The sequence below is a fragment of the Sphaerodactylus townsendi genome, linkage group LG06, assembly GCF_021028975.2.
Source record: "Sphaerodactylus townsendi isolate TG3544 linkage group LG06, MPM_Stown_v2.3, whole genome shotgun sequence".
Classification (NCBI taxonomy): Eukaryota; Metazoa; Chordata; class Lepidosauria; order Squamata; family Sphaerodactylidae; genus Sphaerodactylus; species Sphaerodactylus townsendi.
Genome location: NC_059430.1, coordinates 64,562,060 through 64,678,522, shown reverse-complemented (window position 1 = coordinate 64,678,522; position 116,463 = coordinate 64,562,060). Strand labels below are relative to the sequence as shown.

The window sequence follows — 116,463 nt, the reverse complement described above, 5'->3', positions numbered from 1 at the left end:
CATATGTCTTGTAGGGATTGATCCATCTCTTTTATCCAAGCACAGGCAACTTTTGAGGACTAAATAATGTATATAGGGATTTGGCAGCGACTCATCCCTTCCCTCTATCCTTATTCATGGTCATAATTTTATATTTGACCCTTGGTTTTTTTCCTCCCCAAATAAATTTGGAGATGTTTGTATTCCATTTTTGAAGAATTTTTATCGATTTAATAAAGGGAATATTTTGGAAAAAATACATAAATTTGGGTAAGATAGCCATCTTAACTAATGCTATTCTGCCCATTAATGAAAGGTGTATTTTACTCCATTTTTGCAGATCTATTTGGGTTTTTTTCCATAACGGAATGTAATTTTTTTCAAAAATGTTCAGATTATTATTTCCTAATTTTATTCCTAAATATTTTATCACCTTTTCTATTTTTAACCCAGATCTCAATTCGAGCATTCTATTTTCTTTGTTCGTCATGTTAAAGGTGAGTAGTTTTGTTTTTTCTTTGTTTATTGTTAATCCCGCAAGATTGCCAAATTCCGTAATTTTATTTCTAGCATAAATTGGAATCTATTTTTTTATGTGGTCTCTTCTAGGAAATATTACTTGAGGGGCTCAGCCTCTGCAAACGCTCCTTTTGAATTCCTGGTAACAGTAGTTTTGGCCCTAGTTTTAGTCCCCTCTATTTTTGAATCTTTCCTGATATTATTCAACAATATTTCCAAAACTATAATAAATAATTGCGGGGATAGAGGACAACCCTGTCGGGTTCCTCTATGTATATTAAATTTGGAAGACAAAGAGCCGTTAATTTTTATAGAAGCTATTTGGTTTTTGTATATTGCCTTGATGGCATTCAGATATAATTTTCCTAAACCTAAATAGTGAAGTGTTGTTAATATAAATTCCCATTTAATCTTATCGAAAGCTTTTTCAGCATCAATGAAAATTAGTGCCATCTTTTCACTTGGTTTATAATTCAGGGCCTCAATTATATCGATTACCATACGTGTGTTACTTTTAGCTTGACGCCCAGGTAGAAAACCCGCTTGATCTTTATGAACCCATTGTCCTGAAAAAATTTTTCTAAGTGGTTCGAGAGTTAGTATGGATGTCAGTGTTGATTTTTGTAGGTCTGTAACATTTAACAGTGCAGTAAATGGGTCTATTGGTATTGACTGAAAATTTTAAATATTTCTGCCTTCTCTTTTTTTTGGTATTAATGAAATATAGTTTTCAGTCCACGATTCTGGTATTTTATTACCTAACATTATTTTATTTAATAATTCTGTTAATGGACCAATAATTTCCTTTTCAAATTTTTTATAGTATAGTGATGTGAATCCATCGGGACCAGGAGTTTTGCATTTATTTTTAGTTTTCTGATAGCTACACTTACTTCTTCTGTGGAGATGGCAGAATCTAATCTTTCTTTTTCCTCTTCTGGGATTGTAACAATGTTTTGTTTTTTTAAATAGTTTTCTATATCCACAATAGAGGTTTCTTCTTTTGCATATAGTTCAGTATAGTATTTGTTGAGTATATTTCTAATTTCATCTGGTTTGGTAGTTGTTTTCTTACCTATTTTAAGCTCGCTTATAAAACGGGAGTTATGCATCTCGTGAATTTTTGCTGAGAGCCACTCGCCCGGTTTGTTTGCGTTAATATAATTGTTTTGTCTGATATATCTTAATTTTAAAGCTAAGTCTCTTCTATTTGTTTCTTCAAGTTTTTCTTTTATCAATCTAATTTTCGTCTGGGTCCTCTGATTTAACGGGGATTTGGCTAATTTATTTTCTAACATCTTTAGTTCAAGAATTAATTGTTTTTCCTCCTCTTTTTTCTCTCTCCTTAACTTTATTTCTTGACTAATGAATATCCCTCGCATAACTGCTTTGCTAGCGTCCCAGGTAATTGCCAAATCCTGTGTTGGAGTTTTGTTGATTTCCCAGAATTCTTTTAGGGCATTTGAACATCGTTCTACCATATCTTTTCTTTTTAATAACCAATCCTTAAGTTTCCACATATATGGTTTAGGGGATATTACCAAAGATAGTTTTAGAGGGCTATGATCTGAGTATATTCTAGGGAGGGTATGCATATCGTCCAAATATTGACAGAGTGAGTTTGAAATCCAGATCATATCAATCCTAGTTCTTAACTTATGACGGTGTGAGAAAAAAGTATAGTCCTGTGCTCTCCTCCTGTATACTTAGGGGTCCCTCCCACTTGAGTCTTCTTTTAGTTTTAGAGTGTTTACCAGATCAAAAAAACTTTTTGGAAGTTTATTAAAGTTTTTCTTATACTTTTTGTTGTTGCTCCACTCACTTCCCTTTCCTATCTCTATCTGGTTGCACTATCCCGTTATAATCTCCCAATAACATTAGGTCTTCGTAATTTAATTCCAACAATTTGTCCAGTAGGTTTGAATAATAGCTTGATTTTCCATTGGTTTCATTTGGAGCATATACTCCCACCACTAGAATTTTTTTTCCTTCCAAGATAATCTCCACTCCTACAGTTCTCCCGTCATCATTTGTAAATACAAGCTTGGGGTTCAGATGATTTTTAACATATATAGCTATTCCACGTTTTTTCTTTGTACATGCTGAAAAAAAAGATATACCCAATTTTTTAACCTTAATAAGATCTAAGTCTGTTTTCTTTACATGGGTCTCTTGCAGACATATTAAATAATATTTGTCTTTGCATAGTTTGTGAAAGAATTCTTTTCTTTTCCTCGGATTATTCAATCCAATTATATTATTTGAATATATTTTACAGGTCATAATGAACTGAAACTTATCAGTAAAAAATTATTATTATACAAAAATTTTATATACACAGAGATAAATATTATTTTTCTCTTACGCTCATTTAGTCAGTTCGTTTTTAAACTTTTCCATTGTTTCTTGTACTGCCGAAGATGAGTTAACAAAGATTCTCTTACCTTTATATGTAAAGGCACCCCCTCTATAGGGGCCCATCTATATATGATATTTTTCCCCTTAAGAATGTCCACTAACGGATAATAATCGTGTCTTCTTCTTCTAATAGATGCTGGTATTTCTTTAAATACTATCAGAGGACGGCCGTCAAATTCTAGCTTGTTCCGTGAGTGGAATCTTAATATTTCGTCGCGTCTGTCTTTGCGTATAAAGTTTATCAACACATCACCTGAAACACACTCTCTGAAAATTACTGCAGTGGTCAGGTAGGTTCATATGGAGTAGACAATCTTTCAAGTATGTTAGTCCCAAACTATATAGGGCTAATAGCAGTAGCACTTTGAATTGTGTCTGGGAACAAACTGGAAGTCAGTATAAATCAGGGGTAGGGAACCAATTGGCCATGCTGGTAGGGGCTGATGGGAATTGTAGTTCCTGAACATCTGGAGAGCCGCAGGTTCCCTACCCCTGGTATAAATGAACCAAGATTGATGTTATATGGTCCCTATGATCCACTCCAGTCAACCTGTCACAGACAGGTTGTTTTGTGAAGGGTAGACAGACCAAGATATAGGAAACCACCAAACTATGCAGGTACCTCAGTTGCCAGCCTTTAGTCCACCAGAAAAGGGAGAGAATTCATTAACAGGATTATTCTCCTACAGAATAAAAGATGATCTGAAGAACTGCAACTTTATTGTAGTTTCTGGCTTATGCAGGAAGAGATGAAAAAAATGGATGCAGAGGGTTAATACTTTTAAGGAAATAAATAAGGATGAAAAGTATATACTGCCTCTCTGGGCACTTCATTCCCAAGCTTCCTCTCCTCTCCAGTTGATTCCCAACCTCCTATTAAAAGATACAAGTTCATGAAACTTTTCACAAAGCTTCTCAGAGCAACATGCTAGGGTACTGTGACTCCACTGGCATAAACAATTTCAACAGGCAAGATAAGCTCCTTCAGATAGATACAGCTTGGCCTCTAGAAACTCCACAATCTATATTTTCTGGAATGCTAAGCCAGGCTGTCCCATTTAATGGAAACTTTTAAGGCCTCAAAAACTATGAATACTCAGTTGTAAGGCACCATGCTATGGTTATCCGTCACAAATATCCTGCTTGCAGCATTCTGCACCACTGAAATTTCTGAACACTTCTCAAGGGCGGCCACACCGATGGTGCACTGCAGTAATCAAAACTAGATATAAGTGGTGCATGTACTACAGTGGTCAGATCTTTCTGCCCTGGAAAGACTGCAGCTGCCTAATAGTCAAATCTCATAAAAGATAGTCCTGGCTACTGCTGCCACCTGCTTATCCAGTAGTAGGCCTAGATCAGGGGTAGGGAACCTGCGGCTCTCCAGATGTTCAGGAACTACAATTCCCATCAGCCTCTGTCAGCATGGCCAATTGGCCATGCTGGTAGGGGCTGATGGGAATTGTAGTTCCTGAACATCTGGAGAGCCACAGGTTCCCTACCCCTGGCCTAGATCCAAGAGCACCCCCAGTGACTACAGACCTATTGCTTCAAGGGGAATATGACCCCATCTAGAACAGGTGGCATCTCAAGTCCTGGGTCAAACCCTCCACTCACTATAGCATTTTGGTCTTGTCAGGATTAAGCTTCATTTTATTAGCCTGTATCCACTCCAAAACTGACTCCAAGCAACAATTCAGGTTTTGCAGCCTCCCTGCGGTCAACTGGAAGTGCAAGATAAAGCTGAATGTGTCATGCACATATTGGTGACAACCCAGATTGAACTCAGTGTTTTCAGGTAGATGTTAAAAGTCATAAGGGACAATGTTATAGCAGGGATTTCAGAACTGATTACATTTTTTTATTTACACACAGCATAATTTACAAGAACATCATTAAATATGAACAGTACAGAGAACAATGACACAGGCCAGAGCAAAAATGTTACTTTCGGCACATTTTAATAATCAATTAGATATTCAAACCTAAACATAGTTTAGGACTTCAGAAAGAAGCTATAATATACACAATCGAAGTTCATTTTTTGTGGAAAAATACTTCCTTTTTTTTCCTAAAGAGATTCTGTTTGGGTATTTGTAGTGCTGAAGGGGAAAAGAGAGCCAGTAATTTGAAATGCAACCACTTAGAAATCTTTCCATTGAAAGGTGTGCTTATGTTTAAAATCATAAGGGCCTGCTCGGATTCAAAATGAGCCTGGGACATGTTCAAGAATTTATTTGAAATCATTAGGATGCCACTAAAATACTGAATAACAACATACTCCACAGGTTTTAAGTATGTTATACAAGATATCTGTAATCACTTCTTTTAAAATGAAGGAGAAATTCAGATTCACATCTGGCTGAGGGCATAGCAAGGCATTTTCTGTACTATTAAACAGCACAATCCAGTTCCATCTAAATTCTAGATTACATTCTAAGAAACAAACCAAGCAACCTGAGCAATAAGCAAAGTGCCCTATAAGGTTTTTTTTAAAAAAAACACGACACAGCATATCCTTGGCCCTATATTCAGAACTATTTTTGGCAGTAACAATAGAATGTTTGTTTGTTGCAGGCTTTGATCCAAAGCTCCACAGGACTCCAGCAGTCTGGACCAGCACAGAATGCCCTTTTTTCTTTGGGATAGCATTCCATACTGACAATTCTTCTGTATAGATGGAGCATTCCCTGGTGTTCAAGAGAATGGAATATTTAATTCTTATTAACTGGTGAGTAATTATGACATTTAACTGACATAAGGGGGCAGGGAGGCAATGATGCTAAAAGCCAACTTTTTTTCCCTACTGATAATTTTAGGCACTTGTTTTGTGCCCCAAATAAGCATACAGAAAATAGGCCCAGAATGGTATTCTGTGGGTGTAAGGACACAAATATACAGGGAACTGAGTGCTGGTGGTGGTTTCATCTTTCCATGCAGCATCTTAGAATCTTGAAACTTTGAAAAGGCATTTAAATATACTACATATCTGATGGCCCTATCATCACCAGTGGCAGCTTCACATAGAAAATGGAGCTGAATTCTGTGTCCAGGCAATATTTACTTCTGTTTCTCCACCACATTCCCAACTTCTTACAGTTACAGGGATGCACCTTCTCAAGTAATAGTGTTATATTTCCCCAATTCAATTCAGTGGCATACAAAAAGGACCCCCTTCAAAATGAACTCTGCGTGGCACTCAAGCATCCTGGTCTGGAGATTTGCTGAGGGTTCAGGTCTACAGAACACGCCCATATATAGGAAGGACAAAAACCTATGGGTGGAGCACAAGGTCCCAGAATCAGTTTCCAGCCCCTCCAATGAAAACAGCCCAACTAATTGGAGAGACTTGAGATTTTGGAGAGCTAATGCTTGGCCCAACGGTCTGATAGTATAATATCAGTTTATTGTTCTGAGAATGTATTTCTGAGCCACTCAAGAAACTTTGGATCACAGCAACAGACTATCAGTGAACATTTCAAAAGTGTTGCTTTTGTTTTAAACACCTAGATCACAGAAATATACTGCAATAAGGAATAAACTGTGGCAGTTCACTGGATTGTGCTCTTAGAAATGTGCAACAGTAAACAACACAATTATACAAGATTTGCTATAGGCAACATAGTTACAAGGTAGAATGTGATAGGATTGATTGGAAGGGGCAAAGTCAACTAAGAGATAAACTAAGGCTTCGATGCTACTATTCAGATTTGGTTACAAATACTTTTATATTCATATGGACAGACTAACTAAACACTTTCATTTTATGGAGTACGACTGCAAAAATAGAAAGCATCCTATTTATTTACAATATATGTACATACACAACAGAAACATTTCCTACAACAGAACACAACTGCATAGATTCTTATTTTTGAAAAAGAAAAGAAAATGAGACTCAGGGATGTGTACGGCATGTCAGAATGCTCAAGGTCCCACCAATCCAGTATTTAACAAAGTAATTTAATATTATCATTTTCACATTTGATAACAGAAGGCCTTACACTGAGAAACAATGGATACATTCAGCTTAAAAAAATAATCAAAGATGAAGTTATTTTCCTGATGCCAACCACTCCAAAAATTGCTAATTTCTAAATGAATATATTGTTGCAATTTTAATTTCAAAATTATAACAAGGACAGGGTTTATGGGAGAAAGGCAAAAATTAGATCCTTCTCTCATTTAATTCAGATTGTATTTGGTTTTCAAGCAATAGTGCAATATAGGCTCAATATGTAGGAATGGGGAGAAGTATAGCTTTTTCTCTCCCTCCCCTTTCCCAGGGACAATGTATTGTGGTCTGAATACTAGGAAAATATGCTTTTCCTGCAACAGACATGATAGATGAAGAAAAGTCTTCAATTTGTGCTATAAGTTTGTAGTTGGAAAAGGCCTTTACAATCAAGCTTCTACAGCACAGGAGCCCTGCTGAATCAGGGCCCAATCTAGTTCAGCATCTTGTTTTCTACAGAGACTAGCTAGATGTTTCTAAGAAATTCATTCCCATCTCCAGGAATTTATCTAATCCCGTTAAAGGCATTTAAGCCTACAGGGACATAGATTACAGCCAATATAGACATAGATTACAGCCAATATACAAATTATATAGATTACAGCCAATATATAGCAAATTATATACAGCAAATTATATAGATTACAGCCAATATCAAAATCTACAATGCAGGGAATGGCAGTGGCAAAGCTCCCATGGGGACATCCGGGAACAAATTACCTAGGTGCTCCCCATGAGAACCATGTGGGGGGCATGTAATCACCCGATTGTGCGCCCCCCCCTCCTCCTCTGATCGCGCCCCTGTCATCGTCCTCCTCCCTCATTGTCGTCCTCCTCCTTACCTGCTCTCTCTCGCTCTCTCTCTCTTCATCTATATAAAAAACTCACTCAGCTTGGTATTTATGTCTCCACTATCAGCAGACCTTTCAAGTTATGGTGAGTCCCAATTTCATTTTACACAGTTTCCTAGCATCCTCAGGGCATCTGAAAATCACTACTTTGTAATTTGCCCTCATCCCTTTCTGCCCCTCCAAAGGGATATTTCCTCCAAACTGTCCCCCAGTACCCTCAGAGCCTGCATGCAAATGAACCTTCTTCTCATTGGCTCCTACTTTCAGTTTTGCCTCATGAAGGGGTGGGGGAGAAAACTGGCAAAAGGGCTGGGATGCAGCCAGCAGGGATAGTAGAGAAGAGATCATACATGCCCTTCTGAAAATTGCCCTGGAAAGTTTTAAAAGAAAATATGACTTTCTACTTTCAGTTTTACAGAGGCTTTACGAGGGGGCTAATCAAAACAAAAGCTAGTTTGTGGCTTTTACCTGTTATCTTCCAGCATAAGCTCAGTATGATATCTGTGACTTACATTTGCATGAGATCTTTAATGCATTGAATGTGAAAATAATCCCTTTATAGGTAACGGTTTAGCACTATAAAACTGCATTATGCAAACAGTACACAGGCAGCATGAACTTTGGAGATTCAGAATCTGAAGAATTTACAAAATAATCTCAAAGATGCTAGAATGCATCCAGCCATGAAACTTGAGCAATTGAACCTGCAAAGTTTTAATTAGTTTTTTATATTATGCATAAACCATATAGTTAGAAAAAAATTATGCACATACATGTATGTGATGTAAGTGTTGCATACCTGATTCCACTTGAAAAAGATCTATCTTTAAACCTTCCAGCCTTACCCCTTGCTAGTTTAGTTGCCTGTGGCTATTTTGTTTTTGGCATAGCTTTTGGCATATAACTTGTCTCTCAAAGTAAGTGCATAATGTGGTTTTTCACTATAGATAGTGGAATGAATTTCAGAAACATAATAGTTAGCTAAGGAGTGCAAGCCATACATTGTTCCAACCTCCAGGTGGTATATGGAGATTTCCTGGAATTACAAATGATTTTCAGGTACAGAGATCAGTTCACCAGGAGAAAATGGCAACTTTGTATGGTAGATTCTGCACTGCACTCCACTGAAGTCTGTCCTCTCTCTGAACCCCCCTTCCTCATGTTCCACCTTGAAAATCTCCAGGTATTTCCCAGTCTGGAGCAGGCAACCCTAGTTCTGCACAATGTAGGATGTTTTAATAATAGCTATATCTTCAGTGTTTGTGATGTCTAAACAAAGGACCCTAGAAGAAATAGCAGGGGACATAAACATATAGTGTTCATAATTTCTCTGCATCTGGGATTTTAGAGAGTGATGTGTTGGAATGCTTGGAGTAAACTCCCCACAGTAAACTCCCTGAGGTTCAACAAAAAGGCATAAAGGCCAAAGTCTGTTGCCTCTTGACACTGGTATTCAGAGGTTTACTGCCTCTGAATGTGGAAGTTCTGCACAGTTTCGGCACTCAAGACAATTTTTTCAAGAGCAAGTCAAGAAAACAAATTCTGAGTTTGTGCCAAAGCAGCCCACAGCAGCTTCTGTCTTTGGCTACCCAGGCTGATGAATGCTCACCAAATGAATTCAAAAGAATACATAAGCTTTCTCTCTCTCTCTGGGAAGAACCCTTGGGACATCCAGGGTTTACTTTGGGCAGCACCCTTAGCAATTACAGGACAAATCTGCAGCGCTTGGAGTTCTTGTAGATACAAGTGTGAAATAGGCATTCTGAAGAAGAGATGGAAATTCAGACTTGCTTGTACTGAGGCTTATTTGGGCAAGTTTTATATTAATCCAAATTGGCTATTATTTCTGGCAATGCTTGAAAGAAATGCAAAGGAATGAGTGGAGGGTAATAAAACATTATTCACAGCAGTAATAAAACATTTTGAGTTGAAATGTTGTCAAAAAAGTTTATCTCTGCTGTGTGCCATGGCCCATTTCTGTGTTCAATTTTGTGAGTTGAGACATGTTCCATAATGCGATGGTGGCTTTGAGATGACCTGGTGCAAAAAATCATTTTTTGGTTGTAGAGGGGGAAGGTGGCCTTTGGTCATGGTGGGGGAGGTTGGCTTCCCATATGGCTTCCCAGATTTTGCCCTGGCCTCCATTTTCCCTAGCTACGCCTCTGGGGGGGGGGGGGGGAAGCAAAGACAGGGGACATTGTCAACTGAGGCTGGTATAAGAAATATAGGAAATGAAGATTCTAACCCACTTTCTTTTAAATCTTCCTGTAGTTGCTCAACAATTTACCTGCAAGCATAATACAGTGATATGTAGTCTATTATTTCACTGAACAAAGTTTAAAGGCTACATACCAATATTATCCCAAGATAGAACCTTCCCTAATTGATCTATACTGTCACACCAGGGCATTTGTTTGTTTGTAGGCAGGAATCTAGTACTAAGCTTTCTAAGGCTGTTTCTGCACGGCCAGAGCAGTGGCTTCCCATCGGCTTAAATAAAGCCGGTGGAGCGTCGGGACTGCTCACACGGTCCTGTGAGGGCAGTCCCGAAGCCAACGATGCTTGCAGGGAGCCACCCAGGGTGTTTGTGAGGCACTTACCTTTCCTTCCTGTGCAGGGTCGGAGGGCAGTGTGGGCGTGTCTTTCCAGCCATCCAGACTGGCACAGGAAGGACAGGTAAGTGCCTCACAAACACTGGAGGGGCCAAAAGCGGTGCCCTCATGCCAGTGCGGTTCGCACCGCACTTGCAGGAAGATACCACTTTTGGAAAAACTTGCTCCCTGAGCGAGTTTTGAAAATGGCATCTTCCCAACTTTTGGGGGGCCTGCACACAGCGCTCAGGGATGGTGTTTTTTTCCGTCCCTAGGGCGCTGGTTTTTGGCCATGCAGAAATGACCTAATTTCAGATCCAGGAATTAATAACTTTTTGTACCACCCTTCAAAATGGTCTGAGAGATAAAAAGTTGGTTTGGAACTAAAGACTTGAGTTCAAATCCTTGTTCAACTTTGAACAACACAATCTCTCTCTTGGTCTCAGCTTCCCTCTTTACAATGTGACTATTATTGGCCTACCTTACAATGTGATTGTGAAGATGAATGAGAATAATACTTGCAAAGCACTTCAAAGAGCTACAGCAGTGATAAATGATAAGAGGCAAAATATTTATAAAATAAGCTTTGAAAACTATACATGTTAACTATGTACAATTTTATCATTTGAGTTTTTGGTTAAAAAATGTCTGAATATCAGTAGGACAGCTTCTCCAGATATTAATCTGGGTAAAACAAACACTGGTTGATCCTTAGGCCAAAGGATTGTGGTTCAAAAATCTTCCTCATAAAATAATGTGAGGAGGATAATTAAAAATAATCAAATATAGGCATCTATACTTGATAGCAGGCACTGAAATAATTCAGTCTACAACCCAAAGAGTACATATAAGTGCTTTCATACATGCATCAGAATCCTGCTTCCATTTTTTAAATGGAAAATACACTCTCCCACTGCATTGGAAGCTGGTGTCTTGTGGGAGCGATGTGACCCATGATTGGGGACTGGTGTCTCAGAATTCCTGTGTGTGCAAACAGATTACCCCATAACCTTTTCCATTGCAACCACAATTCAGCAAGAACTTTCATTTGTTGTATATCCAGTCTCTGTAGCATGGATACTTGGTGTAGAATAACACTCCTCTTATTATCATATTCCATACAATTGCTCTAAATAACATTTGAAGTGTGTTTTGCTGCACAGCACTCAAATGGGAATTAAAAACTGATTGTGGTTGATCTGTTAACTCTTTTCAAAGAAGAAGAGAGTTTGGATTTATACCCCCCCCCTTTCTCTCCTATAAGGAGACTCAAAGGAGTTTACAATCTCCTGGGTAAGTGGGGTGAGAGAATCGCCCAAGGTCACCCAGCTGGTGTGTGTTGGAGTACACAGGCTAATCTAGTTCCCCAGATAAGCCTCCACAGCTCAAGTTACAGAGTGGGGAATCAAACCTGGTTCTCCAGATTAGAGTGTACCTGCTCTTTACCACTATGCCACTGCTGCTCCCTCTGGGTGATTTGCCCATGCTAACTAAGCCTTTTCTTGTTTTGCCATTTCTTTTGTGTTCTTGTGATCATTTTAAAATTCTCATCCCAAGATTTGAGGTACAGATCTTAATCAGATTTCCAATGTACAACACTAGAACAAATTAAAACTTGAATTTACAAATCTCAGCACTGATTTATCTGCCTCACACAACAAGTCTGAGCTTGGGCTTCTTATATCTTGGTGCCTCAGTGTCTTCATTCAAGTATGGGGCACAGGGTGTAATTCCCTGGAAATTAAACTTGAAAATCCATAAAGATTTTCTTTTGTATATAAAATAACATTGAGAACACTGCAATGAAAGCAGACATCAACATGGTACAATTGACTTAAATGAAATATAATGAATAGGAAGTAACACACTACACTGTAAAAAGAATCATAGAGTGAAGCAGATTTCCATATTTCTATTACTCAGGTCTGAGTATTGTGAATACATGGGGTAGTGACTGGATTAGGATCTTGAAGTTCAAAGTTCCTCTCTGGAAGTTTACTGGCTGAGTCTTAGCCTACCCTCTGTCGTAGGGTTGTTATGAAGGAAAGGAGACCATTCCAAGATCCTTGGAGGAAGGTTGGGACAAAACTTTGTAATAAATAATTAAATGAAGGGGAGTCTGAAAAACATTTAACATGTATCACTTTGCTCCTGGCTAAGGTATTGAAAGAATCATATAACCTGCTCTGGGCTCCTGTGCTGGAACTACTAGATTCTTGGCCAATGAAACTGGTCCCACTCTAAACTCTCTCCTCATTTATTTACGGTTTGTATGTATGGTATTACTTTTATCTTTAAACAGTTTCAAAAGTAGCTAGGGCTGTTGCCAGCAATCAAAGATGTAAAAAAATCCCACAAAGCAATCTTCCCATAAAACAAAATTAACCTTAAACAAAAGCAGCACCACAAGGCTCTCCTTTAAAATGCCTATCCCCTGACCCTGCCCTCAGGCCTGGCAAAATGACAATATCTTTACCAGCGTCTGAAAATGTCAGAGGGTACAGATAATGTTGCCAGCATAACCTAGGATCCAGAATAAACAGGCAGGGCTTTACTTATACTTATTTCCAGAGGGAGGTAGTGGAAAATGCTTCCTGAGGCCATTGGGACTCAGGTAATTTAAATATATTGGTAGTATCTGATTATATTGTCCAGTCAATATTTGGATAACAGTATTCTGTACCAGAATTGTCTTCATAGACAATCTCATGTAGTAATAGAGTAAAATGGAGGCCCATAGAGGCAATAATTCACCAAACATTCTAATGCATGCCTGCATTTGATGAACAGTACTTTCTCCTTATGCTTACCATGCAGCCCTAAATCCAGTCTACTAAGTGTAGGTCTTAGTGCACAGCAGTAACCCCTCATTAAATTTAGTTGTTTCCTTTCACTATTGCCTTTCTGCCACCCTGAGAGTTCGCTCTTCACTTATTTTGCAAGGCTCTTTTCACTGTGCACCTGCTCTCAGGCACAAAAGGAGGTATGGACTACTGAGGTTTGCAACTTTGTGAAACTGAGGCCTTGAAGTTCACAACACCAGAGTTACATGTATTATATATATATCGCAATCGCAAATAGACTAAAATTTTCAACATAAAAATGCTTATAAATCGAGAAGATGGCATCAAGGGAATAGTATTTACTATATCTATCTCTATTAATTCTGTGAGGTTGGTTCTTGTTTCTTCTGGGACTGACATAACAATTTTCACCTTCTAGAAAGAACAGGGTCCACTTTCTAGATGGATGGATTGCTTTTGATTTTAATAAATCATTGATCTGAGACTACTTTACAGAAGTTTCTGAACAGCTTTTTTAAATGAAATAAATAGAAAGTTTCTTCAGAATTACTCTGGTCTTTCTTTCCGGCTGAGACAAGTACCACAATTCTTCGGTGCTTGTATAGTTCTATAATCATTTGTGACTGGGATAGGGAAAGTAAACTTTTTAACTGTAGTGGCCACTATCTAGGCAAATCTTCTCTGAAAGCTCCCTATGTAGTCATCAATTCAGAAGCTCCAAGCAGGGGACCAACATTCCATAACTGTCAGGAATCTACCTTTTCAATTACTTCACATCCTCAAGGTACATCTACTTTAACAAGTGTACATATTGAATTGCCAGCAGTTATAGAAAAATAAAATTGTAGAAAGACAATTCTGATGTAGACAGCTACTGAAGCTGAATATTATGGGTTTTGTTTACTGATTCCAAAGAACTGACAGACATTACACCCTTCTAAGTCCATTGAAAGTGGGCTTAGAAAGCTGGGAGACTAGTTTTTCTGAGAATCAGGGCTGGGCAGTATGTTAGCTATACAAATGTACTAGCATAGCTAAGCAAACACAAAATTATCTCCACAAAGACTGGTTAACCCCTCCTACAGTATTTACTCCAATGCAAGGCTAGGTTTTTTTCCCAAGTATGCCACCACAAAAATGTGGGGGTTATCTTACATTCACATCCAAGTCATAGTTATGAATTTTTTTTCATGTGTAACAGTTTAGGGAAATCACTTTCATTCAGTGCTGCCTTTCTTTAGAGTAAATCCTAAAAAAATGGTATATTAATTTGTAAATACATTACCAAAGAGCAGAACACCCTTCAGTTATTTTAGTATCAGTTACCACATACAGATTATCTACAGCCAATGGTCAAATCTGACCGTCATCATAAACTTAACACTGATGTAGTAGCTTGTGAGGATATGGAAAAATAACACTTTTGTAAAAAGTAAAATTACTGTCTTCTTGAATGAAACACGTGAAACTCATGAAGAATGGGACAGTGACCAAATGGTGATTTTCGTGAGTAGCAAAATGGAGATGGATTCTTCTCAATGTCCATCCCACTTCAGTGGCCTTCAACAGTGTCTCCTAATGCACCCAGTCATAGATGACTAGAGGGATGCTCACCAATGAAAACAAGATTCCTAGCACCAAGAACAGGGAGGCCTGCAACCAAAATGGGAAAAGATTTCAGCTGACAGAATCCAGTTTTGCAAACAGATTAACCAATTGACAGTGGGCTTCTACACTCAGCACAAAGTTATAAATGGTAAAGAAAAAGAAACCTCAAGAGAATTTTAAAAAACTGTCTAAGATGAAACCAACACTAGATAAATATTAATGATGTATCAATATAACTCAGCATGGAGCACTTCCTCATCCCCATTCCTATTTTAACAAGACTGGCAATGCAGTCTGTACGGTTACACTAGTTTAAGCCTGTCGATTTCAATGGATGTAGGAGAGTGTAACTGTTTAGTTTACAACCACAAAAGCAGGGCAGGATGGGGCTGTAATTTAAGCTCCTCCAGCCCAGAGGCAAGGAACACAGTGGCTAAGGCCACTCTCCTTTTCTAAGAAAGAAGAGCAGGAGAGTATAGAGACAGTCCTGACAGAAAATTGGGGATTTGGGTGAGGATTCAACCCCCTCCCCTCTCAGTCTGAGGCCTCAGCAGGAGTGGAATGTGAGCCAGATATGCTCTCTAGTGGCCTCATCTTTAATGAGGTGAATGTGCAATACCTTCACTCAGTGATCATTGCTGGATCCTCTCTCATAGGATTCCACCCACACCAGCCAGCCCTTCCCCTAGATTCAGACTAAATTGTACAAGGTTGGCTCATCACCAGAGACAGGCCTAACATTCAAGCACCCTCCCTCCAGAGACAGAGCTAAACTGCTCTGGCGTACTACCAGACAGAGCTATCCTTCACTGAGCTGAACCTAAGCTGCTACTGTTCTCTTCCTGAGGCATAACTGAACTCCTTTTCTCATGTGTTCCCTCCAATATGTGTTCCCTCCACCGCCCGGAGCCCCTCGGGGATAGGGCGGTATAAAAATCAAAATAATAAATAAATAAATAAATAAATAAATAAATAAATAAATAAATATCTTATCCCTCTTCTTGAAGGTGATTGGAGGCTGGATCAGCAATCCTATGGGCTCATTTGAGTGGCTGATTTTCCCTTCACGAACAAGATAGCATCCTGTCTGTCACACCATCCAATTTCTCTTCAAGCACAGAAATTGATTTCAGATTCCAGATTACTAAATGTGGTGATTTAACAGCCCCACCCAGGGGGAATGGGAGCTGAATCCGCTAGTGGAGGCAGTGCAGGCTTCTGTTAGTAGAAATGCCCTCCCCAGGGCACTTACCCCAGTGGAGGGGCGAAACTCCCAGTGTGCCCCGATGCTGGGGATGAGGTGCAGGATGCTGCATTAGAGTCCCAGTGCCCCTGCGGCCGCCACTGGCACCATGGGGGTAATCTGGGGGTGTGGCTGGGGGAGGAACTGACATTAGTCAGCTTTCTCCCGGCCATTCATCAATTTATGGCAGTAGCCGAGAAGCCGGACTTATGTGACCCTTTGTGGTCACAGAAGTCCATTAAGCACCATAGAGGCTTCTCAGCAGGCATGGGGAAGAGAGGCTGTTTTGGTTTGCAAGCCTCCCCGCACCACTGGGAAGCTCCTCTAGGAGTGGCAGGCTGGTGCAGTTACACCGCCGCCGCCTGCCTTGCCAATTGAATGGGGCTGTAAAGCAGACATTGGGAAACCGGTATCACTTCATCATTCCCATCAGTTGCATTAGGAATTTCAATCCCATCCATTTCAATATCATCATTAGTAACTGTGTAGTTACTAAATGATCATCAGACTTTGAAAGGCTGGTATCACTAAATCAAGTTCATCAGTTTTGTTGAAGAAATTAAACTAAAAAGTTTTAATTGATTTTGAAGAAATGTGTATTTAACAATTTTATTGTTTTGAATGTTATTGTTATTATTTTCTATAGTGGGCTCTGCAAACTGCTGCTTTGAACAATACTTTTTATAGGGTAGTAGGGGATACTGGGGATGAGTTTGGAACCAAGGGGATGGTGGCAAAAAAAGTTTGGAAACCACTGGCCTAAAGAAGGTGCTAGTAGTTACAATAACTGTTTCCCAGGTTTCAAGCATATTTAAAAGCTGCTTGGAAGTTGTCATTCCACACATGAGCAAAATATTCTCTGTGTCATTTTTCCATTGTTAATCCTCTATGTGCATTATGCCTGAGCCCTGTCCATCAAAATCAATTCCAGAGCTGAGACAATGCTCAGATTTCCATAAAGATTAAGTAAATTCATCTTTTTCAGTGAAATTATTGAAAAAAGAAAGCAAATGACATTTGTGATAAATGTGTATGGATTGAAGTGAAACCAAATTTACAAGACTATTTAACCAATCCCTCTAATTCAAAAGAGGTTTGCTGGTGTTCGCTGTGATCCCAGCTTGTTTGCCATGCCATGCCATTCTTACAAACACTCCCTCCCATTTCTCTCTCCTCCCCCCACATATGGAGGGGAGGAGAGACCCTAACCCTAAACCCTCTAACCCCAACCTCCACATATGGAGCTTTGTTTTTAAAAATTCCTGATATTATCAAGCTCCACTGTCCAAAGAAGTCTGGATATGGGCACCTCAGAGAATTAGACTTCGTATTCTTCTAGACTTCGTATTCTTCTAGAAAGTGGGATTTCAAAAGTTGGATAAATCTGTATTTTGCTTTTGTTACACTTTCAAAGATCCTCCTTTGGGAGGTCCTTGTTTTTACAAATAGTGCAACCATATGTAGAATTACTTCTTTGCAAGCCCATTGATTATTTAGGATTGCATTACTAGTCTCCACCTAAGAAGGATTATTGAGACAAATAAAGACAAGAAAAGCCTTTGATTTATGAGAAAATTTACCCAAATCCTCTGAGTCAGTTTTGATCCATCTTGGTATGTGATTTTTATATACAGTGATGATGGAAGAATAAAAATCAGCATATTGGCAGATGTTACTCCTGTAGTGACAAAACACAAGTATTAAAGATGACAATTCAAGAGTAATCACAAGAAAGTGTATCAAATGTAGTTAGAATACTGTACCTACAACTCCAAAAATATCCTTCATGGAGGGTATGAAAATAACTAACAGGTTGATGATTACCAAGAGGACCAAAGTGACCACAACGTGACGGCACAAGTGAAATTTGGTTTTCCTAGCCAGCTCAAATAAAGAGGATCGAACCTGTAAAAGAAAGAGAAATTACTGTCAGGTGAAATCTGAATGAGGCAGTCATCTGTGTGTGTGTGCGTGCGTGCGTGCGTGTGTGTGCGTGTTACTCCCGCTAGGCCGAAATTCATCCTTCCCCTCAAAGAACTTAGCAACTTAGACTGCCTTTGAGGAATCAAACAAGAAAGGGAAGACACTTTCCTGAATTCAAACACATAACAGTTCTGCTTGATGACACTTATTCCAGCCCATACTGCAGTATAGTATGAGGGCTTTTATGGGTGCAATTAGCCAGGAATGCATAGAAGCATACTGTGCCATCCTAAGCAGACATATACCCTTCTAATTCCATTAAAATCAGTAGGCTGGAAGGATGTAGTTCTGCTTAGGATGACACTGTAATTCTGCAATATTATCTGAGTAGTTCATGTAGCCTGCCTCTGTTCCCACCCAAAATGCTTAGTACTCATCTATATACCATTGGTGCCATTAATTCTCAATGGGCCCATATGAGGATCTGAATTTGTTTCCCTACAGGAGCAATTAGATTTGAGCGGTGGAGCACCTTAGTGACCAGCAAAATTGTTGGAGTATAAGCTTTCAAGAGTCAATGCTTCCATCATCACAAGTCCTACAGGAAATTCTGATGCTCCTGGTTTAGAATGTTAGCATTAACAAGGAAATGTAAAATGTGGTGGGGGAAATTCAATGAAGCTTACAATGTGAACTGCAGTTGGGTGAAGGAGCAATGGAGCTGCAACAGTCTAAGAGGAAAAGATTCTCTTAGGTGAAAGACAAGGGTATCCAGTCTCTGAACTCTCTCTGGAGAGTAGGTACTAGCAGTAAGTATTCAGTTTATTGTAAAGTCAGCTACATGACTTTGCCTCGAGAGTCTTGAACCATGAGGGCAGGAAGGAGTGTAAGATCTCAAAGACACCCCATGGCTTGTTCATGCAATGACGAGCCATATTTTATTGTGTTCAGATGTCACATATTACCACAATTAAGGAAAACTGTACACAAACTTGTTATGTTAGCAAGTTTACACATGCACCTTGTGCCTACCCTTGATCCCTTCTTGCATGGAAAATTCTCTTTAGAAATTAACTCTGCTTACCTGTTCCACACAAATGCTGGCATGCAGTTTGGCTATAGATCCCCCCTCCCCCCACTAACTAAGATTCTAAATCTGGATGAAACATTAGTTTAAGCTTCTTGCAAGGGCATAGGTAAGGGTTTTTTTCTCAAGTTCAACCCCCCATTACTTGTCTGAAGCTCTTCCCCCATTTGTAGTTTTTGTATTTTTAAGTGTTTTTTCGGTTTTTGGCCTGCAGGGGGCACAGTTTTTAGTCTAGCAGCACCACAATTTCAGGGATTTGTTGGGAAAGTCTCCTGATGATACCACCCGGTTTGGTGAAATTTGTTTCAGAGGGTCCAACGTTATGGACTCCCAAAGGGGGTGCCCCATCCCCCATTGGGAGCTAATAGAAGATGGGGGCTACACTTTGAGGATCCATAACTTTGGACCCCTGGAACCAAACTTCACCAAACCTGGGTGGTATTATCAGAAGAGTCTCCTAAAGATACCCTGAAATATTGGTACTGCTAGCTTAACAATTGCACCCCTGACAGCAGGCACCCCCCCCCCCAAATTTCCCCAGATTCCCCTTTTAAATCCACCCCTTTTGGCATGAAGGGAGAATCTGAGGTCCCCAGTTTAAACATTGAAAGTTTCAGGGTGGGGGATAATCCACCCCAAAACAGCATCACTTTCAATGTTGTTTTAACTGGGGACCCCAGATTCTCCCTTTAAGGTGGATTTAAAAGGAGAATTTGGGCTCTCTGGTTTAAACACCATTGAAAGTGATGCTGTTTAGGGATAGATTCCAGCATCACAGTGGGTGCCCATGGTGGAGGGGGGGGGGGCGGAAAACTCAGATTTTGCACCAGGCTCCATTTTCCCTAGCTATACCTCTGCCTGGAGGGTGGGCAGAAGGAACTGCTGGCTACCGGCTGGGAGCCCCGCCAGTGGGGGGGGGGGCCGGGGCCGGGGAGACTGCCATCCCTGGCCTTGGAGAGCTGCTTTTATAAGCACTGAGGCTAGGGGCGGGCTTGGGGAGGTGTGGCAATGCCCCAGGGGTGAGTGGGTATGTGGCCCTGCCCACCAAACCCCCCATCTATACCTATGTCACTGGCTTCTGGTTAGTAGCGGGTGGGAATTAACTCTGGTTCACCTTCATGCCTACATTCATATGTCATGGATAATCCAGATTCTTGTGGACGGGGAGGGAGGGAGTAGCATACCTGTTAACAGAAGTTATATGTCATGTCTGAATTAAACTTATCTTTGTACCACATAAATTATTTGATGAAGGTGAGCATCACAAGTTACTACTGGATATATTAATATTTTATTTTATAATTTTGTGGACTTGAGTCCTTCCAAATATAAACACTGATGCAATAATAAGCCTGATTTACTAAATTGGACAACTCTGAAATTTTCCACTAGAGAAATCATTGGTTATATATGACTGCTGCTACTCATAAGTAAGTATAACCTATTTTCAAATTGGAATGTATTTTCAAATTGAAAGGAGACTCCAACTCACAGTGAAAAACAATACTGGGACTGTAAGGATGACCGCAACAATGACAGCCACGCGGACTGTCAGGATGAGGATGTCATCTTGGCTCTGATACTTGTGGAGCAAATTTGACTGTACATTTTCTGCAGGGAAGACAAAGAGAGGGCTGTTCCAGCAAATGGGCCAAATTTGCAAATGCTGTCAATTTAGCAAGCAACTTCTCAACCTAGGGATTAACCTGGAACCCACCAGAGCCAGTAATGAAAGAAGCTGGGTCAAAAACAACTTTTTAAATCTGGCTCTAGTGAACCTTCAAATTCAAGGGAAATGGGATACCCTCATATAGTGTTACCCCTAAGTTGACTTATATTATCTAATGCTACTGAATTCAAAGAACTTAGAAGGATGTAACACTGTTAAGGACTGCATTGCTGGTTGGAAGCAAGTCCCATTAAATTTAGCAGTGCATACTTCTGAGAAAATCTGCATAGGAATGAACTGCTGATCTGTTTCGCTCAGAATCAGGAAAGGAAGTCCAAATAAAAGCATTCTTCTCTGTTCCAATTAAATACAATGGGGTCACTATCAAACAGTATACAAATACTGACATTTTAAAAATAAATATATAAAGCTATTATCATTTGGAATTATTTAATATCACATGGCATAACACATGAATTTCTGATAGTCTAAATTATAAGAAGGTAGTTGTTTATTTTAAACAACAAAACCCCATTAGTAAGAAGGAGGGGGAAAATCTATTCTTGAACCATAAAGTTCTGGTTACCCTTTCCTCTTCCGCAAGAGGCCTTTTCAAAAATGGCCAGCCCAACAGCACCTGGATGAGAGTCCCCCTAGTGCATGCTGTTCTGGGTTCCTTGGAGGAAGTGGAGGATACAAATGAATGAATGAATCAATACATAAACATTTTGGCAGAGACACATTGGTATTAGTGTGAAGACTTGGTTGCCCCACAGCTGTGAAGTCTGAATACAACTTTGAAAAATGGTAAACAATGGGACTCTCCTGCTCATATCACATAATCATCTGTGGGCAGTAGTTTCTCCCCTCTGACATCCTGAAGTTAGAAAACCTGTCAATTCTGGGCCTTGAATGGACATGAAACAGGCATTGCTATGGAGATGTCCTTCATGAACAGCTGTCTTTTAGCAGAAGCTGTGGGCCACTGGCTTTTAATGTACTTTGAAGCACTTATCCTCCAGCTTAATGAAGGTGAGTCAGTTTTTAGAGTGGTGTCAGACAGTCTCACAAGCAAACACACAAAAACCTTCCCTAGCTGGAATTCATAGAAATCTTATTAAGGTGTATGCTGTGACTGGGATGATTTTCTAGAGCCGTGGTGACGAACCTATGGCACTCCAGATGTTCATGGACTACAATTCCCATCAGCCCCTGCCAGCATGGCCAATTGGGAATTGTAGTCCATGAACATCTGGAGTGTCATAGGTTCGCCACCACGATTCTAGAGCATACACTCCCTCCCCCTCTTCTGCTCACACATGGAACAAATCAAGTGCAACACCTAGGCAAAGAAAATGCCCATGCTCAGATAACCTCCAGATCACCTAGACTGGAATCCAGCCAGCTTTTCTGTCACTGAAAGAGGAAAGAGATGTCATTTTTGACCATTCAAAAAGACTATGCCAAGAATAATGGGAAGCACATGAACAAAAGCCATGTGGGCTGCATATGTGATATGCAAAAGAGCTAGGCAAGACCTGGCTGAAAAGGTGAAAAACCTGGCTGGAGCCAATTCCTACTTTGGATATTAACTTCTGTTCATTTTGTGCATGTGTATACATGCGTGCGTGCATGCGCACGTGAAAGAGGTGGAAGCACTCTGTCCATTTAACAGAAAGAATAAGGTAGATAATGTGACAATTTTACCCACCCCCCCATCTCTGTTTCATTTTTTTAAAGAAACTTCAATGAAATGCAGAATTTTATACACACTGGTAAAAATTGGCTACATACCATAAAATGTCAAATAGCCAAAAATGGCTGTCAAGAAGTACATAACGAACATGGCAAAAAATGAGATATTTGAAACCATCTGCATTCTTTTCTGCGAACGACTGCAAAAAAAAATCAGCAAAGTTAATGAATAGTTACAGTATATTTCTGCACACAGAATACAGTCTTTGGCACAAGTGTAATTGTGCATAAATCAGAAAATATTGTTGTCATCCCCAGGAGGAGGGATGACAGAGAATGACTCCTAAATTCCTTGCCTGCTTTTCATAGAATCAGAGTTGGAAGAGACCACAAGGGCCATCAAATCCAACCCCCTAAAGGGTGGCATTACTTTAACAAACTTTTTTCTTTCACCAAATATACCCATTATGACTGCCATTTTAAGACACAGAGTGGCCAAGTGGAAGAAGAGCTTCTAGGCCCTTACTGCCATGCAAATTTCCAACCAAAACCCATCAGATCTTAACCATATTTTAACCTCTGCTATGGGAAAGATACAGGCACTGGTAGGTTTTACCCAGTAGTTGGGAGTGTGGTTGCAAATTGTGGCAAACAAATGGCACCAGAGGAAAGGACGTCATTTCTTGTTGGGCTTTTTTGAAACTGTATTTTATGAAAGAAAAATGCTCGTAATGGGATTAATTACACATAATATGCAGAACTGTGCATAACATTCGAATCCCAGGAGGAAAGAAGAAGAGTTGCTGAGAGCAGTCAAGCTGACAGAAGTCTCTTATTCTGGCTGCTCCCAGGCAGTTGCTCTTGCCTCTTCTTTGTGCTCTCCAATTCTCCTCACTGGTTGTAACTGGAGAGGAGCTTGGCTATTTTTGGAGTTCGTCACCCCATCCTTTCTAAAGATAGTGGAATGCCCCTCCAATAACAGCTGGGAGTAGCACAACTGTTCTGGGCCTGGAAAGACAGCCTGCAGAGTGGATTGATAGTTCCTGGAACCAGATAAACTGCTCTGGGAAAGGAATGACAGTCCTCAAGATGGAATGACTGTCTTTCTTAGAACAGTTCTGATACTTCCAGGGGCTGTAATTCCACTCTGGGAGTTGTCTTTCCAAGATCAGAACAGTTTATTTGATTTCAGGGACTGTCACTCTACTCTGGGGACTGTCATGCCAGTTTGCTACTCCCAGGGATTGGGGACTCTCATTCCATTCTCTGAGCAGTTTATCTGGTTGCAGGAGTTGTCATTCCATTTTGTCTTTTCATTCCTAGAACACTACCTCCAAGGGCTATCATTCCACTTTAGGGGGTATAATTCCAATCTAAGAGCACTCATTCCAGTCCTAGCGGCCATCATTCTACTCTGGGGGCTATCATTCCAGTCCCAGAGCAGTTTATCTGGTTCCAAGGATCATCATTTTGGACATTCTATTTTAAAAAACGGGCGTCAGGAGTGGGTGGGTGGGTGGAACTGGCAATTGACATGCAGCTTTTATCCAGGGATGCACCAGGCAGTGAATTAACTTTGAGGTTCCCAGGAGTGGAGAAGCAGGAGACACAGAGGCAAGGCCTCAGAATTAGAAACTAGGGGATCCTGACCCTCCAAAGAAGGCAATTCCTTCAAAGGCCAGGTGGTGGCAGTGATTACCAGAGAGAGAAAGAGAGAGAGAGGCCCCTCCAGGAACAGCTGGGAACTCTTGAGAGAAGGCTGAGTGGAATAGACCCTGCAGATCAAAGCAGGCCTGTTCTGCAGCAGTTCTCAACACTGCAATCTTGTCACTCATTTCAGTCTATCCTTCCTTGTTAAATCAGCTTGGCTTGAATTCTCTCCTTTGACACTGGCTATTTTAAGCTTGCTGCATTGTGCTGTGGTTCTGGTAGGATTTCCTAGTTCTCCATTGGTTTAACTGGTTTGGTTTGCATCAGGAGAGTTTTAGCCAGTGGATGTTTTGCTTGCTCTTGTGTCTTTGGCTGGTCTTTGACTTGGAGAAAGCATGGAACCCCCCCCCCCCCCCCAACAAGAAATGACAGAGGATGGCTTGGGGCACCTTGTTCAGGGACACACATTTGGAACTTGGAGTTTATTGTTGTTCTGCTGCAATTTTGGTGCCATCTGCTTAAAAACAGCCTCTCCATAGGCAGTAATGGAGCTAAATAATAACAGCCCCCCCCCCCCCCCCGCCTTAAGATCTGAATACCAAACTGGTATTTGGAACATGAATAACCAAAAATACTAATTTTTTTAATTCTCTGATATCCAGATCTGAAAAACACCAGTATTTTCATGGTGCACATTCCTTATTCAGAATTTAACTAACTTTCCAATGTTTTTTGTTAGCAATATGTAGCCACTGAGTGCTAAGTGTGCCTTACAGTACAGATATTTTGAAGAAAGCACCTAAGGTAAAACATCTGAATTTGGAAAGCTCACAAATAAAACAACACAGCTTGTAGTTCCATCAGATTTAGCTGCCTTTGAGCCAGACAGTGGTTATTAGCTGCAGTATAAAATCCCTTCTAGCCAAACAGTTGTTAGACACTGTTTGTGCCTCTCTGTTTGTGCACATCTGAAGAAAGCCCCACTGTTGTTATGATACCACCACAAACTGCACCCTGGGTGAGCCAAGCCTTTGTTTGGTGACAGGAGAGTTCTGCTGTTTCCTAAAATTAAAGTTCCCCTCCTCTGAGGATAGGAAGGAAGAGAACTTGGTACAGACCTTCTGTAGGCAGGTTCTCTTTTAATGATGAAACAACAAAGATGCTCTTACTCTTTCAGTTCACAGTAGATTGGAAGCACTGAAGGGTGGCACACAAACGCAAATGCAATGGTGGGCAAAGCATACACAGTCTGTTTTAAAAAAATAAACAAAGTCAAGAAAAATACATATTTCCCTTAATTTTTACAGACCATTTCTGCAAGGGTCACCTGCCTAGGGTTCTATTGTGGCGAATTTGGGCACCTCCCAGGATTTCTCTGGCTTTCCCCAATCTTTCTCAAACTTGTTCCAAAGTTTCATAAAAGAACACAGTAAAGCCTGCAAGGTTGCTGTGTGGGAAGGAAATTTTGTTTTTTTTTCATTGTGGGGTGTGCCTGTTTGCCCACCCAGGTGCCACTGGGTGTGCTGTCTCTTATCCAGGTGATTTATGGTCCGTCCTGGCTCTTGTTGATCTGAGAGGGGGTTGTCCCGCCTTGCTACTTCTCCCGGGCTTCTTGGTCAGTCCCCATTCAGTGGACTGGTGGGGTGGCTGGCCTAGGTGTGCCAGGTTGCCTTGGGTCTGACCTGCCTGACCCAGCCTTCTAGGCTTCTTCCTGGATCTCTCTCCTCTCCTTCCGTCTGCCTTCCTCTTCCACTCTGTATCACTCTTCATTCCTCTAACTCAGTTTCCCTATCTCAGTTCCCTAACTCAGTTTCCCTATCTTGCCTCTCCCCTCTCTTCCAGCCTCCTTTTATTCCCTCCCCCTCCCAGTCCTATCTTCTCCTACCTCCTGAAGACTCTCTCCCACCTCCTGATTGGGCTGTTGGCCATCTGATGGACCCACCCTGGGTGCCCACTGGCTGCCTGGCCTGTGGTCCTTCCTTCCCTTTTAGGCCCAGGAAGGGAGGGGCTGGCTTCCTCTTCTTGTGCTAGAAATGCCTAACCATGGCTAAAGGAATTGGCATGAAGGCCCAAGATGGTTGAGATGCTTGATGCTCTTCCAAGCTGCTGCCACCACCTGCCCCATTTCCTGGCTCTTGGAGGGTGAGCTAATGGTAGAGGTCTCCCTTGGCCAGTCACCCTCCTCTGGGCCCACCGCAGTGCATTGGCGAGTGTGGGAGAGCCAGTGGGGTGTGGGTAGCTGCAGTGGCAGGCCCCAATGTGGCAGAGTAGTTTAGGCCAGAAGCAGCCACTGGCTCCAAATACTCACCTTCTTGGCAGCCATTTTCCCTGACATTGTCCCTGCAGTGGCTATTTTCTTCCCTGCCACCAGGGTGCATTTTTAAAGAATTAGCACTAGAATATGGTTATATCAATATACCATTGTTACCACAGGTGTCAAGGACTCTCTAAATTATCACCTTTCATTCAGAGAAAAAGAGTAAGTCTCTTGTCCATTCCTTTGTGGCCATATCTTCACAGTGACTTATACAATCTTTGCTATTTTTTAAAAAGAGAATACAAAAGCCCAGGTGGTCCAGAAAAGGGGGCTGGCCACTGCTGGCAAATCAGGGTAGGGAAACAAGCTATGTAGACGCCCCACTACCACTGTGCTTTATCAGAAGCTGCACTACTAATGGGGAAACCATACAAGACCTTCCTTGTGTGGAAATCACCATAATCATAAGTACATTCATCTCCCTTCTTCAAGGTTCTTATCTGCCTCATAGTCATAACCCCTAATTCTAGCTTCACTTTCTCTATGTCCCTCTCATCTTAAACTCAGTTAACTGAATACTTGTGAAAAAACCTTCTAATTCTTTAAATAATCTTGAAAACTGGCCAAATGTTATTACTTCTGACTAGAAAGCTATGATTGTCTTGGCACCAAGGAAAAACAACCATTAAATAAGCAACAGAATCTGGGACTGTCTATGAGTATAATGACACATATTATGAAATGAACTGTACCTTGGAATTAATAGTAACATATTTGGGCTGGCACATTTCTTCATAGGGAGAACTAGAGTTTGAAAAGGCAGTTGCATTTGTCCTCTGAGAGGGACATGGAAGTTGAAATTTCTTGTAGATAACCTGGAACAAAGAGCCACAATTGTAAATTTCAAGCAAATGGCAGTAGTTTAGAATTTAATGTAAGCCCCCATTAAACATAACACAAGCAACACCACTTACCACGATGAGAAAAAATACCATGCAAGTCAGGGAAAAGCCACTAGTATAGCCAAGATACCCTAAGAAAATATAATTGTGAAAATTGTTCAGTAATTCATTCAGCCATCACAAAGCTGCTTAACTGAGTAAACTTAACAGCTATGAATAAGTGCAAGGGGTACATTCCAGGAAACTGTACTGAGTTACATATATGTTCCTTTTTCATAACATAAGTCACTGGCCTTCAGAAAAAGCAAAAATGGAACTCTCAGGTTCAAAAGCAATTTAAGTTTGAATCCACTGATATGGACAGGGAAGGCCTTGGTCTCCATATTCTGCTTGTCTTATGAGTTTTGTTCTGGTTGATTTGTGATAACGTAACTAGACCATTCCCTGAACCATTTCAGAGAATGGATATGTGGGGAGATCCATTGACAGAAAGCAAATTATTGTAGATTGTCACTTGGATCTTCTACCTCAGGGAACCAGTTTAGATACACAAAAGGTAACAATATCTGGTGTTCTTTATGCTGAAACATGAATACTACCAGTAGCTATGAGAACTCTATGTATATGTTCAAAACCAAACATGCACACACAAACACGCATATTATGATCCTTGATCAAAATTTGAGGTTTGGGAGGAGATAGCGTAGGTTACCCAAGCTGTGCATGAAAGAATAAGCTCCAAAGATAGTACTTGTAAATGGCAATTTTATTGTTATACTCTTCTGCTGTCTTCAAATGAACAGCAAGAGCTTTCACTGAGCAAAGAAGATCTACCAAAGGACATGTATAGAATGAGATAAGGAAGGTCATTAGACTATTTGGCTTTTTTAAGGAATAGCCAGTGAATGTTTGACAGGAATGGGTAGCTAAATGCTAGAGATGGCTGACAGCTGGTGTGGCGCCTGTCATAGATCTGGAGAGTGGCTAAAGGGTGGGGCAGGCAGATTGGGTGGAAAGAGAATCCTGGGGCTAAAGAATGGTGTTACAGTCAATTTTTAAAATGATCTTAAACATAAATATATCCTCAAGGTGTTTTCCAGTTGGAGGTTTCAACAGTTATGTTCACATTTTTACTGATTTTGAACAAAATATTGTTTTTATTTTTAGAATAAAAGAGACATAGCTTTTTTAAAAAGCAGCCTAGTTTATTTACAGTGGAAGCAGACATCTTGTTGGCCATAATCAAGGTTCCAAAATAGAAAACCAAAAAAAGATTTCACTTTCTTTCAACTTCAGGCAGCCAACTGTATTCAGACTGTACAAAATTGTAAGGTATGTTTCATTATTACATGGTTCATTCTGCAAAGTTTTTTCTGAGGTCAAGGAAAGCATATTAATCGGAATACAGCAGACCACTCCTGGAAAGATGTGTCTATAAACTATAGATTTTTTAAAAGGCAACTGTGTCCTTACCTAAATTCTTAAGAAGACATAAAGGAAGGATTATACAGAATGTCACTGTTACAACAAGAAATCGCCCATCCAGATACCAGGCTCTGTAAAACATTTTTAAAGAAACCGGTACAAAATTATGCATCAATACTGAATTACCACACATATTCTGTAAAATAAATTACTATGTGCTTACCAGTATAATACTAATAACACTTCACTGGGAGTAAGTCCCACTAAGTAGAACTGCTTAGGATGGCATTGTAGGAATGCGATCCTAAGCAGATCTACTCAGAATCCTGTTCAGGTCTACTCTTATTCCAGGGAACAATTCTTTGGACTGCACTGTAGGTTTCCAGAGTCTGAACCTCTAGAAGTGTGAATTAGATGGTATAGTAAAGAGACTGAGGGTTGCATCCTTTTTTACTTCAGGCTGCCCAATTCTCCTCCTCACTGCAGTCCCTGCCTCTCTTGGCTTTCATCCCTGTGGATCCCATAATCCCTAGCATAGCCTTTTCAGTGGTTAAAAGGGGATCCTCCTCTCTCTTGCATTTGTCAGGATCCAACCCATAGCTGACTCTTGAAAGCAGCTCTTTGTTGAGTCTCAGACACAGGAGTCTGCAAACATCATGTTTTTAAAAATTTCCTAGGAAAGTGTTACCCGAGTACGAGGGGTGGAGGGTACACACTTGCCAGTTGGCATTAGTCACAATTCAGGCTGTCAACACAGGAAAGGATTGCTTAACCAAGAAGGTGGTTTTTGCAATACAAAGTATGCTGCAGTCAGTGATTTCCATGACTGGCCAGCAGACAGCAGGATCACATATATTAAGTGTACACATACTAAATGTCAAGTGCTCCTAGAGACCTGAGCTGCACTTTAATTATAAGCCTGTTTAATGTTAAAGTAAATCTACTGAATACAGAACCAGCTCCCAGCCATGCTTTTTTCTGAAGATCGAGCTACTTCTGCCCAGAGAAATGATACTTCATTCCAGAGTATATACAGCCATGGAACAGCAGGCATGCACATCCAGGGCCTAGAGATTTGGGGGTAGAGCCTGGGGAGGACAGGGCTTGGGGAGGGACTGCTGTGGGACATAATGCCATAGAATCCACCCTCTGAGCAATCATTTTATTCAGAGAAACTGATCTTTGTGGTCTGGAGATCAGTTGTAATTCTGGGAGATCTGCAGGGCCCACATGGAGGTTGGCTACTTTAACATCAAGATTGTGAGACCTGTTTCTTGGCCACTGTGGGAAATAAATTACTGGACCCCTGTTCCGATCCAGCAGACCTCCTCATTATGCCAACCTATATTTGTTCTGTACAGAAGGTATATACATCTTGCCTCTGAACATGCAAGGGTTGGGGGCCACAGGCATGACCTCAACAACCTCCCTCTATCCATTTATTTGTACCATAAGAAGCATCAGAAAAATACACTCTACACAGAATACACAGAAAAATACAAGTGTGAGCCTGCAAAACTCATGAGGGGATCCCATCTCCCTTCCCCCCCCCCCCCAAATCACCTTTTGCAGCAGGACTCCGCAGCCACAGACAGGCTCAGAGTGGCTCCCCAGGCACCACTGTCACACCACAGGTGGTTCTGCCAGCAGCTGCCAGGCACTTCCATTACCATGGACAGGCCCTGAGCAACCTCTAGGCTCTGCTGCTCCCATGGATGGGCTCAGAGTGGCTCCTGGGCTCTGTGGAGTTGGAGGCAGGTACTTCAAGCCAAGCTGAGTTGGGGAGGGGGACAGAGGCAGCTATGAAAGGTAGGTGTGTTTTCTGTTTCATGCACAGAGAACACTTCATTTATTTTGGGGAAATGGAAATCCCTTGTTTATTGTTTATTTTTCAGATTTTTCTGCAAACTTGGGACATATCCCAAGTTTGAAGAAACATCTGTTTGGGTTAAGCGTGCCCCCTATCTGCAGATTTCAGTATCCAGAGAAAGGTAACAGAGTTGGGAATTAGATATATAGATATCCTAAAACAACAGCCTACAAAATGTCTAGGGATGAATGATTTTTTAATAAGTCTTGTCCATGCTTTTTCCATAAGAAACACAAATGACACTCACGAAAATGTTTCTTCTTTTCCCATAAGGAACTTTATGGCAGAGGGGAGTTCATTTTTTACTATGAAGAGATAACTCAACATTGCTGTGGGGAAAGAAGAATTTGTTAGAAAGTCAACACAATAAAACATGATTCCAGTGCATTTAAGTTTTCTCCATAATTATCTCTAGGGTTGCTTCAAATAATACATACTGTTAGCAGGTTCCCATTTGTGGACAAAGAAGGCATACAGTGGACAGCAGGCCCCACTGATCCTTCCCCAATGTGCATTCATTGTGAGTAAGACTCTACAAATATGTGCATGTTCAGTACATGTGACTTGGATCCTCCTTTGGCTGTGGCCTCTGATGATATGGGCAAAACCTACACATGTATGAGCATGCACTCTCATTCACCTGTTGTAATAAATGTACCAGGGCTAGCATGCACAATACCATCCATCCTCACATTTGCTAACCTTGAACTGTAACATGGATATCTCATTTTGAATAGTGGAGTTTTTTACCACTAAGATATAAGCAAGCAGGAGCCTGATCCTCTTCTACTCTCTGATTTTGTATATTTTGAAGAGGTAAGAAATAAAGAAATGAGCACTCATTATAAGTTGAGAAACATGTCACCTGTATTTTGAATGTGGGGTTCATTAATAAACACAAAGTATCTGATTTAAAGAGGCCTTCAGATTGCATTTCATGTGGTAAATATGACCTTAAGGTAGACCTACAACAACAACTAAATGAGCTGACGCATCCTCATGAAGTGATCATTAGGAACCATAATAGGAGATAGGAATAACAGGAAAAAGTCCCCCTACACCCACTGCCAGGTCTATCCTGATCTTGGAAGACATTTCAATCACTTCGGCAGGGTGGAAAGAGAAGACGCCAAAGGCTCTATATGAAGTAGGAGATTACCCCAAATACTTAATTGTGAAATCCTATGCTTGCTTGCTGAGTAATAAATCTTATTACATTCAATGAGGTAAGTGGGCAGAGGACTGTTAACAAAAGGGTTTTTTCTCAAAAAGACAAAATTTTAGTACAATTAGGATGAATTTTAACCTGAGGTATAAAAGTAGTAAGGTAGTAAATGGGCCTGGGCATGGATAACCTAGACTAGCCAGATCTTGTCAGATCTCAGAAACTAAGCCGTTTCAGTCCAGGTTAGTACTTGGATGGGAGATCACCAATGAAATCCAGGATTGCTACTCAGCAACGAGCAAATGGCAAACTACTTCCAAATGTCTCTTATCTTTAAAAACCTATGGGTTGCCCATTAGGTTGACTGCAATTTAATGGCGTAAGGAAAAGAGAGAGTCTCTACATATATTGATTGCCTTTTGGGCTTTCTCTGCACTTATAATAGTTATTTACCTCCAGTGTTCTGAAGAGAGGTTGATCCAAAAATAATCACTTTTCCAGGAGTGCCAAATACTTGCTCACCAAGCTTCTCGTAAACCATGCAGCCTGGTAACACCAATGTGACAAAAAGCCAGAAATGAATTGATAGGCAAGGAACAATTAAGTTAAATCATTAGTAGTGTTTGTAACCCTCTCAAAATTCCCCTAGTCATAAATCTTTTTTTCATCTCTTAAGTGACTTATCACATAGCAGGGAACAATCAGTTTTTGAACCAGGATATTTGGACATTTTAAAGCATTTTTAAATAGTCAGCAGTCACTTGCACTTTGAAAGTTATGGTTCAGGACAAAGTTAGGACTGCTTAGCTTAACTATTGCCTTGTCCTTTCACCTCTTGACTAGTATAAGTAGCACCTTTAATAAGAATAATATTTCCACCAAGTAATGGAAGTTCCAAACTGCGTCCCTTACGCAGCCCTGTGTCTAGAACTGGGGCAAAACAACCTGGAACATAAAGCTTGGCTTAGAGCTTTCAGATTTTGGCTCCGCCTTCACTACCTGCCATCCGAACGCTCCCTTGTCTCATTGACACTACAGGACATGCAGGCTAACCCCTGGTTTTCTCTAATCAAGAGAAAGATTATTTCCATCGGCCTGCCTATTGAATCACTCTACCTAATGTCCTATTCAGAAGCGTACAATAGGCTCAGAGATCGGCTTTTAGATCTAGAATTTGCAAATTTACATCTAGCAGCCAAACGAACCTGCTCTCCAACACAACTCCTAATTCCATTTGAGCAGAGACGTATGGCCTATTACCTCCATACTTTAACGAACCCACGCGCAAGGAGAGCCCTTACCATTGCGAGATTTAACGTTATGCCCTCTGCCCTACTAAAGGGTAGGTTCAGCAACTTAGACAAATCTGCAAGGTTATGCAGTTGCAAACTTAATGTGGTTGAAACCCTGACTCACCAACTCTTGCACTGCACCCGATTTGATAACATCAGATCTAAATACACCAATTTACATTTTTTCTTCCAATCTGGGCTGCCTGATCTGACTAGGCTATCTCTATTGTTAAACAACTCGGACCCTGGTCTTTGTGAAGAGATCGCCAATTTCATTGCAGAGATAGTTGAGAGTTCTCAGTAGAATGTACTTGTTGTGCTCCCCGGGGGCCTTTTATTTACTATGAATATATCAATACTGTTGGTCACATTATTTAATGACTACTGGTATTCTGTGTCTACTAATTGAACTTAGGAACTGAAGTTTTATGTTTCAGCTCACTGTGTATTTTTTCCCAACTAGTAGTATTATTTATCCCATGCTAGATTTGGAAATCTATAACACTTTACAATCAGCCCACTTCTCAATATGTCGGGAAACAGTTCTTTTAGAAACCAACCTAAGACCCCTGATAACCAAACCCAAGCAAGTGCGGAGGACTTCTAGAAAGATGTTGCAGTCTCATTATCAGGTGTCACTTTTTATATGAACTGTAAAAAAGTAAGCACTTGTGGATTGTAGCTTTTGGTGATCACGTTTGGGCTTTATACTGATAAGAGCTGGAATTACAAACATAACTCATGGGAACAACTTGTATGTGTATATATTTGATGCATTCTAGTTTTTTAAATTGATAAATGTTTTAATGTAATTTACAATGCCAACAAAGGCTTTACTACTAATAAGAATAATATTTGGCTAACTGTAATTAAAATGGCTGACACTTGGGCACAAACCTATGCATACTAATGGTAAATCAAACCTTGTAGATCCAGACCACAGAACTGAGAAGACTTTTTCCCCTATAGTCATTTAAACAAGCACATGGAGCAGAAGAACCTGAGCTTAACAATAGCCAACAATGAAACATCCATAATTGGGTTTTATAGCCAGTGAATAAGCAACAGATACATTATTTAACAGTACTGTTAAATAATATACATGGACCCCAAATCTCTCTCAAAACTGAAAAGAATGAATGTAACATATGAAGGCCTATAATTCTACAGTCTTACAGATATTTCTGATAACTCACTACAATTAATCTTGAACTATTTCATGACAAACTAAATATATGACCAAAGAGCTGCAGTTTTCATAAATTCAGGTTGCAATTCTACATGTGCCTCAGCCCTACTAAAAACAATAGCCCAATAAAGTTATTCTTAAAATGAGTTACATTTTAAATCAATGGGGCTTAAGTTATTTGTGACTAATTTGTACCATTCATTTGAATTGTCCTGAGGTGTAGATTACCGGTAAGTCAAAACATTCAATGGGTCTCACAACTGCAGTTTGAGATGAAGTCCATGAAGAACTGTTGTTGCTCTCTTTCCAGTAGTTTCACTTTAACATGCATCCAAACTCAAAGCCATAAGATTGATCTTCTATGTAGCTACAAACTATAGCTTCAATTACACTGGTGAAGAAAGAGGATTTAAAGCCATGAACCCCTTGGATTTAGAGTCACTGTCTGCGTTCCTTTCCCCTCCTGCATTAATATACAGTTCGGGGAACATAATGGTCAGAATAAATTGTCCATATCCTTCACCTCTGCCCTCTACATTGCAACTGATTGAATACAAAGTTCTTTTGAATTACCTGTTTCCTTTGCACATATTAACAGAAGATTTATTGAATAAATAGACAGCAGTGTCACTGAAATCAAAAGCAGCCTATAAAAAGGAAAGAAGAAACAAAAATATACCACTGATCATTATAACAAAAAATATGGAATATTAACAGATTGCTGAAACTTGGATATTGACTCGAAAACACTTTGCAAATATGAATATTGTGTTTCTTTCAGATTTGCCTGCTTTGCCACTTGTTAGAAACTGATTGCTATGTGCTCTACCTTTGAGCGTGGCGAAGTACGTGAAGGTTGTAAACTCTAGTGTTCATCGAGAATTACAGGTCATATTACCTTGGAGCTCTGTGAACAGATCTTGCAGAGTGTTTCTTGATACTAAAAAGCAGCTGATTTAGACGAAAGTTGTGGCACATGGAATTGGGAAGATGGGGTCTCCCTTCCTACACCCAATATTTTCACCATCAAATGCACACACCTCTTCTTTCCCTACAAATTACTGATAGGCTAATTTTGAACAGGAGAAAGGAAGAAAAAGAGCTATATCCTTTCTCACCAAGTGATGTAGACCCAGTCTGAATGGTTGCTGAGGTCAAACATATTAGGAAAGTCCACCACCGTTCTCCGACACAATGTGTAATCTGGCTTTCAGAAAGAGCCTTTTTGCAAGGGGAGGGAAGGAAGATCAACAAGGATATCTTTGTGACTTTAATGTAAAGTCAGATAGTTTGGAAAGTACAAATGTTAACGCCGAGGAAACATGTATAAGAAGAATAAATCTTTCAACAAGGTAGAAAATACATACTTTGCTGTTATGGACCCCTGTAACCTTCCTAAGTCCTGACAGACACTTTCACCTTTCTAAGTCACTGAGGCAAGATAACCACTCACCAACCAGGCTTGTCAGACTTCCTGTATGTTTCATGGACTGAGCTGCTTTAGATACGGTAGAGTTATGGTGGAATAAAGCACTTTCACTCAGTCCTGTAATTCCCCAGAAGGTGAAGGGAACCAGTTATTTAAATTTTCGGGAAAAACCCCTTAACAAGGCACTAATAATAATACTGAGGCAGATTTCAAATAAAACAGAATTAAAGTTTATTAACAGAGGGGAGACAAGAATAGGAGCGAAATAACTTGGATGGAAGGGAAAGATAAGACAGGAGAAATATATATTTTAATATATATTTATAAGAGCTCAAATGTCCAGTTTTTTTATTTTAGGCACAGGCCGAGGTTTATTAAGCTTCTTTAGTTTCTGTTTCATGGATGTCACTTGGATATTACCGTACTTAGATGGCGCAGTTGCTTCTGGCTAATGGATTATATCTCACAAGGTTTAATACAAGCTGGAACTTCACACAGTACCCTCACTCAGACTTTCCTCAGTTAGAAACCCTAAATTAACATAAAACTCTCTCTCTCCCACTCTCTGGAGGAAAACAGAGCAACCTTCCCCAATACACCAGACTATACACCTGAACTGAACAAAAACTTTAAATATCTGGCCATTCGGTTTACAGAGTCCTTTCTCCTGCAGCATTTATGCAATTCTAGTCTTTTCAAACAACAAAAGAGCCACTTACTAGTTCTGATAAATCCAAAGCTTTACTGAGAAAGTCAAAATCCATATTTTCTATGGTTATTTTCTACCAACCCAGGTTTTTCAACAATTGCTAAACTAATTATGTTCCAAACAAGACTGGAAGATAAAGGGCCACTACATTGAGCAAGTTAAAAAAAAATTTCACTAATTATATTTCACCCCAAAGATGAGGTCATTTCCTGTTTGATGTGTGGCGAGCAGAAAATGTATTATCCTGTCCAGTAATTTAAACCTCTTACTTTCATTTTTACCACTAGCATTCACCATTTTGTGCTGCTGCAGAGATTCTCCATCCGTACCTCCATTTGCTGAAGGTTTCCCACAGAGGTTTCCTCTACCAGCAGCTCATCTGCATTTGATATCACTATAAAACGTATGTGAATAAAGTTTGTTTTCCCTGGCGATCTGGCACACAGGTTGTTTTGTCTTTTTCCATTTTGAGGAAGGTGTCTGCATAGGTACAATGCCACAATATGAGAATTCCAGCAGCTTGGAGGGCTGGTCTACCTGCAGTTGAACGCAGTGGACAGGTCTACCCATTGCTTCTTAATGGGAGGTAGACCAGTCCTTCAAGCAGCTGTGATTCTCACCTCACCCAAAACTGAAACAAAAAAAGAAAAAACAACAACACATTCACAGTATAGCCAGGCAAAGCAAACTTTATTCGTATATTTTTTTATAGTGAATGGGAAACCTTCCGCAAATGGAGGCAGAGACAGAGAATCTTTGCAGCAGCACAAAATCGTGGGTGCAACAACATGAAATGGAGAAGCTTCAGTCAGCTAGTGAGGGGGGGGGGACACACTTTCCCTGGCAACACTTTTTTTGTCTGCACTGTGCAGACAAAAAAAAAAGCCAAAATGGGTTTCTAAAAAATATCTACACGATGTCTTTCCCTGCTGACTTTGACTTTTCCTAGCATTATAGTCTTTTCCATGAGTCTGGTCTTCTCATAGCATAACCAACTGATGCCTTCTCCTTCTGGATATAGCCAGCCCACCCTAGCAGAGGGAGGGGGGTGGCATACAAGGGAAGGGGAATGAGGGATGGGAGGGAGTAAGGGGTGGCATGCAAGGGAAGGGTGGGAGGGGGAGGGGGCCTGGCATCTGGACATGGCCCACCAACCCTACCAGAGGGAGAGTAGGAAGGGGTGGCATGCATACCACCCCTCCCTTCCCTTCCCTTGCATGGCGCCCCTCCCCTCCTTCTGTTAGGGTGGGCAGGCCATGTCAAAATGCCAAGGCCCCTTCCTCCCCTCCCTTACATGCCACCCCTCCCTCCCCTTCCCTTGCATTCCACCCTCCCCCTCCCTTGCATGCCACCCCTCCCTCCCCTTCCCCTCCCTCCGCTAGGGTGGATGGGCCATGTCCAGATGCCAGGCCCCTCCCTCTCCCTTGCATGCCACCCCTTACTCCCTCCCCTCCTTCACTCCCCTTGCATGCCATCTCTCTCTCCCTCTCCCTCCGCTAGGATGGGTGGGCCATGTCTTTACAGGAAAGACCATGGAGATTGTTTTCAAGTTTGGAGTTTTTGGGGGGCTAAAGGTTTATTAAGGTCAGTCAGGATGATCAAATTATGCATTCAGTATATCACAACATCTCCCTAGTACAGCATCTATGTTCCAAACCAAACCTTTAAGTTACAATTTTTAAAAGTTGCAATAGGCCAATGTTCATGTTTGTCCAAGATGTGCTGAACTGTCTTTTGCCACCCGAGGATGGGAGGAAGCAGTCTGAAGGTGCAGAAGGAGCCACAGAAAACCCCATTGTGTGGGTAAAATTTGGCCACAGTCATTTTATTGGCAAAAGGAAGCAGAGGCGCAGCATAAGGGATGGATCTGGCACTGGGCACCAAGTATGCGGTCCCCCAGTATTAGCTTTCCCCCGGCCTGATTAATGGGGGAAAACACCAATGCCCAGAGCAGCAAGACAGAGGGTGCCATCTGGGTGCTGGCCTCTGGATGAACTCTCTTTGCTGCCAAGGGGCACGAGCCACCAGCAGCCCCCGCCTAGGCATGTGGTTCACAGGCTGGATCCACCCCCAGGCCTCCTATGGAGGCCCCCACCAAATGGGAAGGGCTGGCACGCAGACTCCTCTTCCCTAAACAGATCAATCCCCATGTATCACAACCACCACCACCACCCTTTATTAGGCATATAAAATAGGCTCTAGTATGTTACCAAACATTTGTAATATACAAAGCAAGAGTAAGATCAAAACACAGACAGAGGACCTGTATCTAGAAGTAGACGTTACTTGTAACTTGTAAGAGAAATGTTGCTAATTTTTCCAAGAGCATGATGTCTGTATTATTTAACAGAAGCCCCACAACAAAATTGTCAGAGTTTCTTACAGATTTGTCTAGGGTCAACCAGGGAGAGAAATTCTTGATATCCACATATCTCGGACAGTTGAGTATAATGTGAGCAAGAGTCTCCACTTGATTTTTGCAGTGTGGACAAACCTGATCCTGGAGAGGGATAGATAAATAGCGACCCTTCATAATGGCAGATGGTAAAGTATTGCATCTGGCCCTTGTAATAATCCATCTCTGTTGGGGTTCAGTTAATAGTTCAAGATATTTGGCTGTATGCCCCTGTTCAGGTACCATTCCAAGAGAAAGGGTGAGAATGATTTATTTGCTTGCCCCAATAAGAGACGGTATTCCTGCTCTAAAAGTCTGCTTTTTAAGGTTCGGAATATCTCACTGGGTGACAACATTCAGAAATCTTAAAATAATAAACCTAGAGAGTAAATCTTTGATTTGAGTAGTTGATACCATTCAGATGCGAATAGGTCTGGGAGCGCAGTATGTATTAAACTATTCTCATCAGAGTTGAAACATAATTTGGTCCAATACTTGAATGTATTCAGCCATGCTCTAGTTTCAAGTAGGTTCTGGCCAGTTTCTAAGCATAGTACAGCATATGGTACAGAGTGTGGTAACCCAAGAATTTCTTAGAGGAAGCCAGATTGTATTCTTTCAATGGCGTTGTCCCACACAACTATCCAAAAAGGAACTCCATAGAGAGGTTGCTGAACTACCTTAGAATTGAAAATTTGTAAAGCTGCTGGGACATATTATCTTCCCTTAGTATAAAATATTTTTACCACCGCTGACACAGTGTGATAACTTGCTTTAGTGGCAACAACAATCACCGTAAACAGAATGCCAACAACAAAAAACTCAGACCCACGAGGGGAGGGAGGGTGGGAGAAGCCGTCGGTGCTTGGGTGAGAAGAGATGTGGGATGGTTCTGGTGGGTTTTCCGGGCTGTGTGGCCGTGGTCTGGTGGGTTTTGTTCCTAACGTTTCGCCTGCATCTGTGGCTGGCATCTTCAGAGGTGTATCACAGAGAAAAGTCTGTTTCACTGTGATACACCTCTGTTTCTCTGTGATACACCTCTGAAGATGCCAGCCACAGATGCAGGCAAAACGTTAGGAACACAATCCACCAGACCACGGCCACACAGCCCGGAAAACTCACCAGAACCAGTTGAATCCGGCCGTGAAAGCCTTCGACAATAGATGTGGGATGGCCCGGCCTGCCCATATACGGTCATGGCCCCGCCTCTTCCAGGCATGTCACTCACTCACGCCAGCAGCTGGCATCCCAGCCCTGTGCTGGGCTGAATGCTGGCGCTGAGTCTGCCTCTCTCCCTGCTCCACCCCCGGGCAGCAATGGCAGCCAAGGTAAATCACAGCCGATCTTTATAAAAATTCTTCTAGAAATAGATTTTGGCCAAATAGATTTTTGGTTCTTGGTATTTACCCTGGCATATTCTCTTTTTAAAATGTGTCTGACCAAGAAAAATTGCTGCAGTAGTGTATAAAATTTGAAGTAAATACTTTCAGTAGACCATAGTCCCTTGTTTAGGTCAACAAAATGCTGCTCGACAATTTCTCTCTATTTTGAAACCTCACATAATTAACAAAAAACAAGACATGGTTTCTAATTAATCTGTACTGTATTTTCTAGACTGAAGGCTGAAATACAGCCTGAGATTTCTATGAGATCTGCTATATTATGAGGTAGACTTTAACAGGGAAAACAATGAACCATGCTACTCTGAGTACAGTTTTTGTGTATACTTCTATAGTTAGAGAGTATCTACTAGTAGTATTAATACAGCATGAAAGCCAATTACCAGCACAATGACTTTTTAGTTTGAACAGACAAGAAGTCCTGTTAAGAAACCTTTTTACAGTCTCAATACAGCTAGGAACTCTATACTGCTATAACAATCCTTACTTATTCTATTGTCCTTGGTTTTTGATAAGGAAATTAACAGTGTTCCTGGCACATCCATCAAATGCTGTAAAAGGCCCTTTGGAAAAACATCATTCCTGTGGGACTCCTTGAAGAAAGAACCCATCCTTTGGGCATAACATTTGAATTCAAGAATATATAATTAGTACTAAGTCTCACTTGCATGAGGGAAAAGAACGAGAGTGAGATACTGTATGTCTCGAAATATTTTATATGATACTCCTTAATGGCTGAGCAAAGTCACACAGAAGTTCTTAAAATAATCTAGTTATAATTGTTGCTGAATATGCAGAATTTCAAACTAGCAGTGGCTTTAGTCAGTGTTTGAGTTGGAAGAAAATGCCAGTGGTTGGTAATTTAAACATAGACGCCTCCTAGCCAGCCCCAATTAATAGTTTCTGCAAAAAACAAAATAAACAAACAAAAACGTACCTATAGTTAAACTCTAGATGGCAAATGGTAGACTGTCTTGTAGAAGGAAAAAAAATGAAAAATAAAAAGAACAGTTTTCTAATCTGCTGTGTTCCCCTGCCCTTAAAGCCTTCACAGGTTGCTATGTTTCAACCTGGTTTTTTTCCCACAGCTTCCAATAAAGTGGCATGAAAAGACTGCTTGATGTAGGTTTGTGGCTCACTCAGACAAACTAGTGCCAATACCATCTCATGGAGTGGTATAAAAACATTAACATCACTGGCTTTCTGCAAATACAAAACATATGCAGGGAAGCTCACTGAATTCTCTTTAAAAAAGAAATGTAGTTTCATATATTAATAGCTAACAAACCATGTCTGTCAAAATCCACTATTAAAACAAAAAAAAATCTAAAAAACTAATTTTGTAGCAAATATGCCCAGTTTTAGAATTCTAGTTTACTGATTGTTTTATACATTACAAGTGGGAACCTGCATGGACTTAATAAGAGGCATCTTATCTCCCCTCTCTATTTCTTCTTTCCCTTTCCTGAAATCCCCCATAGCTTCTCCTCTTTCCCTGCTTCCTTCTCTCCTTCCCATCCAACAGCCAACCTTCATTTATCTCCCTCTTTGCCTTCAGGTTTCCTTCCCCCACCAACAGCCTTTACCAAGGAAAACTGTGACTTAGTTGTGTGTTGCTGGCCACGAGACAATGTCACATTGAATGGTATGGAACCCTCAAGGACTTCTGGGGGCATCTCACTTTCCCCTGTATTCTCCTCCCCACACTATTCCTCTTTCCCACCCTCTAGCAATCCTTTATCCTCTCCCCTTTCCCTGCTTCATCCTCTCCTTCTCACCCATTTACCAAACGATCTTATCTACTTCCAATCTTCAGCTATATTTATTATTCACTTAATTTACACTTTACCATTTCCCACAGTGGGGGGCCACAGCAACTTATATTACTCTTCTCTCACTCTTTTTATCAACACATCAACCCTGTGAAGTAAGTTAGGCTGAAAGCAAGTGACTTCCACAGCAGTGAGCTTCCACAGCAAGATGGGGATTTAAACTTGGGACTCTCAGACCCAGCTCTGAGAGTCACACAACACTAGTTTTCATAAAGTGAATGCTGTTGAAGAGTAGCAAGCAGCCAAGCCTAGGTGAGTCATCCATGTCAGGTGACACAAAGTCACCCAGTGGTTGCTGTCATTAGGGTTGACCCTTCAGTAAATCCAAATGACAATCCCCTTGGGGGAAAAAATTATAGCTTTTTCAGAGTTTTTTGCTTTCCTGGCTGCCTATGAGATCTGACTTTACAAGGCAGGGAGAGGGCAAGCAGGGCTACCTGCAAAGTTTAGGAACCCTGATCTCTGTCAAGGAGCATTGCAGGCAGTATTGGTGACTGACCAATAAAATTCCAGCTACCATAAAATTCATCCCAGATGAACCGTTTATGGTAGCTGGGATTTTACTGGACAGCCACTAAAGCCAATGACATTCCCTTACTTTTAAATCTGTATAGAAATATAACTGCTGAATAGCTAAAAAGCTCTAGTTTGTGCTTCACATCTGTCTTAAATGCTAAAATCCTAGTGTTAACACAGGAACCATGTCCATCTCATCAATTATTTGGGTATGATAAAGACATTGGTACTCTTTCTCAAAGGACAAATGGCTACAGTGCTAAACAGAACAAAAACTTTATATATCTGGTCATTCTGTTTATGGAGACACCTCTCCTGCAGCATCCATGCAATTCCAGTCTTTTCACACAACAAAGGAGCCACTTGCTAGTTCTGATAAATTCAAATCTTTATTGGAAAAATCATAATCCATATTTTCTATGAAGCTGAATGGTGGAGCAAAGAAGAACTGGAAATCTTTCAAGCTATATAAAATTAATTTCCCCATCTCACTTGGCTTTGCAAATGGGGAGGGAGTCAGCAGTGCAGCCTGTGAAGACCAGGAACCCCTATCTTAGCAAGCAACCTGCTCTCCCTGCTTGCAAAACCAGTTCCAACTTCACATGCAAAGAGGGTCCCTCACACAGGTGAATACAAGGGTCAGCTTAGCTGATCTTTGCATTCAACTGTGTGAGCCTTTTATTTTTCAGTTTGGCTTTAAAAACCCAAACATTTTTGTGAAAGTTTAAACAGTCAATGCAGGGTATTGGCTTTTTTTCAATTTCCCCAAAACCAATTCAGGTCTTTTAAAGCCAAACATGAAAATTATTTTAAAAAGTAGTCAGGCCTAGCAGTCATCCCTGGCTCCAATGAGTTTTCCCCCAAAGGCCACTCCTTTTATCATGTTGAGGTTTTAAATTTTTCTTTGGATTTTCCAGGTTTCTGCAGACTCAGGGCCCTTTTCAGGCTTGTGGAAAGATCACTCTTGCATATTTACAGATCCAGTCACCTGATTTAAGTATCCTCAGATTTGGCTGATTTCACTAGTAGTACATAGATGATAAATGGAAGAGAGAACAGCACAGCAGTGACAGCGAAATTACTCCATGGCATATAACTTTTCTCCAATGGCATTCTCATCTTCTAGCATTCAGAATCACTTAATGAATTGATGGCAAAAGTTGTTCCACAGAGGATGTGAAATGTTCATGAGACAAATCCCTCTCTCTGTGTGAGAAACAGGAAGCTTTACATAACAAGTTGCTTACAGCCTGTGAAACAGTTCAGCAGCATAACAAGTATTAGTGAGAAAAGATCAGAGCAGGTGACAGGTGCTAGGGCTAGCTAGCGCCTCTGTCATCCTGTGGCTCCAGCGCTGGACCAAGTTAAGACAGTCCCAAGTTAAGATGCCAGGGCTGAGGATGGGACAAAGAACACCCGGGAAGGAATAGGTGGGACAGAACCGGGGTCCCCGCTGGTCCCCGGTGAGGCAGAGCGCCAACAGGATTAGATGACCCACTTTAAGGATTTCTCTCTCTAAAGTGCTCTATTTTTAAATGGAATACTTTAATGTATTATCACATGAATCTCATTTTTCTAAGAGTAGATGGCCATGGAATTAGATAAGAACTGCTTCATAGCATTTCTTCCATTAGTTTGACAGACATATGTGCTAGTCATCCTTCTTATATTGCTGTTCACAATTATAGTAATTCAACATCTGGAAGAGTTGAAAATTTTAGAATTAAAGTGTGTTCATACAGAGGTTTATGATGATACCTCGCTGTGCTTGATACAATCAAAATACAGGAAGATGCTCGAAAGAAGGGAAAATGCCCCATTGCTTGCGATTCTTTGCCATGTATAATGATTCACAGGATCAAACTATAGAACCTACTATGTAAAATATGGAGAAAAAAGGAAGTTTAGATGCTAAACTTTGGGTGTCTGAACAAGTACTGAACATTAACAATCACCTTTTCAGATACACATATATAGCCTACTGAATTTATTAAAAAACAAAACAGCAATAGGGTCTAAATATTTGCCTCAGTTCCAAATGAATCATGCCTACAGCCCTGTTGGCAGATCACAATTAATGCACATACATTCTGCATCTTTTTGTGCAGAATGCACATACATTCTGCACTCTTTCTAGCCAACGTGTGTTCACTTTACAAATTAAACAGGAGATCAGCACCTGGATAAACATGGAATGTAAATCACATGTTCAGCTGTACATACATTGAATATAACTTGGGAATTACTCAATGCTAATACAAAGGAAAATCCAGCATATACTGTAAAAAGATGGTACATGCATTCACCATAACTTGTGAACAGAAATCTGGTTGAAGTGAAAGAGACAATATCTGCATAGACTACTTACAAAAACAGCACAATTCCTGTGTTGGCCAATGCAAAGGCAAGTCCTAATATCCCACTGCCCATGATAGCATTGCTGAGATTGAAGACCGACATTCCCAATGACGTTGTGCCTGGAATCTGTAACAGTTGAATAAAAAACATTATTCTTGTAAGCTTATAACGTATTATTGTCAATGACAGGTTTAATATTTGATGCTCATTTTGAGAAGCATTCCATGATGATTTTCCATTCACTTGCTCAATCCGCAAGATGTATTTGCAGTCTGGTATTTGATTATTTGCCCACAGGAGTTTGGTGAGCAGAAATATGGTCAAGAGCACAACAACAGTTTAGGAGAATAATGCAACTGCATGCTAACAGAAAATATCAACATGAAGAATTTAAGTTTTATTCCCTTATGGACAAACCAGACACTTGTTAATATCCTTTAAAGGACCTTCACAAGGACTACTTGCAGGTGTACTAGTTTGTAGGCATCGGTCAGCTGAGGAAAAAACAACCACAGTGTAAGGAGTGGCACAGACTCTTTGTTGTCCCTCAGGTGAAGTTAAACTTTCTTCTTCAGCTTAATTGGACAGGCTTTCAATTTTTTACAGGATTAATCAGTGCATCCACTTCACAACTCAAAGCTCTGTGCACACATGGAACTGTTCTATGAACAGGAACTTCTTTTTTTACTTTCTTTTTTCACTGTTGCTACTGCCTGCCCCCATGGGATTTTGGCTGTCCTGCTGCTGCTGGCCTGATTTTAGGCTGTTCACACTTTAACAAGTATTTTAAAACTGCACAGATTTTTTAATTTTAAAAAATACAGATCCTCCCACTTTTGAATACCTGACACTGACTTCCTGTCCAAGTTACCATTCCAGGGAGATGTAGGCTTGCCATTGCCAGTAGCAAGGTCTTTTTAGTACTTGCTCTGAAGTTGTGCATCTCATTCTCCCATAAGGTTTTCTGGTTCTGCCTCATTTCCAAGACAGGTAAAAACATATTTTTCTTCTGCAGGACTTTGGAGAATGTAATTTAAATATTGTATGGATATGTTGGAGGATATTTTCCCTCCTGTTTGTTCTCTGATGTCATTTTAAATCTGATGTTGCTTTGTTTTTTGGTGATAAAAACCAGTGGTAGAAATGGTGCAAACAAACTAGTCAACCAAAGAGAAACAAATTCACTTCAGTGAAAATGCTAGTAGTATGCTCAAATTGAAATGAAGGCCACATATCCTGTTGTGAAGAAGACCTTAGAGTACCTTGCAACTCCCACATGAAGGCCAGATTAAGGAGAAGGAAGGGAGGGGAATCTTGAGAATACATTTGTTAGCTATGTAAGATCTGGGTTGAGCTTCTGTTTCCCTTGCAGGAATTAAAGCCAGGGAATGGCCAGAGATGTGAGCCTTTAGCAAGGGTAATCCTGGGACGTTTCATGAATCGAGCCCGCAAATCTATGACTAGGGGTGGGATACTGTACTATTTGTGTCTATTCATTCTGTCCATTTGTATTCTTTAAGTTACTTTACATCTTCAACAGGGAAAAAAGCAGGCCATGAATAAATAAAAGGAGGAAAACCTACATATTCATCACATTTCTTCTTCTCCAAATGGCTGTTGGTTAAGCTTCTTCTGCTTTCACGATCAGAAATGAACTTGCTGAAAAGAAACACCACAACACAACTTTTATTTTAACAAGAAAAAGGATTTTTTATTTTTGACAGGTAATTTTTATTCAGTTTAGATCTATGCTAGTTCTATTTTAATGCACATTGTCTCAATACAGAAGAAGGCACAATACGAATATGTAAATAATGTAGACGTGGCAGGATGTGGGACCCAAGAAAAGTCTACAGAAAATTGGTTAAAACAAACACTTGTTTGAAATAGATATAAGGGAGTCACTCACAAATATACCATTGCAGGAACCCAATTCCCACACTACAGTTATTCAAGAAAAAGCTTCCCTAAGTAATCTTAATGTGACCATCAAAACAATTTGACAAAAAAAATTTCAGGTAACAGTGAGGGAAAATAAACCAAAGCACTTGGCTGCCTTATTTATTTTAATCAGCGTAAACACTTTTTCATTGAAACCAGTGGGACAAATCTTCAAGTATGAGTGGGTCAAACACCATAGTAAGAACAAGCTGTCTATGTGTTGACCCACCACATGGGGAAGAAGAACAAGCATAAGTGAGCTGGCCTCACTCCCATACAGATTTGGCAATCACAGGGAGGCAAAGCTCCCCCACTTGCAGAGTCAATGCATAAATGGGTTGTCTGCTCAGGATCTTTTGAGGAAAGAAGTCACTGGATACAACTTAGCTAAAACTAATCATGTGATCCAATGTTGCCTTTTTAGAATTGTGAATTCTTTAGACTTTTAAGACTATGACATTCCATAGCATGACATACATTTTCATAGCATGAGATATATTTTCATCTCCAAGTGTATAATCCCTGCCCCTGCTAAACAAACAGGCATATTCATATCATTGATGTTAGCTGCACACTTTCTATCTGAGCTTACAGTAACCAGCTTTTCATAGCAATGAAAAAACAAAGATTATACATCATAATTAATAAAGTAATTAAAACCACAAGATATACACAGAGAAAACTGAAAAGAGATCTTTTTATTCTGACTCAGTATGAACCAAATAAAGATTTGACCTATTTAGCTTTTTTGTTTGCTTGCTTCAAATGCAATAAATAGCATGACACCTCCTGGGACCTGCCAGCATGCAGGGAGAGGGGTGGATGCTTAGTGCCCCTCTCTATTTTTTTTTATACCTTCATTATATATGGGAAACTATCTTATTAAGGAAAAGGCTGGGCTTTATCCCTTCTTGCTGATACTCTAACTTTTTATAGGCAGAGGATTTTTGCCGTGGTGAAACATTCAAACACAGTCCCCTCTCCAATAAATCAGTGGAGAGACCATGACAGAATTAGAGCATATGCAACAGGTCCCAAGTTCCACCAATCGTTTATGAAAGACATATTACTGCTTGGGACTGTAGAAAGTTTCAGAGCCCCTTGGGGATGGGGCGGTATATAAGTTCAAAAAATAAATAAATAAATAAATAGATAAATAAAAAAGTCATTGGCAATCAGAGCAGCCAGTTCTAAGCTGTACTGTCCAATGGTCTTACTTGCTATAAGAAGGAAGAGGCACCACCCTAGGCTGACTATATTATATGTTTATATGTTTTTCATGAATAGAGAGGTTTTAATGTACTGCCGCTGCGTAATAGAAAGTGATCTCTGAAAGAGTAGGCAGAGTTCGGTATCAGGCAGAGAATGGAGTTGGCTTTGGCGTATTATGAAATGGGTTTAATGAATCTGATGCAGACTGAAGGTATTAAAATGTCACACAAACAGCTTCATGATATATAACCAGCATGGCATAGTGGTCGGAGGCAGATTCCGCATGGGACAAAAACAGCAGTGTGAAAATGGTATCAACCCTTTTACACCATTTTAAACCATTACATCATTTTCACACCGCTGTTTTTAGCTCATGTGGAATCTGCCTGTCAGTCTAGAATTTGGGTGACCTGAGTTTCAATCCCCTACCTGCCAGACCTGCAGCCAACCACTCACTCTCAGGCTAATCAACCTTACTGTGAGGATAAGGTGGACAAGGGAAAAATGATGAAGCTGCTTTGGGTCCCCATTGGAGAGAAAACGTAGGGCATTTGTGAAAAATAAATGTAATTAAAATTCCATGCAACATGAATTCTGGCTACATTCTTCTCCGTATACATTTAACTGAAGAACTTCCACTAAACAACAGAATATCTGTGAATGGAATACCCGGGGGGTTCTCACCGGCTGAAAATCCAAACTCTTCTTCTTCTTCTTGTTCCCCAGACACAAATGGCTCTTCTGAATAGCCTTCTGCTGCAAGATTGTGCCCCCACTAGTAGGTGAATTTGTGTTTTCCAACACATTGTCACCACTCTTGCAACTGCAGTACATTATAGGTAGCTAAGACCGTCTCCACCCCATCTTCAGATGCTTCAGGCATCAAAGTTTACATCACAAGTTTATTCTGTTCAAAATCTCAGCTGAAGGAAGTAACTTCAGTCAGGATACTTCTGGCTCTCCTCTCCTGCTGCAACCCAAAATTACCCCAGAAATGTTGTTCTAGGGTGAGTGTGGGGAGGGGGGCAAAGATCCTCAGAAATAGCACAACAGGGGAGGGGGGAACTGGTACAAATCTTTCCTCTTACATCACTGGAAATTTTCTATCATACAAACATTTTTTCAAATGTCTGTTATTATTTGATTTGACTTTGTGTTTTGAATGACCAGGCATTTTTAAATGCTGACTTTCTGTTTTCATGGTATGTTTGTAGATTTGTGGCATACTGGCTTTTAAATTAGTAGTCTATGCATCTTGCACTATAACCACTGATGCCCAGCGGAGGACAAGTATGATATCCAAATTACTTCTTCAAATGGGGCATGACTTAATCATGAATAACTTATCACTCATGTTTCAAATCAGAAATGCTGTTTTTAAACCAGTGTGTTTTCATATGGTAAAGCTGAAGCAATGGAAAAATACTCACCTATTCATCTGGCCATTTTCTACTTCTGTGAAATCATTGGAATCATTGCTGATGTTGTCATCCTCTGGGACCGTCATGTTCTGCAGCTCAGTTAATTCTAGTCCTGTTTTGAATGGCATCTTGGTTTAAGAAACTTGCTCTGAAGTTTGCTAGGTCCTTGAGGGATTTCCCACAGCCACAAAGTGAGGAACAAACTGAAAAGGGGAAGATGGGGGAGGGAGTTGGAAGAAAATTAGAGTTCACCAAGAATTTTTTTAAAACCATCATCAGTATTTTGGAATCAGGTACTTATGTTGGGCTACTGAACCAAATGGTCAAAACCTATCACTTTCTGTGATCATTATAGAATTGCTGACAGTTTCAAATAACAAACGAAAGCAAAACCTGTTTTCATGTATTTTCTATTGTATAACCTGTATATTATAATTTGACATTCCATATTCCCATAATCAACTGTCATATAATACCTTTTCCTACAACACCCCCCCCCCACCCGAAAAAATGTAGGGTGGGAAATTTCCCATTTCTAAACATTAGTTATTGCATAGAATTAATGACACTAATGAATGATGTTAACAGTACAATGTCCAGCAAGCTTGGTAGTTTAATTCATAATTAATTCCCCCGTAACTATTGACCTATTGCACACTTATGGCTTACTCTGCACTTTTGATGCAGTCAATTCGCTTTCATTTCCTGGGCATTACTTTTCTCTGTTGTGCACTGCTTCATCTCCCTGTTGCTTTTCTTTATTCTGCTATGAGGCAGGATTCATGTATTCATGGAGAATTGGTTCTTTCCTACCCTGGGTTTGTGCTGTCCCCTATGATGGGCAGCATGGGGAAGTTCCTTTTTTTTGGAAAATTGGTATGGAAATGTTACCCAGCTTTCATAGGTTGTGAACTTATTTCTAAGGAATCTCCACCAGCTGCTAAGAGTGTAACAGCACACAAATATCTTAAAGTAGCAATGGGGAAAATAACTCGGCTTGGCAATGTTAGCGGCAGGCTGGGTAGGGATCTTTTTAGACTATGTATACCAGAAACGGCTTGAAACGTATCTGCAGAGAATTCACAAAAGACCAAATTGCAGTTTAAATATTTTTATATAATTTTTGGTTGCAAACAATCACACAGTAAGACGTTAAGGCACATACACACAGTTCCTAAGTATATAGATAGGGAAGAAAAAATAGGTGGGAAGATAGATTGGGATTTGGGGAAGCAGGGGGTCATACGTTACCTAAGTTCAGCTGAAGAAGATCTTGGAGAAGGCAAGGATTCAAATGACCAGCATCTGAATCCAGGTGAAGGATGAATTCGTGTCTCACACCAACAAGACCAAGGGAAGTTCAGGTTACCAATGAGCAATGGGCTTAAGGTGAGCAGGACTTTTATAGGGTGGATCGCAAGTTTGGCGGGAAAGGAGACCCTTTGCATTAGTTTTCGTTTCTTGCCTCTATGCTGGTTGCAGGGCTGAGCTAATTAGCAGCTCTATCTATTGATCTACGTCCCGGGACAATGGGGCCAATTGGTCCTAGATTACATCAGTAGCTCTGAAAGGATTTATGTAGAGGCACTTCCTAAAGTCTCTGCCTTAAGTATTTAAATTTAGCTGAGGCTTGAGTGATTTAGGACGGGATCTTATTGTTAGGGAGATTGTATCTGAAAGGTGGGGGAAATGCAAGGAAGCAGCAATTGTTTGAGAAATGTTTTCTCAAAGGTACAGTATCAGGGACTTCCAAAGAAATAGCTTAGTGAGGTGTGGTGCTCAGGAGTTCTACAGACTCCATTATGTTAACGGGGTACTCTGGCAGGGTGAGATAATCAAAGATGCATGTCCTTGTTATGAGACATCCAGATAGTTGCCTGGAATAACTCATAGATTTGCACACAGATTGTTTTGCCTTAGGCTTGCTTTCAGCTTGGACACTCTGCTATCCACCCATACAAACATGGAAACTGGCATTTTGCAGCACATAGCATGAGAAACAATATGAAATCCAATATTTCATAAGGCAGGGTATACAGGGCAGGGTTACAGAAAGGTCAATCGCATATCCTAGCAGGCAGTATTACCATGGTTTCCAGTATGTTCATGCACCCTGTTCAATCACCCCCATCCCTCCAAAATGTCTTCTTAGTGGTTCAATCCACCTGGTTTAAATGCCATCTCACCTCCATTTTGGAGCGTGGACCTTTGTTGTTTCTCCTAAGGTTGGTTTCTTATTTTCCCAAATATTAAAATACTAGCAGTAAAACTCACTGAACAAAAACATACAACGAATGCTAAAAAGGTTGGTGGGTTAAGGGCAGGCACCAAGGATGTAACAACACCTGCCTTTCTACCCCCCCCCCCTTGCCCCAGCCTCACCTGAAACCATAGGGGCTGCTTCTCCCCAAGGTGGCCATTCTCATCCCACCAGGAGTTTTCCCCCAAAGCCAGCTCTGCTCCTTACTCTGTCTGAGCCACAGCTGCTTCCTTCCCCTTGCTTCTTTGCACCCCTATGCCATTCATTTCCTGGCTGCTGCCACTGGCGAGGCCCAACAGCAGGAGCGGCATGGTGGCAGTTGCAGTGGTTTGCAGGGCAGAGAGACATTCTGGAGATGCTGACCCCTGAGTGGCTTAGGTGGCCAATTGCCATGCAGGCCTCACTTCCAGCCAATTGGCATGGCTGGAAGTGAGTCCTGCACAGCAATTGGCTGGCAGTGAGTCATAGCCACACATTTCAACCTTTACTGAATTATATAGTATGATTAAAAATTATTAAAATTAAAAATCATTAGTCTGATTGGATATTAGACCGATAGGTGGATAGGATAATAGGATGACAGGCAGGCAGACAGGAACATCCATTCATTTCCTGATTGAAACCCAGCAGCATCTGCAAGAAATGGGCTACGGCAAATGTTGCTAGCACACAACCACACTATATGATCTGTGAATAGACCTCTATCTACTTTTTCCTGCATAGTATGTGCCCCTGTCATGATCTTGTGGGACTTTCGAATCCGCACAGATAGTGTTGGCACATAATACACCAGACATCACAGTAATCGAGGACAAGAAAGTGACCATAATTAACATAGCAGTACCTGGTGACAGCAGGGTCGTTGAAAAAGAACTTGAGAAGGTCACTAAATACCACAATTTGAAAAACGAGTTAAAGCGACCATGGTACAAACCAGCTGAGGTCATCCCAGTGGTAATTGGCACCCCGGGCGCCATTCTGAAAACGCAAGGGCAGCACTTGAAACATCTTCAAATTGACAAAATCAACATCTGTCAGATTCAGAAGACAGCCCTGCTGGGATCCTCATGAATACTACACCAATACATTACAACTTCCTAGGCCTCAGGATGAAGCTCAAATTGTAATGAAAGGCCAACAACCAGCTAAAGAACTGGCAGCTGTGATATCAAAGATAATAGTAATAATATTAAAACAAGGACTGAAAGCTGGCACAACGAAGCACTGCATGGTCAATTTCTGGAAAAGATCAAGAATAAGGTAGAGAACAAAAAAGACTTGGTTGTGGTTAACAACTGGAACTCTGAAAGAGGAAACTGAATCCCTGATTTTAGCCACTCAAGAGCAAGCCATTAGAACAAATATGGTCAAGGCCAGAATCGAAAAATCCTCAGATGATGCAAAGTAAAGATTGTGCAAGGAAGCTGATGAAACCGTAGATCATGAACTCAGCTGCTGCAAAAAGATAGCCTGGACTGAGTCAAACAGAGACATAACTCAGTGGCCAGAATGACCCACTGAAATTTATGCAGGAATTACAACATTCGGACAGCTAAAAACTGGTGGGAACATTGTCCAAAGAAAGTCACAGAAAATGAGAAGTTCAAGATCTTGTGGGACTTTTGAATCCAAACAGACAGTGTTGGCACATAATACACTGGACATCACAGTGATCAAGGACAAGAAAGTGACCATCATCAACAAAGCAGTACCTGGCAATAGCAGGGTCATTGAAAAAGAACATGAGAAGGTCACTAAATACCACAGTTTAAAAATCGAGATACAGTGACAATGGAACAAACCAGCTGAGGTCATCCCAGTGGTAACTGGCACCCTGGGCGCCATTCTGAAAACTCTAGGACAACATTTGAAACATCTTCAAATCGACAAAATCAACATCTGTCAGATTCAGAAGGCAAACCTGCTGATATCTGCACAAATACTATGCTGATACACTGCAATTTCCTAGGCCTCTGGGTGAGGCTCAGATTGTAATAAAAAGCCAACAACCATCTTAAGAACTGGCAGCTGTGAGATTGAACAAAATAATAATAATAATTGCAACCAAAAGGAAGCCTATAAATACCTGGGCATTTTTCAGCTGGATAACATCAAGCATGGGCAAATGAGGACTGGACAGGACAACCCTATTTAGGGAATGGGTGGAGGTGTGGCCAAGGAGAAATATGCACAAATGTGAGCAGGAGAGGAGGAGTAGGGTACCTGACACTCCTCTCTCTTCTGCATCTGAGGCCTTAGAAAAGGAGGGAGTAATCACAGCAAGCTTCACCAGTAGGAAATGGAGGCATGACAGTTTCACACATACCCTGCTCTTAGTCATGGAGTGATGTAGGGCAGTTACTGGTTGTGACTCATGCAATACACCCCACAACCAAGTTCCTTGCTGCTCATTCTTCAATGATGAAATAGGCTGCAACCAGAGATCAGGATTTTCTCAGTGGTCAGTCATGGAACAATTAAAACTATAGGCAGACACTGAAAGCATCTTAGCAGTGCTGTGTATTTAAAAATCAGTCACTGTACTTTGCATATGATAGTTTCCCACTAGGCTGTAGGTAGATTTCTAGCTATGCTTTGGAAGATGCTCATATCGGCTGTGGAACTCTAGATCATTTGCTTGCAGGTCGAAACTGGATTCAGTGTTCTGTTTATAGATAGGATAATCTCACCAGAAACTCATTTATGCACTGTAGTGAAGCCTGAAAGACTAAAGCTAGGGTTTCACATAAAATTGCTTCCTTTATGTAAAGACTGAGATGTGATATGTATCCCTTTTGTGTATCCCCCCAGTCTCCCTTTGGTTACCCCCTGAATTGAAGAGTACTATGACCAGAGGCCAAGACATAAATAATAAAATAGTGAGCATGGAATTGTGAATATAAAATATTGATTTTAGTGGAAAAGCTAAAAGTTTCCCCTTCAGATAAATACATGTGAAAGAGGATGTTATCACAGTTGACACAGTGACAAGAACAGAAAATGTACTGTTTGTTAGGAAGTCCTGGGACTTCACATAATGAAAAACAGGGGAGAGACCAATAGAAGAATTGTTCATGCCAAATGAGATGAAACCAAAAATGGTTTCTACAAATGTATCAAGTAAGAATTGGAAAAGGACCTGTACAAATAAATTAAAGAAAAAATGAAATTAAATGAAGATAAATACTGCGTCCTTTCGATCATCATAACTTATAGTATGGCACTAACAACTAAGTCTAAGGCATTTATTCTTATACTGAACTCTACATAAACAATGTAGATAGGTACAAAATAACAACAGTAAACATTAGATCATTGTGCTTCCTTGAATAAACTGAGAAGGTCAAAACTTTATCTCTAGTAGCTATGATTTCTCCTCAGTCCTTGAAGTGACTTCTCCTCATTCAACCTTCCGGCATAACTTGGCAAATCACAGGCCATACCCCCTCCTTCCAGTTCTTTTTTTCTTCCAGTTCCATTCTCCAAGTCTTTCATCTCCTCCTCTCAACTATAACAGCAACTGCCATGTAGAACAAACCTCAATTGCTATCTTTCAATCCACAGGATTCTCAGGACTTTGCTCCTATTTGCCAATATTAATCTTGTCCTTCACCTGTCCGGGAGATCACATCCCATGACTAGACTTCTGAAAGGTGTAATTCAGGAGGCAGCATTCAGGAGAACTCCCAAATGGAGATAAAGACAATTTCTGCACATATGGCCTCCTTCACTTTCAGCATACGTACCCTTTGAGTTTGGTTATCATTTATGCACACGTTTTCCCCTCTTTGGCACAGACACCACTTTCAGATCTGAGAATCCCCACGTTTTCTGAATATTTGGTAAACAATTTATGTTTCCATTTGCAGGGAAAGTGAAGGGGATACCTTTCCTCAGATTCTTCTCTCTACTCCCCACCCTCCTCGCCTTCCTCATACCAGAGCAGTTCCTCCCACTCCACTATCCACCTCCTTCACCTCCTCGGTTTTGAATAACCAAAAGTTTTTGGAGGCTCCCCTAGTGGATTTATTTTTCCTTTTTTATTTTGGTGCCATCTATTGATTGTGTGTTAAATCCTGTAAAATTGACAAGGTTCAGGGGACTGTTTTAAAAGAAATCATGCTACTGTTGCAGGGTCACCGCTTCCAGCCACCCACACACCCAGCAGCTTCTGAGACCTGATGAAATCCATGCCTCCCAGCCCAGCTTGGTTTTTTTTTCTCCCAGTCAGCATAGAGGACAGGGGACCACTATCTCCCCAGTGAAGCCCATTGCAGAGGGAGATGCCCCCCACCCTTGGCTAGGGCCCATTACATCTCCATGCAATGGGCTATGCTGTTAGCACAGTTAGAATTTATGGAAGTTCCCTGGATGTCTTCAAGGTCCATTTCTCATAGCACTGAATAAAACGAGGGAATCTTTATACATAATGAGGCCTTCCAGATCAGAAAGTGCTGTTTTGAAGTCAGGTCTGAGTCCTGACCTATTTTTTTCCTAGAAATCAATAGTGCATCCCGAACAGTTATATCCTTTCCAAGACTAGTGAAGTAAACGGGTTTAGAGGGGCGTAACTTTGATTAGGATTGCATGGCAAGAAACTGAGTAACTCCTGTTATCAGGTTGCTGATAAATTCAAAATATGAGGAATTCATTCATTGAAAAGGTCACATTAAATTTTATAGTTGTTGTTTTATTGATGTTGTAAGCTACTTTGAGTTCCATAAAGGAAGAAGGTGGCTAATAAATGTTTTTAACTAATACTTCCTATGTGTGTAAAGAAATACAGATTGACAAAGGAAATATATGATATGTGATTATTAACTTATTATCTATTGTAACTGGCTGCCCCCTTAACAAGAAAAAGATTTTTTAAGTAGCCATCACCACTCTGGCTATGACAGGAGGGGGGAAAATCACATTGCCCATGTTCAGAAACAATTGTTGACTAGAACAAGCTTGATAAACAGATCAGGATTAATCAGATTTCATTCAGTTCTCGCTGATGCAGAGCTTATCACTGAGCAAATAACCTAAAGCTAAGCTCTCCTTTGACATCTCGGTAACAAGGAATGAAAAATGGTGTCCACATGACATATTTTGGGGTCATTTTGTTCTTTCTTAATACCTCTTCTGAGTTAATCAAAGAAAGGAGCAGCCTTTGGACAACCTAAATGGTGTGGTGATGCACAGACCTGTACTGGACCCTTGCTCCTGTACATTCAGGAGAACTGAATGACCTTCCTTTGGGTCTCCTTGGTTGTGTTTCAAGCACAGACTTGTTGCTTAAGGCCTACTGCTTAAGGCAGTAGTCCCCAGTTAGTACCCATCAATTTGTTTTTGGGTCCCCACCTTGTTTCTTGTGCAAAGCAAAGAGCCAATTGACTTCTGGCAACTTTTCTGGAACAGTAGGTGCTTTAGAGGAACCCAAGAGCTGCATTCATTATAGGAGGATGCTTGACTTAGAACCTCCTAACATTCTGTGGAAATTTCCGACACTTTGCGATTGGTCCTACACCCCACGGCAGTCATTTGTTGTGGTCTCTACTACCTGATATGAAAATCTCAGCCTGTGTGTGTAAAGTGTCATCAAGTTGCAACCGACTTATGTAGGGTTTTTATGGCAACTCAGTAGGGTTTTAAAGGCAAGAGACTATTAGAGGTGATTTGCCATTGCCTTTCTCTGCATAGCAACCCTGGTATTCCTTGGTGGTTTTTCATCCAAGTACTAACCAGAGCCAACCATGTTTAACTTCTGAGATTTGATGAGATCAGGGCCAGGAATGCTTACAGATTCAAAAATTTGGGGATCACTGTCTTATATCAAGCAGGATTCTTACGCAAGGTCCCAACATACCATACAAGCAATGGAGAGGACTTACTACAACTGTACCTCTTTCACTGGATTGCACAATACCTATACATGTTACCAAACAGATGCCAGTATGCAGCTATTACCAATGTATTTAATCACAATGAAGCCAGACTTAATGAGTTGGGCATTTCCTTGGAGGACCTGCTAATGTTAACAGAGCAGGAGGTCTATGGGGCTATCAAGAAGAGACTTTTTGATAGAGAGTTTCAACAGATGCTAGAGGAAGCTAATAAAACCTGTTCCCCGATCTCTCTGGGAGTACCTGTGGATAGATTAATTGTAGCCCAGTACCTTTATCTCCTGGTTGAGGCCCGGTGGCATAGAGCAATCACCTTAGCTAGGTGTAATGCCCTGCCTTCTTTCTTTAGCCTTGGACGCCACCTTGGAATCCCACATAAAGAAAGGAAATGCCCGTGTGGCATGGGTTCTGTGGAAACAGTATCTCATATGCTGTTGAATTGTCCTTTTTATGAGATAGGTAGGAAGAAGCACATAATCCCTTTCCTGTATGGAAGTGAAGGCATTACAGATAAACAGAAGGTTATATATCTTTTAAACAGCCACAACTATGAGCTGTTGGAAGCGGTGGCTAAATTTGTAAATGATGTTATTTTAACTCGTCAGAAGTTGTAAAGGCTGTTATTATCTTGCTAAGTTAATCTTAAAATATTTATATGCCATTAAAGGTATTCGAAATCGAATATTTAATCACAAGGAAAAGGGTTGGGGTATTACTAATCAATATAGGTGAAACAGAGTTGTAGTATTACAAATCAATATAGGTGAAACAGGGAAGTATGGAAAAGTTTTCAGAGTCAGAGAGGAGATATGATAAAGGGACAATTAAAACTGTATTGGTCATAAAAATAAACTAAATCTTGGAAATATTTGTGTAATTTCATCAGATTAAATGTTGTCTATCACTTAACTTTGATTCAAAGTACAAAAATTGAGAAATGAAATTTTATTCATTTTAAATGTATATGATACCAACCAGTCAGCAATGGCTATTAAAATACAGAAATTATACACAGAAAAATCATATTTTCCCCAGTAAGAGGGAAGACTAATATCAGGTTAGATGACTGGAAAAGAGTTTCTGAAGGGCATCAGCAGATGAACTAAATAGTGCTGTATTCATATACACTTAAAATGTAACATTATCATTTTGATTTAGGTTTAGGATGTTTAAATTATTTTACAACCCACGGCTTCAGACCACGTGCCTCTGTAGATCAGAGGCCTCATTAATTTTCTTGATGTTTTTGGTTCACAGCATAAAATAAATTGGATTGAGAGACTGTTATGTAGTACAGAATCAACTAAAGATTACTGTGCCCTTTAAATTTCTTTCTCTGGTCAAATTTGTATTTTTTCAAATCACCTTTATTTAGGCCAAATAGACCTTTTGAATAGAAGGGAGGGGAAAGGGACATTTTAAAGTAACAAAAGGAGATATTAAAACGTTTTCCTCTGTATAATCAAAATCATTTCTGAGCACAAAAAGTTGTGACAAATAGGGAGATTACAAAATGAACACAAACAGGTGTGCGGCATGAAACTAATTAAAATAGGAGATAAAATAGGGGACAAATAGGGAAGACTCCCTGGGATCTACAGTCTAGACTGGCATGTGTTTTGTTTTGTTCCCCACAGAACACGATGTCCCTTGTTGTTGGCTTTTTAAAAGATTAGATAGCACTCCTTGTTGCAGCTTTTTTTTGGTCATCATATCATGGATGACTTATGGTGACCCTGTGGAGTTTTCAAGGCAAGGGACATTCAGAGATGGTTTGCCATTGTCTGCCTTTGTATCACAACCCTGGTATTTCCTGGTGGTCTCCCATCCAAATACTAACCACGGGTGACTTTGCTTAGCTTCTGAGATCTAATAAGATCAGGCTAACCTGGACTGTACAGGTCAGGACTGATATAGCATTGTTTACCATAAATGCTGCATTCAACTGAATATGGGGGTTCTGAGAAAAGTAAGCATTCCAGTGATAGAATTCCAGCAAAAGCCCTTTTATTAACTGCTTCACAGTTAATAATTCCATTTTCAATGTCTGAGATTGTGGCTAAAGCTGTAATTGTAACAACACTTACTAGAGCAGAAATCCCAGTGAACTCAGTGTACCTGCTTCAGTAAGTAATTAGGATTGCTGCACAAGTTCACCTTGTGGGTTGAGGAACCACTAATTCAAACCTCACTTCTGCCATGAATTTAAGATGTAACAAATTACTATTATTTGAGGGTAGATACGGAACTTACATCAGCAAGCACATGCCTCATAATTTTTGTAAAGCCCAATAGTGAGGTGGTTATAGTGTTGGCCTAGGAGACCCAGATTTGAATTCCCACTCTGCCATGGAACTGACTGGGTAAAGGTGGACCAGTCGCACTCTCTCAGCCTAACTGACCTCACAGGGTTGTGAGGATAAGAAAGGAGAGGAGAAGGATGAAAGCTTTGGGTCTCCATTGAGGGTAAAGATGGGGTATAAATGAAAAAAACAAATGACCCATGGCTGGGATTCTAAAACAGAGGCGCCTCTCCACCAGCAGAAATTATGCCGGTGGAGGGGAGGGGGCCGTTCGCACGGGAGTGTGCGAGCGACCCGAGCAGGGGCCAGCACCCCTGATTGCCAATCCCAACCCAAGCATCATAAGAAATCAAATCTTGTGAATTGCCAGTCTTTGTAAGCCTCAGGATTACCAGAGCCCCTGAAGAGTACAGACTGTATTCAAATGTCACTTTAAATTGGCACATACCTATTTTGTTGCATATGTTTTACCTCCTACCCTGCTGTTAGCAACCAACTGCTTTTACCCATGATGACTGAACACAGGTGTAGAAGTTAACCTTCATTAGATTTCCCACTACCAAACGGGATTCTAAGCCAGAATTAAACTCTGGCCCTTTCTGCATGTGTAACCCCTATGATCAGAATGGGTTGACCCAGAAAGGGGTGGAGACTCTAAGCCTCAGAAGGCTGCAAAACTGGTGAAGTTGGAGGAAGCAAGGCTACCAGGCTGGGACCTTGATTTAATCCATTATAAGCTCTTAACACCTTGTTTAAGGTAATTGCAAAGTTGTTGGGAACTAGTGGGAAGGGAGTTGGTTATTTTACTATATAATTGTAAAATGTTAGGAATCTCTTATTATTGTTTCAGGAGCTTGCATATGTATGTGAGTATTGATGGGAGTTAAGTTTGGGATTTAGCCTTCATCATCTTGGATCCTATTCACCAAGCCTCTGAAGTCTTCATAAGCCAACCACCAGCAGGAAGAATTGGACTTTGCATTTATCAGTAGTTTGTCAAGATAAGGACTTGAAATGCAACTTAGAAGGACTGTAAATTGTTAATGTTAAATGAAAAAATGTTAAAAAGTTTTATTTGTTAAGTAAACCATTTTGTTTTAAAATTTAGGTTCTTTTGCAAAAGCTCCTTCCAAGTTCTTACCCCCGCCAGAAATCCGCTACAGTTAGAGGCAGGTAGTAACAAAATTGGTAGCCTCAACCAATTGGGGGGCTTGGAAGTGAGATTGCAAATATAAATTACGTTTGCAAATGGAAGTTTGCAACAAGTTTGGGTTTTGATCCCCATAAAACTGAAATCTTGTTATGTGACATAAGTTCAAGAGATGTAAATGAGGATATTCATCATGCTGTATGGAAAGCTTATGGTTGCAATTCGCTAAAAAAATGTACAGGATAAAGGGCAGAGGGAAAGAGATGTTGCTGTGTGAATTTGAAACACAGAATTCTGTTTGCAAGATAGTCAACCAGTATATAAACTGTAAGTTGCAAGGGAAATGGGATGTAATTCCTATTGATGCAGAGTTTGCAACAGTTAGTTGGGAAAGAAGCCAAACCCTCTGCACAGGAGATAAAAAGGAACACTGTTGAGGCAGTTACATGAAGGAAAGGGATTTGATTTACAACCTCTACCTTTTGTGCAAACTCTGAATTGCAACAGCTTCTGGAAAGAAGTTTGCAAACTGCTAGGTATAGCTAAGTTTCCAGCAAATTGATCTAAGGTTGCAATTAAAAAACATTTTCTGGTATTTCACCTAAACTCCATGAGAAAAATAGAATACTCAGTATGGCGAAGTTCATGCAAGAGAATTAATTGCAGATGACAGTGTTCCTAGAAAATATTAAAAAAAGAAGGGAAAATTATAGAGAGCTTGCTGCCTCCTTGCATTGCCCATAGCTTTGGGGTGAGGGAAGGATGCTCCCTGCAAAACAATGTTTTGCTATTTGGAAATACATATAGCAATATTGTTCCAGTTTCTGAATCTGAAAGCTAAAATTTTATGAGACCTTACTCAGCACATTAATGAACCCGCATCGGGTATATTTAAATGCGGTTGTGCATGCTCACAGCTGTGGAAATATCAGAAGAAGCTGGAGGGATTACTGATGAAGGAGTTTAAGTTCTATGTTCAGGAACAATTCATTAGGGGATACTGGCATGAAGCATTGTGTAGCAGCCTTAAAAATAAGGAACACTTAGAGGGTGCAATAAATCAAAGATTCTACTATAGTCATTCGCTCAGGCAGTGCGGTCTTTAGAGAAAGGTACTTTGTAAACAGAAAGGAAAATGGAAGCCAATAGAACCATGAAAAGGAAACTGACCAAAAAAATTGTGGGAAAAAATTGAAAAAAAAGTACAGTGACTGACAAGAGTGGTAAATTAACAAAGAGATTGATCAAAAATCTGAATCCTTAGAATCTGAGAGGGAGATGGCCAAACTAAAGCTTCCAGCAAGCAGGGACTGTAAAGCAATTCCAAAGCCTCCAGTTCTCCCAGGTCTGAGAGAAAGGAGAATGGTAGCTCCTCTAAAGACCCCCCAGTAGCAAGGGGTGGTGTTTTAAGTCCTGTGGATTTAAAGGTCATCTTAAACGGATTTCAGGCCAATCAGCCAAAATCCAGCATTGGTTCATCAAAAATACAAATATGTAGCTGGTAAACTAAGAAGAAACTTGTTTAGATGGCTCATCTAAGAGCAGCAGTATAGGCAGTTTCAATGGGCATCTGGAAAGAGTGACTGTAGACAAGGTGCAAAGGAACTTATTGGTAAAGGCTTGACAGGGAATCAGATGCAATGATTGTGTATATTTGGATAGAGGTGAGAAATGCAGCTGTTTAATAGATACAGGTGTCTACAAGTGGCGATGCATTTCGTAGAATAGCACCTTTTATAAAACCCATTTATCTCATGGAGCTAAAACCTGTGAGGGATTTATTGGAAATAGAAGGAGCAGGAGGTGTCAGACAGTATCCTATTTGGGATTTATAATTTCCTGAACTTGCATATTTCGGGCCAATAATACCAAAGATATGGGAGAAATATATGAAATACCTTAGCTCTAGTGTACTTGAGACCAACGATGAATCAACAACAAGTTTCAGCCATTATTGGTACTAATGTTAAGATGTGTGACTTCCAGGCCAAAATATTAATCCAGATGGGGATCAGTTTTGCAGCTTACTTTTGGACACTTGCCGTGTCGCTGGAAAGAAGCTTACAGCTGTACTATTTAGCAAAAGTCAAAGGAAGAAGGCTGGAAGTGGAAGAGGGGAGTGAAGTGCTGCTACAGCAGGGGAAGGGGCGAACATATCCCAACAGGAAGATCATGCAGACAGTGACAGGTGTGTTGCAAACTTCACTTCACATGAAAAATAGGAACAACAGTCCTTTTAGAAGACCCAGAAGTGGCAGCTGGACTATGGAGGAGGTTGTCCATCTTTCCACAAATAGTAAAACCTACAGTGCAAGTTAAATATGAGAATAGGGGTCTGTGTGGACATTTGACACAAAGGATGTGTATTGCAAGGGCCTCATTACTGTAGTTGCTACAATGGAAGCCGTGCTTATGAAGTAGAATGGACAAGAGCTCTTAGGCCCTGTCGGGTTTGGACTCCTCACAAATGGAAATGAATTCCCAGTTTTAAATTTCCTGAAGCGTCAGCATTAAGTAAAAGCCAAGAACAGGAAAGAATTTCACTGGCTTGTGTAACAGAAACAACACCAAGGGGTCTTTGCAATGCAATACGATTTAGACATTGGGAGAGCTCTTTCAGGTGTCACCCAACAAAATTCATTTTAAAAGTGATGTGCCCTTTAGAGAGAGGAGCTTTTAGCTGAGTCCTCACCTACAGATTTTTGAGAAGACCTCGCCAACATCCTAGGGAGTTGGCTACTTTAGGCATAGTGAAAGAAACCAACCGGATCCCTTATGCATCACCAGTAGTATTGGTGTAAGGAGAAAAAATGGGGCCCTTAGGATGCAGTAGTGGACTATAGGAAATTAAATACTTTAACAGAAAAAAAAGGATGCTTATCTGTAAAGCCTAGAAGATAGAACAACAAAATGTTTGCATTACTCACTTCCGCAGGATCACAGTGAGTTCTCTGTCTTAGATTTAAAAAAAAAAAGAGGTGGATATTATCAGGTGCCAATGGACCCAACAGATTGCCAAAAGACTGGCCCATTTACCACCCCGTTTGGTGGCAATTGGCAGTTCAAGATGATACTTTAAGGGTTAACAAATGCCCCCCTCAACCTTTCAACGAATGATGGAAAATGTGATGCAAGGCTTGAACCTTTACTAGAAACTGTTGCCTTTTGGATGATTTGATCATATTCTCTACAATCTAAAGAGGAGCATGAAGAACGTCTCCCTCAAGGTTTTGCAAAGAACTTCAGAAATATGGATTAAAGTTGGTCCTTCTAAAATGTAAATTCTATTTCAATCATCAGTGAAATATTTCCGTTATATCATATCAGCAGCTCCTTCTTAGGAATAGAGAGCCAGACAAAGGAAAAGACAGATACCATTACACCACCTGGCCAGTGCCTACAAACCTCAAGTGAACTTCGAGATTTCTTGGGTTTGCTGGATGGCTATAGGAGAGTTTGTGTCAGGATGTTCAATCATTGCTAAGCCATTAACATTCATTGCTAGCAGGTGGTTCTAGGGAAGTAAAACTAAAAGGAAACCAAAGTCTCTCAAAGAGACAAATGGGATGTAGGCTGCCAAAGAGGCCTTTGAGACTTTAGAAGTTAAAGTTAACCACAGCACCACAGTATTGGGATTTGCAGACTGGAAGTTTACCATATATAGTACATACCAGATGCTAGTCTCACAGAGTTAGGTGCAGCCCTGTACTAAATGCAAAATAACTGTCTCCAGATGTCATGCAGCTTATGCCAGTAGAGAGGTTTAAGCCGTATGATGAACGCATGGTATCCAGTGCACAAATTGGAGTTTTTGGCGTTAAAATGGGCACTGTTTGTGACAAGTTACATGATTTTTTTGTATGGATCAGGAGTTTAAAGGTAATGACTATTAACAACCCAATGACTTATGTCTCTAACCCTCTGCCAAATTAGATGCTGCATGGGCAGAGGTGGGTGTCAACATTATCTTTATATTAATTTTGGAAATAGTCTACAGATCTGGAAAGAAGCTAATATAGATGCTGACTCACTTTCTAGAAGACATGAAGAGCTCCACCGAGGGATGAGGAGGGAATAAACAACTAGAAAGAATTTCTAAAATGCTCCTAAAAAATTCTGGAACATGAGATCCCAATGCACTAAAGTGGAAGTAGGATGCTTCAGAAGTCTGTAAAGACAGTTATCAAGTTCATGAGTGTAAGCCCAAACATCCAGTAAGTAGTGCCAAGATTTGTGAAGGGGACCTGAATTATAATGGAGAACTTTACCTGTTCTTGAGGACAAAGTATTCCAGAAGAATTTGCAAATGAAGGGATGCCATATTAAATCCCCTTCTTGATCAAAAAAAAATGATGAGTTTCCTTGGATTGGAAGAAGTTGCAAAAAGAAGGGACAGGATATATATAGCTAGAATAATACACCCTTTTTTGGAGAGAAGGCATAAACCCACCTGGGAGGAAGAAAGAGAAAGAAGAGTATGAAAACTAGACTGTACTCTTGGAGAGAGTGGCCCTCGACTCTTTTTTCTGTTGTTGAATGGAGTTCTATGATCGGAAGGTTCTAATCTAAAAGGAGAAAGATGTAGAAACAGCTTGTGATCCCTTACACTCATCGGAGGAGAGCCCTAGGAAGGCATTCATGATGAAATGGGTCATTTTGGAATTAGGAAAGAACTTTGGAATTGGCTAGGGATAGATTCTTTCTGGCCTAAAATGGCACAAGCTATAGAACAGAAGTGCATTGGCTGTGAGAGGCAGCTGTAAAGAGGCCAAAGCCGAGAGTATAGAAAGAGAGCAGCTGAATTGAGTGAATATACAAAGGAAACCTTAACTCCTTTAGAGTTAGTCTGCATAGATTTTTAACTCTTGAACCCTGATGAAAATGGCACCCAAAAAAAATATTTTAGTGAAGTTACTGAGTCATTTTACCAAATATGAACAAACATATTACCCCCACTCGAGATCAGACTGCAAGAACGAGTAGCGCTACAACTCTCTGGGAAAAATTCTTACATATGCCATTATGGGATTTCCCTCTAGAAGATTCCACAGTGATCAAGGAGCAGCCTTTTGAGTCAGTAGAACTGGTTACAGAACTGGAGTAAAAAGAGTGCAGAGACTAAAATCCTCCCATACAACACCATATCACCCAAGAGGAAACCCTGCTGGGGAGAGGTTCAAATGCGTGCCCTTTTAGACATGTTGGGCTACATTAGAAGTAAATAAGGAAATTCAAGTGGAGAGAAGTACACATAAAACCATTAGTTCATGCTTATAATTGCACTAAAAAATGAGCTACTACTCGGAGGAATCTCCTTATTTTTTTTAATGTTTGGAAGACAACAACCACTACTACCAATTGATTTTGTGTTTTGGGATATAAAATTGAGAGGGGCAGACAGAGGTAGCTCTATCAAAGAATATGTATCGAGACTTGAAAGCGCAGGCTTTGTTATGCATATGATTTGGCCACTCTCAGGAGAGAAGTGAAAAGCATCAGCAAGCCAACAAACTAAGATGGGATATGAAAGTCATCAAATCAAACATTTCAACAGGAGACAAGAGAGTACTGAATACGTAGCTTAAGTCCCTCCTCGTGGAATGCAGAAATTAGCTTGACCGGGATGGGAACCTGTTGTGCATATAGTTCTAGAGCAACAGCAATTCCTCGATGAAAACCTTCCTGGTATACAAAGTGCAATGAGGAAGATGGTGAAGGCGCTTGTTCGAACTCTGCACCCGGGATATGTTAGAACCATGTGGATTTATTTCCTCCTCCAGAGGTATAAGTGATTTGGACAGTCCAGACAGTCCCTATTAGTGGTAGGAGACCCGAGACAAAAGCTAGCTGATGTCAAACTCACAGTAGGGAGAAGATTTTGCATCCACATCTAACTCCTTTGAGACCTCAATCCTAAGGCAAAGAGAATTTACTCCAAGCTCCCTTCTTACAGTAGGGTTATTGCAGGTGGAAATCCTTTTCCAGTCAAGACAAAAGAAAGACAAAGTTGTGCTGTCAGATTCCCCCCAAATGTGGTTCCCACTTCCATAGTACAGGGATCTCTGAGGAAATCAGTAACTCCACCCCTATAGACCTCTTAAAGAGTTAGAACTCAACCTACTAGAAGCTAGCTGATTATGTTTCTAAACTTCTTTCAGTGGGGTTAACTGGAGTCCAACACTCCCTATGGTAATGTGTCATTTGTTTAATGATTTACAGGGGGGGGTTAAGTTATAAATACTCGTCGTCGAATGACAGAATTTTAGTGGGGAAGAATGTAACCCCTATGATCAGAATGGGTTGACTCCAGAAAGGGGTGGAGACTCTAAGCCTCAGAAGGCTACCAAAACTGGTGAAGTTGGAGGAAGCAAGGCTACCAGGCTGGGACCTTTGATTTAATCCCATTATAGAAGCTCTTAACACCTTGTTTTAAGGTAATTCGCAAAGTTGTTGGGAACTAGTGGGAAGGGAGGTTGGTTATTTTTGCTATAATTGTAAAATGTTAGGAATTTATTGTTTCAGGGCTTACTAAGTGTATGTAATTGATGGGAGTTCGCTTGGGGACCTTCATCATCTTGGATCCCATTCACCAAGCCTCTGAAGTCTCTCATATAACCCAAACCACCAGCAGGGGAAGAATTGGACTTTGCAATTTATCAGTAGTTTGTCAAGATAAGGACTTGAAATGCAAACTTCTAGAAGGGACTGTAAATTGTTAATGTTAAATAGAAAATGTTAAAAGTTTTATTTGTTAAGTAAACCCATTTTGTTTTAAAATTCTAGTTCTTTTGCAACTCTCTTTCCAAGTTCTGCCCCACAGAACCCACAGTTAGAGGTTACACATGGAGCCCATTGTACAAGCGGCCCAGGGATCTACGACAAAAAACGCTTCATCCCTAGGCAGCTGTTCTATTAGCTGGCAAGCTTCCTAACGCTTGGTGACCTCCAGGGGTCAGAGGGGCAGCGTGGGTGGGTGGGTTCTCAGCAGCCTCTCAGACTCAACTACTGGAAATTGTGAGTGGGGGGGGAAACGGAAGGCCCAGTGACTTTCCAAAACCCTCCCTTGGAGAAGGGAGGAGGTGGCCCGGCGCCTTCACACACCTTCAGGCCGCAAGACAGGATGGCGCTGCCCTGCGTTACGATGTAGCAGCTTCGCCTGTGCTTGAACCTTGCTGGGGATGCATGCGTTTTGTTGGGATGGGACTGGCAATCAGGGTTGTGTAATCTTTACTTCATCCAAAGAGCCATTTTTTGCCACAGAAGAAAAAAATCTGTCTGGAGCCACAAAACATGTGAGCCTTATAACACTTCCCTAATAAGTCTATCTTGGTCTATCATTACTATTAAGTCTAAATGAGCATTAATGAATAAGTTTTACCACATGTAGCTATACTCTGTAGTGGACTATTTATGATTAATTGGTACTTTAACTTTGCATTTTCATTTGCAATACTACCATGCTTTGTTGCATTTTTTGAATGGCCTGTGGGCCATAATAATGAGAACTGACTGACCAGAAGTATAGTCAAGACACTGTTGGTAATAACTTCTTTACAACAAATAATAAAGATATTCACCAGCAGAAAACACACTGAGTTACCATAAAACATTATGTTTTAAAAAAAAAAGAAGTTAAACAAGCTCATGGAGAGGTACTCTATTAGCCATGTCAGCTAAACAGAGCCTCCAGGTTCACAGGCGATATACCTCTGAGCATCAACTATGCTAGATAAATGCTGCAAGGGAACCTTTAACCTTGCAAATATGGTATTCAAGACCTTGACCACAGTCAGTAAGGCTTTTCTTACATATTGCTAATCTCATCTGTTTACATGCCTTGCCAGAAAGGTCCAAGGGGAAAAAAAGTGATAAATGACATGCCAATGAATAAGTATCTTTGTGCTATCCCAAGCTTCAAGCTCCTTGACACCTTAAGTCCCTCCTTTTCCACAAGAGTATCCAATCCATACAACTCCATGAAACATCCCAGGTGCCAACCACCCCAGCCCCACCCCACCCCATGCAATGCTCCCCTTCCTCCTCATTTCCCCACAACAATTTCCAGAAGGCCTTTTGAGCTATCCTTTTTTCTTCAACTAGCCATTTCTACTTCTGTTTCCCTGACCTTGTTTCCCCTAATTTAGATGGCCTCATAACTGTTCTGACAAGGCTGCATGCTCTCCAGGCACCTTGAATTCATAGAATCATACTGGACCACCCAGAAGGGAGGTCCAGCAGCTGTGAACACAAGGACCAGTGGAAGGAAACAATGGAGGCAGGAACATAGCACCTCCTCTTCTCTAGCACTTCTGCCTGACCTCATAGAAACAGGAAGAGAAGCAGAGTGCAAGCGATGCAGATGTTGATAGCCAATGGAATTTACTCAGTTGACTTAATGTGATGAGAGAAGAGGTACCATGCCCTCTTCAGACCCTTACCCTCTTCAGATTCTGAAACAATGAACAGAGAGCCTGCCAGCTGTCAAGTGGCTGAAGCCCACAACACCCCTAGTGACACTGACAAGCTGCTTGGCTTCAGCTTTTGGATTGTTCTTCCTGTGTCTAGCCCCTAAGTCTCAACAGGCGATCAGACACCAGCCTCCCAGGCCAAACTGCACCTTCCACTTTCTCTGCCTGTCTGCTTGGGTGGGGCCTCTGTAGAACAACAAAAGAGTCACATGTGGTTCCCAGAGCTGCAGGGGTTGCAGTCTAGCTGATCAGAAGTATATCCCAGAGGGAATCTTTATCTGGGGCCTTCTAAGGGCACTTGTTAGCACACAACATAAAAAAGGCTCTCAGCACTGGGTGGATGCAAAGGAAGAGCATTTTAATCCATTCCCTTCCTGACCAAGAATGGCAGGTGGGGAGTTTCCCGGGTTTGCCCCCCATTACATATCTGAAGCTCTAACCCCATTTGTGGTTTTTGTATTTTTTTAAAGTGGTTTTTTTCAGTTTTGGAGTTTGCAGGGGGCAGAGTTTTAGGCCAGTAAACCATAATTTCAGAGATTGTTTGGGAGACTCTCCTGACTAGAAACCACCCAGGTTTGGTGAGGTTTTGGTTCCAGAGGGTCCAAAGTTATGGACTCCCAGGGGTGCATACAGGCTGGCTTGGTGAATGGCAGGAGATGGGGCTACACATTTTGAGGTTTATAACTTTGGGACCCTGGACAAACTTCACCAACCTAGGTGAGGCATCATCAGGAGAGCCTCTTAAAGATACTCTGAAAGTTTAGTTGCTGCTAGCTTATCAATTGCACCCTGACAGCAGGCACCCCAAATTTCCCCAGATTCTCCTTTTAGAATCCACCCCTTGACATGGATTTAAAGGAGAATCTGAGTCTGGATTTAAACATTAGAAAGTGATGCTGTTTCAGGGTGGGGATAATCCACTCCAAAACGGTATCACTTTCAATATTATTTTGAGGACAGATTCTCCCTTTTAAGGTGATTTAAAGGAGAATCTGGAAGCTCAGACTAAACACCATTGAAAATGCTGCTGCTTGGGGTGGATTCCAGCATCACAGCAGCTGCCCATTGCACCATAGGAAACTGAGATTTTGCACCAGACTCCATTTTTCCTAGCTATGCCTCTGCCGGAAGGGAGGGCAGAAGGGACTGCTCAGCTGATGGCTAGGAGCCCAGCCAGCTGGGGGTGGGGAGGTGAAGAGGGCGGGTGGGGCAGGAGTCTACCATCCCTGGCCTCAAAGAGCTGCTTTTATAAGTACTGAGGCAGAGGCGAGGGGCTTGGGAAAGCATGTGCGCCCACAGCCCCCCATTAGAAATCTATACCTACTTCCCTGCTTCTGACACTTTATCTTCTGCAGACACCTCCTGTTTCTTTTCCCAGATGGGCTCATCCTAGTTTTAGAGACCAACTGGGGAAGAGGAACTTTCTAATGAAAACTACCAGGGGAAGAACTGGAGGGATATTGATAAGAGAGAAAGGCACCTCAGTCCTCCCTTTAGCTGCAAATGTCTGCCAGGTTGGGAGACATAGCAGTGGGAAGTGTTGAAAGAGTAGCTTGTATGTTACCACTTGTTTCCAAGAATGGAAGTCCAACAAGGGGCAAGGGAGCAGTTTCCTGGCAGTTCCCTTTTCCTACTGAAGAACCACCACTATGCCCCTTCAGAGAGGATCTACTGGACCCCTAGGACCAAATTTGGAGGTTTCGCTTCAGCCTGTGGTGGGAGGAAGTTCCATACCATGAGGTCTGAACCACTATCAGAACTGTGGTTAAAGCCAATAATGTCTGTTTGTGGACTAGGCTCTCCTAATTGCTGCAGGCTCCTACAAAATAATGTTTATAGCAACCATATAAAGCAGGTTGATATTTTTTAGTCATCATTATTATTCCCAAAGGGGTGATTTTTCAAGACTGATGACTTGCCTAGAGTGAGTTTATAAAAGCACTTTTAATTTGAATATGTATTTTGTGGCTTGTATTTCATGCTCTCAACCATTATACCATGCATAATGCAGTATTTTAGAATACTTCCCATTCCTGGGAGATTTGGTGACAAAGCAGGGTTTCCATATCTAAATGTGTTACGTTGTTGTTTTGTTTCTGATTTATTTTGTCAGCTATTTGAAAATATTTTGATGGGATATTCCTAGTTCTAAACTTTGAAAGAGATTTACTCATTGGCCCCAGTGTCACAGCTCATGTATTTCTCTCTCTGCCTAGGTCTCTCTGTGTGTGTGTGTGTGCTGGGATTTCAACAGACTAACAATGAGATCAAAGGGAATTCGCATAAAAAAATGAATGAACTCCAAAAAAAAACAAAAGCTTGAAGAGAAAAAAAGTATTGCAGGAGATTGCAGTCCGAAAGCAATGTAATGCAAAGATAAATATAGCTGGTAGGTACAAGCAGAGATTTGAATCAAACAAGCTGCCTTTTCAAGCACAATGTTACCTTTCCCATTGCCCCTTATAAAAACAGACTTCTAGGCAAAACCACATGCCCTCACTTTTTACAAAGAGGTTTGAAGAAGCAATAAATAATAGCAAAACAGATTTCATTGTGATTCTTGCTTCTGGTAAAACAAAAAAAGATAGCTTATGAAAGAAGATTGAACAATGCATTTTTCTTACAGTAGACACAAGGGACCCCAGAGAAAGAACTTAGGATCCTATATAGATACATGCGAGTCTTTTCCCAGACGGAGCCTGCATTTCCTGGCATGCCTCAAACATGAGTGAAATTACATGACAAATGGAGGACTCAATCTAAAGGCAAATGCAGCACTTAAAAAAAACTCTTACATCCTGTTTCTTCTGAACATTCAAGAGAATAACCTAATGGATTATTTTGAATTTCAATTTCAACCCATCTTTTTTTAAAGGAAATTCTTAAAATAAGTGTCATTGGAGAGCTGATAAAAGAGGGAGGGATGGGGACTTCTGGATCTTTAAAAATGGAATTTTAATTCTTATGACACATACAGTTTTAAAGAAAGTATGTGGGAGTTGCAACTGAGAGATTGGGAAGAGGGTGTTTTTTTTTTAGAAAAAAACTAACAGTTTTTTAAGCGACCCTCGAATAATAGTCTTAATTTTGGAAAAATATGTAATCAGATGTCATAATAAATACACTTATGCCCGTGTTAAAGTACATCACCTTGTGCTAGACATAAAAAAATTCCTCTCGTTTTCCTCAAAGGGAACGATGACAGAACGTTCCCCTTCTAAAATGTTCTGGGTTCATTAAAAGAGCTTCTCATATCTTCCGTCTCCATTTTCTTCAATTGACGTCAACCTTGTTCTTCCACAGGGTTTACTTGGGTTTTGTTAGAATTCAGAAAGAGCCCAAAGCTGAGTAGCCAAAGGTGGGTTGAGGAAGGTTTTTTTTTTTTTCGGAGGGACCTTTTTTTGGAAAAAGGAGACTAGAAGAATTCCTGCCCTCGCTCCCTTCCCGCCCTCGCTCTGTATGTTATAGACTTCAAACAATAACCCACCTATATTGGGGCAGCATTATTAATTATATTCCGGACTACTCTTACAGCATTAAATCTCTTTAGCAATTATTTCATTGGGTTTTTTTTTAATTCTTGGGAAAGAAACCATATCGCAAGAGGACGGAAATTATCGGAAACTTGACTCATCAAGGAACACGTTCGCCTCTCCTACGCGCCTTTTTTCTTCCCCTTCTTCATACAACATGGAGAACGAGAGAAGAATGAGAGCCGAAAAACGATGCTCCCTATTTACACTGCGACCCATTCATCCCTCCCACACTAACCAAAGCACACTACATCGCCGCCGGCCCCTGCGTCCAAGGGAGGGAAAGGGGAACTGAAACCAGGCGGGCTGCTGCGGACGGAAAAGAAAATTGCCCCGTTTGCAAACCACGCGGCTTCGGTAGCGCCACGCCACTAAGGTGCCCAATCTGGGGCCACGCTGAGTGTCTAGGAAGCGGTTTGTGAAAGCAGACGTCCATTTCGCCCCGGCACCTGCAAAGATGCTGAAGGTGAGCGTGCTTGCAACCGTTTTTCAATATACAGGCAGACCAAACTCCCCTGAGCCTTCCTCCCCAGGCCCCTCACGAATCTGCAACGCTCTCTTCGGATGGGGTGGTATAGCGGGGCGAGCCCCACCCCTCCCCGCCTGCTACCTGTTAATCAAAGGGCAGCGTCCTCTGGATCTCGCCTCCACTCCCACCGGCCCGTGATCCAGAAGCCAAGGTGCCTTTCGCTGCCCCGCCTGCAGCTTCCCAGTTGCCTGTGTCCTTTGTTACAAGATCTCGGGTGGCTCTCGGAGGCGGATCCAGTTGCAGGCAGAAAGCCCCTCTTGTCCAGGATTTGCAGCGGACAGAGACCGCTTTGTTTTAAAGCATGATCTTTTAAGTATAGCAAGCATATAAGCAATATAGGTGTGCATGCGTGTATATTTTTTGACCTGCCTGTGGACGTGGTGCTTGGAATTCGGAATGAATGAGATGTTGGGAGGACGACCTCTCAGCTGCTGCTGCTCCATGCTGCTCCCGCCTCCCTCTTGTCGCCTCCTCTTTCTCCCGTGTGTGGGTGCAGACTATCCTACGTATGTATGTACACTGGAGCAGATCGCACGCACAGCTCCCTTCCAGTCCTGGCCGGCGTTGGCCCCCCCGTTCATTATAGCGCGAATACCCTTTAAAAGGCGGGGGGTTGGGATTCCAGAAATATGAGGCTGGAGTGGAGGGGCACTCGCTCACTTCCTCTCATGTGAATTGGAGCTGATGCCAGGGACAGGTACATTTCCTGCCCGTCGGAAAACATCTCTGTGCCGATCACTTCAAAGGGTGTTGTCGCCGGTCTGCTTATATAGAATCTCTATATGGAACAGGAAAGGAGGGGCAGGGCAATTTGGTTTTGCGCCAATTAGCCGTTCTTAGGACCTCAGTATAACCGATTTAAGTGAAAATGGTTTTCAAGACCGCCTTCCCTTCCCTCTAGTAGGGACTTAGGGGAGCACAGATCAGCCAACCATTACTTCCGAGGGTAGAACCTGGGAGCTGCGAGATACTTCCAACGGAAATAGTTAAAGGGCCTTAAGGCTATTTATTGACTTTTCTCTCTTATTTATATCTGAGCTTCTGCTGTCTTCATGTTATAATTTGGGGTAATGTGCTAACATTGTGGTTTCCGGGCTGTATGGCGTGTTCTAGCAGCATTCTCTCCCTGACGTTTCCACCTGCATCTGTGAAACATGTACAGAGGATGCCAGCCACAGATGCAGGCGAAACGTCAGGAGAGAATGCTGCTAGAACACGGCCATACAGCCCGGAAACCACACAGCACCCAAGTGATTCCGACCGTGAAAGCCTTCAACAATACATAACACAGCCTTTTTGTGACAATGTGTGAAGATGGTAATACAGATTAGCATGAGAGAACCTCTTTCAGAATCTTGAAGAAAGTATGTGAAAAGTGATCTAGATGATAGTGTGACAATTTAAAATACAACAATACTTAGTGAAATGCTGTATGAATTTACTCTTGCTGAAATTTTATCCTTCCACCATCTTCTGTCAAAAATGCACATTTGCTGAAAGTGGGAATACTGCAGTCACTATTATAATTAGATACAGCCAAAATATAATTCATGGTTTGCATTCTGACTCATTCTACATCTCTGCAACCCAGGTATTTTGCAGACATGATTTCTAGTCTGCTGAGCCCAGAATTCTGCTGAGAAGCTGCTCTATGTGCAGAATGTTGGTTCTCTGAGGAAGAATTAAAATTCTTTATGTGAAGCCATAGGGATCACACTCTATGACATCAAAAAGAGTCATGTGACTGGGGGAGGGAAGCAGGTGACTGAGGAAGCTTGTTAAAAAGTGACTTGAATTAATCCTTCGAGCAGTCAGGAAAGGCAACTGTGGGCAGCTATTAAATGACAGTTAACTGTAGAAGGCTCAAAAGTGTCATCATGGTATTAAAAAACTTACATTTGGCACAGGCCTTGTTCATTCACATGTAATGTAAAGTCATATACAAATAGGCTGATGTATATATACCTGCAAAGACAAAATTGCACAGAAAGGATTTTTGTTAAAAAAATTAAGACGCATGCAATTTCTGCTCATGTGTAAATTGCTGCTTGACCTTGGACAAATTAGTTTTTTTGTGTAAGTATGTATAGAACTATATAGAATTTCTAAGACCTCAAGATGTGGTTATTAGTTCTCCCTTTTCTATTTTGTATTCACAAGAACCCTGTGAGGTAGGGTCCATGGGAGACAATGGCTAGTCGGAGGTGATTCAGTAAGCTCTGTGGCAGAGTAAGGATTTGAATCCAGGTCTTCCAGATGTCCAGAAACATAACCACAGTGTTTCTCCCTCATTGTGTCTCCTTGTTTTCACCTGGGACCATCAGCATGACACCTGCCAGTCCAGGAACTGTGTTTGACACAGACAGCAGAAAAAGACTTATCTAAGACGGTTGGCTGACTCAGCCTTCCATCCTTCCAAGGCCAGTAAAATGAATACCCAGCTTACAGGGGTAAAGTGTGGATGACTGGGGAAGGCAATGGCAGACCATCTCGTAAACACAGTCTGGCTAGTAAATGTTGTGATATGATGCCTCCCCTCCCACATGGGTCAATAGTGATCCGGTGCTTGCACCAGTGACTACCTTTTTTAAATAGAAAGTCGGGGTTACCAATTTTTTTCATATAGATTCATATAGGATTCCTGACCAAGCTGTAAATCATATTGAAACACAAGGTGATAAGACATTTCATAATTGTTGGTCCTGCTCTCTTTGTAAAGTCTCAAGTACATGGCAGTTTTTCCTTCTGCTGTACACCTAAACAGAAGGCCAGGAGAAATCCCAGAAACTACAAGAGGATGGAGGAAAACACATGGGCTGCCATCAAACATTATGTTGAATAGACTTTAATTCTTAGATGTAAAGTCATATATAAACAGGCTGATTTTTTGAATAAAATTATAAAATAGATTAACAACTGGTTTTAATTCTATGTAACGGGAAGATTTTTCATTCTGTTTGGAAGGACATTTGAACACAGGACAGCCCCTGCTGGCTCTGAGCCTGGCATTGTATAGACAGACAGGGACTGCATGGACTATTGAGACTGAATTTCCTTTGTCCAAGGGGCAAACTAGATGTGACAAGTGGAAAATCAGTTAAAAGTGCCATGAGGGCTCTTGTTTCTCCCCCCCCCCACCCGCCACACCTTACTAAGTGCTGGAGCAGCTATGGTGTGTGTGTGGCATGGAGGGAGCATTTTGCCGCACAGTGGGTCCAATCAGGATCAGACCTCCACAATATTTTTGAATAACTTTCAAGTGGCAGCAGTGTCCACATTGTGGTTTGTTATAACTTAATTAGCCCGCTCTCCAAGTTCAAGGACAATCCGCTGGAGCAATAAACTCCCACAAAAGTAGACCCTTTTGCTTCTAATAATGTTCTAACTTAGGCAGATTCTGCATCAGCCATATACAGTGGTGTGGAGCCAGTAAAAATGCCGTTGTGGGGGAGTACTTCGTGTTGTGGGGGAGGAGTCCCCCCACAATTGCATTTTTCTGACTCGCTAACTTAGCGAGTCATTTGAAAAAAGCTTGTGTCCACTCGGTGCACCAGGTGGAAAGCAGCACCAGGTGGAAAGCAGTGTTTTCCCTGTGCCGCTGTAGTTCCACTCTTACCTCCTCTCGGCTGTCAATGCACTGCCGAGGCCAGGGGATACACCTCCTGGCCTGAAACCCTGGAGGTGTCACCATGGCCACGGGGGCGTGTCCCCATGGCTCTACAGAGCCATGGCAGCCAAGAGAAGATAAGGGGGAACTACAATGGTGAGCCTCGTGCAAAGGCGGACCCCCTGATATCACTGCCCAAATAAGGAGCTCCCTCTGTCTCCTGGCTGGGTTTCCTCAAACCCCAGCCAGGGAGAGGCAGAGGGAGCTCCTTATTTGGGCATTGACTCCCTCTGATGTCACTGCCCAAATAAGGAGCTCCCTCTGCCTCCCTGCTGGGGTTTGAAGAAGCCGATTAATCCCTTCCAGGCACTTTTTGGAGTGCCTTGAACTGATTAATTGGATTTACATTGATTCCTATGGGGAATGGTGCCTCAGTTTTCGTCGATTTCGGTTTTTGTCGATTCCTTTCAGACAAATTATCCACTGCTGGAGGTCATCTCTGAGTGGGCGCTGGATCACCCTCGCTTAATTGTGTTGGGTGACTTCAACGTCCATGTTGATTCGGCCTCCTCGTCAGTGGCCGCTGATCTAGTGTCATCCATGGCGACGCTAGGCCTCTCTCTTATAAATACTGGTGTCCCTACTCATCAAGGAGGCCACACTCTGGACCTAGTCTTCGCGGCAGGTGTGCATGTGGTCTTATCCTCTGTAGAAAGAGTGCCGTGGTCTGACCACTATGTCCTGAAGGCTCGGATTGATGCTCCTATGCCCCCCCCCGTCTAGGTGACGGGCATATTTTAGCCCGCCCGCGGAGACTAATGGAACCAGAACGGTTCCAAAATGCTCTACGGGAACTCCCGCCCACTGGAGCTACTCTAGATGAGCTGGTAGAGAGCTGGGACACCAGGCTCTCTGAAGCCGTCGATGGTATCGCTCCAAAGCGTCCTCTCCGGCATTACCGCATTAACCCGGCTCCTTGGTACACCAAGGAGCTGAGGAAGCATGAAAAGGGAACTGAGATGGCTTGAAGCCCGAGGGTGGCGTGCTGTGGTACTTGGACGAGGGGTCAAGACACTCATATCGATGGATTTATGAAGTCCTATGCCAGAGGTACTGTGAAGGGGGGAGACGAGAAAGCGGGCATATTTTGCTTCAGCTTATTGAATCTGCTAGTTCGCTACCAGCACAATTGTTTACGAGTGGTAATTCGGACGTTGACGACCTCTTCGATAGGGGTCCAAAAGAGACTGATTTGGCATTAGGCTGTGAGGCTTTGCAGTAACTACTTCACACACAATAAAAGTCCTGACCCTCCGCCAATCCCACTCCCTGCCACTATTGATCACGGTATGTGAACTTAGAGGCCCCTGGGCCGTCTTTGGGTCCTTTCTTGGACCACTTCAACTTACTTGACCCAACGAATGTTGACAGGATCCCTGGATGCTGTCACGATCTACCCACTTGTCCCTTTTGACCCGTGCCCTTCCTGGTTGGTGAAAGCCGGCGGGGAGGAGCTTCGGAGCCACCTGTTGGATATAGTTAACTGCTCCCTTGAGCAAGGAGTTTTCCCTGGTCGGCTTAAAGAGGCGGTGGTCCGCCCTCGGCTCCTAAAAGACCGCACTTAGATCCCTGGAGATCCGGCCAATTACCGCCCAGTTTCCAATTTACCATTCTTGGGCAAGGTAATTGAGCGGCGGTGGCTGACTCAGCTCCAGCGATTCCTGGATGACACAAGCGTACTGGATCCCTTCCAGTCTGGCTTCAGCGCTGGTCATGGGACGAGACGGTGCTGGTCACTGTTGTGGGCGACCTCCGACTACACTTGGACAGAGGCGGTTGGCTGTTGGTGTTGTTAGATCTCACCGAAGCGTTGATATGGTAGACCACGACCTTTTGGTCCACCGCCTTGTTTGTATCGGGGTTGGAGATTCAGCCTTAAATTGGCTGATCTCGTTCCTCGAGATCGGGGACAGCAGGTGGCATCGGGGTGAGGTCTCGAAGCGTCGCCCCAAGATGTGTGGGGTGCCGCCAGCGAGCGATACTCCCCGATGCTTTTTAATATCTACATGCACCCCCTGGCGAGTCTAGTTCGGAGTTTTGGGCTGCGGTGTCATCAATACGCTGATGACACCCAGCTCTTGTTCACAATGGAGGGCAGCCCGACCTCAGCCCCTGATGCTCTCCTGCGTTGTCTTGATGCTGTGGCTGGTTGGTTGAGTGCAAGTCGGCTGAAGTTGAATCCCACTAAGACGGAGGTCCTGTGGCTGGGCCGGGGGGAGTGTCCGGTGGCCTTTGGCCTGCCTACCCTTCTTGGCGAGACGTTAAAATTAACTTTGTTCGCCAAGAGCCTGGGGGTGACTCTGGATCCATCTTTATCATTGGTGGTCCAGGTCACCCAGACAGCCCAGGCAGCTTTTTACCATCTGCGGCAGGCACGGCAACTGGCCCCGTATCTCTCCCGTTCTGATCTGGCCACTGTGATCCATGCCACGGTCACCTCTAGATTAGACTACTGTAACTCGCTCTACGCGGGCTTACCTTTGGCCATGATCCGGAAACTGAAACTTGTACAGAATGCGGCAGCCAGACTCCTTTCCGGAGCAACAGCAAGGGACCGGATTACTCCGGTCCTATACCAACTGCACTGGCTGCCGATCGAGTACCGGGTCATGTTTAAAGTTTTGGTTTTGACCTTTAAAGCCGCCCCGCACATCTAAGAGACCGTCTCTCCCTATATCGCCCTTCTAGGCCCCTCCGTTCATCGGAGGCGGACCTACTGGTGATCCCTGGCCCCAAGGCGATCCGGCTGGCCTCTACAAGGGCCAGGGCTTTTACGGCTCTGGCCCCTACCTGGTGGAACAGGCTTCCAGGTGAGATCAGGGCCCTGTGGGATTTACAAAGTTTCCGCAGGGCCTGTAAAGCGGACCTGTTCCGCCAGGCATTTGGCCAGCTGGGATGATATCAACTGCAACAAAAAGCAAACATCTGGCCTCCCGTGGGTTCATAAAAGGGGGAATAGAATAGCTGAAGCCATCTTTAGTCTAATATTTTATGTATTTTAATTAATTTATATATATGATGTTTTAACTTTTTATTTTGTTGGAAACCGCCCTGAGCCTTCGGGGAGGGTGGTATACAAATACAATAAATAAAATAAATAAATAAAAACTGAGGTACCACTGTAATCACCACCCCTAGCTTTGTGGTAGCCATACTAATGACTTGTTCAGCATACAGTTTTCATTTCTCCCTCAGATTAAGTGCTCAAAACTTCCCTGTAAACAATATTCTTGGTTTTTCTCTCTGGTTGAAAGATGACCAAGCTGTCAGGTGAACTAACTCTGGAGGACTCTGAATGTCCCTCTCATTGTTATCAGCCCCAACAAAGTATATCTGAAGAAATGACGGCTGCTGATGGGGTCCCATCATGAGGCTTCCTATTTTGTGGTAGACTTGTCCCTGCACTTTGAATGTTGGCATGAAATTGCTCTCTTTCACCTCTCAGGTTCCGAAAGACGTCTTTTGGAAGCATCCATTGTATTTCCAGGAAGCAAAAGAAAGTGTTCTGCCATTGGATGCTGATGTGTGAGAAGGCTGTGAAGAGGTTCAGGGTAGGGTTGAATGGCAGGGAGCTGAACTTTACCACCACTGCAGCACATTCCTGGGGGCTCATCCCGCCACTTCAGAGCATGACACCAAGCACAGGGCGATTGAAGTCTGAGATCAATCACCTTGTCTCCACAGTAATCAATGTGAGATCCATATTCAAAACCCGACAAATATTTTTTAGTCCAAGGTGATAATTTTATTTGTAATCTTTTTTTAATTGTATTTGGCTGTAGCAGTCTGGTTAACATGAGGGTTGTTAGAGGAATACTTTTTCACAGCCTCTCTATGAACTTCGGGGTGACATTCAGCATACCACATCACAGCCTCTCTATGAACTTCGGGGTGACATTCAGCATACTTCATCACAGCCTCTCTATTAACTTTGGGGTGACATTCAGCATACCTCATCACAGCCTGTCTGTGAACTTCTGGGTTGTTTTTCACATATTTTGCAGCAGCTTCCTGTAGTTGTCTTTTTCTAATCGAATCTGTAAATCACTTTCTGTGTTTAATCCCTCTCCTCCCTTTACCTGTTTCAACAGAAGGAACAGGTTCGTATGCGGTGAAGAGGTCGGTGGTAGAATCCAGTTGGGCCAGCATTGGCTCAATTGTGCTTGTTGTTTTGTGGGCATTATCAGAACTTGTCGATTCGACACATGGAAATAGAGCGTCAAAGTGCCCTTCATTAAAATCTCCTGTGAAATGAATCATTTTTACTCCCTGTGAGCTTGGCAAGCAGGTTTTTAACTGTCACCTTTAGAATGTTCGTGCAGATGGCCAAAGTTCAACAGTAATGCAGATGGCCAGAGTTCAACAATAAATGTGTACTAACTTGAGTAAAACCGAATATTTTGAAAAATCCTTTCTTAGTGAGTACCTAAACCACATAATGAACCGGTGTGCCAAATTTCAACTTTGTAGGTTAGGTGGTTTTTTAGTTCTTTTGATGAGTCAGTGAGTGAGTCAGTGGTATTTCACGTTTATAGATATAGATTTAAAGACAGGTAAAGCGGCGAGACCTGATATTATTACAGCCAAATTTTTAAAGTTGAGGATAGATTCGTGGGTTCACTTTTTGCTGCCCTCTTTACCCACATTAATGATTCAGGCATGATTCCAGGCAAATGGCTCTCTTCCATATTGGTACCAATACATTAAAAAGGTGAGCCAACTGATCCTGCTAATTATCTCCCCTTTAGTCTCCTATCAGTAGTGGGTAAAATCTTTGCCAATTTTCTTTTTCTTAAATTACAAAACTGGATCACCCAGGAAGAAAAAATTGGTCCAGAGCAATTTGGTTTCTGCAAGGATAAAACCACATTAGACCATGCCCCTGTACTGTTACCTTTAGCAAACAAATCTACATATTGAGAATAGAGGAAATTATTTATGGCCTTTTTAGATTTGAAAAAGGCATTTGACTCCATCTCCAGAGAGATCTTATGGAAGAAACTGCTTGCATTAAAAAATGATAGGAGGCTTTTAATTTTGATAAGACAATTATATTCAAATACCAATTGCCAGATTAAATGCATTTGTGAATGTCTGACCATACAGGGGAGTAAAGCAAGGCTGCATCTTGGCTCCCACCCTGTTCAACATCTTTGTAAACTACCTTAATTTTGCACCTTTCCAAAATTTGGGATTGGCCTTATGAGACTTCTTTATGGCTGTTTAAGCTATTGTAGAGGCAACGATTTAGAAATTGATTACTTTAAGTCAAAATTTCTCATTTTTTCTAAATTATTTGAAAGATTTTCTTTGAAGATCAATAATATCTGCTTAGAACAAGTCAGACAGTTAAAATATTTAGGCATTATGTTTACCTACAGTCTTTCATGGAGAGTGCATTGCAATTCAGCAAGTATTATTGCGCATAATACCACCAATGCTATCTACCTTTGTAAAATAGATCTGGGAATCAGTACATATCAACAGCTTTGCAAGTATTTAATTCTAAAGTGGGGGCACAGTTACTATATGGATCCCCAATTTGGATAAATCCTGCACTTAACAAGGTATAATCTAAGGGTTTTTTTTACTATGTAATGGGTTTCCCTAACTGTGTATCATTTGTGGCTCTCTGCTTGAAACTGGGTCAGACCACCTTTGAGACTATGGCATGGTTGAGAGCATTTAAATTTTGGTTCAGAATTCACCATCATCAACGCCATTCTAGCCTTATTTATTGATTATTACAAGATTCTAAATCATCCACTTGGATTGTTCTATGAAAAGAAGATACAAACTATTGGGCTCAAGATTGATCTTTTATACTCTCTCTCTACTTTAGAGGCTTCTAAGATCCTAAAATCCAACCTCCTAAATCAGGAATTTCAATCATTAATGATAAAGGCAAAAAAGTCTTGTTCCCCCCTGAGCCACCTAATCCCTTTTGAACAAGGCTGTATGGCCAGATACTTGCTCCAATTATTTAATCCTGCACAAAGAAGAGCTCCTGCCTTAGGAAGATTCAATGTTATGCCCTCAGCATTACTGAGGGGCAGATATAAGGGGATTGAAAAATCAAAAAGACTCTGTTCTTGCTCTTTACCTCAGGTGGAAACTGACTGTCATTCTGTCATACTTGGTCCCAAATATGCAGAGATCAGAGCCAAATACATTGTCTGTATTTCACTATTACAAGACATAACAGCTGATTTATTCAAAATCCCACTATTATTGAACAACTCAGATGCCTAGTTCAATGAAACAATAGCAAATTTTCTGCAAGAGATAAAGCATTAGAAATAAGTACTTTAAGTGTTTAACTGCTGGAGGGATTGTTATTACACTATTTGCTGTTTTTTGTCAATTCAACTGATTTATTATGCCAGTAAAGGCTTTGAAATTGAAATTGTCCACATTGTGATCACCAGGACACTGTCACATCTTGTTTGGGTCTAATACACAAAGGAAGTTTAGTCAAGATGGTTCTGAACAGTCCATTTTTAATTTTGATCTCTTTGCTGAAGAAAGAAATTAACTTAATATTTTGGTTTTTGAAAAATTACATGTAGGAAGAGGTTTGCAATGATGGTGGTTCAGAAAAACTGCTATCTAACTCCATTATTGTCAACAAATAACCATTAGTGTTCTTGCTGAAGAAATTATCTCTGTTATGTTAAAGCTAGCAGCACTCTACATCAGAGGAAGTTGGTTCAAGTTGATATGGATTATTAATGTATTTATTTATTAAATTTGTATCCTGCCCTCCCCAACTAAGGTCAGGCTCAGGATGGTGCACAACATTGTGAAACAATTTACTAATATCTGAAATTATCATTAACATTGTGAAACAATTTACTAATACATAAAATTTTCATTAAAAACACACTAAGCCACTAAATTCAAGATGGTGAACAAATTAGCCCATGCCAGTCCATTTGGCCCAGCTCGGTATGAATCCTCCGAATACAGTCCAAGATGGGTCAAGTCAGAAGAACGGCAACACAGAATAACCAAGTGTTGACTTGTTATAGGGAGGTTGACAGATGGCATTGGGATGTATGAGGGGCCTCAACCAAACACCTCCATCTTACAGGCCCTGCAGAACTGTTTAAGGTCCCAGAGGGTCCTGGTGTCAACTGACAGAGAATTCCACCAGTCTGGATTCAGGGCAGAGAAAGTCCTGGCTCTGGTGAAGGCCAATCACACATCCCTGGGACCAGGGACAAACAGAAAAATTTTATTGTCGGACCGGAGCATCCTCCGTGAGCAGCATGGGGTAATTCAGTTCCACGGGTACAGTGATCCCAGACTGCTCAGGGCCTTGAAGGTTATGACCAAAACTTTTAACCTAATTCGGAATTCCACTGGGAACAAGCACAGCTGCTGGAGCACAGGTGTTGTATGTGCTCTCACTGATATAGTGATGAGGTATCTGTCAGCTGCATTCTGGACAAGTGCTAGCTTCCACATCAGACTGAAGGACTGGTCTGCATAGAGCAAGTTACAGTAGACTAGCCTGGACGTGACCATGGCATGGATCACTATGACTAGGTCAGGTTTGGATAGTTAGGGGTGCAGCTGCCTAGCCTGTTGAAGATGGTATAAGACAATCCTCGCTGTATTGGTGACTGGGGCTTTCATGGAAAGGGAGGACTGGATGCATCTCGATGTAGTGCTGCATCCACAAATCTTGGCAACTGAAAACCCTCCACCAGACCACCCCAACTCAGCCATAAGTTTTCAATGTTTTCATTGGATTTAACCTGAACCTGCTATTTTCCAACCAACCAGCCATGACTTCAAGGTACTGTGCTAGGGCATCTGGGGTGATGGCCAGCTGGCCATCCATTAACAGAACAAGCTGAGTGTCCTCAGCATATTGGTGATAACTCAGCCCAAGGCTTTGAACAAGCTGCATAGTCTTCATCCCATGGGCAGGCCGGAAGCCTCATTGGAAGAGATCCAAAACTAATGCATCTTCCTAAAATACTTGCAACTGTTCTGCAACCATCTTTTCAACTACCTCACCCAGAAACAGTGAATGTAAGACTAGGTGGTAGTTGGCCAGATCCATAGGATCTAATGATGGGTTCTTCAAGCGTGGACATACCATTGCCTCCTTTAACCTCCCTGGGAAGATACCCTGTGATAGGGAGCAATTGATAATTTCCAGCAGGTGGCCCCATAGTACCTCACGGTTGGTCTTCACCAGTCATGATGGACGTGGGTCCAGATAGCAAGTGGTAGATCTTACAGTTGCCAGCACTTTGTCAACACTGGATGGAGAGTGCAGATCAAAGTGGTCCAATATGGGACCAGAAGACAGCCAAGGGACCTCACCTTATGGTTTCAATTGTTGGCAAAATACTTTATCTGCAAAAAAAAAAGCGCTCACAAAAACCTCACAGCTAGGTGCCAAATCATTAATTTCTGGATCCCGTTGGTTGGGATGTCAAAGATCGAATGACATTAAATAATTGTCCTGGGTGAGAGCTTTCAGACGCAATGGAGGAAGCATAGAATCTCTTCTTTTGCTTCCTTCGCTGCCATCTCATAGACTTTCATAAATGTCGTATAAGATGTTCTTGTAACTTAATCATAAATTCTCCTCCAACCTCGCTGTAGCTGTCTCAGCTCCCATTTCATCAGCCTGAGCTCCTTGGTATACCACGGGACCAGACTCATATGTAGAGGTGTCAGAGAGCAATCCCCTCAATTGCTTTGGAGAGCTGGGTATTCCAGTCCTCCACTGGTGCATCCAGGGAACAGCTGGTAGACTTTGGATCCCACAGGTCATTCTGGAAATCAATTGGATCCATGAGAATTGGATCCATGTGAGGATTTGAGATTTGGTTGCAAACCAGTACCAGAAAGGTAACAATTGAGTTTTTCTTCCCTGGAGCACTTACCCTGGTGGAGAAGTGAAACCACTGGCATGCAGCCACTGCCGGCCTCCCCCAGCATCCCTCCTGCTATTGCAGCAAAGTCAGTCCAGGGACATGGCTGGGGGAGGAGCTAATATAAGTCAGCTTCCTCCTGGCCATTCACCAGGTATGTTGGTGGCAGGAAATTCAGATTTACATGACCCTTTTGGACTTCTCAGAAGCAGGGAGACTGTTTTGTTTTGGAAGCCTCCCCATGACGCCACGAAGTTTCTCTGGGGCCAGTGGGATGGGGCTGCCTATCATCCATGCTCATCTGAAAACCCTGAGCATGACCTTAATTTTTGGGAGTTTAACACCCTTTTATCAGGAAAATGATTCTGTGTAGCATTAGGGAGGACACAATAAGTGAAAGACTGTTGCAGGAAATGGATCTCACTCGGGGGAAAAAACTCTCAAGATTTGCTAAAGCAGAAGTGTTGAAGGCACAAACAACACAGCTGGGGTCAGCAGTAAGCAGGCAGGAACATGGCCAGCAAAAGCTAACCTCGAAAGTACAGCATCCATTTAGGAAAGCACTTGGGCGGATGCAGAGGTTTGAAACAAGTGTTTAGAAACTGTGGCATGCAGCATGGCTTCAAAAAGTGTGCTTTTTGGGAAACTGTTACAATGGTGGGAAGCAGAGTACTGCAAACTACAAGTATTGAAACCTCAGGTATATGCAGTTGATCCGATGCAGCACAAGAAGTTTTATAAGGACATCGTGAAGAGTAAAGAGAAGGCATGGAAACTACAGCTGGAAGTACAAGGAACAAAGATAGCTTTCAAACTGGCCATGGATGTCCAGGTCAATGTTTTGCCAGAACAAACTTATGAAATATTCCAGTCTAGACCAAAATTACACCCAACAAGCATAAAAGTAACAATATTCAGGAGGAGTTCCTTTACTGTCTTGCTACTGTAACATATAAAAACACAAAGTATAAACTGGCATTCATTATAGTACCTACACAAGTGGTCCCAATCTTGGAGCTGGCAGCATGAGAGAAGCTTAATTTAGTCTAAAGGATGCAGGTTGTGCAAGTTCAAGGGGATCAGAACTAGGAGCTACTTATGTCGATATATCAAAACCTTTGAAAGTCTTGGCTGCTTACCAGGCAAACATACAATTCAAATTATGAAAGCTCAAATGAGCCATCCATGTAGAAAGATGCTAGTTGCACAGTTGGATCTAACAATAGCAATGTATGAAGGAAGAAAGAAGTGAGGACATGACAAAAACACCACTTTAACAAAAAGACTTAGGAACTTCCAGTATGCATTAGAGACTATGCATTAGAGACTACAATTCCAGAGGGGTTCAGATGAAAAAATATTGTCGGAGTTATCTAGTTCAGACAGACCAGTGAGATGCCTTTTGGCATAATCATAGGGATCTAAGAGTACTCCCAAACACACTGCAAGATGGGTTAATATAAGGATGATGCAACATCATTGATACCTTTGAAGAATCAAGGAGGACACCAAGCTGAGTCTGAACAAGGCTCATCTAAAGATTATGGGGATCAATAGCTGCCCTGGCAGTGAAGGAGGAAGGTTCAAGCTCCAAAAAGACTCATAGAAACTTTCTGAGCAGCTTAGAATAGATCAAGAAAGTGAGTAATAAAGACTCATGGCTGCATGATGTGCTAGTAACCTCTCCTCTGCAGAAATACTTAGTATAAGATAACTGTGGTTTTATTTTGAATATTTGATGTTGCTTTAAGGTTAAAAAGGAAGAGATGTGGTAATTGTAATTTAGAAACACATTCTTCCAGATGCAGAAGATTCCCCTGCTGGCTAGAAGGAAGAGCTGCAAGCAGTAGGACTTGAAGAGCAGTCAGGAAAGCCGGAAGACCACTGTGACCGATTATGCACAAGGCATCTGCTGTCCCATGGGAGCAAATGTCAGTTGCCACAAAATTTCTTGTACGGATGTATTTCCTCAAGCCCCCTTTCACTTTCTATTGTTCCCATGGCAAGCATGACCACTTCTAACATTAATTTTGCTTCACAGCCAGAGCACACTATTAGTCCCAGACCTCTTCCCTCTGCCCCCAGCTAACACTTCTACTCACCGTCATTTCCTTGTACTGCTTTGCATGCTTCTCTCTTGCTCTCCTCCCTGTTGTTGACTCCTTCCAACTTCTCTAAATGCTCATATTGATGCATAAATATCAAGAAGGGTCTCTTTATGGTTCCACCCTCCTCCCCTGCTTTGTTTCTGCGCTCCCCAATGATTGGGAGGGCATTTTAAAATTTTTCTTTTGGACAATGTATGTATGTAGGGAAAGGGTGGGGAGGAGAATATCAGTGAAATCTGTGCCTTTAAGACTGCTGATTGGTGGTGTTAAGAGAAGAGTGTTAAGAGAAGTGGCAAAAGGAGAAGCCAGTTGAGACTTTTGGAAGCAGCTATGTGGTGGGCTTTGGGCTGCCTTCTCATGTGTAAACTGAGAAACATGAGGACAGCCCTCTGCAAGCCCACTGCAGAGAGAAGAGTCCTAAGGTAAGTGTTCACTGTGTAATCAGCCTGTGTTTGTTTAGCGATACACTGTATGTGTATTAAGTACCATTCAGTTGCTTTTGATATGGCGAGCCTATGAATTATAACCTCCCCAATGTTCTATTGTTAACATCCTTGATCATGTTTCACAAAGTGAGGGTTGTGGATTCCTTTCTTGAGTCAACCCATCCCATATTGGGTCTTCCTCTTTCCTGCGGCTTTCAACTTTTCCTAGAATTATTGCCTTTTCCAGTGACTCTTTTCTCATAATATGACCAAAGTATGATAACCTCAGTTTCGTCATTTTAGCGTCTAGGAAGAGATTAGGCTTCATTTGATCTCTTTGGCTGTCCAGAGTATCCATAAAATTCTCATCCAACACCACATTTCAAATTAATCAACTTTTTCCCCCTGTCAGATTTCTTCATTGTTCAACTTTCATATCCTTACATAGTAATGGGGAATACTGTTGTATGAAATATCTTGATCTTAGTCACCAACAACACATCCTTACAGTTAAAAATCTTTTATAGCTTCTTCTGGCTGCCCTTCCAGTCTCAATCTCCTTCTGATTTCTTGGTTGCAATCTCCCTCTTGGTTGATGAAGGAGCCAAGGAATAAGAAATCCTTTAAAATGTCAATTTCTATGACATTGATTTTAACTTTGGTCTGTCCCTCATTTAATTGAACAACTTGCTACAGATATCTTCTTTCTCCTAACAAAAGCTAGCTGAAGGAAAGACATTTCTTTTAGTTACAAGAAGAGAACAATTCCCATGAGACAGATTTGACCTACAACTTTCCAGCTGTGTCTTAAGCCTGGTCTAGACGTGTGGCAGAATGAAATGCTGATGGGCTGGCAGAGTGAAAATGACAGAATGGATACCATTTTATATTGCACATTTCCCAAAGTTCTCTTCCCTATATGTAGAAAACTAGTGTAGCATGTGAAGGATTAAGCTATAATCTTTCTCTTGATGTGGGTAATTTGTACATTAAATGTGTGACTCCTCTACATGCATGGCATGATACAGCCCGTTCTGCAACTTCAGAAGGTAGCCTCTGTATTCTGCTGCCTATGTAGACAGGACCTTTGAACCTTAATCTTAAAAAAATTAAAGGCAACTAAGAAAAGTAATAATTACTTTGACTGAAAAGCCAGTTAGTCCTTGCTTTGTTTGCTAGACGTTGACCAGTGTTTGCATTCATGTTTTACCAGTGTATTTCTGCTGCCAAGCTTTTCAATATGACAGTTCCCTTCACAGATGTCATATTGGAAGATGGAAGTGGCATTTTTTGTATGCAGAGTTCGTGTCTGATTGTGGTGTCTGCTGATGTACTCAGGAAATGGTTGATATGCCCAATCCAGAATATTTGCTAACACAAATAGTCTTAGGATCTTCTTGTTTTTAATTGTCTTCTCAAAAATCCAGACCAGGCTTTCCATATTAAATATAAAGCTTTCCATATTAAATCTTTTTTTTAAAAAAAATCTTCTAAGATTTTCTTTTGGACTGAGAATAGTCCTCACTTTGGGAGGAGAGAATTGTCCTCACTTTGGGAGGAGACCAAACACTTTCCAAAAACTTTATCCATGATACAAAATTATTCTGTTTGTGAATATGCCTTCCAAATCTTTACTCCAAATACTAAAAGGGATAGAACACACATCTGAAGGGATAGATCTGTGTAGCATGCATATCTGAAATTCTGATCTAGCCATAAGTGGTAGCATTATTCCAGTTCATAAATCTATGTATAAAATACAATCTTGAGTCTGCATATGTCCAACGTATCTGAAAAATCTCACAGGAAATGAACAACAAAATAGCTCTAATGTGGTGCCTAATCAGTGATGTTTGATGTATTTTGTTTGATCCTCTTTAAAGCTTAATAGTGGCCATCAGGAAACTAGTCTCCTATATATAGCAGAGAATGATAACAGACAAATCACAGTAAAAAGGTGGTCTCAAGTTATATAACGTAATAGTCATGAGGAAATGAACATTGTATCTAAATTTAGCAGTTTATAAGATCAGAATCCAATTGCATGATAGGATCTTTTTCAAGGGAGATTTAGGTGACTAAAGACTAATAAACACAAGCAAAGCAAGGTTCCATCGATAAAAGGTTGTGTGATTATTTACCATGTGATTTCTGATTCTAGTTGCCTTTTTCAAGCATCCCATTTCTGCATGAGAGCCAGTGTGGTGCAGTTGTTCAGAGTGGTGGATTTAATCTGGAGTACTGGGTTCAATTCTCCATTCTGTATAAAACCTGCTGGGTGACTTTGCCTTGAAAACCCTAAACTCTTGCCTTGAAAACCCTAAAGGGTTACATATGTCAGCTGTGACTTGACAGCACTTTCCAACATCATATGTGTACCAATGAACTCCTGAGTGAGAAGACTTCACCAGTTTATTTATGTAGGCATATATGGCCCAATTTTCTTCTCAATGGTGACAAAAACTGGTTTTCAAAATTGCTTTCTCATCCTCCATTTTATCCTCCCAGCAACACTGTGAGCTTTTTAGCTAAGTGGGATTTAAACCAGAGTGTCCCAGATAGCAGACCCACCTGTAACCCATGGTGGTCCTTACTTCTGCAAAGAAGGAAGAGCTGAGATTGAACCTTTTAACCCACTTGTTAAATTAATAATGTGAGCTGGTGAATTTGGTATGCTCATTAGAACCCTTGCAAGGAATCTTCTAGATTAGGGGTAATATACTTCCATGTTGCCTTTCTTCCCTTACTTGATTTGTAGCAATGCAATACATGAAAACCACTTCAGCACCAGCCTCACTGACAGGGAGAGAGACAGGAAGGCAAGATGCAGCCAGATCAATATAAAAGGCAATAGTCATAGTCTCGCTATTGTGCTAACAGTAAATAATTTCCCCAAAATGCAAGAAGGACGTTCAGAGCCAACAGCTCCTAGGAGGGAAGCAAAATAATGTTTTGGGCTGTGTGGTGCAGTAGTTAGAGTGTCAGACTAGGGTCTAGGTCTAGGAAATCCAAGTCCAAATTGCCATTCTGCATTGGAAGCTCAGTCAGTAACCTTGGGCCAGTCACACTTTTTCAACCAAATCTACCTCACAGGATTGTTGCTGTTAGGATAAAAAGGGAAAGCAATGTTGTAAGCCCCTGTTGTAATCTCTGCAGTCAGGGCCAGTCAGGTTTCCACTGAAGTAGTGCCTTCAAGCCTGAGCTGGACTGATAAGGTTTGAAACATAGGCTTGCGTTTAGAACACTGGCCTCACAAGCTTATACCTGATGGAGCAGCTGATCTAATCAGGCTGGCCTCCCAGGTCTAAATAGGTTGAGTGGTAATTGAACCCAAGTACTGGAGAATCCTGCAAGATTTAGTGATAAAGAGTGGCAGTAGTGCCTAAGAGTCTTCCTCTGAGGCAATGTGTGATGGACTGCACCAGTAAATAAAGTTTGGAAGTGCACTCAGAGAAATAATGTGCAGTCACAGAGTGCAAGGAAAAATCTTCCTAGGAACTGGACAGCACTCTGATTGGGTCAGCTGACCTGCAACCAGCTGACAAGGAGAGGGAAGAGGTATCTCTCTGACAGGGAAAAGACTACTAGAGGCTTTTGGATTTGGATTCCTGTGTGTTATCATCAAGTCCCTTAACTATGTGGGTGGAAAATCTATTCTGAGGGGTTTTCAGTCAGAGTGAATCTGATCTGAAATGTATTGTGTATGTGTATGCTGAGAGCAGAAAATACACAGACAAGAAAACTGGAAAACCTGCATCTACAGTTAGAGAAGGGACACTGCCCAGTGATGGTGGGCAGACTGCTGAGAGAGGAGGGTCACACAAACCCCCTTCCCTCTTATTTTCTGAGGTCTTCTTCGGGAAAGCAATGGTATGTATGTTTGTCAGTGGGTTCTCTGTTTACATAGGTTTTGTTAAACTTGCACTGCCACTGTGGCCCTGGGTTCTGCTAGACTTCTGTACATTAAGAACATAAGAATGAGCCTGCTGGATCAAACCAGAGTCCATCTAGTCTAGCACTCTGCTACTCGCAGTGGCCCACATTGCTCTTAGTTCTTCTGGGCTTGGACATATTCCCCTCCCCCATACTTAAGACTGCTGTGCTGAGCTTTCGTGGATTGTGCTTGGTTGTACAAACAAATAAATGCTGGGTTCTGTTGGGCTTGCATGGCCTGAGTGGCTGTGGGTTTTGCTGGCATTTTCAGGTTGCAATTGGTTCTGCTGGGCTTGCAATAGTATCTCTCCTGCCTCAGATTGTTGTGCTGGGCTTCTATGGATTGCCAGTTGTTTGGCAAAAAACCTGCTGGAATTCTCTGATTTAGCATTGGTTCTGCCTTGGGTTATGCTAAGCTTTTCTATTGGACATTGATTCTGTTGGGCCTGTAAAGGGGACCCTGCTTGATTTTGTTCTGCTGTGATTCTCTGGTACAATATTAGTTCAGTTGGGCTTGTGGTTCTGTTGGTGTTCCTGGGTTCTGCTTTGGTTCTGTTGGGCTTGTGTTGTTTCTTGGGAAGTGAGGCATTAAACTACAGTTGTTGCAGATATACATCTGCTTTTGCCAGAAGAAAAAAGATGCTGCTTTTCCTCCATTAGTCTGTAAGCACTTTGAAGGTAATGCTGTGATCACCAAAAATCAACATGGGTATCTAAAAAATTAGTCAGACAAATGCCTTATTTCTTCTTTTTTTTTTTTTACAGAGTGACAAGTTTGGTAGATGGAGAGAATGCTGTGGATGTACCATACTTTGGCTTCAGTAAGGCCTTTTACAAGGTTTCCCATTACATTCTTACAAGCAAGCTAGTTAAAATGTCAGCTACACAACGCTACTGTTGGATGAATTTGTAATTAGTTGACTGACCGACCCCCCACGGCGCCCCCCACACACACTTACTTTAGAAAACCGAGCAGGCTGGAGAACAAGCCTTCCTGTTCTGGTGGGAACTACATTTCCCTGGGTCTCCTGGGAAATGTAGTTCCCACCAGAACAGGAAGGCCTGTTCTCCAGCCTGCTCGGTTTCCTAAAGTAAGTGTGGGGGGGAGGCGGCTGGGGGCCGCTGTGGGGGGAATCACGCCGCCCCCCTGCGGCGCCCCCCCCACTTACTTGTGCACCGTGTGGGAGGGGGAGGGAAAGGGGGAGGGGCCGGGGAGATTTTGCGCCCGCCACTTGACCCAAATTCGTGTGCCTGGTGCGTCGCGCACTACCCCACCCCCTGGGAGCTTCGCCGCAGGTGTTCATTAATGGCTACATTTTCATTCTGGAAAGAAGTGACTAGTGGGGTGCCACAGGGTTCCATCCTAGGCCTAGTGCTATTCAATATTTTTATCAATTACTTGGATGATGGAATAGAGGGCATGCTAATCAAATTTGCAGATGATTCCAATATACTAGAGGACATGGTCAGAATTCAAAATGACCTGGACAGATTAGAGAACTGGGCCAAAACTAACAAAGTGAATTTCTATAGAGGTAAAAGTAAGAAACTACACTCAGGCAGAAAAAATGAAATGCACAGGTATCATATGGGTGATTCTCCTTTTTAAATCTATCTTAAAGGGATGTCAACCATACATGTGAAAAGGATCTGGAAGTCTTACAGTGCATTCCAGAGCTGAGGACAGGGACATCACTGCCTCCAGTGCAGGAAACCTGAAAAAGTTTTTTGTTTTAACAAAAATCTCCAACTCCTCCATTAGGAAGAATAGAGATACACAGCGAAAATCAGGCGTATCTCTGCTGAGCTCTGCTGACATATGAGCTGAGTGGAGTTTGGAGGCTGACTAAGGTTGTCGCCACCCTGGAAAACTGGGGTAACTGTGGCCAGCATGCAAGGGCCAGTGTGAGGCCATATGTCATGTTCAGATGTTGCTGAGCACTTTGCCCCTATGCCAGTGTAAGTGCCCTGGAGAGGGCATTTATGTCAGTGGAAGGCACAGTGCATCCAGAGGGGGATCCCCCCCCCCAGATTGTAGTGCCCATAGACCATAAACTGAACATGAGTCAGCATCTGATGTAGCAGCCAAGAAAGCCAATGCAATTCTTGGCATCATCAATAGTATAATGTCTAGCTTGAGTGATATAATAGTACCACTCTATTTTACATTGGTCAGACTTCATCTGAAATAGTGTCACACTCTAGGCACTTCAATTCAAGAAGGATATAGACAAGCCAGAATGGGTCCAGAAAAGGGCGACCAAAAGGGTAAAAGGTCTGGATTCCATGCCCTACAAGGAGTGGCTTAGGGAACTAGGAATGTTTAGTCTGGAGAAGAGGTTAAGGGGTAACATGATAGCTACGTTTAAATACTTGAAGAGATGTCATGCTGAAGATGGAGCAAACTTATTTTCTGCTGCTCCAGAGATTAGGACAAGAAGTAATAGATTTAAGCTACAGGAAAAGCTTACCTAAAAGTAAAAGATTTAAGCTATAGGAAAATTCCACCTAAACATTAGGAAGAACTTCCTGACAGTAAGGACTCTTCAAGAGTGGAATACACTGCCTTGGAAAGGGGTGGAGTCTTTTTTTGAAGGTTTTTAAACAGAGGTTGGCTAGCCATCTATCAGGAGTGCTTTGATTATGTATTCTTGCATAGCAGGGGGTTGGACTTGATGCCCCTTGTGGTCTCTTCCAACTCTCGATTCCATGATTAAGGAGGACTGGTCTTCAACCCTCTGATTGGGAAACAATGCCTTAAAGATTTGGGGTTGAAGTAAACTATAGCATTGGATCCAAAGCTACTTGTCCACACATGGAACAAGTTCTCTGTATCCAACCACAGTTTGTGTCCAACACTAGCCAATTCACTGAAGCATAAACCTGCATAAAAGCTGATGCCACAATAAACTTGTTAAATAGATGTGACAAGATTCCTTTTGTTTTGGGATCCTAAAGTCACTCAAATAAGTATACTATCATAAATTATTTGGGAACTCAACAACTATCTTTAAAAAGAAAATGGTCAGTTAGATCTAAAAATTTACATGTTTTCTGTAAATGAATAATTTCTACACTCACACAATCTCTAAGATTATATCTTTATTTTAGTTAAAACATACAATGTTTCATTGAAACTGTGTAGCACTTTTTTCAACAATTGTAGATTGTTGACCTAACAATAGCGTTTTCTGTATTTATATATTTATATACACACACACATATATATACAGTATATACATAGTATCATACCTGTACACGAAGGCCTGTTTTGAGATTTTAAAATTCAGTTGCTGAAATAGATGATGGCAATTTGTACTCTGAAAACCTGAAATTTGTAGACTCCCAATATTCCTGTTTATAGCAGTAATACTAAATGAAGGGCACATTCAGAAGCTCCCGTGAAGGGGAGATGTTCTGATAGCAAACCTCTTGCACTCACAGCTCTGGATACATTAAATCCCCTGTGCCAGTGACCAGGTTTCAAAGAACTATGAAACTAGTTCTGTGAATCAAAAAAGGACTTTCAGCATGTGTTCTTCAAACAACAGCGCTTTCCCTCCATTACACATAGCAAACTGCTTTTCAAGCTGAGGGAAGTTACAGAAGCAGTTTTGTGATATGATGTGGGATATGCAGTTCAAAGTGAAAATAATCCCACTGGGCTACAAATACCATTAGGTGTGCCTGAAGTAGTTCGTTGGATACCAGTCCCATACTGCCTTTATGCAACTTGAGAACCCAAAATTCTAATTGTTATAGGAGTACCATTTCTCTGGAAACTTCCATTGAATACCATTCTCAGATGTACAACATAAATGAACAAATCATAGGCATAACACATTAGCAGTCAAGTATAATGAAATATTATATACAGCAATACAAATTCCCCAACCTACATTATATACAATATACTTACAATATATAGACATAATTTATGTACACAGGCTACCCATAAATACTGAAAAATACATCAGCAGGTTCACGGTTTTATAAATAACATGTTATGTTTTATGAATGAAACAACATGGAAGACGGTATTCTTAAAACGAGGTGACAAACAGTGGTTTAATTAATATTCGAACTGCTATGCCCTCTTCCACATAATGACCTAAGTGAAATTGTAACTTCATCTGCCATTTCCTCTTGCCCCCCCCCCCCCCACGTGCTCCACACTCCCAACTTGTTGTTTAAACCAGACCAGGCTGCAACAAGTGGAGAGGGGGGTGCAGTACGTGAAGGGGGAGCAGAAGGAAATGGTGGATGAAATTACAATTTTACTTGTGTCTTTATGTGGAACAAGGCATAGCTCAGATGATATCAGAAACCTCCAAAACCGATAGACCAGCAACAGGTTCAGACTTCAAAAACCCATCTAGCCTACTCAACTGGAGCAGCTGGAAAACTCTGTAGTCATCAAATATTGCAGAAAGTTGTGTGAATCACAGTCTCTGCTACAGATACCACTTAGTAATGATATCATTTAATGTACTGACACAAAATAATTAAAATTTCCATTTTTTCTAACCTGTCTTCCAGCTGCTGAGAGAACCCAATAAAACTATTTTTAAAGCTATTTATTTTAGATACTGGAAAGTGGGACTTTTTGTTCCCAATCTCATATTGTTTTTTTCTGTTTGTTCCACATTAATAGGCAAGGAAGAAAACTTGCCATCTGAACTGACACTTTGTCACATACTTCCAGCAATGTGACAAAGTCAAACACTGGAAGTTGTATCTGAGGCATTATGGCTGAGTACCACTGTACTAGTCAAATATGCAGATAAACAGAAGTGTCAAGTCTTCTTATGTATAATGTAATCCTAACCAATCAAAGCCAATGACAGTTTCAAGACACAGAACTAATAAAATGGCTTGGCAGTTGCTTAAAAAGTGTCATCTTTGAATGCCATGATGTTGCCTTTTGAGTATTTAGGGCAAAATTATGTTTTGAGTTCTCACATGTACCTACATGGACATTCTGAGAACAAAGATGATAGGTCTGGACAGGCTGGGAATCAATTACAGCCCAGAGTGCACTGCCGGGGAAGATGGCTTTGGGTCAAACTACAAGCCACTCTTAAGGGAAAAAATTATGGTCACTTTCTAGTAAGGCAGGTTTCTATTGTTACTGATCTCAGTGGAATCAGGATAGCAGCTTTAGGGGCTAGCAGTTGTCATGCAGAAATACAAACAAAGCATCTGAATTATTTAGATTTATAAACCTGGATATTAGAAATGCCACAAATTCTTGCCTGTGTTGATTCTTACAGTAGCATCTGTGCATAACAAGCAGTGTCAAATGTGCTCTTATGCAAGTACCGTACATCTTCAGCCTAGGACTGAAATGTTGCCACAAACATGCTGCAGCAGTAAAACATTTTAAGACATTATCTTCCCCACATGTGTGCAATGCTTATGTACGGAGAGATCTTCTGACATAACAGAGTCCTGTTTGTCCTCTACTCAGCATAGAAACATGAGATTTTCATTCATGCTACAAAATGGTGTACAAATCAGTGACTGGAAGGTCTGACGGTGTCTCCATCCACTGACCCCCCTTCTCTGCCATTTTTTGACCCACTGAAGAGTCAAGGGCTGGACAGGGATACGAGAGGTATTATCAGACTTCCCATGAACAGGCACATTCAGTTGAAGGAAGGAAGGACAGGGAAAGCAGAGTTTTGTTATGTCCTAGACCAGGGGTAGGGAACCTGCGGCTCTCCAGATGTTCAGGAACTACAATTCCCATCAGCCTCTGTCAGCATGGCCAATTGGAGAGCCGCAGGTTCCCTACCCCTGTCCTAGACAAATCTATCCACATTAAGGGAAAAATCCTGTTTTTACTACCCTCCGTATACTAGCTTCATCTTTAACAAACTAGTCAAGGCTTAGCAGCATACATCTATTTCAGAAACTAAGGCCCCTTCCGCACACGCAAAATAATGCGTTTTCAAACCACTTTCACAACTGTTTGCAAGTGGATTTTGCCATTCCGCACAGCTTCAAAGAGCATTGCATGTGCGGAATGAGCCAAAGATGAGATGACCATCTCATCTGATATGACCTTTTTTCTTTAAAAACAAAGATTAGTGTACACTATAATTTGCATTAAAAATCCCAGTTGCCGTATGAAGAAAACTTTTGTTGCTATCACCAACGCCTGGTGTGATATATAAATTATATATTACATGTTCCAAGGAACATAGAATAATTTAAATCCAGTAATGGATGAAAACTTGGTGCTGAAAAAAAAACACCCCTTTAGTTTGTAAATACTGTACCACTGGTAAACAATAACAGGACCTCACATTTACTCTTTTCAAGTAATAAACTAAAATAAAGCCAAAATTTGTATAATGAATCTAGATTACGTATGTATTGTCAGAGAAGAATTCCCATCAGCAGGGATAGACTTCCTATAGCAACTAATTACAAAGATTTAGCAGGTAACTGCAACTGAATGAATTCTTCCATTGTATCTAATTGCACTATTGAGTACCTCAAGAAGAAAAATGCTAAGATATTGCTGTTTTATTCAACTACTGTGTGATCTGCCAAATACTGGTCCTCTGCAGCCCACATGAATTTCAAGGGGCTTGCTTGGTTGCAGTGCTCCTTTGATTGGATGCTATATTTGCTACATATAAATTGTTTTACTACATAACCCATTCTGGTGGTATAATTGTTTTTTAAACATGGTAATTTGAGTAAACTTCTCCCTTTAAGATAGTATGTTGGTTAATGTTGATTGAGTCAGCTATATTAAAACTGGGTTGTCCTTGTTCAGTTTTAAGATAACTGAGTTACACACAGAACCTGTGTGCAATTTTGAGCCTTCCAAATTAGGTGACCTTTAGCATAATAAATTTAAAAATAATTTCTCATGGCCAAAAATATACCTTTTAAAGTTATGCCTTTATAGAAAGGCCAGACTTGTTGAATTTAGAACACTGATTAGACAGTTTATAGGTTTCTTTCTACACTTATTTGAATTATCAACTTACAAAACATTTTTTTAAAGTCAAAATAGTGCTTTTGAGGTCCATAAAATTTTTGGTACAAAAATAATTGTTTTTTTCTCTTTCACTTTCATTGGTTAGCTTACCCCATTCTCTGCTGTAAACTAACTGATTTCTCACACCACTTGTTTCCAATAGGCACGTTCAAGTAAATAATAAAAAAATCCAAGTAACAATGATAAAAGCCAAATATCTGGCTTGATAAAATTTTACAGAGACAGCTGTCCATTCTCTGGAATGGAATAAATAGTCACTTCCCTCAGCCAAAGATTCAGGTGGTCTGATGTTAGTATTCATTTCCATTGTGCAGAACAGTTTTCTTTTTTCAGAAAGAAGTCCATCTATTCTACACTCAGAAGAACCAGCATCAAAGAATCTGCATTTCAAAGGAAGCAGAACTGCAAACATGGATAAGAAGTTCTCTCTTTCAGTAGATAGCTGAATGAACACTGGAGTCTGAAGTGGACAGTTAATGGCCATCGGAAGCAGCATTGTGGACCCAGTCCAGAATGATCAAGGTCATACTTCCCGTCATCACAAATACGCCACTGAGTAGGAAAAGAAGAGCCTACAAAAACAGAATACAAGATAATGATAAGTTATTTCATCAGAAACAAGTAGGCTATTCTATAATTGAACTATTTTAGCAAGTATAATGGAATTGCTCAGAAAGCTGGACTTTTATTACTATATTCCATGCTGCAATTTAAGACATACATTCTAAAAAAACACCTTTCCCCATCTTGGGTGAAGTGCAATTATAAAAGAAAACTCTGACTTTGTGTATTCATAAGTAATTTCTTTCCACTGAAGCCATAGAAAGCTGAGACTGGTCACTGAATCCTAAAATTGTTTTCAGATGTTTTGGTTTTTTTCTTAACAACTCAGAGTAACTTACATTAAGCTGGGGCCCCAATTCTATACTCACAGACTCTCAGTGATTTTTATCAATGATTACTCCTGTTTAATATGCTAAAGATCAGGATGTTAGGCTGAGATTTTAAGTACCACTGTTTTCAGTTTAATATTTAATTCAGTTCCATGCAAAACTGACTCACAACAATACAAATTAAGAACAAACGTGATCACAAAGGATGTCTACAGTAAATCTAATTGGACAACTAACAGAAGAGCAAAGCTTGAGCTATCCAAATAGATGGAACTGAGATCAATACAAGAAAGGCAATCACAGCCTGTGGATTTACAGAAACACTGGAGGGATCACACAAAGCCAAACATCCCTCATTTTTTAAAATAATGAAATAAAGATGTGGAGCACAATTAATTAAAGCAGTTGTGATCATGCATATTCCTTCTACAAACGCACCTGGTTGTAATCCAAATAGCAGTGTAATTTAATACCAAGAGCTCTGTGACTGCAAGTTACAATTTCAGATACTCTATTACTTATAAAGCAAATTAACAGTGGGAATCAAATCAGAAAACAGCTACCCAGATGGTCACAGGCAGCAGAATGTCTTGAGAGAAACAGGAAAATTAAATCATTCAAAAGACGGCCAGAGAGGGAGAAAGCTCTGCTTCTAGGAAGCAATGGCCTTGATGGCCAATTATTGTGTGGATTGTGAGCATTCCTCTACACTTACCCCAATCTTCTGTACTGACTTCATAGGTTCTTTTTTCACAAGCTTAATGTAGAAAGCAGATGGCAGGATGAAGATCAACATGGCAGCAGCAGATGCACCTGTATTAAAATATTTACCAAATATTCAGTTCTTTAATCTATTACTTAAATGTTTTACAAAGAATTAACAAAGAACAATAGTAACAAAATAACTCTCACCAATGAACCCAAATATATCTCGAATGGTGGGAACAAAGATTACGAGAACATTAGTGAATGCCAAAAGAGCCACTGTGATAGCGCTGTGTCGCAACCAACTGAATTCCTTCTCTGCACACAACAACTGTGTGATGGAACTGCGGATCTGTAAAACATGAGAGACATTTCAAAGCCATTTCTTTTAAAAATATTTCTAACAAAATAATACATAAGTTGAAGACTGCTGAAAGAAAATACAAGAGAGTGTGTGTGCAAGGGAGGGGCTTGTTTCCTTTTATATAACCATGAAAAGGGAAGAAACAGATTGATGGAGATTATATAGTACAGTCAACTTTATTTGTTTGAAAACGCATGAAACTGCCTTATACTGAATCAGACTACTGGTCCACCAAGGTTAGTATTGCCCATTTTTGCAGCTCTCCAGGGACTCAGGCAGAAGTCTTTCACTGTATCTGCTATTTGATCCTTTTAACTGGAGATGCTGAGACTGAACTTTGGATTTCTACATGCAAAGCAGAGGCTCTTCCCTCGACCATAGCCCCTCCCCATATTCTAAGGAAATGAGATATATTTCTTATACATTTCATGAGAACAGGTGCACGTGTTCACTCTTTCTATATCCAAATGTATTCTATCTGTTTAAACAAATAGGACATTTGCACACAAACACTCCATGTGCAAGTTACTGGCATATACAACTCCAGTCTAAAGAAGAATAGCAAAAGGAATTTAATGATATTTCAGTTTGATAGGGAGGTTGATAAACTAATCTTGATTTACACAAAGATAAATAATGGATTCATCAGCAGGATTTTTTTAAAAAAGTAAAACAAAACAGGAAATCAACATCTAAGCACTAAATTAGTTTGATTTCCAAGTAAATGTTGCATTTTCCACTAAATGGCTCCCTGTCCCCTCCTTCCCCACATAAAGTCACTTACCGGAAAAATTACTACTGGCACTGTAAGAGTGACTGCCATCAGAACAGCCAAACGGACAATTAGGAGAAGAACATCAGATCCCAGCAGTTTAGAATATGTATGAAGTAACTCTGGCTCAACACTTCCTACAAAGAAGTTTGCATTTTAACAGATTAATAATTAACCTAAGAGCAAAGGCAATGGTAAACTCTCTGCACAATTAAATAAGTGAATGAAAATTAGTTCCCAAATAGAATTGTGTTAGTAAATTGCAATGTCACTTTGTAAATCTCAGAAAACGAATTTACAGATATTCTGCCCTGTTCAATTTTGTTTAACAATGTCTGAAATAGACAACCAATGTTCTATATTCAGAATCAAACTGATAAGAAAATTTGGTAAACAAAGTGCTTTTCAGAGTATTCATGCATTGTGAACTCTGATGAAATATTAAATATTGAAGATGTAAGACAACGTTCACCTCACAGCCCCAATTAAAATTAGACAGGCCATACTGGGTTTTCAGCATAAACACAATTTTACATTGGTTTGCACTTGGGGACAGATAAGAGGCAAGCCTGCTGATATGGTAACTAGCCTACTGAAGACTACCACCTGTCCTCCCTATATCTTTACCGTACCCACCTCTTGTACCTCATTAGAGGGAAGGAGAGATAGAAGTTAAAGATAGTGGAGGGTGTATAAGGGTAAGTCTCTATTAGTAAGCTCTAGTATGTTCCTCCTTTCTAGGAAAACCAAACAGGCAGGACTGCACATGTATTTGAGACAAGGAATTATCTTTACGTAGATTTGTAAAACATAAAAACTCAGGGGCTAAATTCTGCTGCCACTTACATGAATACAGAAGTAAGCCCCGTAATTTAATGAGGATTGTTTTTCAGCAGCATGTCTCAAACTGTGGATTACCCAATTCCCTAGAATCATGATCCATGCCATTACACACTTTTTACAATCCACTGATTTTGGTGGAACAGTTAACCTCACGCTTATTTCGCTGAAATAAAAATTATATAAAAAGCTGGGCTGTGTCCAAAATGCCTATAGAGAACAGACATACAGAAAGAGACTATTTACCATAAAATGTCAAGTAGCCGAAGAGAGCAGCCAAAAAGTACATGAGAAACATGGCAAAGAAGGAAACATTGGACACCTTCATCATTCTTCTGCGGCTTCGGCTATTGGAAAGGAAATAAAAACATTATTTCTGAAATTTATGTTTCCACACATTGTTTTCATTTTCTATGAAATAGATGCCATGTGAAATAGGTGGAAATCTTACCCTTTCAGTTCTTCATAGATGGGAAGAATAGCGGGATGGCAGACAAAGGAAAAGGTTAGGATTGGTACAGCATAGACGGTCTGAAAAATACACAAAGTGCATTCATAAATACCTTTGTAATATGCAACATATTTATCTTTAAAAAGTTAATCAAGCTATTTACCAAAATAATCACAGTTCATTTAAATCAGTGCAATTTTTACTATGGATTGTTTGCCAAGTCAGCTGAGTACTTCTATGTAGTTGATTCAAACATTGTTTTGCTTACCAGTTTTGCTTACCAGAAAGCATACATTGCCTCCTACATGCTACTTATTAAACAAGGTTTGCAGTAGTGAACCCCCACAGTGAATGAGGCTTTTAAGCAGAAATGATCATATTTCTAATTAGAACGAAGGGATTCTTGCTACTCTTTAACCTTACCTGTGAATTGAAGATGAAATATTTTGGCGTGCATGTGTCATCAGTTATATTGTGTGCTGTTTCATGAACATCTGCAGCAATTGAATGATGTTCTAAAGTGGCATTCAGAGTTATGTTAACCATACTATAATCCACTCCACAAATATCAATTTGAAATTTCTTGCAAATAACCTGGCAAGGAATAAGCAAATATAGCCTGTTACTTTCACTGGATAATTTAGATGTCCTTTGCATTCTCAATATCATAAACTTTTTTAAAAATACAAACAAATCACGACAATACTTACTACAATCAGAAAGAAGACCATGCACAATAAGGAAAATCCACTTGTGTATCCCAGATAACCTGCAATAACGAAGTACTGTAAGTCACGTGTTTAAGTTGACATTTCTTTATTTTCTGCATAACTGATGGAAGTCTATAAGAAGTTTGTTCATTGCAAGAAATTCTCAAGTCAAACAAGATTTGGAAAAGGGACTGAGCTGTACAGTTCTTTTGAGTGATGACACCTCCAGTGTCTGGTCTGCAAAGTTGCCAGTGTGGGTTAAAACAATTGGATTGACAAGAATTGGTACTATGTCTTGCTACAACCAAACCAACTAAACCAAGCACAGCATAAATCCCTCCATTTGTTATTTCACAATGTAAACATGCAAAACACTAAACAAAGATTCACATCAGGAGGTTCTTCACATTTACTTAAAAAGAAGTTGACCTGGCTCTGAGCCCTCCGGGGGAGGGCAGTATAAAAGTAGAATAAATAAATAAATACACTAATTTGGGCTTTTGCAAATCACCTGTGAATTTACCTCAGCATATATTAGCCAAAGAAGCAGAAATGGTTTATACATCAAAAGAATCTCATGTAGATGATGAGGAAGATAACCACACACACACTTTGGCCCTTTCCACACAGCAAATTTAGACCGGGTTGAGCCGGGATAAATGAACCTGGCATAGCCTCAGGTTGTTCACATGGCTGGCTGTCCCATGGACAGCCAGTGCATTGGCTGGGGTGTGTGTCTTTGCACAGAGGCGTGCTTTTTGGGGGGTAAAATTTACCTCCCATCATGTGCAGTTCCGCAGGCAGGCACCCATGCTCCCCCAGAACTTTGCTGAAGCCAGAAGCCCCTGCGTGGCTCTGTAGATGGGAGCCAGGAGGTAAGCTAAAACAAACACCCAGCTGCATAATGTGTCTTGCAGACACTTGCTAGGCCATGGCTGTGAGGCATGTTAATACAAAAGAATCGAACATATCGTGATTTTTGTAAAACCCGGGGAGGAATGCGGAGCAGACTAGCATTAGAAGACGGATTCATGCAAAGTTTTGCCCCAATCCAGGTTTTATCCCGCTCTTAACTGTGTTCATTGGCCTGTATGGAAAGGGTCTCTCTCTCAACATTACATAAACAAAATACATTAAATTTAATACCAACTTACCTAAATTTTTTAACAGGGACAACGGAAGAATAAGCACCAAGGATACCAACAGGACCAAATAGTCACCATTCAAAAACCACTGTCTGTAAAAGGAGAAAAAAAGTTACATTTGAAGCATGGTGATCATATATACAATGTAAACTAGTTCAAGGTTACTGATACTAGTATTCCAGTCAAGCACAATTATTTCTGAAAAACTGCATACACTGGGCTTTCTTTTCCTAACTAACCTGTACTGTAGTTTCCAGCAGGAAAACACATTTACTTAAAAAGAAGTTGACCTGGATTTAATACAACTTGCTTTCTAACTAGGATTGTGGCCATTTCCCCCCATTTAGTCCAATAACAGAAAGTTGCCATCACTTCTGCAACTACTCTCATATCTGATATCATGGTTAACAACTATGTAAGCAGTATCCAGGCTTTGGACGATTGTTAACCAAAATATCAATTGCACTTTATACAAACTGGGACCAGCATGGAAGCAACTGTAGAAGCTAGAACAACCGCCTAAGGTTCATGCACAGATTGCCTGAAATGGGATTTCTCACATGGCTTTGAATGGCATCTTTAATTTTTAAAACCACAGTCTTAAAGGGGAAGTTCTAATAAGAAGTAAGTCCAACTGAGTTTCTCATAAATGCACACAGAACTGGCTGTAAGTTATGAAAGCAAATTTTGCTGAAGTTATCATTTTTCATGTAATTGAAGGATGCAGACAACAAATTGCACCGTGAGTGATGGATTGGCCAATGATCCTGGTGTAAAACATTTTCAGTTTCCCAGCTAACAACTGCAAATCTCATATGTATCCATAAATCTGTGGAATATCAGCCAGTTGAGTGTATTTAGGAGCGAAGTATGACAGTTTACCTAGCTACTGACATTACAAATGCACTCTAAAGTTGTGTAAATATGGCATAATCCTAATACAACAGAATATTCAGGTAAAACAAGAATGTGAGTCAGTTTAATGTCCCACCATTATCAGAATAACTGTCATATAGCTGGGATTCATAATTCAAAACAAACTGACATTTTCTAAATTATTCAAATTTAATCTTTACTCTTGTGGATTTGCATTTCTTCTGCTATGGAGTGGAGATATACTTACATATTTTAAGAAGCATTGATAACCTGTCTACTCAAAGGTAAAGCTACCTTATATTTAACAGGGATTATTTTTAGGAAACTGTTCTTATTGCAACTGGCTTTGGGTTTAACAGAACCTAATGAAGATATGCACTTAAGGAGAAAACTTTGAACACAAACAGACCTCTGTGAAGCACAAGTCCACTGTTCAAACACATCAAGCTCTGCTCTTTTTGTGTAGTCAAGAAATGCAAGCTAACATTTCTTGACGGAGCAGAAATGGGAGGGTTGGATGGGTACCAGACAGGCAGCACATGCCTCTCATTTGCTTTAACAGCCTCATTTGGTGCCTGTGGATGCATCCATGCAACTCACTGAAGGAGTAGGCATACCACAATTCTGGAATGCATTAGTGAGATCTTATCATATGCATAAGATGCATCCCACACAGAACAAACATTTCCCAAGAAAAAAAAGACTACTCATTTTTAGTCATGAAATAAACCCCCGGAACACAATTCTGATAAATTATGTGAAATTAGAACTATGTCCTCGAATACTAGTGAAGTCAATGGTGTTCAGGTTTTTAAAAATGTTTTTTGTGGATTGTTAGAACTATCTGGAAATTCCATTGAAGTCAGGGCACCTGTCTTAACCTGCCATGTAACTGTATGATCTCACAATTCCAGCCGGTACACTCAGTTGCAAATACAGCTACCATTTTGATGCAATAACAGCATCACAGTTGAACTATTGTTTTTACAGTAATATTTTTTCATATGCGTAATGTACAAAAATGGTTTCAAAAAAACAAGAAAAACCACAGAATACACAGGTTTATTAAAAGTCTCACAACAAAGTAGTCTTTGGTGAAGGAGCCCTCAAGGTAAAATTCTAAAGATAATTTCCTGAGAGAAGCCCCTTTTAATAATATGAAACATATCTCCAAGCAAACGCCGCCCCCACCCCCCCCGGATTGCTTCCATAATTCAGTTTGCTATAGGTTATTATTTTGTCAAAGGAAAACTTTTCCCTAATCTCTTTTCTAGTAAAGCCTAGCATGCAGGACAAATGAAGTATTAAAGAAGTCGTCTGATGTAACAAAAGATTAGAGGTTACACTTAAACCTTTCAGCAGAGGTCCCTAGAGATAGTATTTACAATGCCCATTTCTGATTCTACTTACAGTATCTATGCAAAGACCTACCCTGTGTTTTCTTCAATGTCCATAAATGTTTTGATGACTAATGGTAATTCATATTTCACTATGTAGAGGTAGCTTGACATAGCTGTAAGTGAATAATATTGTAGATTATTCATGTGAAAAGTGCAGCAAGCCTATCTAGCATTCAGGACTCAACTCTTCCCAAGTTAAACTCTGTGATTCTATCAATTAGAATAAGTCACATAAATTAGAATAGTAAATAATATTGTAGATTATTCAAATGTAGAATGTGATACATGTTGAACAGTCACAAAATATATGCTTCATTAATGCAATTTTGAAACTAATTAAAACATTTAATGTGACTAAACATTTAATGTGACTAAATTGTTACAACAGAGACAACTGTTTTGATTACATCATTTAAAAGGACATAGTATTTGACAGGCCTCACCTCCAATGTTCTGCATTGTAACAGATCCAGATGCTGCAAGCTTCCCAGCCATGCCAAATGCCTTCATTCCCAACTGTTCATATAGCAGAGATCCTGAAACCCCAGAAAATAGAATTTTTGTAAGCTTATAAGTTACAAAGAAGAAGAAAAATTAAAACTTCTAATTTACCAATCACAATAGTGTCATACCTCCTTCATTAGCAGTCTTCAGGAGAAGGTGAACAGAATACAAAGAGAATACTGACACAAAGATCAGAAGAATTCTAAAAAAATAAAATGACAAATTTCACTCTGACTGAAATAAAATAAATGTAGACACAAAGTGCAGCAAGCCTATCTAGCATTCAGGACTCAACTCTCCCCAAGTTAAACTCTGTGATTCTATCAATTAGAATAAGTCAATTGTTTGATTATCTTTTCCACAGTAATCAAAGTTTCAAATTTTGACTGGATCATGCTCAAAAAACAAAACAAAATTTAGATCAGGACACAGAAACAATGCTGTGATTTATACATTTATATACAATTCCATCAACAAACTAATAAGTTCAATATGGTTAGGATTTCAATATTAAATTGTTAAACTGTTCCAATTCTTACTGAAAGAGTATTTACCTCTAAGCATTGTTAAGTCTAAGGTGTAAGGTAGCATAAACTACTTTGATTTTGTGCATCAAATCACGATGTCACATTTAATTGTTGGTCTAATTAACAGGAAAAGCAGTTCTTACAAGAAGCTTCTTGTTAAGGATGGAGCTTACATAGTATGTAACCCTACAGTTATCTCAGCCTAAATCCATTGATTTCCATTGGCTTAGCCTAAATCCACTGACTTCTACTGGCTTGGATTGGAGTAGACCTGTACAGGATTCAACTGATAGTAATCTGTTAATATAAAACTGTTCATATTGTTCAAGTATTACAGGTATTAAAGATAGGCAGTGTTTTCATGAGAAAGAATGGCAACTAAACTTTGGAAAATGCAGTACTAAGAGCCTGATGCAAAGCACAATGAAATCAATGGGAGTTTTTTAAAACAGGTTTTCAATTAGGCGTCACCCTCCTTAAAATACTGCTAACACGCATTATGCTGATGATGTAACCACTGCAAAACTTTCCTGGAGCATGAACTGGCACATAAAGCTAAATAATTATCTCCATCTCTCTCAAACTGTATGGCACATTTTTGCTTTGCTTTCTTTATATTTCATATGCATATGAACTTCCACATTAAAACAATTAGCAAAAAAAAATGCCATACACCAAATTGTGTGTCACATTTCAGTTTGTTTCTGGAGCAGCAGTAATATTACCAGCATACTGCATGTTGGACACCTCAGAGTGACCATCATTGAGCCATACTGAGGGACCTGAGAAAACAGAAACGTGTATGAAAAACCACTTCCATATTAAATATGTAGCTTTCAAATATTGTGCCTCAAGTAAATAAATGAGAAACCTAAAAACAACCTTAGGATAACATTCCATTATTTACATTGTGATGTTACACAGTTACTCCAATACCAGCCAACTAAAATCTGTGAATTTTGACTCTGCATAGGATTATTACACTGTTAAACTGGGAAAACATACTTTGTGAATGTTAACCGGAACAGTGAAATATCAGCTTGATTATGTCTTTTGTTCAAAATCACTTGCTTCTCATAAACCATGAATGGGATCTGGTGACAATTCCAATTGAGTATGGTAAGAGTTTAAGTACAGAACTGCAGCCTTAATCCCAACCCTGTCAGTGGGACAACTAGTCTGCATTCAAATGCTCCAAGCATGTGATTTTAACCGTTCAGCGCAATGTTACACTTTTCTTTCCCCACACAAGACCAGTTTAGAAAAGCAATTGGGTTCAGTGTTAGTGTGAACAGTACATAATACTCTGCTTTTCAAACGCAAGTAATACTTACATAAAAAGAGCAATTCCTGTGTTTGCCATGGCGTAAGACAGCCCCAGGATGCCACTGCCCACAATAGCATTGCTGAGGTTAAATACTGACATTCCAAAGGAAGTAGTGCCTGGATGCTATGAAAAAAGGATGGAAAGAGGTCAGTTCAGAATGCTTTTCAAATAATTCGGGGGGAGGGGGAGATGGGGATATGTGCTTCTATTTAAAATGGCAATAAAAGCATGCTTACATATTCAGTTTCATATTTCTTCTTTCCAGGATTGGATTCAAGTAAAAAGTTTTGGTTTTCTGGATCCATGTCTACATAATGGCTGTGGAAAAAGGGGGAGGAAAAAAGCACCTGTAAATATCGCCAACACTTTCCCCCTTTTAAAAGATCACTATTCTTGACTTTTACTGTTTCAGTTGCAGATGCTATTAATTTTCAATGATTATTTTTGACTATATGTATAGGATTTATGTGGCAATAGAAATATTTGGAAATTAGATTTTTGACATTTATGATGTATGCAAACATTAAAGACAGGCTATTTTTTTGAATAAAGATACAAGGCTGAAACACACGGCTGATAAAAACCACTGAGAGGTTCCAGATACCGGTAGTTCTGTCTCAGAACAAAAGAGATGTAGGGGAAACTCTCTAACCTCTTCATAGCAGGCTTGGTTGGGTAGGGGTAGTTGAAGTCATTGGAGCTATAGCTGCTGCTGTCTTCGTTGGGGGAAGTGTTGAGCTTGCCCATCTCAGCTTTGGTCATGCCGGGATCCAGGATGCCTCCTCAGACACCAGATTAGGCAGGCAAGCGAATTATTTGGGTTTGTAGCAGCAGCGCAGATGCCTCTTGATCTTTCGTCCTTGGTCGCTTGACTTGCCTTGTCTGCGAAGGTAAAAAGGGAACGTCAATACTGCAGTGGTCTCCCCAACAGGGTCACGTGAGCCGCCGCCGCCGCCGCTGCTGCTGTTCACCGCGGCTGATTCATCAGCAGCCAGGCGAGTGGAAAAGTACTAGCAGCGAAGGGCGGGAGATGCGGGAGGGGGGAAGAAAGGAAAAGTACAGGATAGGAGAACAAAGATAATGGCTCGCTACAACACTGGAGTCCACGCCACGGAGAGGTGGGGGGATCAGATCTGCTTAGCAAAGGCCAGGGTGCGCAAAGGGCACATTATCTGCCCAGGAATTTATTTCGACGCATACAACAAAAGCATCATCTGGCTTCCTCCTCCCCAGACTTAAACCAGACGTGTCTCCGTTTCAGACGTATTCAGAGACAAAAATCCTGATCTGAGCATCTGAACTGCAAAGAGTGGTTAATGAAAATCCACTTACATTGTGTATGAATACTAACAGCTATTCTGCCTGAAAGCTCGACAATGCAACAACTCCATCCCCACCGGTCCCTGAATATGATGCAACCCAGTCGAGGGATTAACACACATTACCGCTTTTAACACTCTCCCTTCGTTGCTTCGTTACCGCGGCTTGTTGTCTCTCCCTCCAAAAACGAGATCCCCGAATATTAATGACAAAAAATGCAAATCAGTCACAAGACAAGACTGCACCAGCAGCGTCTAGGCATGTATGAGATACGTGCCTTTTTTAAAACTACTGCTCGGATGCAGCAGCCACCACTGGCCGGGTGGGTCCCCCCGCCAGTACATCTTATACAATCTTACATAACAAAAACCATTTGATACGTAAGTTATACATTTAAATACTTTCCTCTACCTGAAAAATTCCCCCCAACCCCTCCAAAAAATCTTAGAAACATTTCAGCCATTGTCCATCTAATTTTTACCTTAACCAGTGAAGCTTCTAGTCTGGATGTTCGGAATCTTTGATGAGGTCGTAATTAAACCGCTTCTTCGAAGAAAGGGGAAAAAAGCAGCCACAAAAATCCCTTTAAATATTTAACAATTGAAAGGCCCCAGTAGACAAGAAAAAAGTTTTTTTAACAAGTCGGTTATAAAATAATAACGTACTGTTCTCTTCTTAAATTAAACAGACGAACGAACAGGGAAAAAAACTCGGGCGAGGTATGTGTCTCTGATGCTTTGCGAAACGGTCGCTACAAGATGCAGCGACAAGTCGCGCACAGGTCTAGAGAATGCCTCGCGCTGCCTCCGCTTTTGAGGGTGGAATGCGGCGACGTCAGAAGGGAGGGAGCGAGGGAGGACAGGGCGCGGCTTCCACTCGGCAACGTGCAGCAGTTTTCCTTTGTATACCAACACTGCTGCCTCGCGTCGCCCGGGGCTCTCTTCCGGCCCCTCCACCCTTCCTCGGCTGCCGCTGTTCCCCTCTGGAACCGCCCCCTTCCCGCACAAAAGATCACGAGGCGGTTACTGAACTGCTGGGAGGAGATCGGCGATGCGGCGCGAGTTACGCAGCTATGTAGAAATTTGTTCCCATTGATGCCCCTTTGGTTTTAATCGAAGCACCCCGGGTTTTTTTTAATTAGAGTGATAGATCAAGCTGAAAATGAAGGTGTAGCATTCAGTCTAGTATGGCATCATATAAATATGCACCTAAATTAGCTGGGGGAAGAAAATCTTCCAAACACGATATCTACGTATTCTGTAATACCAACACATCAGGGATTTTTAATTTTTATAAAAGATTGTGATGAACTGTTGATTTTGTTACAAATGAATGAACAACGAAAAGGGTAAATATGAATTTCTGGATAACAACATATAAACCAGTGGTGATAGAGGTTACTTCCCTGGAAATAACCCCATGTCAATAAAATAGGAGTTACTTCCAAGAAGTCATGCTTATGTTCAATAATCTGTATTGCTATTCTGTGTTAGCTAACAACCCATTCTGACTTCTGACACCTGTCAACAGTAGGAAAAATTGATAAACCACTATTTTAGATTTTTCTGCTCTTGGTCTGATAAAGCATAGATAGGAAATATGGTGGCAGCTTCACTATATTTGAAAAGAAATTCTTAAAGCACATTTCTAAAGGGTTTCTTCAGTATGTCCATAACTCAAACCTTCACTACCCACATTTAAATGATATCTTGTTGCACTGTGCAAACTTACTGGAAATATGTGTACTTGTATTGGAGTACTATTATGGTTGCTCATATGCTGCATATAGTCAGTGACAGTTCTGTGATGTATTTCAATGTTATACAAATAAAATGGACCACTTGATCATTCTGTGCTATTTCTGGCCACGTAATCCTATTTCCCAGTTAAACCCCATGAGATTGTTATCATTGTCACATGATAACAAAATCACCAAGAGGAAAAAAAAGATTTATGCCTTGAACATCAATTTCACATTTACAGAGTAATAGTACAATATGCTAGCAGGTAGAAATCATGGATACAATTTCACCGTAATCTCCAAATTAAAATATTTTTTCAGAATCTTATCTAACACTCAAATGTCCCATTAACTTCTAATTTAGAGGGATTCGGATATCTTTAAATTGTAATTTTTTACCTTCAGATTAAAAACCTGGTTTCCCTTCAACTCCTCCCACATAAAAACATTTCCATCTATGTGTGCTATTTTTCTATGGTTCTGTACATATTTCTTTGTTTTATATATTACTTATCTGGTCCTTTTAGCATGTTTTAGTGGTCAGAGTGTTGGAGTAGGATTTGTAAGACCTAGATTCGAATCTCCACCTTACTATGGCAGTTTGGGTCAGCCATACAAACTCATTTTAACCTACCTCACATTGTGAGGATAAAATGGATGAGAGGAGAAAGCTGTAATGGGTCCCCTTGGAGAGAAGGCAGGATATATGTAAACTGACTAAACAAGTTAATTTTAGGAATAGAGGAAATAATATTATGTTCTGAAGATTATCTTCTAGGTCAGCCCATATACTGAGAATTTTGGAAAAAGGGATGGAGTGATCATGGGTTTAGCCTCAGCCTTCTTGAAACTTAACATGGTAGTATAATTATTACTAAATAGGAGCCTAGATGGTCCATCTTGTTAAGTATATTGTTTCCAAGAGCAGCAAGTCTGATGCCACAGGAGAACTCGCAAGCAAGACTCACACCTCTGTCCAGCACCTGACAACCAGAGGGGTTCTGCCTGAGAACCCATAAATCTGTTTGCCTTTACAGTATTCCAATACTCTGTTTCACTTATGCTTCACTTTCTTGCATGCTTTATTCAGAGTTACTATAGAAGCAGCTGTATCATATTCCGCTACTATGGTAACTACTTCACCAGGGATGCAACTGAAACATCCTTTCTGAGGTAGCAGTTTACCACTTGCACAAAGAGACCCTTTAATCTCTCTATGTAGATTTGTAATTGGTTCCAAAATCTTGAAACTTCTAGTAACAGTGTGATTAAGGCAGATTTTTTTTAAAAATGCAGAAAATTTAAAATGGTAAATTCAAGGCTGGTAGACAGTTGAAACTACTGATCTGATGCTATTACTGCCCTGCTCGACAAAGACAAAACATTTTCCATAGAGATCACTTCTCAGGCATACGCGTGGTGGTGGTGGAAAATATCATCCAATCGCAGCAGGCTTATGGTGACTCCCTAGAGTTTTCAAGGCAAGAGACATTCAGAGATGGTTTGCTATTGCCTGCCTCTATATAGAACTTCCATGGTGCTCTGACTGACCATGGTCAGCTTCTGAGATGTAATGAGATGGGCTAGCCTGGGCCAAGAGGTCAGGGCCAGTCATATGCCTACTATTTTGAAGCTCACTTTCAGGTAAACATGCATTAGAATTAACATACTACAGGATTGGAATCTAGCCATGTATTAGACTGCTGTCTTACAGTGCCATTCTATACTGTAGTAAAGCACTGCTGACCCAGCAGCGCCGTGGTAGAACGTTGGGACGCCAACGGACCTACGGCCTTCTGGTCGCACCGCACCCCCACTCCTCATCCCCCTATGAGTCACGGGTCATGAACTGTCTGGCTCAGTCACCGGGCGCAGGGACAATGGTCTTGCCCCCAGGTGAGGATTAGGCTCAGACAGCCATCTCTTCTCCAAGACGTAGCCAGGTGAGATCATGCATCACATGATGATCTCCAGGTCTCGCCGTCTCCCGGCTCATCTCCCGCCCACCTCCTTTACACGCCCACAATGGTGTTCCAAATAAAGGTGCCAGAGACCAGCGCAGGGAAAGTTGTCAGGACAATGAACTCCAGCGCTTCCTGTTGCTGACGCTCTCCACCAGATGAAACCTCCTCCGCGTCTCGCCTATTCCTTAGCGACGACCCTGCAGGGATGACTACAAGCTGGTGCCGAAACCCGGGAATCCTCGAACCTCCACCCTGCTCACCGTCGCCTGGGAAGGGGTCACATACCAAGTCCGGCTGGATCGGGCGTATCCAGGGGACCACCCGCTTTGGTATTATCGCCTTCGTCCTCTGGATCGGCGCGATCCAGAGACACGCTAGCGTCCTAGGACACTCTCTCGGTCCGGACGGAACACCGGGTGAGTATGGGAGCTTGCAAAAGCAGGGCTTATGACAAGCACGTTGACGAAGCTGAAAGCGTTAGCTTAAATGCGGCAGGGTCCCCGTGAAAGAGAAGGGAGCTGCGCGAAATTGGTTGAGGAGAGATTGAAGCTCAGTGTCCATGGTACCCAGAGGGGGGACATTGAATCTGGACTGGGAAAACATCGGGCGCACTTTCGCGACAGAGCCTCGCCGATGTGTCACCGCTACCGACGGGAGACAATGTTATGTCGCCATCAGCCTGCAGACCTATGGCTCCCTTTGCTGTAGGTCACTCTCCTTCGATCTTTCACCTTCAATTTCAACCCCGGAATTTTCTCTATCCGCTAAATTGGACGCTTCGTCCTCCTTCTGCCCCTTGCTCTTCGCCCATTTCAATCACGCTCAGTCAGCCTCCCCTTGCTCCGCCTTCATTTTCCAAAGCCACCGCGACTCTCCTCGGTTAGCGCCATCGTAATGGCGCTGGTTCCCAGAGCGTGATAGCCACGATCTGCAAAGGAAAGAAACCCTGACGGAAGACGATGCCGAGCATTCTCGCAGATTGTGCCCGGCCCATTTCACAGAGATACCGGTGGGGAGGATGGCGCTGAAACCGCTGGTTGTCGAAAGTGCACCGCCTCTTAAGCTATAACATCCTCACTGAGCTCCGCTAAAGCGATGCGCGGACGCGGGAGTCACCAGCCCCTTGCGTGAGAGGTGCATGCTAGAGGCGGTCGCGAGGAATCACTTAATGGTTCCGGGACGACTGGAAGACCACCTTCCGATGCTCCTGAGCCCTGCACAATTTGTGATCTGGGAGAGCGAAGTTCCGCCCAGCAATGCTTTAGCAGGGCAGCTGCCTCGGGCCGCTACCCCGCAAGACAGCTTTACGGCTTCGATGCCTTCAGTAACCCCAACAATCAGATTGTTCTGCCGGGTGGCCACCCCCCCACGCCTTTT

General features: G+C 41.1%; 2 protein-coding genes across 2 annotated transcripts; both read right to left on the bottom strand.

Moving 5' to 3' along the window:
• Positions 1 to 14,246: 14,246 nt before the first annotated feature.
• SLC38A1 (solute carrier family 38 member 1) lies at positions 14,247 to 73,651 on the bottom strand. The gene is made up of 16 exons (XM_048499972.1): positions 73,581 to 73,651; positions 49,375 to 49,568; positions 46,375 to 46,450; positions 44,802 to 44,917; positions 34,726 to 34,799; positions 32,125 to 32,217; positions 30,754 to 30,835; positions 28,685 to 28,767; positions 27,284 to 27,342; positions 27,062 to 27,184; positions 25,222 to 25,301; positions 22,502 to 22,602; positions 20,531 to 20,649; positions 17,792 to 17,933; positions 17,609 to 17,706; positions 14,247 to 14,830 (listed from the first exon to the last, which is right to left on the bottom strand). The coding sequence occupies exons 2-16, from the start codon at positions 49,491 to 49,493 to the stop codon at positions 14,753 to 14,755; spliced, it is 1,443 nt and encodes a 480-aa protein (XP_048355929.1). The 5' UTR covers positions 49,494 to 49,568; positions 73,581 to 73,651; the 3' UTR covers positions 14,247 to 14,752.
• Positions 73,652 to 99,686: 26,035 nt separating this feature from the next.
• Positions 99,687 to 112,214, bottom strand: SLC38A2 (solute carrier family 38 member 2). Its single transcript, XM_048499971.1, has 16 exons — positions 111,863 to 112,214; positions 110,714 to 110,943; positions 110,298 to 110,379; positions 110,069 to 110,184; positions 108,336 to 108,409; positions 108,147 to 108,239; positions 107,735 to 107,816; positions 105,437 to 105,519; positions 104,283 to 104,341; positions 103,996 to 104,166; positions 103,573 to 103,652; positions 103,368 to 103,468; positions 102,294 to 102,418; positions 101,353 to 101,497; positions 101,156 to 101,253; positions 99,687 to 100,119 (listed from the first exon to the last, which is right to left on the bottom strand). The coding sequence occupies exons 2-16, from the start codon at positions 110,821 to 110,823 to the stop codon at positions 100,021 to 100,023; spliced, it is 1,518 nt and encodes a 505-aa protein (XP_048355928.1). The 5' UTR covers positions 110,824 to 110,943; positions 111,863 to 112,214; the 3' UTR covers positions 99,687 to 100,020.
• Positions 112,215 to 116,463: the final 4,249 nt, after the last annotated feature.

Coding starts and splice junctions, on each gene's coding strand:
- SLC38A1 (XM_048499972.1), bottom strand. CDS start 49,493: ATGCCATTCAAAACAGGACTAGAATTAACTGAGCTGCAGAACATGACG. Junction 44,918..46,374: donor AGAAGAAATGTGATGAATAT/GTAGGTTTTCCT, acceptor CAACTGTTACAG/ATTCCAGGCACAACGTCATT. Junction 17,934..20,530: donor TCCCAGTATTGTTTTTCACT/GTGAGTTGGAGT, acceptor TTTCTTTTACAG/GTTCGATCCTCTTTATTTGA.
- SLC38A2 (XM_048499971.1), bottom strand. CDS start 110,823: ATGACCAAAGCTGAGATGGGCAAGCTCAACACTTCCCCCAACGAAGAC. Junction 107,817..108,146: donor TACAATGCAGAACATTGGAG/GTGAGGCCTGTC, acceptor ATTCACTTACAG/CTATGTCAAGCTACCTCTAC. Junction 105,520..107,734: donor GACATTGAAGAAAACACAGG/GTAGGTCTTTGC, acceptor CTCCTTTTACAG/ACAGTGGTTTTTGAATGGTG.